This window comes from Scatophagus argus, chromosome 16, assembly GCF_020382885.2.
Source record: "Scatophagus argus isolate fScaArg1 chromosome 16, fScaArg1.pri, whole genome shotgun sequence".
In the NCBI taxonomy this organism is placed as follows: Eukaryota; Metazoa; Chordata; class Actinopteri; family Scatophagidae; genus Scatophagus; species Scatophagus argus.
This window is the reverse complement of record NC_058508.1, coordinates 22830130-22961462: the sequence shown is the minus strand read 5'-3', so window position 1 is coordinate 22961462 and position 131333 is coordinate 22830130. Positions and strand designations below refer to the sequence as shown.

At 42.4% G+C, this 131333-nt stretch overlaps 6 protein-coding genes and 1 long non-coding RNA gene across 9 annotated transcripts in view; 5 read left to right on the top strand and 2 right to left on the bottom strand.

Annotated features, from left to right (window-relative positions):
- The first annotated feature begins 13592 nt into the window (after window positions 1-13592).
- On the top strand, window positions 13593-54924 carry scn4ab (sodium channel, voltage-gated, type IV, alpha, b). 2 transcript variants are annotated; one of them, XM_046414911.1, is made up of 31 exons: window positions 13593-13866; window positions 28412-28595; window positions 29363-29500; window positions 29672-29790; window positions 29930-30019; window positions 31043-31171; window positions 31932-32023; window positions 32211-32471; window positions 34530-34593; window positions 34686-34827; window positions 35195-35395; window positions 35509-35617; window positions 36259-36497; window positions 36804-36875; window positions 36976-37077; window positions 37185-37541; window positions 37739-37937; window positions 38165-38418; window positions 40300-40408; window positions 44852-45006; window positions 45833-46006; window positions 46095-46217; window positions 47087-47371; window positions 48386-48439; window positions 48649-48786; window positions 48928-49032; window positions 49191-49461; window positions 49663-50284; window positions 50377-50521; window positions 51457-51534; window positions 52167-54924. In XM_046414911.1, the coding sequence occupies exons 2-31, from the start codon at window positions 28464-28466 to the stop codon at window positions 52533-52535; spliced, it is 5328 nt and encodes a 1775-aa protein (XP_046270867.1). In that variant the 5' UTR covers window positions 13593-13866; window positions 28412-28463; the 3' UTR covers window positions 52536-54924. The 2 variants fall into 2 exon arrangements, with proteins under 2 accessions (XP_046270867.1, XP_046270866.1); XM_046414910.1 differs by lacking the exons at window positions 13593-13866; window positions 28412-28595; window positions 29363-29500; window positions 29672-29790 and having other exon boundaries at window positions 29858-30019; window positions 35512-35617.
- Window positions 54925-59874: 4950 nt separating this feature from the next.
- On the top strand, window positions 59875-64173 carry gh1 (growth hormone 1). Its single transcript, XM_046414503.1, has 6 exons — window positions 59875-59998; window positions 60290-60420; window positions 62346-62459; window positions 63418-63561; window positions 63652-63798; window positions 63867-64173. Exons 1-6 carry the CDS (start codon window positions 59989-59991, stop codon window positions 63927-63929), a joined length of 609 nt encoding a protein of 202 aa, XP_046270459.1. The 5' UTR covers window positions 59875-59988; the 3' UTR covers window positions 63930-64173.
- A 779-nt stretch (window positions 64174-64952) lies between these two features.
- On the top strand, window positions 64953-81536 carry cdc27 (cell division cycle 27). The gene is made up of 20 exons (XM_046414501.1): window positions 64953-65142; window positions 66856-66931; window positions 68889-69036; window positions 69178-69303; window positions 69406-69503; window positions 69585-69730; window positions 69809-70029; window positions 70645-70744; window positions 70965-71074; window positions 71217-71316; window positions 71409-71589; window positions 73456-73628; window positions 73709-73861; window positions 73939-74019; window positions 78601-78728; window positions 78925-79042; window positions 79776-79904; window positions 80078-80152; window positions 80254-80383; window positions 81156-81536. Exons 1-20 carry the CDS (start codon window positions 65116-65118, stop codon window positions 81245-81247), a joined length of 2412 nt encoding a protein of 803 aa, XP_046270457.1. The 5' UTR covers window positions 64953-65115; the 3' UTR covers window positions 81248-81536.
- Window positions 81537-82268: 732 nt separating this feature from the next.
- maptb (microtubule-associated protein tau b) lies at window positions 82269-90648 on the bottom strand. The gene is given in 11 exon segments (XM_046414502.1): window positions 82269-83614; window positions 84168-84335; window positions 85091-85200; window positions 85364-85445; window positions 85755-85886; window positions 85889-85906; window positions 86062-86141; window positions 86226-86283; window positions 87600-87640; window positions 89687-89755; window positions 90232-90648. Coding segments are annotated over 11 exon segments (936 nt in total). The 5' UTR covers window positions 90377-90648; the 3' UTR covers window positions 82269-83581.
- A 4754-nt stretch (window positions 90649-95402) lies between these two features.
- crhr1 (corticotropin releasing hormone receptor 1) lies at window positions 95403-121049 on the bottom strand. Its single transcript, XM_046415796.1, has 14 exons — window positions 120929-121049; window positions 110202-110292; window positions 110048-110098; window positions 106925-107044; window positions 104177-104259; window positions 100710-100816; window positions 99180-99300; window positions 97467-97620; window positions 97302-97362; window positions 96998-97070; window positions 96471-96556; window positions 95981-96119; window positions 95800-95841; window positions 95403-95655 (listed from the first exon to the last, which is right to left on the bottom strand). Exons 1-14 carry the CDS (start codon window positions 120947-120949, stop codon window positions 95515-95517), a joined length of 1290 nt encoding a protein of 429 aa, XP_046271752.1. The 5' UTR covers window positions 120950-121049; the 3' UTR covers window positions 95403-95514.
- On the top strand, window positions 118231-121108 carry LOC124073519. The gene is made up of 3 exons (XR_006845688.1): window positions 118231-118730; window positions 120649-120728; window positions 120967-121108. It is a non-coding gene; the product is annotated as an uncharacterized LOC124073519 (long non-coding RNA).
- Window positions 121109-127558: 6450 nt separating this feature from the next.
- The window catches only part of itga2b (integrin, alpha 2b), a 16747-nt gene continuing 12972 nt past the window's right edge, over window positions 127559-131333 (top strand). For both annotated transcript variants that reach the window (XM_046416052.1, XM_046416051.1), the window contains exons 1-6: window positions 127559-127799; window positions 128320-128450; window positions 128536-128636; window positions 128977-129142; window positions 129724-129773; window positions 129969-130014. In XM_046416052.1, coding sequence (XP_046272008.1) covers window positions 127651-127799; window positions 128320-128450; window positions 128536-128636; window positions 128977-129142; window positions 129724-129773; window positions 129969-130014 — 643 coding nt within the window. In that variant the 5' untranslated portion in view covers window positions 127559-127650. The remainder of the gene's footprint in view (window positions 127800-128319; window positions 128451-128535; window positions 128637-128976; window positions 129143-129723; window positions 129774-129968; window positions 130015-131333) is intronic.

Here is a 131333-nt window from a genome sequence, read left to right as displayed (position 1 = left end):
TCTGACCTTTGGAGAGGAAACATCACTCTTGTCTGGGAGCAATATATTGGTTCTTTTTTGCTTTTGCCCTTGCCTGAAGAAGACTGTTCCAGGTCGAAACGTCGCGATATAAGGGCATATTTCATTGAGGGAGTTTTTTGGTTGAATTTTGTTTATTTCATTTTTTTATTTTTTTAAAAAAAAAAAAACAAAGGAGTTTTCGCTGCGTTGCAGTTGTTTTAAGTTCATTTTATTTTTACTGATTGATTAAAAAATCACATTTGTGATGGCGGATTGGACAGTGGTCCATTATGGGAGGCGGAAACCCCGCCCCCCTCGTGAGAGAGTCGAGGATCGACAGGAGTCTGGGTTCAGGTGGGGGGCCCGAGCATATCCGGTCCCATGCAATGTGGGACCGGCTCGAAACTCTGCACCTAACCGGCCTGTGCCACCACTTGGATTTCGGGCTCAGGCTCGTCCTTGGCAAGCTTCTAAGACTTTTGCACCCCAAGCTAGATCTTATGCTTCAGTGGTACGTGGTCCTGATTCTTATCGTCAACAATCTCGGTCCTATGATTTCGGGACTCGGGGGGATAGGCGATTTCCACAACAACGCAGGTATTTTGAGACTGCAAGAGATCGCAAACCAGTTCAAACAGATCCACGATTTGCTAAGAAGGTCCGGATGTTTTATAAGATCATTCAGTTGTTGCATCACTTGCAAAATGTGACTCCGGAACCGGAGGAACCAGGTCCACGGGTTATTTCTAGGATGGTGGATGTGCTGGCTTCAATGATTAAGCCAGCTGTTCCAACCCAAACTACTCTGGATCTGATAGTGGGCAACGCGAAGAACTGGGGATATACTACCTTGCTTATCTTGCAGGACCACTACCAAGACGGATTAGAGACCATGTTGGCAGAACTCTCGGATCAATTTGATCCGGATTGGAGAGAGGCGTTTGTGGTTGCTACGAGATGGGCAAGACGCAACTTGGGCCGCATTACACAGGAAGTTTTGGATCATGCAGAGGCCCTAATTGCATCTTGTGGTGAGACGAGGAAGGAGGTTGACGGAAAGGAGAAGCAACAGACGTTGCACAAAGACGGAGATGGAAAGGACAAGGACAAGGAAGAAGATGGAAAGGAGGAGGACAAAGAAGAGGATGGAAAGAACGGACGAAAGGAAGATAAGGAAGAAGGGAAAGAACAGGAAGCAGTTCCATCAGTAACGACACGGAGAGGAGTGGTGTTACGGGAGTCAGATGGTGGTTTCCTGGAAGAGATTGTGGAATGTTCCCCAGGTCCAAAAGATCTTCCATCACAAACTCGGAGGGGATTGAGACCGACCATTCCACAGCCACGGCAGGCAATACCACAGGCTGGTCGTTCTGTTTCTACGATGACAGAACAGTTACAAGAACAACGTGAAGAGAAGAAGCAGGAAGTTGTTTCGGTGGGGGTCGGTCCAGATTCTCCTAAACAACAGAGGACTGTTCGTCGCATCTGTGAACGAGAAAGAACTCTAGTTCCGGATCCAAGTATGGATCCACAAGTACGAGTTGAGGAGGGGGACATTTCCCACTTGTTGGACGTGCAGGTGAACCTGGACAAGACACCACCATTGATTCCTAACCCAATACAACACACGGTTCAAGTACACAGGGTGGATGAACAATCAAACGATTCCATTCAGGATTTGGAGGGTTTGTTTTCTGGAGACTTCTTGGATAGTTTCACATCAACACCAAGACCAGTTTACAAGCCAACTAAGCACATTAAGACTAATCGTAAAATGATAGATTGGAGTTTGACGGTACACAAGAAATGGGTGATCCTGGGGGACTCAAACCTAGCCAGGATTCCAAGACATGCCTTTCCGGATCTTCAAATTGACAGTTTCCCGGGAGCAAATTTTCGGCATGCTGAGGCTATTCTGGCTAAGTCTACAAGTCAGGTGACGGTGGAGAAAATAGTCCTGGCTTTTGGCTTGAATTGTCGGAATCAAAAGGCCAAAGAGACCGCTGTTAAGCAGGCTCAATCAGCAGTCAGGTCTGCTAAGCGTCAGTTTCCGCATGCTGAGATCTGGATTCCTTTAGTGAATTATTCATCCTCATTGTCAGCTAGTGAGAAAGAAACGCTTAAGGTGTTGAATTCTCACATTTTCAGGAACATGCCATATATTACAGCTTTGTCAGCAGCCAAATTTCAAACGGAGAATGACCATGTGCATTGGACCCGGGAGACAGCTCAAGCTATGCTTGACCATTGGGCATTGATTTTAAACTTGACAGCCCCGTAAACCTTCGGGAGGAGGGGCGTCAAGGGTTAGAGTCCTTGGTTGGTCAAAATATTATTGTATTAGCAAAGAACTTCTGTCCCACTCAAGCACAGGTTGCCTTACTCAATAAAGGATTGACTTTTATTCCTACTGTTGGCATAGGGAAGGGTCAGAAAAGCCAATTGGAGGTTGATTTACAGACCTATCATAGAAAGATTAAATTAATTGCTTACTTTAAAAACAGTAGTTTGGAAAAGATTAGATTACCACCATTTACACCACCATCAAATTGGACACCACCAGATACAAGTTTACCAGAGGAAATTCAATTATTGATCGAAAAGGATAATATTGCTTTTCAGAAGGTTCTTCAATTTAATATAGAGCGTCCGAATTTAACTACGGAGGAGGTGAAGGCTTTGAGAGAATTAAAAATGAATAAAAACATAATAATCAAGCCAGCAGATAAGGGTAGTTCAGTAGTGATTATGGGACGGGAGCAATATATTTATGAGGTCGAACGTCAGTTGAGTGATGAGGTCTATTATAGGAAGTTGAATGGCCCAATTTTTATGAAAACAGTATCCTTAGTACATTCTATTATAGATAACTTGATTAGTAAGAAATTCATTAATAAAAAACAAGGTCAATATTTAAAAGGGGACAAACAGCCAAGAGAACGGAGGTTTTATATACTCCCAAAAATTCATAAGAATCCTAAAGATTGGACAATACCATATGAAGTACCCCCTGGCAGACCAATTGTGTCAGATTGTGGGTCAGAAACATACCAAACTGCGGAATATATAGATTATTTCCTTAATCCCCTTTCGGTCATTCATTCTTCCTATATTAAGGACACTTATCATTTTATTGAAGTAGTTAAAAATCTGAGGATTCCATATAATTCATATTTCTTTAGTGCAGATGTTGATGGTCTATACACGAATATTGACATTAAAGCTGGGATAGAAGCAGTTAAAAAGATCTTCCGAGAACACCCAAACCCTAGTAGGCCTGATGAAGAGGTTTTGAAATTATTGGAGATAAACTTAACCAGGAATGATTTTGTTTTCAATGGGGAGTTTTATCTTCAAATTAAAGGGACTGCTATGGGCAAGAGATTTGCACCCGCATATGCCAATATATTTATGGCGAAATGGGAGGAGGAAGTGTTTGTTAAATGTCCTAAAAAACCTCTTTATTATTTGAGGTATTTGGATGACATATGGGGGGTTTGGTGTTATTCGAAGGAAGATTTTGAACATTTCATAGGGATTCTGAATGCTCATGATTCCTCAATTAAATTGAAGTATGTGTTGGATCATCAAACAATAGACTTTTTAGACACAACAGTCTATAAAGGCCCTTTGTTTTATTCCAGTGGCTGTTTGGATGTTAAGGTTTTCTTTAAACAGACGGACACGCATGCATTATTGTTTAAGACAAGTTTTCATCCAGTGCATACCTTTAGAGGTCTAGTTAAGTCTCAATTGTTGCGTTTTTCTAGGATATGTACACAAAAAGAGAGTTTCTGGGAGGCTGTTAGGACCTTGTTTGGGGCCTTGAGAAAGAGAGGCTATACTAGGTCATTCTTGAAACGGTGTCTTAACACCTTCATGGACCAGAAACCTTTTAGAGATACACAAATTATTCCTTTGATCACTACATATTCGTCCATGAGTAAAAAATTGAATAGGAGTATCAAGAATAACTTTCAAGCAATTATGGAGGATACAGGGGTTATTAAAGGACACCAGATAATTTCTGCATATAAGAAAAACAAGAATCTAAGAGATATTCTGGTAAGAGCCAAATTAGACCCCGTACAGCAGACCAATACTGGGTCGGATTTGGAAGGTTTTGTAGTGATTAAGTATGTCCGTAATAGGTTTAATAAGCATTTGTTTGTGATAAATCAGGATTTTACACCACTTTCGGTGAATTGTATTTACATGATTTATTGTGATTTGTGTGGAAAACAGTATATTGGAGAAACCAGGAATTCTATTAGGACTAGAATGTGGCAGCATAGATATAATATCAAACATAGGAAGGAAACGCATACTCCCTTAGTAAAACATTTTTTATTTCATGGCCTTCAGGCTTTACGAGTGGCTGGGATACAGGGAAATTCATGTTGGACGCATGTACAACGAAAGTCCATAGAAAGACAATGGATACATAGACTACAAACAAAACAGCCATGGGGTCTTAATGTGTGTTACATATGATTTCCTGTGTCTCACGCACAGAGGTCAGAGTTGAGATGAGTGAAAGTGAAAAAAGGAAAAGGGGACGACAAACGAAAAAACAGAAAAAAGAGGGAAATTTTGATTCTATCTGCAGTTTGAACCCTAACCCTGATCTTAGCCTTACCCCAGTTTTATATTTATTCTAACCCTAACCTTTTCTCTTATCCCTAACCCTAACCACAATCTCTAACCCTAACCCTAATATTCACGAATCTAACATTTTCTAACCCTAACTATGATCTTTCCTAACCTTAACCTTGATTTTTTAACCCTAATAATTTCAACCCTAAATTCTTGTCTAACCCTAACCCTAACTGATCATCATAACCCTAGTTCTTTTTACTCTTGCTATTTTACCGATCTTAACCCTAATTTATTTATATTATATTTCATGTTCTATATGTTTCAGGATGGTAGGATTGGGTTACTTGTTAAAACTCAGATGGATGTAATTGACTTAAAAGTTAAAAATTGTTAAAAGGACAAAGATGAATTCATTTTAAATTATAGTGGATACTTTTCTTTAAAAAGGGTTAAAAAGATAAAAAGTTTTTAATAAAAAGGAATAAATATGTCAATTAATTTAATTTTGTTGTACATAATTGATGTATTTATTATAAAAAATAAATAAGGGATGTGGACATTGTATCCATTAGTTATGATTGGGTTATTTAAATTCTAACTAAAATAATTTGGAAGGGAATTCATTTTAGCGAAAAAGGGAAAACAGAGTTCATAAATTTGGGGAAGTGCTTTCGAGGCTCATTTCTGCTCTGACCTTTGGAGAGGAAACATCACTCTTGTCTGGGAGCAATATATTGGTTCTTTTTTGCTTTTGCCCTTGCCTGAAGAAGACTGTTCCAGGTCGAAACGTCGCGATATAAGGGCATATTTCATTGAGGGAGTTTTTTGGTTGAATTTTGTTTATTTCATTTTTTTATTTTTTTAAAAAAAACAAAGGAGTTTTCGCTGCGTTGCAGTTGTTTTAAGTTCATTTTATTTTTACTGATTGATTAAAAAATCACATTTGTGATGGCGGATTGGACAGTGGTCCATTATGGGAGGCGGAAACCCCGCCCCCCTCGTGAGAGAGTCGAGGATCGACAGGAGTCTGGGTTCAGGTGGGGGGCCCGAGCATATCCGGTCCCATGCAATGTGGGACCGGCTCGAAACTCTGCACCTAACCCTACCCTAACCCTAACCCTAACCCTTTCCCTACCTTAATCCCGCCCTTTACCCCTAACCCTAACTCCGCCCTTTTCCCTATCCCTAACCCCGCCCCTTTTCCCTAACCCTAACCACACCCCTTTTCCCTTACCTTAACCCCACCCCCTTTCCCTAACCCTAACCACACCCTTTTCCCTAACCCTAACCCCGCCCCTTTTCCCTAACCCTAACCACACCCTCTTTTTCCTAACCCTAACCACACCCTTTTTCCTAAACCCTAACCACACCCCTTTCCCCAATCCTTATATCATGTTTAATTTTATATTATAACTACAATTTAAATAATATTAATTTGAATAAATACAATAATATATTAATTTTTAGTGTTAAAAGTTTCTAAATATAAATTCATAAGATGTTTTAAAATGTTAAATACAATTAAAAAATGTAATTACATAAAGGGTTAAAAACATTTCATTAGAAGATAAAATAGGGAAAAAGGTAAAAGGGAAATTCTGAACTTCAGAAAACTGGATGGGAGGGGTTGAGTAAAATTGAGCAACACAGTTGAGGAGCCTCATTCTGACTCTGACCTGCGAGGAGACAGGAGCACTTGGAGTTGTCAGCCTGCAGATTGCTTTGCGCATTGATTTTGTTGTGCCCAGGCCTGAAGAAGACCCCAACAGGGTCGAAACGTTGCTGGGGCACATTTTTTGGTTCGGCCTTTTGAATTAAAAAATAATTTTTATTTCATTTATTTTCATATAATTAAAAAAGATTTAAAAGTGTTTTTATTTTAGTTTGTTGTTTTAGTTTGTTATTTTGATTAGGAATACCGTTCATTGTTAAAAGTACAGTTCATTGGTTAGATAAAAAAGTTAAAAAACACAGTTCATTGTTGTTAAAAAAATAAAAATTAAAAAAAATTAAAAAAATAGTTGAAAAAAATAAATAAACAGTTCATTAAAAATTCAAATTGAAAAGGAATGATGTCCACTCGAAATGAGTGGACTACTGTTTGGTATGGGAGACGAGGTGGGCGCTCCCAAAACCTACCTGCTCGCCCACCATCACCTCAACGCCAGCGGGCATCATGGGACCGCGGAGGGGGAATGCGCTGGGGGAAGGACCGTGCACTTCCCTCCTCCCACAGAGTGGGGGGTTGGGTTCCTTCCCTTTCTCCTAACCCCCTAACCCTAACCTCATTAATCTGGCCCTAACCTTAACCTCAGTAATCTGGCCCTAACCTTAACCTCACTAATCTGGCCCTAACCTTAACCTCACTAATTTGGCCCTAATCTTAACCTCACCTACCTCTTGGCCCTACCTTTCATTCTGTCCAGCCCTACACCTAATTTTATGCATTATCTGGCTCTGGAATTGGACGTTCTGTATTTGGCCCTTACTTATATTTGTAAGGAACCACAATTTCCACGATTTCCTTAATTACTTATTATTTATATAATTCATTTATTTATATATTAATTAATAACACCAATACTAGCCCTAATAGTTGCCCAATTTTAAAAGCTAATTTCAGCTCATTAATGGTGGATGCGGATATCGTGGATACCGTTGTTCATTACGAATTCATGATTTTTTCACTTTATTATGCTTGCCCTGATTGATATATAACGGTTAAAAATGTCATTCCCAGTTGGATTTGTTTCTAAATTCATTGCCTTTAATTCGGCTACATTCATTTAAAATTTAAATTACAATTCATGATGCTATTTTATATTGCCGGCGCACAGTCGCTATGTTTTTGTACGGGGGACGGATTTCGGGGACGGACCACAACATTCTGCCGTGATCGCGGACAATAGCTCCGTTTGGTCAGTCGGCCCAGGTTAACTACAGTAGGCTGCATTTTACGGTCAGTGTTTATATGTCTGAGCACATGCTGTAAGTTATGTTTATGCCGATGTATTGTTATGCCTGTTGTTATTTACGATCCGTGTTGATCGCTTCCTAGCATGTACCGGTGGTGGGTACGGAACGGATGTTATGTGCTTCGCGTCCGTACTCACGCGGTGTTTGTTTATGTGCAGCACTACCTGGTACTTCGGACGTGCTCCCGCGGGACCCAACGTGAACTCATGTGAGATTCGCGGTTGGCAGTCTCGCGAGTTGGAGCACGGGCCGCCATTTCTAGCTTGGCATCTGATGGAGACACATGCCACTACTCTCCGGAGTGTTTTCAGGTATTTTCTGGTATGTTTTGTGCCTTACCTTGGACATTATTGCAATGTAACAGCGTGCTGGACCTGAAGAAGACCGGGAGCGGTCGAAACGTCGTCGACGCACGCTGCTTTATGGACTTTCTGACCGCGTTTTAAGCGGGTATTTTTTGTTGGGAGGAGGAGGCTCAGTGGAGCGCTCCTGTTTTGGACACTTGAACCCGTGGACTTTGGGGACAAACTTGCACAAATAAGGTACTTTGTTAATTTTTGTTACACAGAGTTGTATTTTTTGTTAGTTATTATTTATTTTTCTGGTCCTTTTTCCTTTCCTGTTTTTTATGGAAAGTGTTTTTTGTTCTTTTTATACTAAAAAATAAAAAATAAAGAAAGACGCATGGAGACTGAGGATTTTATATTTTTATGGACACTGAACCTGACAGAAGACAACGTTAACAACAGAAAAAGACAATAATTCACAAGCACTACAGTAACTGAAAATTAAATACAATACACAACAACAAACACACAAGCACACTTACCTCTTCAATCATGGTGGAGATGGATGGCCGGTGGACCGTGGTCCAACGCAGGACACGCAGGTGGGCCAATCCAGGACGGCGGGTCCAGTTTAAGCAGGGGCCCAGGGGGATGGACAGCGCCTACTCTGCTCCCTTCAGATGGAGGGGGCAGTCTGTTCTCCCTCATCCTAACCCTAACCCTTTTATTCCCTTAGTCCTCTCTAAGAACCTCTAAGAACTAAGTACAAAACAGGATGCTAACCCTAACCCTAACACAGACACAGACGCACACTCACACACACACACACACAAAGACGCACACTCACACATAAACACACACACACACACACAGAGACGCACACAGACACTCACACACACATAGACGCACACACACAGACACACTCACACACACACACAGACGCACACTCACACAGAGACATATACTCACACACACACACACACACACACGCACACAGACACACACTCTCATACACACACGCACACAGACACACTCTCATACACACACACTCACACACACACTCAGCCATAGAAATAAACCACGATTTGGAATTTGCCGTATCTCCGGAAACATATGTCGTACAAACTCGGGGGTGGTACCGTTGGAAAGGGCGTGGCCATTTTGGGGGGGTAGGACTTGGTTTCATCTCTCTACCACCAAAAGAACCACCAAAATTTGCCATCCTGCTTTTATCCCCTTAGTCCTAATGTGACAGTTAGATGAGGGAAGTATATTTATGGTAGTTTAATCAAATCAAATCAAATCAAGTTTATTTATATAGCCCTTTACAATAGCCAGACGGTACCCAAAGTGCTTTACAACAAAGCTCTAGAAACAATACATAACAGGTACATAGATAAATAAGTGCAGTTAAAATTAAAATACAACTAAAATACAATTAAAGTACAATTTAAATACAATAAAAAGAAAATAAATAAAAGAAAATAAAAGTGCTGTAGTGTTAAAAACCTTCCAGAAATGTATAAGATGCAGCAGGCAGAGTGAGTACACATGAAGTGTATACCTAGTCGGACTAAAAGGCCAATCTAAAAAAGTGTGTCTTAAGTTTTGATTTAAAAAGGCTGAGATCACTAGTGGTGCGGATGTCGGCGGGCAGTTTGTTCCACAGGCTGGGACCAGCGACGGCAAAGGAACGATCGCCCCACTGTTTGAGTCTCGTCCTGGGGGCCTCTAGCAGAAGCTGACCGGAAGAGCGCAGGGCTCTGCCACAGTTGCGAAAAGTTAAAATGTCTGCCAGGTAGGGGGGGGCTAAGTCATTAATGGCGTTAAAAACAAACAACAGAAGTTTAAAATCAATTCTTAAACGGACAGGGAGCCAGTGGAGTGACGCCAGCACAGGGGTGATATGTTCACGCCTGGATGTGCCCACTAAAAATCGTGCAGCAGCATTCTGCACGAGTTGGAGACGAGCAATAGAGGTCTGACTGAGTCCAACGTAAAGGGCGTTGCAGTAATCGAGTCTGGAACTAATAAAAGCATGGATTGCCCTCTCAAGATCCTGCCGACTGAGAAAAGACTTCACTTTTGCCAGTAGACGAAGCTGAAAAAAGCCTGTGCTGACAACAGAGCTAATCTGTTTTTCAAATTTGAGCCCATTGTCAAATGTTACCCCAAGATTTTTAACATGTGATTTAAAAAAAGGGGCCAGAGTACCAGAGTTTGTGGTGAAAATATTTAACATGGATGGTGAACCAAACAGAATGCACTCGGTTTTGTTGTCATTTAGATGCAAGAAGTTCTGTGCCAGCCACTGTTTTATATCGGTGATGCAACTCGACAGCTCAGCAAGTGCAGTGTTATTGTTCGGTCTCATGGGCAAATAAATCTGCAGATCGTCAGCATAAAAGTGAAAAGAGAGGTTGTGTTTTTTTATGTTAAGCCAGTATCAGTAAAATCCAGGAACGGCTGCAGAGCCTGAAAGTATGCATAAGCAGAGATAGCACACACACACCTAGATGGTTTGAACACAGATATATTATATATAAAGTCTTAACATGAAATCACAGATCCTGCCTACCTAAGCCGGCTTCCCAGTATGCACAATGAATGGGCCCAAAAAGAAAAGAAACAGTAAAGTTCAGAAAAGAGTCATGTTCAATGTCCAACGTGCACTGCTCCTTTACAGAAGGAAGCAAAGGTCTCTCGTGGATGTGTGTGCGTGTGCTTCTGGTGATGTCTATGTTTGTACTACCCGGGTAGATTTCTAAATGTTCATCTTATCTGTCTGTGGGTGAAGAGGGAAATCAATGATGCTGTGTCCTGCAGATGGATCCTGCGGCTGGCCACACCGCGTTGCTGGTTCCTCCACAGTCAAGTCAAGTCTTTAACTGGCTCGCCACTGAACACCAAGTTCAGGTCCCGATTCACTTGGTCTAAATAAAAAAACAATCTATGCACACAGCGCAGAATGCATAAGTCACAATCTTTTCCTCTCTTTCAATCTCCTTAACTCATTACTATCATTCAAACTTTCTCTTCAAGTACATCAGCTCTCAGGGATATACAAAACTCTAATCATTATAAAATGAATAGACACACATCACATCACACAAGATATCTTAGTGCCAATGAGCAATCAATCATGTACTCTTATTTCACAACATCCACTTAAACATGTGAATGAAATCATAGAATGCATCTGAAACTCACTATTTATAATTTTAACATCTTAAATCTATTTATGCTTTTTAACCGCACTGTAAATATAACATATTTTAATCATTAAATGACAAAAATCAATCACATCGGACATAAAATCAGTCAAAAGAGCAAACACTCCAAGGAAATAACTTTTAACTCGAATAAAATATAATGCACCCTTAATGGGGTGAAACACTGTTACTGCTCTGCTTACGGTGCTATAACTGTAGCTAGCTTAGCCAAAGTAGCTGCAGAGTGTAAATAAGCATTAACATGATAACGCTAGCGATTAGCTTGATGCTAACGCAATTAGCGATTGTTTTTACCATCATTTATCACAATTTAAAATTATTTATATCTGTATCTATGTTGTATCAAACCCTTGATAACAGTATCAAAGCTCCGATTGTTTTTTTTTCCATAAAGAACAATACAATCACTTCAAGGAATCAATAGAGCCAACATGGTGTCTGTATTAGCGTTCCCTACCGGAGCTAATGCCCGCCAACCACAGGTTGAGACTTTTTTCTCACAGCGCACGTGCCACCCCTGGTGGGCCAGGGAACTGCACTACTTCACAATAGCAAGCTCAGAAACCCATGTGGGTTACACTAACCCTAACCGAGCACCTCCCTCCTCTTTTCAGAGGAGAGTTCAGTTTTCTCTCCCTAACCAATTGGGAACCCGCGTGGGAACATTTGGACGATCGCATCAGGAAATTTATCCGTCGGGATGTGCGTGCTTTAAACTCATATATCCCGGTGCGTACTACAAATGATAATGACTCAGTCAATTATATGGAACGTGAAATAAATCAGAACTCATAAAAAAAAAATAAGCCAAATATTGTAATTAAACCAGCTGATAAAGGATCGAAAATAGTGATAATGGACAAACAACAATATGCATTGGAGGCCAACAGGCAATTAAATAACACAAAATATTATAAACCGATTACAGCGGGCCTCCAACAGCCAGCACAAATCAAAATCCGCTTAATTATCCAAAACTTATACCATAAAAAATTTATTTCAGCTAAACAAAGGGGCTTCCCATTTGGGCCAGATAACCCCCAGGAACGCCACTTTTATTTATTACCTAAAATACATAAAGAACCACTCACCTGGACGGTCCCGTACATTGTACCGCCTGGCAGACCCTAACCCCACTTTAGGTGGGAACCAAACCTGGCTCTGATATTTATACTCACCACTAGGGTTCACTGTGGGCCCATCTCTTTAGGGACAGCACCATCGAGAATGTTAACCAGCCAGAGTAGACATAATGGATGAATGTGGAGACGGCCAGGCCGGGACCCCTGTGCCAGTGCACCAGTAACCACAACTGTGGAGAAACAAAAAATTATTACTCTTACAAACCTAACCCTAATCTAACCCAATAAAAAAAAAAGTTGATTCAGTAAGTCTGTGCACTGTTTACCTCACCTACTTGCACTACTTCCACTCTGTGCTATCTCACTTTTGTACTACCTCCAGTACCTTATTTTCCTTATCTTATTTAATTTTGTTTTACCTTATTCTATTTTATTTTATTCTATGCACCAATCACCAAGACAAATTCCTAGTAATGTTCTTCACTTACATGGCAATAAAGATGATTCTGATTCTGATTCTTTTGAGTTTCTTTTGTTTAAATAAAAGAATATTGTTTTGGACCTCTGCCTGCCTGCCCTTTTTGACTCTGCATCGGGGTTCAGCTCTCTGCGTCAGCGACGCCGTTCCCTTTTAACAAACACGAGGGTTACATGCGATGGCACATGACATTGTCATGGCTGTTACAGTATCACTTTTTACGTGGGGCCTCTATGACAGCTATACCAAGGAATGATTCGGCCGGTACCAAACTTGACACACAGTTACTGTAGTTAGAGGCCATTGTGCCCAGCAACTTTGGTGGCCATGCCACTTCTTGTTGTACAATTAAACACAGTGGCAGGTTATACCATCGTCATTATTACCCCATTGCTTTTTTACATGGGCCGTCTGAGGCAGCTATACAAAGATAAGATAATACAGCAGGTACCAAACTTGTTATACAGGTACAGTTGGTAGAGGCCATCATGCACACCAGCTTTGGTGGCCCAATTATTACCCAGTCATTTTTTACATGGGACATCTGTGACAGCTCTAACAAGGGAATAACGCTCGTCTCTTTCTTGTTGTGTGTACTTCACTAACTTCCTAATATAGAATAACGAACAGCGCCTACCCCAACCTTCTGTCCCATGTCATTGGATCCAGACCACCAGGCATATCATCAATAATTATTACATTCAACCCTAACTAAGGATAGTGATGATGTCTCCCTCACACCGGGCCAGAATTACTAGAAGGGAGGGAAATGGTGACAGGTAGGTAGACCTCTGTTGCCAGTGCACAGGACCCACATCATGGTTGTTGTTTAGCTAATTTATTTCCATAATTAACAAATGGTTTGGAAAAGGTCTGAGGAGAAGTAATAAACATGTGATTTCATGTGTTACCCTGTGTGTGTGTGTGTGTGTGTGTGTGTGTGTTCAAGTATAAGTGTGTATGTTTGTGCAAGTCTGTGTGTGTATGTGTGTGTGTCTGTCTGTCCAATGACACACTACCTGACCTCTCAGGTTTCAGTCAGAGGCAGGCGCAGTAAGAGCAAAGAGAGAGTGTCACACAGTCAGACAGACAAGACAGACAGGTAGTCCAACAGACAGACACACACACACACACACACACAGACATAGAGTGACATGCCGTGGAGGCTCTGATGTTTACTGGAATCATTTTGGAATAAACAACAGAAAAAGGTAAGACTGAATCATCATCTGTTGATCAAAGGAGTTTGTGTGTGTGTGTTCAGTAGTACACCTGCTGTGCTGCTGTTAAAGTGATCCTCTCGGTCTGCATCGTGATCACTTAATCATAGTTCTGAATTCATCAAAAATACGATGGTTTATTATCACATACAGGCAAGTAGAGGAGTGAACTCTTTGAATCACCTGTTACACCAGGTAAACCAGAAATACACCTGGAATACATGAAACCCAATCAGCCACTGATGCCTGCAACACACACAGTAACACACACACATGCACACCACAGATGGTGCAGGAGGCTTTTACGACGATAATGATTATGATTGGAAGATATGAATTTATTCATGATACTTCAGTTATGAAGGGCAAAGCAGCAACCACGAGGACATTTCATTAAATTTAAGTATTTATTTTTTGTTTTCTTGTGAATGCTTCATGTTACAGTTTACTTCTTTTCATGCTATTTCATGATCCAATGCAGAATGTATCAAGTTTCATTTTTGAATCACAAGCAGGACTGAATCGTTAACAGTGAGTTTAGGCTCTGTTTTAACTGCAGCAGTACACACTGCAGCACACAGTACAGTACACACAACAGTGCACAGTGTGGTGCACACTAGAGCGCACAATACTGCGATATTTTACACACAGACTGTGTTGATTCAGTGAGTAGATGGTTACAGCATGTTGGGATACATGAGTCTCACCTGCACAGCAGATGTGTCACCTGCACCTCATCTGTTGTTTTCTGTCGGTTTCACAAATGTTTAAGCAGACCAGAGAATAAGTATAATTAGTTGGAGATGATCAGGTCTGATTTATTTTGTTTTGGGAGTTAAGAATGCAGTAGCATCAGCCTACTTGACCTTACTGTGACTTAAACTTGTGGACAGTGGCTTGTTGGGTGAATTTTGAACTCCAAGTCAAGATGACATGGGGTTAGAGTTTAACATGGTACACTCAGATTTTATAGGCCAGCTAAGTGTATTGAACAGTCTGACTAGAGATCAGATACTAACTACTAATGCCACCAACAACTGCTGAGTCTAATTTAGCTCAGTATGGCTGTGGCTGGGCTAACCGCTAACTGAATGGGGTCACACTGAAAGGGTAACAGCTTTCCAGAGGACACAGCATTTAGCTCATCAGATTAGCACCGCTAGCTTCAGTTCCGGATCGTATGTACGCTTTAAGAAGAGACTTTAAGTCTTGACTTGGAAAAGCTTTCATATTGTTACATTATCACATGGATCTAAATGTATCTGTGCTGCTGCAGTGTTGACAGAGGACTGAATAGAAGAGCTAACAGATAGCTAATGTTTAAACATTTGTGCTGCATGCTAGCATATTACATTCTGTTGCCTTGAACCTGTTACATGTGTAATGACAATAAAGTTGAATCTGATCTAATGTAATGATCTGAACAGATGTGTTATACTCACTAGCTAAAAGCTACAAACACTAACAAAAGTTTAAACAATCTAAATATTTTTTTCTTAGAGTTAAAAAAACTATTAAAATACAATTAAAATTGTCTGATCTTTGTGTACACATTGCAAACATGAACTACAGTTTGTGTCATATACACATAGTACACACAGTTTACATGTACACAGAACAAACACAATGTGTCAGTGTGTCAATGTACCATCTGCTGTACATAATTAAAGCTCTATGTTTTCATTCTGAGTCAGTATGTGTTCTGCTGAGATATTTTACACATTTCCACAGTATTCAGCCTATGATCACTATGGTTTACATTAAGCTCTGAAAGTTTGAAGTGTGACATCAACAAGTTTTTACTTTGACAGCAACATGAAGTCACTGCAGCACATTTAGACGTTTTAGAGATACAAGTTACTTGGCATCTGCATCGCAATGTGATCCTCACAAAACCCACTTTCAGCAAGCACAGGCGTTCGCGCGTGTGTGTGTACTGCAGTTGGTTTTGTGTCCTCAGAGATTTCTGTCTCCTAAAGACTCCGCCAGAGAACGAGACAGCAAAAATACCAACATCTAACATTTCATCTGATCTGTTGAGTCAGATGAAATATTGTCTGGGTTGTTCAGTTTCCATGGTCACTGTCACTGTATGTGGCTCCCGCACATAAATGTCAGAATATTAATCGCTCATAATTATCAGTGATTTAAGTTAAAACATTTAAGTTTCTGTTTTTCATATAATTCAGTTCAATTCAGCAAGCACTTGGCAACAGTGGCGAGGAAAAACTGCCTTTTAGAAGGAAGAAACCTCAGAGCAGACCCCGGCTCAAGATGGGCGGCCATCTGCCTTGAACGGTTGGGTTGAGAGAGAGAGAGAGAGAGACACAGACAGATATACAATGAGAGAGAGGCAGAGGGGGTGGGGCGTGAGAGAAGGAGCACACAAGAAGAGATGCAAGTATTAGAGCTGTAGATAATGATAATGACAATGAAGTATACAGAAGGTACAGTACTATGGTGATTATAATAGCAATATTGGTAACAATAATAATGTTAACAATAATAATGGTAGCAGCTGCAGCAGAATATATACTGGGGCAGTCGTGGATCAGCGGTTAGGGTGTCGGACCCGTAACCGGGGATCGCTGGTTCGATTCCCCGTCCCGGTGTCCATGGCTGAGGTACCCTTGAGCAAGGTACCTAACCCCCACTGCTCCCCGGGCGCTGCACGTGGTCGCCCACTGCCCCGGGTTTGCTGTGTGTGTGTGTGCACGTCACTTGGGTGGGTTAAATGCAGAGAACAAATTTCGTTGGAGTGAGTTCCCTCCAATGACAAAATATGTCACTTTAATCTTAATCTTAATTATTTGTATAGCCCATTTTTACAAGCAGTTTGTCTCAAAGGGCTTAACATAACATCAGCAACATCCTCTGCCCTTCGACCCTCACATCAACTAAGGAAAAACTCCCAGAAAAACCTTTAACAGGAAAAAATGGAAGAAACCTCAGGGTGAGCAACAGAAGAGGGATCCCTCACCCAGGACGGGCAGACGTGCAATGGATGTTGTACAGGCAGGAAAGCAATTTGCAACATGAGAAATGACATAGTAATGAAAATTATAATGAACTGCTGTAACATTCATGTATTCTTTTTTTATGTGATGTTGAGAATCACTATCCTATCAGTTCGATTTCGGCCAGTGGGGAGAACCACCCCGCCGATAGTCGGTACACAGAGGAATGACAGGCAGATGTCAACAATACATATTCGGTTGGTCATAGAGCCGGCTACAGTTCAACTTGAAGATCTGGATGGAGAGATACCTGCAGAAAGATACAGAGAGAGAGAGAGAGAGAGAGGGAGGGAGGGAGAGACACAAGACTACGAGGAGCACTGGACACACAGTTAGTGACATAAAATAATGAACTGCATGTTAATCTGACGAGGGGAGAGGATAGAAGAGGAGAAGGAGGAGGGGAAACTGCTTGGTGGATCATGTTTGTGTCCCCCGGCAGCATAGGCCTATAGCAGCTTAGCTATGATAGAGATTTAAAGATTAACAGTTGGTCAGACCTATTCTACCTGTGGCTATATAGCATGAGGTGAGTGAAACTATGCCTACCAGCCCTACACACTTTATTTGGTGCTAACTATATGCTTTACTAAACAGAAAGGTTTTAAGTTTAGTCTTAAAAGTGGAGGTGGTGTCTGCCTGTCGAACCCAGATTGGCAACTGGTTCCACAGCAGGGGTGCCTGATAGCTAAAGGCTCGTCCTCCCGTTCTACTTTTATAAATTCTGGGAACTGTAAGTAAACCTGCGCTCTGTGATCTGAGTGATCTATTGGGAATATATGGGACTATTAGATCCTGCAGGTATGGTGGGGCTAGTCCATTTAGGGCCTTATATGTAAGTAGGAGAATTTTAAAGTCTATTCTGAATTTTACCAGAAGCCAGTGAAGAGAAGCTAAGATGAGGGAGATATGATCCCTTTTACTGATTCCTGTTAAAACTCTAGCTGCTGCATTCTGGATCAGCTGCAGGCTATTAATAGAGTAATTTGGACATCCTGACAATAGTGAGTTGCAGTAGTCCAGCCTAGAAGTAACGAAATCATGGACAAGTTTTTCAGCATCACTCTGAGAGAGGACGCTCCTAATCTTAGCAATATTACAGGTGAAAAAAGGCGGTCTTAGAGAACTGTTTAATGTGATGGATAAATGACACGTCCTGATCAAAGGTAACACTGAGGTTCCTCACAGTCGTACTGGAGGCCAAAGTAATGCCGTCCAACCACTTGCAATCACTCTTTCAAGTATTTTAGACAAAAATGGGAGGTTGGATATCGGCCTGTAGTTTGCTAAGATGTCTGGGTCAAGTGAAGGTTTTTTAGTAAGGGTCTGATAACAGCAGTTTTAAACGCCTGTGGTACATAACCTGTTGTTAAAGACAAGTTGATCTGATGTAAAAAGGAAACACCAATCAAGAGAAAGATGTCCTTGAGAAGTTTAGTTGGGATGGGGTCTAAGAGACATGTAGTTGGGTTAGATTTATTAATGCTGGAGGTCAGCTCAGGAAGGTCTATGGGCAGAAAGAAGAAGAAAAAGAAGAATCAGCTTTATTGACGGTATATATATTTTTACATACACACACTGAATTTGTCTTGTGCATTTGACCCATCCTTAGTTGAACACACACATTCTTCTTCTTCTGCTTCTTCTAGTAGAATTCAATTTCCCTTGGGATCAATAAAATATCTATCTATCTATCTATCTACTAAGAGCAAAGACTAAAAGAGCAAAGAGACCTTGTGGAACATAGCAGATTGCTCACCCTTAGGCCAGTCAGCGTAGTCAAGCAGTGCTTGTTCATGTGTTTTGAACCACTTGCTCTTGCTGGTTTCTGCAATGTTACCAACCCCAGCTTTGATGCATTACATTGAAGTTAACTGCTGTTCTGTCATGCATATGCTGTCTCTCTTCGACCACCGCATAGCATTAACTATAAACTTGGCTGTATAGTGATCACCATTTAAATTGGCAGAGGGCTGACTCTTAAGAAAAACTGCAAACAGAGAATGTTCATTGGAGAGATGACAAGCCCACTTTGAGGCTGTAGCATCCAGAGTAACATTAACAACTGCAGTCATCACACAGACAAGACATTTGACAAGCACTACTCAGATGTAAATCGGCATAACAAAGAGAGCAGAGAAAAGCTGTGTTACTTTCACATGTCCTGTGTTGTGGTCTTGATTATATTTCTGACAGAGTCCATTTTATTTCAAGTACACTGACTGAGTTACTCGTTTAACATACAATTGTTCATATTAGTAAAATATTGTGTTGACTTGAGTTTTTTTCTTTCAGGTTGAGGGTCGACATTGAACTGTTGTAATCTATGCCTATTTGCTATAGTCCTGGCTAGCATAGGAAGGTCATCTCAGAGTACAGACTGAAAAATCCTGGTGCACTGTTGAACGTAGACAGTTTTATCTGGTTGTAACGATCTTAATCAGCAATTGTGAAGTCATTTGTTGGGGTGTGAATGTAACAACGTTCATTTATATGTAAAAGTCTCACAGTGCAGGATTAAAGATTTCATACATACCAGATTTATCACCACCAAGGTTGAAACATGAAACTCAAATCTGCAGAAGTTTGACTTGTTTTTCACCTTTTATTAAAGTGATCAAACATAAATTAATTTGTGTAATCCTTCTCTAGTCTTACTTACCTCTCAATGCACAACACAAGTCAGCATTCACACAGATTTTATATACTGTTTGGCTGATGCTGCCATGCGAAGTGCCACCTGCTACTATTCATACCCCAATGGAAGAGATGTCAGGACGTATTAGAGCTTCAGTATCTTGGACTCTTTCACACTAAGTGTAGCCTGACCTACAGCCCAATTTCATGTGACACAAATTCAACATAAATATGTTAATGTGACAAAAAAAATTAAATGATGTTTCAGATATAAACATAACTTAAAGAAACTATTTCTAATTTATTTACTGAAATCTCTTGAGCTGGAGGAGTCTGTCAGCTGTAGTCTGTCATTCACACATACACACACACACACACACACACACACACACACAGATCGTTTTATTTTAGCGTGGAGAGCTGACAGAGAGAGGAAATGCCGGACGTCTCTGACTACGTCCAACAACATTCTGCGGTCTACAGTTACACACATACATACACACACACACAGTGTGTGTTGCTGTATTAAAAGCAGAAGGACTTTTCTCTATCAGTGTGACACAACATCACACTCTGCTGGAACAACAACACTGATAACAAATGTGTGTGTCTGGCTGTGCGTCAGTCAGACAGACAGCTTCATGAATCACCTGTCGCTGTGAAACAAATACTGACTGGAATGTTGTGTTTTTTATTAATGTTTAGTTCTTTGATACTCTGAGTCCAGGACAGACAACCAGTTTAGCTTAGCTTAGCACAACACAAAGGCTGGGAGCAGAGGAAAACTGCCCGACAGATGTGTTTTCAGCAACAGTTAGTGGTGAAACAGGAAACAGGAAGGTCTTCAGGTGTGAGACTAGTTTGTTCATAACATGAAGAACTTTGTGATGTTTAAAGAAATGGTTACATGACTCGGGTCAGGAGTTGTGTCTTACTTTCTCCATTTGTTCTTATGTTGCTGTGTCACAGTTTGCCCAAATGCAACAATCAACATTAAATGTGAACTTTTCTAGTCTTTTATGTTTGTTATTTGACTGGGTTTTTATGTAGATTAACATTCTAAATGTACATGCCATATGGTGGTGAGAACGAGACGGACCAATGTTAGTTTGTCTCTGGGAGTCTCTGTGTGGCGCCTGTTATCACAAAGACAAGAGGGTGGACGACATGTTACTGATGGACACACACTCAGCCTCATTTTAAAGCAGTGAACAAACCAACAACAGCTGAACACAGTAAGACTTGCATTTTCTAACACCATTAATGTTTCAGCCATGTCTGAATTTCCATGTTGATGCGTGTTGATAATTTTGTGATTGCAGATATATGAATGATGTTTTACAAGCAGTTGCTTTGAGATGTTTCATGTTGATTCTGGTATGAAAATGAATGGTATTGGGTGCTAATGAGTGTTGATGACTGTCAGTGATGGTAATCTCGGAAAATGGTGGCTAAAATCTCACCTCATACTGTCGCTGGAGTTTCCAACTGACTTGCTAACTAACTGTTGGAAGAGTTGGAGAGATTCTGCTAACTGAGATTTCCTGTGATTTCCAGTGATGGTTGAACCAGTTGTCCTTCAACCGCAGATTGCAGTGAATGATAAGAATCATAAACCCAAATAAGTTCAAGGGGGTGGCTTTGATGTTAGAAGCTGCTCTGTAGGCCAGACTTAGCAACTTAATCCTAACATTTTTTTCTCACTTGGTCACACACATGCATATTACTGAATAGAGCTGACTTTTCAAAAACTGTTGACATGCTGTAGTTTCCTTGACAAGCATGCAGCTCAACACAGGATTTAATCTCACATGAATGCAAGCATAACATAACAATAAAATAAACATGATTATATGCTTTCTATACATGTATAAGGTGTCACAATCTGTAACTTCTCTGCAGTGGCAGCTGCAGCCATATCTGATGCTCTGTAGTCCACCACAGGTGGTTCTTGTTGCACCATGTAATGAAGCTCTGTCTGGTACAACAGGCAATCTGGACAGTAGAAACGTTAACCATGACCACAAAACATTGAGTTTAGAATAATGAAATTTACAGTAACTGTAATCATTCTGTGTGTGGCGCGTGCGCGTGTGTGTCAGTGTGTGTCTGTATTTGTGTGTGTGCGTTGCTGTATTTAGCTGCCTGTAGCCTAATATTTGTGGGAACCAGCTGAGCTGATAGATGATCTGACAGACAGACAGACAGATAGACAGACAGGTGATCTCTCATTCTACTTTCTTATTTCTATAAAACATGTTTCTGTGATGTCTCTCGATTCACTTTCCTTTTTCTTTCCTTTTTCTTTCTTTCTTTCCACAAATTCAAGCTTTTTGTTTATTTGATTTGTAGAGTATATACATGTAAACACATACACTCAGAAAAATATTTATGTACATAACAGATGGCAGAATAGAAAAACACACTTTGGGATTCAAATAAAAATGAAGAAACCTAAAGGCCAGATGATAAAAGTGGGTCCTGGCCTTGTGCCTGGCCTTTGGCAGGCTGGTGCAGACCCAAGACTGTTGAAGAAAAAGCCACTGTGGGAGATCTGCAAGTTCGACCTAAAAGTGAACCCTGCCACTTGAAATATTGATTATTATGTTGTATTGACATTTAAGTGTTTTCTTTATCGATTTTCTTTCACGATTAAAGAGTTTACTTTTGAACGTTTTCATGCCACTACGGGACATATCGTGTGACAAGCAGCACAACTAAAAATCATCAGGTCAGAGGAAACTCCAGAGGAAATAGGATTAATCTACAAAGCCTGTGAATATTCTCATTCATCCAGGTCATGGTTATCTCAAGGAAATTCAATCGAATGCAACTGCTTCATCAGTTCATGCTCGCTTGACTAGGCTTGGACTAGTCCCAGCCTAGTCAAGCGAGCATGAACTGATGAAGCCTCTTGGATGAGAGGTGAAACGTCTTCAAAGACAAATAACTAAGTCCAGTTGCATTCGATTGAATTTCCTTGAGATTAATCTACAAACTTTGGAAGTAAGGGTTGTTAGACAGCTCTGAACTCAAAATATATCCAGAGGATAAACTGTTTTACTTTTAAAGTATTTAGAAGTATTTCACTGTATGAACCTGGACCTATTGTGTATAACTATTTTCATTTTTATTTAATCAGGCAGTCTCATTGAGAGTAAGTTCTCTTTTCAAGTGAGGCCTGAGAGCAAAAGTAAAAAGTAAATACATAATTAAAATAAGTAAAAACATCAATAAGAATACAATCAGCCAACACAGAACAAGGAGTTATAACATAAACAGTTAAGGTGCTGTTTGGGGAGAAGCTTCATTTATTTCAGTCATCCACTGACTAAAAGGCAACCCCCTTCAAAACTCTAAAAGTGGTATTCAGGATGATCCTTTTTTACTGAACTAAGAGAAGTTTGATTAACTTGTAAGCTGATCATATAAAACACTTCACTCAAATAAGAGATAAACACAATAAAACCAAAGAAAACCATCTTGGTCTGGTTTAGTTCATATAAATCCTGAGATCCCAGAGTCAGATGTGAAAATAGTCCTGCTTATATCCAACTCCCTTTGTCCTCATCATGTTTCTCATGTCCCTGCCTGTCATGTCTCCTCTTCCCCAGAGTCATGGTCCTCAACTGATTCTCTGTAAATCACCTCCGTATGTGTCCTCTGTCCTCAGACTGGTCCTGTGACCAGTCCCCCATCAGTCCAGCCATGTTCGCTGGGAGTCTATTGAACCAGGGCGAGCTGAGTCCCTTTGTGACTTCCCCCATTATTTGAGTTCAAAACACAATCCACTTGAATTGAATTCACTTAGTCAACAGGAACACAACTTCTAGGGTTCAAGGATTCAAGGGGCTTTATTGTCATTTCACACATGTAGAAACATGTGGTGGTACGAAATTAGTTTCCCTGGTCCCGGAAACTACAGCTAACAGCTATAGCTACAGCCAGCGTGAACTACAGTAAAGAGAACAGAGAGCACCAGTTTGCGGTTATCCTGGTGATTTGGTGGCTCCTCGGGATGGTCGTTGAGAGTGAGCAACTTTGCAATGATAAAAACACATATTAAAAAAAATAAATTGTAATACATAAAAAAAGCAACTAAGGTAACATAAAATCTACACTGTTCTATGATCATTGAGGGAGAATTTAAATGATTTAAAAAATATAATACTTTTCTTTCACATCTTACTGTGTCTACCTCACTGTGGAACTAATAAAGGATTGTCTTATCTGATCTATTACAAGAGATTCAAGTTGATTGGGGGGGGGTCAACTTTCTGCAAGTTGTTCCATGTGTGATGCAGAGTTCTTTATATCGAGTTTCCAAGCCTCTGTGTTGACATGGTCGTCCTCAAGGACCAAACAGTCTGGGGACCTAGTGCAGAGTGATTATCATTTATATTTAAGAAAACAGGTGAAAAACTCACGTAGTTTGCTCCCTATGTATACAAAGACAAAGAGGTCAACCACTCAGAGGGAGGAGGGGCTGAAAGAAAATCATGAGAGCAATCAGAGAGGAATAAAGCTTGTGTGTGTGTGTGTTAGAGTGCGTGTAGGTGGGTGTGTGTTGGAATGAGCTTGGTCATCGTAGTGACTGTAACATTACACCAGAGGGTCAAACTGATGACTCAAAACAGCTGCTGCTGCCATGGCAACGCAAGGGTGGGGTCAACACCCGCAAAGCTGAAGACACCGGAGACAAGTGTGTGAGTGTGTGTGTGTCTGTGTGAGTGAAAACAAATGTTGAACTAGCAATGCAAAAGAAGCCATCCAGCAGAAAGCCAACATTCCTGGTATATTCATAACATCAACGTAGTATTCACTGTTTCTTCTTACTTTTTACTGTGGTGACTTTCCAGGGCAGTAAAATCCTGTCTGTTCGAACCACAAACATTTAGTGTTGTAATGTCTGAATAGCCTTCAATCTCATCAATCTGTCTCTCAAACCAGACAGGCAGGATCAGATTTAATCTTCAGTTACACAAACCCTGAAACAGCACTGACTTCAGGGTTGTCTGGTAACAAAGGTATCTTTGCAGAGTGTGCAAACACAATCTAATAAATTCAATAGTAAAACAGTTCTGTTCAGTTGAAGATCCCTCATTGTCTCTTCCACCATTCCTCTCCATGAATTTAGCGTCAACAGAGAAGAAAAAAATACTTGTCACCAACATGCTGAATAATCAGAACAGCTTTGCTCCTACTGGAGACACAAAGAAATGAAAACAGGTGTTGGTTTTTATTTGAGCTTTCCAAAAGCGCGAGAAACAACAATAGCTTGTTCACCAACGGTGTTAGTGGGAATCAGATCTCCCTCTAATCATAATCCCAGGAAGATCAATAACCAGGTTTCTCATTGTCCATGTGAACATCATATACCAGATGAGATCAAAACAACTGCAGCTGCACTCAGTACTTAAACTCATGTTGGTTGAGTAAAACATAGTCTGCTCACTGCTTGGCAGTGAAATAAAGACTCATTTAGGGTTGAACAGAAATCAGGCAAAGGTTCTCATTTATCAAGCAATAAAATTCTTTGTTTCACTTCCTGTTGTTGGCGGAGTCATGCGTGTGTGTGTGTGTGTGTGTGTATGTGAACAGAATACTGTCATGATGAGCTCTTGAATCTTGGCTGGGAAATTATAGGTCTAGGTTAAAGTCTGCAGATGAAAACTGAGGGACACACAGGAGAAATACACAAAACATTTTTTGAGTTTTGGGAAAAAACAGCTCTGCTGAAGAGAGCTAATCAGCTGAGGCTTCTTCCTTCACAGCTGTAATTCTGATTCTACTCCTTTCAATACAGAAACAAATCAGACTGAAAATGCTTCAATATAAACATATTAATGATGAGAGATTTCAATTCAGTTTCAATTCAGTTTATTTATATAGCGCCAATTCACAACAAAAGTTATCTCATGACACTTTCCAATTAGAGCAGGTCTAGACCAAACTCTTTAATTAAATTGTGAAATAGAGAGAGCCCAACATTCCCCCTTGAGCAAGCACTTGGCGACAGTGGCGAGGAAAAACTGCCTTTTAGAAGGCAGAAACCTCGGAGCAGACCCCGGCTCAAGATGGGCGGCCATCTGCCTTGACCGGTTGGGTTGAGAGAGAGAGAGAGAGAGAGAGAGAGAGAGCAAGGGAGAGAGGCAGAGGGGGTGGGGCGTGAGAGAAGGAGCACACAAGCAGAGATGCATAGCAGCAGTAATAATACCAGAAGTATCTGAATGTAGATAATGATAATGACAATGAAGTATACAGAAGGTATTATGGTGATTTTGATAACAATGGTAGTAACAATAATGGTAGTAGCTGTACTGAGTCTTAACAGATTTAAATCAGATTAGGACTAAACAGTAGTAATTGCAGTAGGTTTTGAGCAGGACGACAGCAGGACCGCAGCAGGAGGTCCAGTCATGATCGCTAGGAATCTGCGGGATAAGAAAGCACAGGGACTCCAGGGAAGAAGTTGAGTTAGTAATATGCATTAATGGGACATGAATGTGTGCAGAAGGAGAGGGAGAGGACGAAAGAGCTCAGTGCGTCATGGGAGGGCCCCCGGCAGTCTAAGCCTATAGCAGCATAACTAGGGGCCGGCCTAGGCCAACCCTAACTATAAGCTTTATCAAAGAGGAAAGTTTTTAGTCTACTCTTAAATATAGAGAGGGTGTCCGCCTCCCGGACCGAAACCGGAAGATGGTTCCATAGTAGAGGAGCTTGATAACTAAAGGCTCTGGTTCCCAATCTACTTTTGAGGACTCTAGGAACCACAAGTAGCCCTGCATTTTGGGAACGCAAAGTTCTGGTGGGATAATAGGGTACTATTAACTCTTTAAGATAGGATGGTGCCTGACCGTTCAGGGCTTTATAAGTAAGGAGGAGAATTTTAAAATCTATCCTGAATTTTACAGGTAGCCAATGTAGAGAAGCTAGAACAGGAGAAATATGATCTCTCATGCTGGTTCTTGTCAGTAGTCGTGCTGCAGCGTTCTGGATTAGCTGGAGAGTCTTTATGGATTTACTGGGGCAGCCTGATAGAAGGGAATTACAGTAATCCAGTCTAGATGTAATGAATGCATGGACTAATTTTTCTGCATCTTTCTGACTCAGGATGTGCCTAATCTTTGCGATATTTCGGAGGTGAAAGAATGCAGTCTTTGAAATATTTGCTATGTGCGAGTTAAAGGACATGTCCTGGTCAAAGATAACTCCTAGATTTCTTACAGTGGATCTGATCAGTTACATCAATAATAACATCAATGGATTTTTTTCCTTTGAATATGACTCTGAAACACTCAACTGTGATCAATCATCGAAATCTAATAATGAAAGAGGAGCAGAGATTGGACTTACTGGGTGGACTGACTGCACATTAGTGTCAGTTTGTCTTTGCAGATCAACACAAGCATATTTATATGAAAATGAATCCACAGATATGTTTACCACTGCATTAAAAATATATGACAAAATAAAATAAAGAAATAAAACAATAATGGTTAAATAAGTACTATTCTCAGTGAATATTTAATGTTACATCCATTTGTCCTCAGCTACTTACAATTTGTTATGTTTAAGGTCTAAAGTTTTGTGGCTCCATAGTGCAGAACACACACAACACTGAGGCAGAAGGTGTGGCAGGTCAGTGGTTGTTTACCAGGAGCAGAGGAGATGAACCGAGAGTGGAGTGAATCTTAGGGGGCAGGTGATCACAAGGAGCTGGACCTGAGCCACAGGAAAGACTTGACTAGACCTGAGGCACAGAGAGGCCAAAATGATATTATACAGTCCGGAAAAAAGAAGTTCTACACAGCCATGTTCATCTTGGACACTGGTTTCACTGTGTAACCCCTGTACACCCTCACACATCACTTGACAGCTGAGGTGCCCATTTATGTGTTTTACTTTGAGAGTATTATTATAGGGGCAGCTTAGAGGTTGGAGAAGCGCCTTGTGACCAATTCAATTTCAGTTTATTTATATAGAACCTTATACGATCAAAATTGTCTCTAGATGCTTTACAGAGACCCAGAGCCTGAACTCCCGAGCAACCAGACAGTGGCAAGGAAAAGCTCCCTTTTAGCAGGAAGAAACCTTGAGCAGGACCCGGCTTGCAAGGGAGAACCATCCTGCTGATAGTCGACTGGGTGAAGGAGGAGAAGAAGAGGTAGACAGGACAGAGAGGATGAAAGAGAGAGAGAGAGAGAAACATACAATAAACATCATACATTACAAAGGACAAACATGACATGTTGTTATAATTGGAATTCTGAAGACTATATATTGTATGTTTTTGTTTTTTAGCTGATATCACAAAACTACGAAAAGAACTGGACACACTGGAACTGGAACTGGACTGGCAGGAAATAAATTTGGTTGTGGTGGAGTGATTAATCAGTCAGCCCGCTAATGGAGACTGGAAATTAATCAACCCCCTCTTACAGCTAATGGGCGGGGTATAAGTTCATCTCCAATCTCCATTAACTTACTGATGTGCCCTTGAGGCACTTAATCCCTCCAATTTGCTCCCCAGGTGCCTGGAATGGCAGCCCACTGCTCCTGTGTGTTTCACTGCATGTTGCATGTGTGTGTTCAATCAGTGATGGGTTAATTGCAGAGAAGAATTTCGGTGTATGGTTGAAGACGTTGTTTAGTTGGAAACTGTTGCTGAGATGCCACTGTCATCTGTGTAAAACATAAAATATCTAGATTTGTTGTTTGGAACCAACTTGATGTTCTGGAGGTCACAGGCTTTGTTAATCATGTTGTCAGCACACATCACATGGGCACCAACCAACCATGCTGATGAGCTTTTTTGCCTCTTCAAGCTATACCATCTTCAGATCTTAGTTGCAGTATGTGTACTTGCACCCCCCTGACAGGAGGAGGTTGCTAGGTGACAGTGGAATTCGGGCAGCGCTGCATAATGCAAGGATGGCGCCTCTGCTGCCCCCTGCTGGTTCTGATGTCTTCAAACGCTTCACACCAGCCACGCTGGATGAAATCCAACGCCGACATGAAGCCGAGGAGAAGGAGCGTCAGAGGAGGAAGGAGAAGAATATAGAGGTACAGAACATATTGATAAGCTATCAGTGAGTTGATAATAAAAAGTAATTAATAGTTAATAGACATTTCCAACGTCAGAGGAATAATGCCAACACAAGAAAAATTAATCCACACATTCATTTCCAGCAGAATATATAACACATTCTACAACAGCTTCAGTAATTCAGAGTGCTGCTGCTCAGGTCCTGACAAAAACTAGGAAGTGTGATTACATTACTCTAGTTCTAAAATCTCTTCGCTGGCTGCCTGTCACTCAGAGAACTGACTAGCATTGCTGTTTGTGTATTAATCTCTTAATGGCTTGGCACCCAAATACATCTCTGACATGCTTGTGCCATACGAACTTTCTTGGACCCAGAGAACATGTGGGACAGGCCTACTGGTCATCCCAAGGGTTAAAACTAAACAAGTTGAAGCAGCATTTCATTTTCATGCAGCAAAAATCTGAATAGCGTGATAGCAGTCAAGCCCCAGTCAAGTCCCAGTAATGGGACTAATAAAGGATTATCTTATCTTATCTTATCTAACCCTCTTTTCCTTTTTCACATTACCTACATAGTTTTCTGTTTTAATTATGAATTTTGATTTTTATATTCTATATCTTTTGTGCTTATTTTTAATTGCAAATATTGGACTGTTTTTGGTCTGTTACAATGTTTCCTTTAATTCTGTAAGGCACTTTGAATTGCTCAGTGTATGAATGGTGCTATACAAATAAAGTTGCTTTGCAGGCTGATTGGCTGTATCCCTGACTGTCTCTTTAATAGATAGCTGAAGAAAATCTTCCTAAACCAGCCAGCGACCTGGAAGCTGGGAAGCCTCTCCCATTCATCTACGGAGATCCACCCCCTGAACTTCTCAACACCCCATTGGAGGAGCTGGATCCCTTCTACCAACCACAGAAGGTCTCTCTCTGAGGACTGATCAAGAAACAGATCAGTTCCATTTAGGGTTATTTAAAACATCACAGTAATGAATAAAACACCTGTCTTTCTCCTGTCTGTCTGATCTGTCTGTCTCTCTGACCTGTCTCTCTGTGATTTGTGCATCTCTCTGACCCATTTTTCTTTTTACAGACGTTCATTGTGCTCAGTAAAGGAAACATCATCTACAGGTTTAATGCCGAGCCAGCCTGTTACCTGCTGAGTCCTTTCAACCCACTCAGGATCATCGCCATTAAGATCCTCATTCACTCATATCCTTTAAGATGCCATTACCTGTATTGAGTCAGTGAAGAGAAACCTATTTAGTCCCAGAATGACTGAATGTAAGCTTCGATTGGAAGGATAACAATAAACCATCAAAAGATGATGTTTGTTCCTTAAAATCCAAACTTTATTCAGTTTGTTCATCATGGTAACGATTCTGACAAACTGTGCGTTCATGACGATGAGCGACCCTCCAGCATGGAGCAAGACTGTGGAGTGAGTCAGCACACACACACAATAACACACACCTACAATCACACGCACACACAACTCAACTGAGGTGCCAGTCTGCTTAGTTTGTGATGTGAAATGGATCACAACAACAACAGACAGCTGAAAGATAATCTACAGGTCAACCATCAAATGATCTTTATGATAACTTCTCTGTTTATGAGCTCTAGCTTTGTCATCAAAATTTAGGTCAACATGACCGTGTGGGTTCACTGGGGCATTGTGGGCAAAGCGAGTGATCCCTTATTGGCCACTTGTTGGTTGGTCCATGCAGAGCACACATTTAGTCTTTTAAGGACTCTCTGTGAGTTTTCTGTGGGCATCCACTTGTAGCCCAACTGTGTCAGCAGCTGAGTTGAAAGATTATTAGAATTGTTATTAGAAAAGATTATAGATGCTCTCGGTCAGGGCTTCTAAAAGTTTTGATTCAAAAAGGTAAAGGTTTAATAAAGGTGTCAGCAGTGTGGTTGAAATCAACGTTTATGACCCTACAGAGGGTAAATAAAGGTATTTATCCAACATAAAATTATATTGAAATGTACTGTGAAATGACAAAAATTTTATTTTAGAAGTTAATAAGGATCACTTGAATGTGACATTAGTGTTTGGACAAGTTTTAGTGAGTCCTCATCCAGTTTAGTGGCATCTGGATGAGGACTTACTGTAGTCTGCAATCTTTGATGCATTTTGTAAAAGTTGTGATAATGTGTGTGTGATAATGCTGTATGTTTCAGTGCGGTGCTGTCCACATTTCTGTGTATTTAGTCATGTGTTTAGTGTAAGTCAAGACCAAAAGTTAAAACTACCTCAGTATGACAGTTTATGAGCTTGTGGTTGGTGATGGAGGAAACATTTGTTTTTTTTCTTATTTAGATGTTGGCCAATCAGACATAGAAGCTTTAGTAAAAATGTTCAGAGCATGTACATCACTGAAAATCTTTGACCTCTGTCCATCTTCTGAGTTTCGGTTTGACTATTTTTGTGTTTTATTCTTCTGTTATTGAACAGATATGTGTTTACATTCATCTACACATTTGAGGCAACCATTAAAATTGTTTCTAGAGGATTCTGTGTTGGAGGTTTCACCTTCCTCAAAGACCCCTGGAACTGGCTGGACTTCATGGTCATCAGCATGGCGTAAGATTCAGTAACACAACTATGCCACCACTTACTTGTCACACAGTATAGTATAAAATGCTATGCGAAATTTAAGGGGCTGTGGTAGTCTAGAGGTTGGAGAATCAGCTTGTGACCAGAGGATCGCTGGTTTGATTCACCCCCCGACTAAGAGGAAAAATTTAGATGTAGTGGAGTGATTAATCAATTCTCCCTCCCCCATTAGCTGGCTGATGTGCCCTGGCACTTAACCCCCCCCCCCCACAATTTGCTCCCCATGTTGCGTGTGTGTGTTCAATCAGTGATGAGTTAAATGCAGAGAGAAATTTCGGTGTATGTAAAAAGGTTTGAAGTTAAAGTTTAACATATTTAAATACTAGATGTAAATACTGCACATTTTCACATTTTTAATTTTTTTATTTTTATAAGATTTCTATATTATAATATTTAATTTTACTCATTCTATTTTACTTACCTATTTTTTGGTAGAAGGGACAAAAAGAATTTTGCTGCACATTGTACTGTGTATGATTGTGTGTGTGACAAATAAACCTATCTTGTATCTTGTATAACTTCATCGCTATCATTATCTTCTTGAACAATTTCACCAGTGAAGAAGACAACAGACAAGAAAAAGTGTATCTCGAAAATCCTGAATAAAAATATAGTGATTATATTATATTATAATGATGATAGAAATATAATGATGATGCTAACTTGTAATATTTCCGATGTTGATGATGACGGTAATGATGATGATGTTCATCTGTCTGCGTTTCAGATACTTGACAGAGTTTGTAGATTTGGGAAACGTTTCTGTTTTGAGGACATTCAGAGTTCTTCGAGCTCTGAAGACCATCACAGTCATCCCTGGTTAGTTTGTGTGTGTGTGTGTGTCAAAGTGGCCCTTAAATCCCCCTTTAATTGTTGTAATGGAATCCAGTCCAAACATCATACATGTTTTATTATGTGAACAATCAGCTTCAGCCTTTTTTGATTTTAGGAACAGTCTGTTTCTGTGTCGATGACTTTATGTTTATTATCCTGATTGGTTGGTCAGGTCTGAAAACAATTGTTGGAGCGCTCATCCAATCAGTGAAGAAGCTGGCTGATGTCATGATCCTGACGATATTTTGCCTCAGTGTCTTCGCTCTGATTGGTCTACAGCTTTTCATGGGAAACCTGCGGCAAAAATGTGTCCTGATGCATCCACTTTTACTTAGCAATGACACATCTGACAATGACCTTCACCGTAGCAACGACACCAACACCAACAATACAGGCAGTTATTTTGATTTCTACAAGCACATCAACAACCCAGGTATGATGAAGACATTTGACTTTGTGATCATTGGAATTACTTTCTAAGTATTTTTCATGTTTATAGGTCATTGAATAGTCATGGTTTTACATTTTACTTTTTGAAAAGCTGCTGGTTCCTGATGTGCTCATTCATTTCAAAGGTTTCGTTAATGGATCTCCTGAATGTCTCTTGAAAGAGTACATTGGCCTTGATCCACAGCTGCTATCAAACAGTCAGAGGTGTGAATGTTTGATGATGGTTTCTACAAATTCATGTACAGGAACAGAATGTGAAACTCTGTGGTTGGGTTTATTGATTCATAAAATACCAGCAGCAAGTACTACAGCTACAACTATAACTATGAAGCTCTGTGACTGGGTGCCCGTTAGTGAAATGCACCTTGGGGGTTGTTGTTGATTTGTTTTAAGGCTTAGGCTAAGGACCGATAAGCAGAACACTCACGACACAAGGTCAGTAGGGTTAAAAATAAAGTCTTTATTTATCCATCCATCCATCCATCTTCTTCCGCTTTATCCGGGACCGGGTCGCGGGGGCAGCAGCTTGAGCAGGGATACCCAGACTTCCCTCTCCCCAGACACTTCCTCCAGCTCTTCCGGGTGGACCCCAAGGCGTTCCCAGGCCAGCTGAGTGACATAGTCCCTCCAGCGTGTCCTGGGTCTTCCTCGGGGCCTCCTCCCGGTGGGGCATGCCCGGAACACCTCCCCGGGAAGGCGTCCAGGGGGCATTCGGAACAAATGCCCGAGCCACCTCAACTGGCTCCTTTCGATGTGGAGGAGCAGCGGCTCTACTCCGAGCTCCTCCCGGGTGACAGAGCTCCTCACCTTATCTCTAAGGGAGCGCCCCGCCACTGTGGCCCCTCCTTGAACCGCCACCTTAACGTGGTGGAGGGGTTTGAGTACCTGAGTGATCCTAGGGGCTATGTTGTCGGGGGCTTAAGCCCCTGTGAGGGTCTCCCAAGGCAAACAGGTTCTAGGTGACAGGTCAGACAAAGAGCGGTTCAGAAGCCCCAGATGAAAGATAAAACAGCAAGGATGTGTACGTCGCCCAGATTGGCGTTACCGGGGCCTCACCCTGGAGCCAGGCCTGGGGTTGGGGCTCGCAGGCGAGCGTCTGGTGGCCGGGTCTCCGCCCACGGGACCCGGTCGGGTACAGCCCGAAGAAGCGACGTGGGCCCGCTCTCTCGTAGGCCCACCACCCGCGAGAGGGTTCAGAAGGGGCCGGTGCAATGTGGTTTGGGCGGCAGCTGTGGACGGGGATCCCGGCGACCCAAACCCCGGACAAAAACTCTAGTCTTTATTTACACAAGGGAAAATTCACTTAATTCTTAGCTGTACTGAAGACTGATCTGGAATGACTGAGGTGAATCCAGGTGAGAGCTTGTGGTTGCAGGTAAGATGAGTCCTCTCTTAAAAGGGAATTTTTCCTTGCCACTGTCTGCTTGCTCGGGGGTTCAGGCTCTGGGTTTCTGTAATCAAAACAATTTTGATTGTATAAGGTGCTATATAAATAAAATTGAATTGAATTGAATTGGGAAGGAGGAGATGGCTAGATGAACAGAAGTTAATCCATGGGAGTGGCTGAACACAAAACAAGGAGCAGAGTAGGTACAGAGAAGAAACATCTGTAAAGTCTGGCAGAGATGAAAGGATGGACTGGTCTTTAAATACAAGTGGCTTGGGGTGGAGTTGATTGTCGGTGAAGAGCAGCGGATGAGGTGTGGAGGTGGAGAGGCAGGAAAAAACAGTGGGTCAACTCCTCCCAGTTCTGTTAAAAGACACACACACACACACACACTAATACAGGAACAAAAACACAAGAGAACCTCAAGAGAACCTGGAGAACCGGATAGAACTCTAACAGGATTTTTCTCTTTATATGTATACATTCTTGTGGTATATTTGACTGTTTTTTTAAAAAAGCCATAGTTGGTCAACTATTGTTGAACATGAAGAACACGAAGCAGACTGTAACTGCAGGAGGAAGAAATCACTGCCTAAATGTAAATATAGGCCATGGGCTCTGACATCTCTGTCTATCTCACTGCTTGTGTGGTAGAAAACTACTACTACTTGCCTGGCCAACTTGATGCTCTTCTGTGCGGCAACAGCTCAGATGCTGGGTATGTTCACGCTACCTCTCGTAAAAAAGTTATCATAATAATGATGTCATAAATAACAATAGTGATGGTGATGAGACTGATGATGTGTTCAGGGTCTGTCCGGAGGGTTACCTTTGTCTGAAGGCAGGGGGAAACCCAAACTACGGATACACCAGCTACGACACATTTGGTTGGGCTTTCCTGGCTCTGTTCAGACTGATGACCCAGGACTTCTGGGAAAATCTCTTCCAACTGGTCAGTAAATTACTGGTCTCAGTATAGTGACTAGTCCTCACTGGTCTTGACTTTGATTTATGAGCAGGTTTTAAGTTATTCCATTAGGTGCTTGTCAGAGAGTTTGGGGCTCATGTTGGTGCATTAAGTTTGGTGTCTGATAAAAAAAAAATCCTTGCCTGATTCAGAGTGTAGTGATTGTCGGGCACTTTCTGTTTGGTTCTATCAACATATCACTTAACAGAGATGTTAAAATCAGGTTCTTCAGTTTGGTTTATTTATGTTCTTGAAGAAGCACTAAAAAGTAAAAACAGCTTAATCAAAATTACACCATGGATATTAATTGATACAAGACTCACTTGTCTGCCTCTCACCTGTCTGTCTGCAGACCCTGCGAGCAGCAGGTAAAACCTACATGATCTTCTTTGTGGTCGTCATCTTCCTCGGCTCATTCTACCTCATTAACCTGATCCTGGCTGTGGTTGCCATGGCATACGCTGAGCAGAATGAAGCCACTATTGCTGAAGTCAAACAGAAGGAGGAAGAGTATGCTGAGATCCTGGAGGCACTGAAGAAGAGAGAGGAGGAGGTCCGTTGTGACAGATAACACAAACAGTTGTGAATTTCCCCCTGTGTGGCAAAAAAGGAGTATCTTATCTTAACCTAACATGCAGTCAAATTTTTATTCTCGTTATCGTACAGCAGGCGGCCACAAGGGCAGCACATTTAGAGAGACAAGATTCAGCACCACAGATGAGGAATTCATCTACAGAAATAAAGAGCCCTGAGCAAGAACACACTGCCTTTGAAGGTATACACACAACCATGTTGAATGACTGAAGACTCATGTACGTTCAAGTCAGCTTACCAGCATACCTCATCACTCTGCAGACACACATTTGAAGCTTTTCCTGTTGTTATGATGCCCTTATCAAAATCTAAATGTAATTTTAGTTCATCCTGAAGATGATGAGTCATTTCATTTTGATTTATTCAAACTCAAGTTCAAAAACAAGATAAATTAGATGGATTAGCAAATATGAAAAATTGAGGCAAAATGACAAGTCAAGTCACTCATATCTGAACATGAGCATCATGAGAATGTTTTAGTATCTAAACCAACAGATCAAACTCAGTGTGAACCCCGACCTCCGCTGACAAGAGTCACATCAGACACGATGAACACTGCAGGAGTAATCAAACTTTCACTGACCTTCTCTGTAATTTATCTTCTTTCAAGATATCCTCAGTGAAACTATAAGCTCTGTTCTGTGACAGACATTCAGCATGACAAAAACCAAAGGGAAAGACAAAATCCTCCTCAGGGGGTGCCGGTGAAAAATCCCAAAAAGTCTGAAACCCCAAGTGCCTCTGCAGACAACAAACATGAGGTGTTAGTGAAAACATTATTTGTTCGAATTGATCACTTCACTAACCTGCAATGTGTTTAAGACTTTGAGGATGACCAGAGGCCATGTCCTCCATGTTGGTACGCCTTTGCTGACATCTTTCTGAAGTGGAACTGTTGTGGCTGTTGGCGATGGCTCAAACAGTGTCTCTATACCATCGTCATGGACCCGTTCGTTGACCTTGGCATCACCATCTGCATCGTCCTCAACACCGTCTTCATGGCCATGGAGCATTATCCAATGACGAAGGAGTTTGAGGACATTCTAAGTGTTGGAAATTTGGTGAGTGATGAAGAAAAGTCACTGACACATTAATAGTTGTCTGTTATGTCAAAAGTCATTATAAAGGGCCAACATGTCAGAGTCTTTTAACTTTGAATATTGCAGTATGGATGTCTAAAGTTCCAGTTCCCCTCACAGACTTTCTTAGTTTGACATTAGAACAGACAGCTGGAGTAGAGGTATTGAAACAACAGGCACTCTGAATGTGTAAGCAACCTCTGATCCCTGATCCTTGATACCTGACTTCTAATTCTTGATAATTGACCCCTGACCTTTGACCTGACCTCTAACCCCCCCCCCCCTCAGGTTTTCACAGGCATCTTCACAGCGGAGATGGTCCTCAAACTTCTGGCCATGGATCCATATTTCTACTTCCAGGTCAGACTCCCTGTTTGTTTGTTATCTGTTCAGTCATGACAACTGACAGCCTTTCCCACCGTAACGCATATCTGTTATTGTTTTGTTGCCATGGTTACAGGTGGGTTGGAACATCTTTGACAGTATCATTGTCACCATGAGTCTGCTCGAGCTGGGACTGGCTAATGTTCAGGGCCTGTCGGTACTGCGCTCCTTCAGACTGGTCTGTGCAACATCATCATCAGTATCATCATCATATTTAGCTTTTACCAAACAATCAAGTTACTTTTTCCTGTCTCTTCACCTCTCTCTCACCTGTCACATGTCTAGATGCGAGTTTTTAAGCTGGCCAAGTCATGGCCAACCCTCAACATGTTGATAAAGATCATTGGAAATTCTATTGGGGCTCTGGGGAACCTGACTCTAGTTCTGGCCATCATCGTCTTCATCTTCGCAGTTGTTGGAATGCAGCTGTTTGGAAAGAACTACAAAGACTGCGTCTGTCGCATTGCACAAGACTGTGAGCTTCCTCGCTGGCACATGAATGACTTCTTCCACGCTTTCCTCATTATCTTCAGAGTCCTTTGTGGAGAGTGGATTGAAACCATGTGGGACTGTATGGAGGTCTCAGGTCAGACCATGTGTCTGATTGTCTTCATGATGGTTCTTGTCATTGGAAACCTGGTGGTGAGCTAATCTCTAATACGAGCCTGTTTTAGTATCTCAACAGTCATCCAACAGGCCAGCTGTATCTACAAATGGATCCAGATAAATAATATCTGAAATTTCAACTCCTATATATCCATTCTTTGCCTTGTTCCAGGTCCTTTAATCTGTTTCTGACCTTGTTTCAAGTCCTGCATCTGTTCCTGGTCTTGTTGCAGGTCCTGAATCTGTTCCTGGCCTTGTTGTTGAGCTCATTTAGCGGTGATAATCTTGCAGCTCCAGAAGATGAAGGGGAAAACAACTTGCAGATTGCCGTTAACCGGATCAGTAGGGCTGTAGCGTGGACAAAGACCTGGATCCTGGAACATATCTGGACTTTAATGGGGAAAAGGAACTACACAAAACCTGACCACCTCGGTAACAAATCCCACCACCCCAGACTTGAAAATACAGCATAGACTGTAATCTATCTATTTATTGACTGGGATCCATCTTTCTATCATTCTAATTTCTATCTTATTATTATCTTATTTAATGCTTCAGTGTCCTAATTGTTTGGTTTTCAGATTTTTCTTCATTATATTTCATTTTTTCACTTTTTCTGTGATTTAGTGATTTTTCATGTTTGTGAAATTCATCATTAGTGGTCGACAGCAAGGAAGACAACAGGACAGCAAAGGAGTTTTTGACTTTGACATTTGTGACCTCAGACCAGACCATGGCAGAGGTCAAGTCCCTCAGCTGTAACCAGGACAACTTGACTAGCAACTATCACAGCATTGCCTCCCTGAGGGTCCCCATTGCAGAGGCAGAGTCTGATTTTGAGACACCTGACAATGATGATGATGATGTAGATGAAAAGGATGAAGAGAAGGAGGATGAAGAAATGCACTCTCAAGTAAACATTATTCTATTCTGCTCTATTCTATTGCATCATTTCACCTAAAACTGAATGGCAGTGTCTGATGTGACAGTACAGATACAACCTTTACTGAATCAGAGATCAAGAGTCCTGAGTACAACAGAGACAGAAAACAAACATAACCTGTCAAAGAGTAGTAGCCCAGCATCAGAGACAACAAGAGACACCATTAAGCAGATTCTGTGTCAATTCCTATCTGACACAAGTGGGTTTAGATGTTCAAGTTTTAAAATCCTCTGTGATTCACTCCATTTATTATTGTAACCTCAGTGAAACCTGAGATCTGAGTCCTATACTCTCAAGCAGGATGTAGAGTGAGTGACTTAGGGTTTAACTCTAGGTCATGACACCAATTCACTTCTCACCAGGATACATCACAAAGTTACGCTGCATACCTAGCTTAAGTAGTTTGCATTGAAGATAACAGATCAGAACGTGTAAAAGCACCAACTGTCCAAACAACTCAATCATTCATATCTTGGAGCTCAGTGAGAGATGCACTCCTGTCTTCTTCATTTCATTTAGTTTTCCTTCATTCGCTCATTTTCTTCTGCTTATCCGGGTCCAGGTCATTGGGGCAGCAGTCTTAGTAGGAAAGCCCACATCGTCCTCTCCCCAGCCACTTCCACTAGCTCGTCCAGGGGGAAACAAAGGCATACCCAGGCCAGACAAGAGATGTAAACCTTCCATCTAGTCCTAGGTCTGCCCTGGGGTCTCTTCAGAATCAGAATCAGAATCAGAAATTCCTTTATTTATCCCTGAAGGGAAATTCTTCCCGGATGGACATGCTCCAGGACATCTCCACAGGGAAATGTCTGGCAGGAATCTCAGCTGGATGCCCGAACAACCTCAACGGGCTTCTCTCGATGCAGAGGAGCAGTGGCTCTAATCTGAGTCCCTCCCTCATCACCTTATCTCTAAAGCTGAGTTCAGCCACCATGTGGAGGAAACTTAATAGTCGCAATCTTTGTTTAAGTTTGACACCTATGAGGCTGCAGCCCAAATAATGAAACTGAACAGCACACGGCATAAAAATAAGCATTACACTAATGTAAAGGAAGAGATAAATATGATCATAGTCAGGCCTGCTCATGTCTTTGTGATATGAGCTAAATAATTTGCACTTTCACACAGTCTTTGATTTTTTACCAGCTGCCCTACCTGCATTTGGCAGCTGTGCTGCTTTAGGCCTGTCTTTAATGTTTTCATATTTGTCTAATATTACAGTTTGGAAAATTTACGGCTCTGCTGTCAGTACACTCGTCCTAATTTGTGATTGGTCAGATCCTGCAAACACCTCCTCTTTCATGTGATTAGATTCATGAATATAACAGGAAAACCTGTGTTGATTTAACAAATTGATAACCACCGTCACTTAGCATGATTACATCTGTCACATTTTGTGAAGCCAGATAACTAGCTTCGTAAAGAAGAGATAAAGTAAGACAGCTTATGCAAAACACCTTTTGTAAAGAAAACACCGACAGCAATTATCCTCTTGTTGCTGTTGCTGTTGGTGTGCGATGATAAATTGCAGAAGTAACACATATTTATCTTCTTATCTTTAAAATTCAAACTGCTGTCGAGCCAGATTCAGAGGTGGTAATTGATGATTGATAGGATTGAATAATTTCAATTTCAGTACTGTATTATTTTGTGAAAATCAGGAAGATACAAACTGGAGTTATGGATTCATTAAAATAAAAGTATATTTTGTTTCTTCAGCATGTAATACTTCAGCAATAATGAACTCAACATAATCAAACCTGAAGGTTCGGACTATGAACATAAACTGCAAAATCATGAACATAAGTGACAGGCCTGCTGGTGTAAAATGTTTGTGATGTCTTTCTTCAGTGTGATGAGTCATCAGTCTGCAGCACTGTGCAGAAAGTTCCTGAAGTTCAGGAGGACAAAGATGTCGAAGATCATGATGCAAACACACCTCAGGACTGCTGGAGTGACAGTACGAACACACACACACACAATTCAGTCATAGTGTAGCAGTCTGTCCTGTGTTTACAATGTGCTTTCTATATTTCAGGCAGTGTGTCCCCTCAGAGTTATGAAAGGATTCAACATTCACGTTATTTATCACTCTACCACACAGGATTGTAAAACAAAGTGTTACAGTTAGGTCCATATATATTGGGACAAGTGTAAGTTTTCTTTGGCATTTGGCCTCTGTACATCACCACACTGAATTTGAAATGAAACACTCAAGATGTGAGAGAAGTGAAGACTTTCAGCTTCAAGTGTGGCATTAACCATTCAGGAATTACGTGTCAGTCGTGTGTTAGCAGGGTGAAGAGGAGGGGGCTCAGCAGACAGCCCTGGGGAGAGCCGGTGCTGAGGGCGATGGGGGAGGAGGAGCTGTCGTGGATTTTTACGATCTGCAGCCTGTCCCGTCAGGAAGTCCAGGACCCAATTGCAGGGGTGGAGCTCAGTCCGAGAGTACTGAGTTTGTGGATCAGTGTCTGTGGAATGATTGTATTGAAAGCCGATGATGAGAACTGTGTGAACCACAGAAGATATGGCATCCTCCGTGGATCGGTTCTTCCTATATGCATACTGGTGTAGGTCCACAGTGACGTCAATGCAGTCTTTGATGCGGGCCATGACCAGTCTATCAAAGCACTTCATGACTTTCCGAGTGAGGACTACTGGCCGATAGTCATTCAGGCTCGTCACTGTTGAGGTCTTGGGGATTGGGATGATCGTGGCGGTCTTCAGGCAGGTGGGGACTGCCACCAGTTGGAGAGCAGTGTTGAAAATGTCCATCAGCACCTCTATGAGCTGATGTGCACAGCCCCTCAGCACCCACCCTGGGATGTTATCGGGACCTTCAGCTTTGTGTGGGTTTATCCTCTGAAGGGTAATCCTCACTTCTGCTGGGGTCACGCTGAGGGGCTCTTCACCAGGTGGAGGGGTGAGTCTGGTCCTGGGGGGGGGGGGTTGTCCGGATCCTCAAAGCGGAAAAAGAAGTTGTTGAGAGCATCAGGCAGAGATGGGTCCCTTAGGCACTGTGCATCTGTGTTATAGATGTGTTATAGTCTGTGATGCACCTAATGCCCCTCCACATGCTCCGTGGATCATTGGACGCAAAGTGTCCCTGGATCCTCTGGGCGTATGCGATCTTGGCCCTCTTCACTCCTGCAGTCAGCTCTCTTCTCGCCGCCTTGAGTGCCAGTCTGACACCTGACCTAAACGTGACTAAACATCCCTGGCTTTCAGCAGAGACCGGACCTCCACGTTCAGCCAGGGTTTCTGGTTTGGGTAGTTGGTTACTGTGCTGGTACTGGTGACATCCTCTACACACTTGTGGATGTAGCTGAGCACAACAGACGTATAGTTCTCCAGGTCCACCTCTCACTCATGGACAGCTGCTTCCCTGAAGGCCTGCCAGTCTGTGCACTGGAAACAGTCCTGTAGTACAGGGACAGCATTGCTGGGTCACACAGTGATGGTCCTCCGTGTTGGCATGTGGCATTTGAGCAGAGGAAGGTAGGCAGGAACCAGCATGATGAAGATGTGGTCGGAGAAGCCGAGGTGGGGACAGCTCTGTATGCGTCTCGTTTGTTTGTGTAGACATGGTCCAGCATGTTATTTCCCCGTGTCGGTATGGTGACATGCTGGTAAAACCTAGACAGAGTGTCATTGTTCTCTGCAGCGCTAACGCCATCCCTTACATTAGAAGAAGAAGAATCAGCTTTATTGACAGTATATATATTTTTACATACACACACTGAATTCGTCTTCTGCATTTGACCCATCCTTAGTTGAACACACACATGCAACACCCGGCAAATTACATGCAGTGAAACACACACAGGAGCAGTGGGCAGCATCAAGCGCCCGGGGAGCATATTGGGGGGTTAAGTGCCTTGCTCAAGGGCACATCAGCCGGCTAATGAAGGGGGGGGGGGGGCATTTTATCACATTAATCACTCCACCACACCCAAATTTTTCCTGCCCGTCCGGTGGGGGAATCGAACCGGTGACCCTCAGATCACAAGCCCGGGGGAGCTTGTGATCACAGATTCTCCAACCTCTAGGCCATGGCCGCTCCCTCCACTCTATTCAACCTCTATTCAAATCAAGTTCTCACCGCCGTTTGTGCTGCTCCCATTCCTCACCTCTCCCACATTGTTGCTGGTGTCTCTGGCAGGCCCTCAAGGTCCTCTGCCACCACTCCTTCCTGGCATGTCAGTATCTGTTCAAGACAAGTGCCCCTGCATCTGGCTACCTGGCCTGCTTATCTACCAATCTGTGTGCCTGATGTAACAGCTAATTGGCTGGTGCAGCTGTCAATCAAAGGTTGCATTCATGCTTAAAATCATATCCGGCTGTTTTTAAACATGCATATAAATCAATTCAAATGAAAGAAACTACACTCCAATAATAAGCAATAATCATAACTAAAAAAAGTCCAAAATAGGTAAATAAACAAACATGCAATTAACAAACAAATATAACATACAGTGTATGACACTAAGCATGGCAAATTGATTTAAAGACAGAGCCCTGGTGAAGGCTCGTGCAATCCTGGCCGATCCCAGTCATCCTTTGCGCTGCATCTGTTTCAATCTTTTTCTGGCTGCAGATCCAGGTTTCCTACAAGCAGGATAAATATATACAAAACCTCTTTTGTCCCAGCTGCCACTGGCTCTCAGTAAGATAAGATATGAACTTTATTGATCTTGCAGGAAATTGTTGAAATAAGTTATTGTGTCCTTAAATGTAACTTATTTAAATGACCCTGCAGATATTATTACTATTGGTGTAGTTGTTTTTTTTTCTTTCTTTCTGTTTTTTTTTTTTTTTTTAACTTTGCTCTGTTTTACAGTTTATGCTGATATTTTAATATGTTTTTAATGTGTAACTTGTTGATGTGTCCTGCTGATACATCTAACACATGTCCATCAAGGAGATGAAGCAAACCTGAGTTATGCTACCACATGATCCCTACATTCAAATGGATGTGGATGTCTGAAATGTGTGTAGGTGGGTTAGCCCCTGACTTCACGTTCTTGGTCTCCACCATGTCTTGACAGATCATGTTGTTTGCTTCGGATTATGAGCTGTTCCTTTCCTTCTCCATACTTTTCTCTTCCCCTCATTCTGGTACAAGGTAATCTTGGTTTCATCAGTCCAAAGAATCTTATTCTAGAACTGGGCAGACTTTTTTAGGTCTTTTTTGGCAAAGTCTAATCTGGTCTTTCTATTGTTGAGTGTTAACAGTGGTTTACACCTTATTGTGAAACCTCTGTATTTACATTCATGAAGCTCTCTCTTTACTGTAGACTTTAACAGTGACATGCCTACCTCCTCAAGAGTGTTCTTGACTTGGTTGGATGTTGGAAAAGGGTTTTTCTTCACCAGTGACTGAACTCTGTGGTCATCCACTTCAGTTGTCTTCCACCTCCAGGCCCTTTGGTGTTGCTGAGCTTGTCAGTCGATTCCTTCTTTTTAAGAATGTTCCAATCTGTTTTGGCCACTCCCGGTGTTTCTGCTGTATATGTTACGGGTTTACTTTGTTTTTCCAGGTTAATGATGACCTCATTCACTTTCATCGACACCTTTTTGGACCTCATGTTGAATGTTCCAGTGAACAGTTACCAAATGCTAATGTAACACTCAGAACTCCAGAACTTTATCTGTTTTATTTGTCATGGACTAACAAGGGAACAGTCCATATCTGGTCTTGAAACTGTTTGACATTCATTTGTCCCATCATTTATGAGCTAACAAAAATGGGAGTGGGTGTATAAAAAGGCTATAATTCCTAAATGGTCAATGCCACACTTTTGTCAAACCCCTTCAATTAAGGCTGAAAGTCTTCACTTTGCTCACATCTTGAGTGTTTCATTTCAAATTCTATGTGGTGATGTACAGAGGTTAAATGCCAAAAAACTTAACTATGTCCAAATATACAGAATATGGACCTGACTGTAGTTGTAGTGCCCTTATTCTACTCACAAAAAATGATATAAATAGATGAATCACAAGTCATTAAAGTAAACTATTATTCATCATGGATTGTGAAGGAGTCTCTCGGCCTGAACAAAGAAGCTGCTCTGTACTCTGGCAGTACAGCAGCAGACACTTTTGTATGTGTTGTCAGATGGCAGCAGGGTCAACAGGTTGTGGCTGGGTGGGTGTTGTCTTTTGGTGTGGGCTCTGCACACACCTAAGGGATATCACTGACTGGATTCTCAAAGTGCTGTGCTGTCACTGTCTTATGACTGGCTAGTTTACTAAAGAAAAAAAAAGGCAGACAGCATGATGATGTTGTTCCATCTGAACTGGTTCTTGCACTCTAGCTCTGCTGTAGAAGCTGCATTTTTTCACTTGACTTTTGAAATCTTGTATACATCGTAATGCATTTGTTTGTGTGTATACATTTCAGAGTGTTATCAACGCTGTCCATTTCTGGACATAGACATGACCCAGGGCAGAGGGAAGATCTGGACTGACTTCAGGAGAACCTGTTTCTCCATTGTAGAACACAACTACTTTGAGACCTTCATAATTTTCATGATCTTGCTAAGCAGTGGAGCTCTGGTAAACATTATTATAAATTATTGGCTGATATTTGATCAGCTATTAACTTTTAGATTAGTGTTGTTTGTTTGTTGTTTTTGCTTTCTTGTTTGTTCTTTTTGTTTTAGTTTTTGCTGTGAAGTACATGGTAATGTTATTTTTTTTAAACACTCTATGAGTCTGACTGATGTTCAGCCCTCTTTGATTTGATCACGTGACTGAGACCTGATTGCTTCTCAGGAAAGGTGTTAACTAACCTGTGGAGACAACATGGCCAGAGAGCTAATGAACTCACCAAAGGCTACTAACATGGCTGACATGGCTAACAGTGGACTACGCAAATGGCTGATATTTTGTACTATTAACATGGCCGACAGTCATTATACAGGTGAGATGATATGTAACCAAGTTTTTACCACTGACATAACATTTACTAACCCTTATCAATGACATCATGATGAATAATGACTGGGTAAACAATAAAAGAACTGACGGCGACATGACACAAAATGAGATAAGTGATCGGTAAACATTAAATAAGATAAAGGACAATAAAATTAAATTTAAACAAAAATAAAAACTCTATACATTACAGATGGATGATTGTACCCATAATGCACACACAACGTATAGGAATGAAATAGTCATTTTAAGTATCTAAATATAAATTTGCACAGAACAAAACTACATAACAAAGAAAAACAAAAACAAAGCAACTGAATGAGTAGAAATGAGGTTCTGTCAAACCTTTTTAGTTTTAAATTCTCAATAGCATGTGAAGCAAGCTCACACTGAGCCTGTGATACTGTGATGTGTGACCGGGTGACCTCAGACTGTATGTGAACAGGCCTTTGAGGACATCTACCTGGAACAGCGTCGGCTCATAAAGACTATTCTGGAGTATGCAGACCAGGTGTTCACATATGTGTTTGTGGTGGAGATGGTTCTCAAGTGGGTCGCCTATGGATTCAGGTCTTACTTCACCAATGCCTGGTGCTGGCTGGACTTTCTCATTGTAGACGTAAGAACATGTTTCACTAAACTAACTGGAAGGATTATGGTCATTATGGTGTGTATGATGTCATCACCAGGTGTATTGTGTCTTACAGGTGTCTCTAGTGTCTCTGACAGCAAATATCTTGGGATACTCTGAGCTGGGAGCCATCAAATCTCTGAGGACACTGAGGGCTCTGAGGCCCCTGAGGGCCCTGTCTCGCTTTGAAGGCATGAGGGTGAGACAGAGACTTTTAACGGTCATGCAGCCACACAAATTTATCAGCCGGTAACCTGTCTACCAGTCTGTATGTCTCTGTTTAAATGGTTCTGACGTACTGGTAGGTTTTAGTGTTTCAACCTCTCTCTGTCTGTCCATCTACCTGTTCTTTCTTTTCTTTAGTAAACTCAGAAAACTCAGAGGTTCTTACCTGTATGGTTAAGGTTAGGTGATCCAGTAATCACATTTTACCTATTGAGGTCCTCTGTTTTCCTGCAAAAATTTGGTATCTCATTCTGACCAACAATTTCATCGCATTTGTGTTAGGTTACTGTACTCAGTATTTCCTCTGAGTAGATAAAACCTGTCCAAGCTTCAACTTGTCCAATAAAAAAAAATGCTCAAATCAGTCAAAAAAGTTTTTAGTTTGTCTTTAATTATTATTTCAATTCTTGTCTTGTATTTCTAAGAAGAAGAAGAATCAGCTTTATTGGCAATATATATATTTTTACAATTCGTCTTCTGCATTTGACCCATCCTTAGTTGAACACATACATGCAACACCCAGCAAATTACATGCAGTGAAACACACACAGGAGCAGTGGGCTGCCATGTCAGGCACCCAGGGAGCAAACTGGGGGGGGGTTGAGTGCCTTGCTCAAGGGCACATCAGCCAGCTAATGGAGGGGAGCATTTTACGCATTAATCACTCTACCACACCCAAATTTTTCCTGGTGAGGTTTTTCTGGTGGGGGAATCGAACCGGTGACCCTCCGATCACAAGCCGCTTCTCCAACCTCTAGGCCACGGCTGCCCCCTCTTGGTTTGTCTTTGCAAAACGCCTGTAATTTTGAAAAGTGCTATCTCTTCCTGTCTCTCTGTCTGCAGGTGGTGGTGAATGCCCTGGTTGGAGCAATTCCATCCATCTTCAATGTGCTTCTGGTGTGTCTAATCTTCTGGCTGATCTTCAGTATTATGGGAGTGAATCTATTTGCAGGAAAGTTTTATTACTGTTTTAACAAGACGTCTGGTGAAATATTTGATCCTCAAGATGTCAACAACAAGACTGAGTGCTTTGCACTGATTGAAGAAAACTTTACTGAGGTCCGCTGGAAGAATGTTAAAGTCAACTATGACAATGTGGGGATTGGCTATTTGTCTCTGCTACAAGTGGTGAGTGTCAACAGATGTGACTCCACTGAAATACGAATGATTCAGCCGGAAATATGAAAGAGTAAAACATAAGATATGACAAGTTGTCATTCAAACATTCACCTCAACTCTTGATTCTCACAAAGGATAAATAATGACAATATGTATAGACCATCTAACTTAACTGTGTGTATGTAGAACTGAAATGAAGTTCCATTTTTCTTTACATTTAAATTCAAACCCCCACTAATGAGGTTTAGAATTAAAGCTTCATCAGATTAAATGTGAGTATTTTGCATCAGTCTGAAAACGGTTCATTTGCTGTGACACTGAAATATTTTGTGTTTTGCCCATTGACTTTAAAAAGTATGGACAGGGATTCTGGGTCTGAGAAGTAAAGCCAATGCAGCTCTGCTTTAAACCTGCATTCTTTGTGATGTCCATCAGGGGTAGTCCACTGGTTTCAAAAGTCTGATTGTATGTAAGCATCAGAGAAAATCAGACCACTTCTCAGGTGATTTATGATCTGATGAGTTTATGGTCTCAGTCACTTGTTTCAAGTCTTCTTCAGTACAGCATGAGGTTCATTTTAGAGATTATGACCCCATTTAGAATAAACTAGACCATGAAGCAGGGGATGCTTTATGGTGGGGCAAACATTGCAGGTCTTTGGTTTCTCAATCAGATCAAATCGAGATGTCCTTTGCATCTCCACTGTCTCATCCAAATATGGTCCCTTCTCGCACCAAAGAACCAAGATGATGGCAGCCATTAGGAAAACTTGAGGTCTCAGAGGGGTAGTCCACAAACCAGTGTGAGACATCACTGTGGGTTTCCACTTGATTGTGTCTGTTTTCACCTGCTTGGTCTCACTGTGTGCAGATGACTGGACTTTTATATTGAACTGTCTAAAGAGTTTGTTTTCGACCTGCTCTAATTGGAAGGTGTCATTTGGTATGATTTGGTGTTATATAAACAAATAGAATTGAACTGAATTAAAAGAAAACTGGTGTTAATGAGTTTCATCTCTTTCAGGCCACATTTAAAGGCTGGATGGACATTATGTACGCAGCTGTAGACTCCAGAGATGTCAGTATACCCATTAATAGTTGTATTAACCCTGATACTAATGCTGGTACTGATATTTCTACACTAATAGTAGAGCTGATGCTGGTGCTAATACTGGAGCTAGTATTTAAACTGGTACTAATAGTAGAAGTGATACTGATTTACTGGTTGATGTCTGTTTACCATGGTTACCACACAGTTTGTGTGTGTGTGTGTGTGTGTGTGTGTAGGAGGACTCTCAGCCGATGTATGAAGCCAATCTATACATGTACCTGTACTTTGTCTGCTTCATTATTTTTGGCTCCTTCTTCACACTCAACCTCTTCATCGGAGTCATCATTGACAACTTCAACCAGCAGAAAGCCAAGATATGTTTCTACTCACTGACCCACACAAATCAGAACAAATCATGACAGTTTAAACTGAAACTTCAGCTTTATAAAGATTAGTCGATTATGAGAATAAATATTATTGTTTCTCACAGTACACTGTTATTTTTTTGTCTTTACTTGGGAGGAACAGATATTTTCATGACAGAGGAGCAAAAGAAATATTACAATGCCATGAAGAAACTGGGCTCCAAGAAACCTCAAAAACCTGTTCCACGACCTGAGGTCAGTTAAGTTACTTCCTACCTGACTTTATTAAGATGGAAAACAGTGAGTGAAGATGTGAAAAATTCAGGTTAGACCAGAATTTAAACATCTGTTTAAAGCGGTTTTCTAGTCTTCTTTCTGGACTAATGACATCTGTGTCTTCTCTGTCTCACCAGAACAAGTTCCAGGGTTTGGTCTTTGATCTAGTGACAAAACAGTTTTTTGACATCTTCATCATGGTATTGATCTGCCTCAACATGGTGACCATGATGGTGGAGACAGACGAGCAAAGCAAGGAGAAAGAAATTATCCTGTACTGGGTCAACGTTGTCTTCATTGTCATCTTCACCACAGAGTGCATACTGAAAATCATCGCACTGCGGCACTATTATTTCTCTGTTGGCTGGAACATCTTTGACTTTGTGGTCGTCATCCTATCCATCGTAGGTGAGTTGGCATTGGTCTTGTCATTGTCTCATCATTCATCCTCATGTGTAAGAATGTCTTGCATATAATAAATCTCTTTGTTTTTGTTTGTTTTTTTATTTCTTTTTTATGTTTAGTGGAATTATTTAAATAACCCCTACTACAACCACTTTTTTAACCCAGAAAAAGATGTTGTTTCAAACACTGTTTTCTTCACTTCAGGCCTCCTCCTAGCTGACATCATAGAGAAGTATTTTGTCTCGCCCACACTCTTTCGTGTAATCCGATTGGCTCGTATTGGCCGAGTCCTTCGCCTCATCCGTGGAGCCAAGGGAATCCGAACACTGCTGTTTGCCCTGATGATGTCACTTCCCGCCCTCTTTAACATTGGCCTCCTCCTCTTTCTCATTATGTTCATTTTCTCTATCTTTGGTATGTCTAACTTTGCTTATGTGAAGAAGGAGGCCATGATCGACGATATGTTTAATTTTGAGACATTTGGGAACAGCATGATCTGTTTGTTTATGATCACTACGTCAGCGGGATGGGACGGTCTACTGAGTCCCATAATGAACACACCTCCAGACTGCGACCCCAACATAGTGAACCCAGGAACGTCAGTTCTAGGAAACTGTGGTAGCCCTGCAATAGGCATCATCTTCTTCTCCACCTACATTATCATGTCCTTCTTGGTGGTGGTCAACATGTATATTGCCATTATCCTGGAGAACTTCAATGTTGCCACAGAGGAAAGCACCGACCCACTGTGTGAGGACGATTTTGAGATGTTTTATGAAACCTGGGAGAAGTTCGACCCTGACGCTTCACAGTTTATACAGTACAGGTGATTCCCACCTGCATTACAAGAAAATTATTACTACAACTATTTCCTTATTATTATTATAAATCCTAATCTGACTCTGATACATTATGCAGTAAATTGTCAGATTTCTGCGACACTCTGAAGGATCCTCTGAGGATTTCCAAACCAAACACCATCAAACTGATCCACATGGATTTACCTCTGGTTCCTGGAGACAAGATCCACTGTCTGGACATCCTGCTCGCACTTACTGCACAGGTAATATCACCTGGTCACATATGATGTCATGTTGAGTTATTTAGGGGTCCAAGCTGTTTTGCTTTGACACAGTATTTGGATTCTAGATACCACAGGTTGAATGGTGTTCATCACCCAGTGTTACACTCATTACATCAGCTTCTCTGGGGATCCCCTTTCAGATGCAAAGCATGTGAGTGTAAACTCTGAACCCACTTAGTAGAAATGAAGGTGAAAAAAATGTCCACAATAGGTGCCAATCCAGTCCTGGTCAGCTCAGTCCTTCTGATGACCCCCTCTTCCTCTTTCTTTGTTTTTAACTGTAACCTCAAACCTTGTGAGGCCTGTACTACAAAGCAGGATTAGAGTTTAGTGAAGCAAGTCAGGGTTAAGTCTGAGTTTTCAGAATTACTAATGGTTCTTACTAGGGTTCATTGACACTGTAAGTTATACTGCATGTCATAACCTGCTCCAGAGCAACTTGTCCATGTTTGTGATTGGTCATACCCTGCAAATTTGCCACTTTTATGTGAACACACTCATGGACACATAGTGAAAACCTCTGTTGACTTATCAAGGTGATAATCATGTATCTGCTGAGTGAGACTGTGATTTGTTTGTTTCTAAAAAAAAAAATAATCTTTTCCTTATGTGGCTTCACTAACAATTCATAGTGCAGGCCTCTGGTTTCATTCATAATTCAAACTGCCTTTATGTCACACAAACAGATAAAACAAATGCAAGCAATAAATTACAAAAAATGTCACAAAATGTACTCAACACTTTGGTTACCAGCATACATGTGATGATTTTATGTTGATCCCTACCATCCACCTAAACACCACTACAAAGTACACCAGTGACATTAAAACATTGTTTTGGTTGATCAGTGATCAATTACGTGACTTTCACTGATGTTGGGTCATTTTATGTTATGTTGTATTTGACGTGTGCAGGTTTTGGGTGATTCAGGAGAGATGGATGCTCTCAAAGCCAGCATGGAGGAGAAGTTCATGGCCAACAACCCTTCCAAGGTTCTATTCTATTCTATTCTGTAGTCTTAGCCGTTATCTTAACCCATTCCTCTCATTAGTCAGATTATTTGAGTCATATAGACTGTTCATTTTCAGTATTTACAGAGAGAAACTGTAGATGCCTGAGTTTCATATGCTCAGCTGATATTTTCTGGAGATATAAATACATTTGGCCATGAATGTATTTCAAAGGCTTGTCAACAGTTGAAATGCTAAAAGCAAAGGCAACTGGATTTGTTTTTGGTTGCTGAGGTTTCACCTTCTTCTTCATCATCATCATTTCAGATGAGACGTGAAATGTCTTCAACAATCCCAAAAAAATCTGGTTGCCTTCACTTGTAGTACTTGAACTACCATGACCCGGATGACTGAGAACCTGTATCAACATAAAGACATATTGATGTTTGATGCTATTTGACCTTCAGTGGTTCTGCATTATATCATATGCAAAACTTTTTTGTTTTTTTTCCTTTTTTTGTTGAGATATTTTTATGACTTTCTCAGATTATGCAGAGATGGCTCATTCTCATTGGATCATTCTCACAATAAATTCAAAAGAACTGTTTCATAATTTGTCAGACTGTGTACTGTGTACTGTATGTACTGAAGTCATATTTCACTGTTACTTACAGGTTTCATATGAACCAATCAGCAGCACTCTGCGAAGGAAACAGGAGGAGGTGGCGGCAACAGTGATCCAACGAGCATACAGGAAACACCTCCTGCAGCGAACGGTCAAACTGGCATCTTATAAATACCGTGAGAAAACAGAGGGAAGGCAGGACATGGAGTCCCTACCAGAGAAAGATGGACTTCTCTGTAAACGAATCAGTCAGCTCTATGGAAGCAGTGCTGAAACAGACGAGTCTGTTGTAGGTGTTTCAGGAGAGGATGCCCCCATCCAAGTGGAGCTCCAGAGTGAGTTTGTCCTCCATGCCGCTCCTCCCTTCAATGCACCTGACTTCTTAAGAGACAAGAACCTGAGGGAATCTATTGTCTAATGACAACTGATGTTTCTGTCGTCTCTTCCTGTTTTCCTTCATGTTATGTAAACTCTCTGGTGGTGTTCCCTGTTGAAGGATAAGTGTACTACAACTTCTGTAAAGACTCAGATTAACAACAGATCACAGCAGAAACTACTCAAGTTAAAGTGTGATGAGAAATCGCTGCAGATCCATAGATGAAATTCTGATGAAAGTTTTGTTCAGGTGTTGATTCTGATTCTTCTGGCTTTGCACATGAAAATATTTTTAACTTTCTGACTGAGCTTAGTCTAAACTGACAACCTATCCAGGTAATTAGTAACTCTTATATAACACTGATTATATTGTTAACAGTAATCTGTGGATTGAACTATCGTCTCAGACCAGGTCGTTCTTAATCTTAGTGGTCATTGACAAAGCAGACAAGCAATGAGAGGGCAGCATTTCAGCAGACGAGACCTGGTAGAAGAAAACATTTGATTTATAGAATATACTAAACCATAAACTAGGCGGAGGAACAGATTTTATAAACACTTGAGTCTTTAAACAGCCTACTCAGTCATAAGGAGCACTATAGCCCTGAAAATAACCCTAGCTCCAACAAATGAACACTGAGAACCAGCTGCAGCTGAGCTGGTGATCACGTCAGTTGTGAGGACTGTGGAGACGTTTTATTTCATTTTTGTGTGGTCAACGACAGCAGCTTCCATCTGTTTATATTTATTGTGTTGGATTCACAAGGAGGGGTTCTACTGTGTGATGTGACAAGAATGGACGTATTGGGCTTTTAAAAATTAGACCAGTTTTCAGACCAGAGAGCTTGATGTGATCACTGTTTATTGATTTATTTATAGATTCTGTAGTTTTCATTTCATTATACAAATCTGTGTATTGATTACATGCATATCAGACATATTGGGATTATCTCTAACCTTCCTGTATCACAGCATCATACATGTGGACATTGGACAGATTTAGACTCACTTTAAATTTACAACATATCATCAGACATTCAGAGAGGAATTTATGATGATTTTAATGATACTATATAAATCATTTTCCCTTCCCAAATGCCCCCAGCAAAGAGCTGCAGCCTACAGTAAAAAGTTCAGTGGGAGCTCCAGCAGTGACTGTGATGACAACTAACACACTAACAAGAAAATAAAATACATGGTTTAGATTAAAACAATGGCGGATGAAAAATGTCCAAAGATGTGCTTGAGAAGTGGTTATTTAAAAAAAATTGATCATTATTGATTGTTTTTATCCACAGTTCCCTCTTCTTCATTGAGCAGATCCTCAACTCTTTCGTTCTTTCTTATTCCAGATATTTTTGTATTGTGTACCAGTGTTATTGTGATCTGTGATCAGTAAATTTTGTTCAGCTGAAATATCACCTTTGGTTTTTCATCTTTGTATCGTTTAAGAATTCACTTGGAGAAACTAAGTTTGTCTGTTTTTCAAAATCTGACCTTTTTTTTTTTTGCTAAAAAACACGACATGAGATCGGTGGATAAGTGTCAGTTATTGGTCTGCTAACTGGTTGATTGTTTGTGGATGATGAACAATAGATGTCACGAGCAGTGAAGACAAAGTAATAAAGTTTCAAACTCTCCTGAACATGTGTCTGCTGATGTTCTTGAGGCTCACCTGATTTTTGCGCCTGTATACCATTATACCTGTATGTGTGCTTGAACCACTTCTGGACACCTGCCTTTGGGAGGCTTTCTGGGCATGTCTAACTGGGATAAAATGCTTACCTTATACATGTATCTCTGTCATCCACCTGCAGCAGAAGCAGCCTAACTGTACCAATGATACTGGTGAAATTACTCATGTGGCCAGACATTAGCAGACACAACCATGTGTTTGTTTACTTATTTAAAATTAGGACATAAGTAACACAAATTGCATGACTGAAACCACCACCTCTGAGTCAGGCAAGAAGTGGAACCATCAATCAAACAAGAGAGCAGGGTTTCTCCGTGGTCCAGTTGGTGCAGTCTGGTCTGATCTGTAACTCTTAAAATAATATTTGATATATAATCTTTTCCAATGATTCTTTGTTACTCGACTCCAGCTGCTCGACTGCAGTTGGTGTATTCTTCATTTCTTTCATGTTTCACCTTGATGTCCCAGTTTGTGTTGCTCATGGCCACATGCTCCTGGAACACGGAGGCCACGTCCTGTCCAGGTCAGAGGTGATGGTTCCACTTCCTGTGTGGTTCAGAAGGGATGGCTCTACTTCCTGCAGGTGTCGTCGGATCTAAATCGCCAAAATTCACAGAGAAAGACAGCTGCCAACAGAAGTGACATTACTGAGGATTACATCACACACACCAAATACACAGTGAGTTTCTTGTCTTAATCGGGTGTTTCATCTCAGCCAAATACAACTAAACTCTGAGTTGTTTTTCAGTTTGTTCTCTCTAGAAGTTTCATTTCAGAATGTTGGCAGAGTTTTATTTGGTTTCTTAAAACTTTACAGCAGAACAATGGATTATACTGATCAAAAATAAAATGAAAATAACCCTTTTCTAAAAACAACCAGCAGCTTATTTTTTATTTTTCATTAGATGAAAAATAAAAATCTAAACTCCACATGAAATTAATTTGAAATTAGTAATAAATCTGTGAACACTGGATGGTAATCAGTGTAGTTTATAGTTTATTATTCATCAGCACAGGAACATGTCGACTGTAAACTGATGTGAGTAGAGACAGTTGAGTCTCTTCTATTCTAGAAACTGTTTCTACTGTGACTTTACTCAGTCTATATGGAGCTGTTGCCCTCTGCTGGACCACTTCTGACTAACACTTTTTTTTCCATACACAGTGAAGAAATTTGTGTCTAAATCTAGCAGAAGATATGAAGAATATAAGAATATTTCCTCAAGATAAGACATTACAAACTGCCATTACATGTAATTCTGGTGACCTCTTAACAGTGTGTGAAAAAGTTTGAGGGACATAATATTTTACTTCATTTTATCTTAATAAATGAATTAATGATTTTGTCAGAGATTTAAAATGTTTTATTCCTATGGTGAGATAACACATCACAATTTGCATAAAGCTGTACAGAGACAACTAAATGATAGAGACTGGTCTGGAGTTATTTAGAGAGTCTGGATCAAGGTGTGCTTTCTTAAGAAGAGGGTTAACCACAGCATTCCTAAAGCCAATAGGGACAACATCCCTTCAGCATTGTTGGCACAAGAGATGGCCTGAAATCCATGAACAGTTTGACTGGCTCAAGGTCCAGGAGGCAAGTTGCTGATGTTGAGGCTGAAACCTTTTCCTTGTAGATGTTAACCATGTACAGCTGAAGTTGATGGGCCAATGTGATGAATAGAAAAAATAGCAGTAGAGTCACTTCAGATTTAATTAGAAAATGGTCTTGACACTGCAGATAAGACAGTGGAAATTTTCAGGAGCAAAGTCCAGGTTGTTAACTCAATTCAGTTTTTCAATTTTATTTATATAGCACCTTTTACAATCAAAATTGTCTGTAGGTATCTCAAGGAAATTCAATCGAATGCAACTGGACTTAGTTATTTGTCTTTGAAGACGTTTCACCTCTCATCCAAGAGGCTTCATCAGTTCATGCTCGCTTGACTAGGCTGGGACTAGTCCGGGACTAGAAAAGCTAAGATGGGGGAGAAATGATCCCTTTAACTGATTCCTGTCAAAACTCTAGCTGCTGCATTGTGGATCAGCTGCAGGCTATTAATGGAGTAATTTGGACATCCTGACAATAGTGAGTTGCAGTAATCCAGCCTAGAAGTAACGAAAGCATGGACAAGTTTTTCAGCATAACTCTGAGAGAGGACGTTCCTAATCTTAGCGATATTACGAAGGTGAAAGAAGGCGGTCTTAGAGGTCTGTTTAATGTGATGGATAAAAGACACGTCCTGATCGAAGGTAACGCTGAGGTTCCTCGCAGTCGTACTGGAGGCCAAAGTAATGCCGTCCAGAGAGACAATATTATCAGCTATTCTAGCTCTAAGATGTTTGGGGAACTAGAACAATTACCTCAGTTTTGTCTGAATTTGCCCGAGCACTGAACCCTGTGGAACACTGAGATTAACCCTCATATGCAAAGAGGAAACATCATTAATATGAATGAAGTGAAATCTATCTGATAAATATGATTTAAATATGATTTAAGCCAGTTTAGTGCTATCCCTGTGATACTAGTCTCATGTTCTAATCTGTGTAACAAAATGCTGTGATCTACAGTGTCAAAGGCAGCACTGAGATCCAGTAGAACGAGTATGGAGACAAGCCCTGATGTCTGATGCCATGAGGAGGTCATTTGTAACTTTAACCAGTGCTGTTTCTGTGCTGTGATGGGCTCTGAAACCAGACTGAAACACTTCAAACAGACTGTTCCTGTGTAGGTAATCAGTTAACTGATTTGCAACCAATTTTTCAAGTAGCAGTTTTGAACACCTGTGGTACATAACCTGTTGTTAAAGACAAGTTGATCTGATCTAAGAAGGAAACGCCAATCAAGGGAAAGACGTCCTTGAGGAGCTTAGTTGGGATGGGGTCTAAGAGACATGTAGTTGGGTTAGATTTGTTAATGCTGGATGTCAGCTCAGGGAGGTCTACTCTGATGTGTGTCTGAAGCCAGACCACCCACTTCAGTGCTCACTTTGAAAAAAAAAAACAAAAAACAACACAACAACAGGATTTGGGAAAATATATCAAGATATATCTTTTTTTAAAAAAAAATAAAATAAAATAAACTCTTGAGTTATTACTTCCTTTGTCTTGCAATTTTTCTTAAATCTGCTCATGTTCTGTCACTTTGTACTTACTGCTTTAAAAGTAATCTATAAAAAAAAACTGTTACTAAGATCATGAACGAGAAGACTGGACTAACAGATTTGATTCAACTCATATCTGGGTTTTTGTCTCAGGTCTTCTAGTCTACATTAGCTAGTATCTTGATAAAGTCACTTGTTTCAGCCTGACAAAACTCCCCTCTTCATGAGGAGGTGAACGTTACTGAGATTCGACCATCTCAGATGCCCCTGATATTTCCAAATTTGTTTTCCTGTTTTGATTTGTGTTTCACTGATTACAGCAAAAAGAAAAATCTCACTGTGTTTAGCTTCAAGTCTTACGGAATCATCAGAAAGTCCTTATATTCAGAACAACATGGATGAGAAGATAAAACCGTGAATAAACTGAGTGTGTGCCTTTATTTCCATGAAGACTGGATGTTGGAGGTATATTAAGATGGATGAGTCTCTTTCTGCTATGAGGCTGTGAATATTTAAATGAACTGTGTCAATGAGAAGGTCACACACGCATTGTTCATACACAGTAATCTCATACAGGTCACACAATACTATTAATATAGAAAACAACAGGTTTATTGTCTCACACAAACTGTTAATATTCAGCAGTGACACCGCGAATCTCAGTGTTTAATATTGTTATCTTCAATAATGTTTCTACTGTTAAAAGAGTCAAAGATGTGGGGTTGCTATTTGGAGAAGAGACTATCATTATAATTTTAAAATTATAATGATAGTCTTTTAAAATTACATAAAGTGATAATTAGAATTACAGTGGAAGCATCTATTTGCCGTGTTATTGCCCAACTCCCGAAGAAAGGGCAGAACAAAGTTTATGTGATTTCATGGATGGACTGGTGTAAGACAAACTAAAATGGATCTAAAAGAGCAACTGAAGACCACAAGAGATTTCCCAACCTCTTCAACAAAGTCTGACAAAAGAAACGTAGAAAAAAAAAGAAAAACAGAGTGAAGTCAAGTGTCCTCCTGGTACGTCGGATGGCCCAGGCCTACCCGACTTTCTTTAATAAAAGAACATCCCAAAACATGTTGCCTCCGTGCAGCTCTCACATTCAGTTTTGTGGCAAACTTTAATTCTGTTTGTTAGCCAGCTGATGTTTTTTATTTTTGTTCGTGCCATGAATCTGAACTGATGTCTCTCTGGTCGTATTGCTGTCACGGAGCACTGAATAAATGCACTTTCACGTGTGATGTAACTGTTAAATGTCTGACCTGAGATCAGTGACAACTGTGAATAAATTCACATCTCTGAGGATGAAAACATCAAACTCATCTTCTGACTCTACAAGCAGATCTGACGTTTTTGTTCATCAGCAACATTGACTAACTTATTTATTATAGATTTTAAATATTGTGGCACAGTCTTTTAGTCTGATGGGTTTATTAATTATTTATTTATTTAATAATATTGTTATATCACAATTTTGTACTGAATCTGTTTGATTCTCTACATTTCAAGCTCTTCCCTGATTTACATTCATTTTCATATTGCAAGAAAACAAGTTGAAACTTCATCTATCAGCTCTGTAATTATTTATGTTAAATTGTTGTTCTGAGTAAGTACACTACGTTCCAGCACCTCGATCGTTCTCTGCTGTTTTCCACTGTTCTTTGTTGTTCTCTATTGTTCTTCCTTGCAAGGATTTCCCTCCAGGGATAAATAAAGGAATTCTGATTCTGATTCTGATTCCTTGTGTTATAGACTTCAGCAATGTTCTTGTTTTCCTGTTGTTCTGCCTTCTGCTGCAGCTGCAGACTAATGACTCCATCTTATCAACGATTAAAGTTGGAGGTGGTGACACAGGACCCAGCAGGAATTAGTTTGATTTGGAGGTAAACCAATAAATCCCACGAGAACAATTCATTGTTGTCACATCTCATTTACATATAAGAACGTGAACAGCCAACATGGCTGCTGTTAGCACTAGCTTGTTAGTGCTCTTTGTCTGCTGCGAACAGCTTTAAGTCCACAAAGCCGTGTGAAGCCTGCCGTCAAGTGCAGGGAGGCCATCCAATCATCTCATTTGTACAAAATAAAATGGTTGGACAAGTTGATTACAGGCCTGCAACAACCACAGAGAGCCTATTTAATTTAGTTTACTTTCAGAGCATTTGATTTATTGATCATTGTCAGGATGTTAAGAGATTTTCTACAAATATAACAACGACAACAACACACACACATACAGTCACGTTTCCATCACTTCTGGGGACATTGCATAGCCTTCCATTGATTTCCTGGAGGTTTAACCACCGCCTGACCATAACAATAATCATTGCCTACCTAAACCTAATCCTAACCTCAACCTAACCTTAAAGCAACTCTTCATCCTAATATTTAATGATTTACTTTGTGGGGATGTTTTGTCCCCATAAGGAAGACTGGTCCTCACAATGTGACTGTAAACAGATTTTTGTCCCCACAACTACAGGAATACACAAACACATACATACACACACAGAGAGCGGTGGTTTGTCCGTTTCATGTTTCTGTTGATGAATTTAATCATTAAGTTTTCTGCTATAAAACCACAAAGGTCTGAACTGAAAACATCAGATCACACTGAACAACTGAACTCATATCAGATTAATCCTGGACCACAACCTGAACCAGATAAAGAACTGATCCCAGATCAGCCATGGACAGAGGTAACACATGAACACCGATGCTTTTATGCTCATGTTTGTCTGTTTTGATTAATTTTACTTGGTTTAATTAACTGTGTCAGACATAAGGCTGTGCGTGTGTGTGTGTGTGTGTGTGTGTGTGTGTGTGTGTGTGTGTTAAAGAAGAAAGAACTGTGACATCACCAGGTGTATAGCAGCAGAGTAGTTTGAATCTATAAAACTAAATAACCACTTTGTTACCTGAGGAAAGTCTTAACTTCAGATAGAGTCTGACCATCACCTGTCTGTCTCTCTCATCTGTCTGTCTGTCAGTGGTGCTCCTGCTGTCAGTGTTGTCTCTGGGTGTGTCCTCTCAGCCAACAGACGACCAGCGTCTGTTCTCCATCGCAGTCAGCAGAGTTCAGCACCTCCACCTGCTCGCTCAGAGACTCTTCTCTGAGTTTGTAAGTTAGACTCCACTGGAGTGTGTGTGTGTGTGTTTCTCTGTGTACACATAACAACCTGTGTTTTTCTGTGTGTATAACTGTGTACCGTATTTTCACGACGAAAAGGCGCACCGTACGAAAAGGCGCAGTCTCAGTTATGTGTGCAATTATTGTATTTAACACACAGATAAGGCGCACCTGAAGATAGGGCGCGGGTTTTATATACACGTTTTATATACCGTACACGTCCGCCCCTGTGTGTATTCATATACTACGTACGCCCGCCTGACAACACACACGTGCATATTTAAAAATAGATCGGGAGCAAAACTGAGTTTGGTTGTGCTTTATTTAAGTATTAATTACAACAACACTAAAACAAGCACATTACCGGTAACAGTCACTCAAACCCATTGAAGTCCTCATCCTCTGTGTCGGAATTGAACAGCTGCGCTAAATCACACATGGCAGGTTCACGTTCCTCACTGTCAGAGTCAGAGTCCGTGCCGTGCGGCTCCCCAGAAATGATGCCGGCTTTAGCAAAAGCTCGAACAACAGTGCCAGCAGACACGTTAGCCCAAGCAGCTACAATCCAGTCACAAACTGTGGCGTAACTCGCCCGGCGCTGCCTTCCAGTCTTTGTGAAACTGTGGTCTCCTTCGGTCATCCACCGCTCCCACGCCGCTCGCAGCCTCACTTTGAACGGCCGGTTCACGCCGATGTCCAGCGGTTGGAGTTCCTTCGTCAGACCTCCCGGAATCACAGCAAGCGTAGCGTTCATCTGCTTCACTTGCTTTTTGACGTCGGCGGTGAGATGGGCACGCATGGAATCACAAACCAGCAGCGATTGTGATGTGTGGAAAAAACCACCCGGTCTCCGTACATACACCTGCCTCAGCCAATCCTTCATCATTTCCTCGTCCATCCAGCCCTTTTCGTTTGCCTTAATAATGACGCCTGCTGGAAACGTCTCTTTAGGCAAAGTCTTTCTCTTAAAAATCACCATCGGCGGCAGTTTCTGTCCGTTGGCATGGCAGCCGAGCACAACGGTAAACGAAGCCTTTTCGTACCCCGTTGTGCGTATCGCTACCGTGCTGGTTCCCTTCCTTTCCACCGTGTGACTCACCGGGATGTCGAACGTCAGCGGCACCTCGTCCATGTTGGTGATGTGGCTCGGCTGGATGTTTTTGTCGGCGATGTGTCTGCTGCAGAAAGAGCGGAAGTTCGCCAGCTTCTCACAATAATCCGCCGGACGCTGCTGCGCTACCGTCGTCCTGCTCCGGATGGAGAAAAGGCACCGCTTCATGAACCGGAAGCACCAAGACGGACCTCCGTGGAAATGTTGAATTTTCATTTCCTCCGCTAACTTTACTGCTCTAAGCCGAATGGTGACCGTCGAAACGCTCCTCCCACCCGCTCTTTGCTCGACGATCCATTGCTCCAGTCTTTCCTCCAGCTCTGGCCACCTTGCCTTGTGTCCGCGGAAACTCAGCTGCGTTTTTTTCACCTGTCGCAGCTCGTTCTCCAGCTTCCTCCACTTGCGAACCATTGATTCGTTAATTTTATATTCTCTGGCGGCGGCTCGATTCCCGTGTTCCTCGGCGTAGCTGATAGCCTTCAGCTTAAACTGAGCTTCGTAAGCGTGTCTCTTTGCCATTTTCAGGGTTGTTAAGACAGCAATGTTCTGCATAAAGCACATACCTGTTCTTTTATACACAAATCACGCACCCATGTTCTCTATCACGTCCGCAGCATCATGGTTCTCACCTACGTCCGCACACAGATAGGGCGCTCTGGACGATAGGGCGCGCTGCACATTTTGAAAAAAATCTAAGACGTTTATATGCGCCTTATAGTCGTGAAAATACGGTAGTACCGTGTTTATGTGCTGTGTGTGGTCCATTGTGTATAACTGTGTATTTCTGGTGATGTATGATTTTTAGGAAAGCTCTCTGCAGGCGGAGCAGCGGCAACTCAACAAAATCTTTCTACAGGATTTCTGCAACTCTGATTACATAATCAGCCCGATCGACAAGCACGAGACACAACGCAGCTCTGTGAGGATACTGCACTACACTACGCGTACTATAACACTACGCAATATGTCACAAAACCACACAGTACACCAGAAACACAGAATACAACAGCAAACAACATACCATCCATCCACCTTTTATACCACTTTATAAAAGGTGAGAGGCGAGTTCACCCTGGACTGGTCACCAGTCAGTCAGAGGGCTGACACACAAAGACAGACAACCACACACACTCACACCTCTGGGCAAAGTAGAGCAGCCGATTTACCTAATTGGGATTGTGGGAGGAAGCCGGAGTACCTGGAGAAAACCCACGCAGGCACAGGGAGAACATGCAAACTTCACACAGGAGGGCCCACAAGGGATTCAAATCTCGAACCCTCTGGCTGTGAGACAACAGTGTGCACCACTGCACCACCGTGCTGCCTGAAACAACACACCAATAATGAGAAATACTCTCATCAGAGTACATTTATGGTGTGGTTAGAGCTAACATTGACCCTTCCACCAAAATCTTTAACATGACACTCGATTTATTTAGGCTGTTCAGACTTTTGTGAATGTGAGTTTCAAATAATCCATTCATTCGGATACATGGCTCAAAAATCAGATTGTGTTTTTGCTGGTGAAATAAATATTTGTGTGTACTGAATGAATAAATGGCAGACTGGACTAACAACTAACAGTGTAATCGACACAACACATGCAGATAGCAGCTTTCTGTTTCAGCCGTCCTTCATGTGTAAACACAGTTTACGTGTCCACCTCACTCATATTTCATTGTCACATGATGTTATTTTCCAGGTTAACTTGTAAACACCTGAAACTGTGCAGGTGTCACAAACAGTACACCCAATATCATTTATTTAATAATTCAGAAAATCAATCAAACTTTATCAGCCTCTTCATCTGTTTCTCATGACAACATCGCTGCAGGAACTCAGTCAGGTTCTGTCTCCTGTCATGTGATTGGTTCCAGGTTCTGAAGCTGCTGTCTATCTCTTATCGACTGGTCGAGTCTTGGGAGTTTCCTAGTCGGTCCCTGTCTGGAGGTTCTGCTCCTAGGAACCAGATTTCACCTAAACTGTCGGAACTAAAGACAGGAATCCTGCTTCTGATCAGGGTGAGAAAACACATACACTCATAAATCAGATTGTACACGTTAATCTAATTTGACCAGTTTACCTATGTGAGTGACCACCTGATCCTACAGGCCAATCGGGATGGAGCAGAAGGAGTTCCTGATAGTTCCACCCTCCAGCTGGCTCCTTATGGAAACTATTACCAAAGTGTGGGAGCTGATGAGTCACTGAGACGAACATATGAACTTTTGGCCTGTTTCAAGAAAGACATGCACAAGGTAAGGAAGAGGAGGGGTGGTGTGGTGGTGATGACGAAGATGTAATGATGATGTGTTTATGTTTACAGGTGGAGACCTACTTGACGGTGGCTAAATGTCGACTCTCCCCAGAAGCCAACTGCACCCTGTAGCTCCACCTCTCTGCTGTGAACTGATGTCCCGTGTTGATGATGCAAACCTTCTGTAGCTCCACCTCCACACTCTCTGACTCTGCCTAACTATTGTAGCACTAGCATTAGCATCAGCACCTGTTGGTGGTTTGTTGAAGTGATAATGAAACAAGAGGTGTTCTGGTGTCATTATGATGAAAGCTGCAGAACAGGAAGTGATGTCATGCTGCCAGCCTGTGAAATAAAGTGATCTGTATTGCAATCAGATTTGTCCCTGAGTGTTGCTGATTCACGAATGACATGAGGTGCTACTTCTGATCAATTAAATATTTTGTCAGTAAAACATCAGAAAACAATGAAAACTGAAATCCAACATGAAGTTTTTACAGTCCAGAACTCAAACATACTCAGTTTATTTTGATATAAAACAATATGAAATTTGGCCACCTGTCACCAGACTTTTTGACTGGTAACTTTGACTGATGACTTTAATGATTCATGGATTATCTGAATTATTAGATATCAGTCCATAGCTTGTTTGAATGCAAATTTCCTTGAAAGAAATGAAGACTAAGAGTAATTTCCTAGAAAAAATGCTTTATTTAGAAAGAATGGAATTTCATAATGTCAATAATGGACACATTATTCTTCATATATGTTGAACTATGTTTTTTGCCTATAGACAGATTTCATTTAGCTGACCTATTGTACCTTTTTAACAGATAGTGGTTGGCAGTTAATTTAAAATATTCAATTGGTGTCAAGTTAACACAATCTCTATTCAGTTGCAGGACTGTGATTACATCATTCTTTCAGGACTTTCAGACTCTAAAATAAAGTGTTATTTGAACTCATATTCTTGTTTCACCAGGACTGTCAACACCTAAAAAAAAGAATTTTTCAGTTCATCCTCATGCCTTTATGGCAACTTTTATGTGTAGTTCTTGTTTCTCCCTATATTTCTGATTCAGATTTTACCATCAGGGGGCGTAGCAAGCACTTCGGCTCTCTCCGTTCACGGTCGTTCATCTCCGGCCCAGCCTTCTACTTTCTTCGACATTCGTCGGCTGTATTCGGTTGGTAACGGTCGGCGTGTTCGGTTCAAATCTTCGGCCGAAGCTCCTCCTGGAGACTGTAGTAAAGAAAGAGCCGAGAGAAAAGAGGGAAAACAGACGACAAAAACCGATAGACGGGGTCTCGAAGCGGTATGACGGTGCTGCAGGAACCTGTCCAGGTAAAAACACATTTTCCATTCGTTGTCATGAGCGGAGAGTCGAGTATTTATGAACCTCGGGCTGCCTTTTCTGTCTCGGCCTCAGCGGCTGGTTCAGTCCGCGGTGTGAGCTCTCCCCCCGCCAAAGGCCACACAACCCGCTGCCAACAACACGGAACGTTTTGTTTGTGTTATCATTGTTTATATCCCGATTATTACATTGTGGCTTGACCTGTCAGACGTCGGTTGGTTCAGTACTTCATCACAATGCTAGTTCGTTTACTAACGTCAGTTTGGTTGTACTCTGGACAGGTCATGCCAGACTCATTTTAAAAATGTTTCAGATTGACGTTTTTGTTGGTGTCTGTTAATAAATAAACTCGGTAGAGCCTAATGTCACACGTCGCTTAGGCATAGGTGCAATACATAAACTCCCTTTTAGTACGATAATCTAACATTCAGTTTCCATGTTGGTCCTCCGTTTTGGTTGAGATCAAAATGAGCCGCTGGGTGCTGCAGTACCAGCGCTAACAGTTATTAAACTTTATATTCTACCGAAATTAACCGTGTCTGCTTGAATTCATGTATGCCGAATTGATCAGCGTACAGCATTCGTTGGTTTAAGTTCTGTTAAAGAGTTTAGTATTTCTAATCATGTGCAGGGAGATACTAATCAGCTAGATATCAAAAGGTGTTACGCATTATTAGCGATGCTAACGCTTAGATGTAGACTTCTGTTAGCCAGCTAACACCGTGGCTAACGTTTAGTCGAACGGCTTCAGTCAGCAGACATTTACCTCTGATGTTCTCGAGTAAACAAACGGGATTGGTGATGGTCTCTTCAATTTGTGTTTAAAATCTAACTCCAGACCATCCACAGCTGTGAGATTAAAGTTGACTAATAACTGGCTAGCTTCTCGTTGCTAACACTACCTCAGCTAGCTGCCGGTACAATATTAGTCAGCAGGTTAGCTGCCATGTCAGCCACAGTCAGACAGCGTTTAACAGAATAAAACCAGGACGTAGTTTAGTCTAAAAGTCACGGTCCGTTCAGTATAAATATTACTGATCGCAGGTCAAGTCATTACAGATACAGCGTTAGCGTTCCAGAATAAACTGACTTATTTAACACATTGATGTGTTGACATGAACTGAAATGCTTTAAGGGCTTTAATGTGATTCATAAACGTCATACCAACAATCACGGTAAAGGTCAATACAAACTCCGTAAACACCGGTTGATCTCTGCTGTTATCTTGTCCATTCAGACTCGGAATCAATAAAGTTCATCTTATCTAACCTGGTTACCTGTCTGTTCACTGACCGGCTGTTCATTCACCAGGTTTCACGGGTTACATCGTGTGGTTTCCTGCCTTTTTATCACATTTCTGTCACTCAGAAGCAGCCTGCAGGCTGTCCATTAACATGCTGATTATTGCTATTGATGTGTTGGCTGTGATGTGAATTTATGCTGATATGTATATAGCCTGTAAAAGCCTTAAAACTGTTCATTTATAAACTCTTTATATTTTTTAAACTGTTTTGCACATTTTTGTACTCTATTTTGCACGGTTTATCATAGAAAAGTTCTGGACCTGAAGTCTTTGTCAAATCTGTCGGACTTCTTATCTCAACGTCATTGAGCCTTAATCCATACCCCTGGATGGTTCAGGTGTCATGACTGGTTGACATGTGTCTTATTCTAAACCTGTCTCTCTCTCTGTCTGTGTTCAGGCTGCAGTGTGGCAGGCCCTGAACCACTACGCCTATCTGGATGCTGTTTTCCTTGCTGAAAGACTCTACGCTGAAGGTAACACCCGTCTGTCTGAATGCTAGGTTTAGCTACTAATCAAAATTGAACTCCTGCCAAAACCTGCAATTCAGTACTGGTACCCAATGGTACTTTTTTTAGTATTTCCCCTGTCATAATAAAAATGTTACATGGGTTTGTCCACTTTGGCGACTGGATAGTGTATTGATGATTGAAGGGGTGACTGGTTTTTCTGATGCAGATTTTAGCCAACTGATGTGAGGTGTTACTAGAGAATCTGCTGAGATGTCTCTGATGGATCAGCATGTCCATCTGCTGAGCCCCTTCAGTCATCACAAGTGACAAATGAACTTTAAATCGTTGGGTAAAAACAGTTTATCATCTCATTTCCGGATCTGATACCTCACATCTCTGTCTTCCACATGTTTGTTCACCAGAGCTTCATGTTCACTTTATAGGAGTACTTAACACTACGGATATGGTTTGGACTGTGATACTGTGCTTTGGGGTTTTTTTTTGTTTTGTTTTGTTTTTTTAATCCACGTGCGTTCGATTCACTCTCATTTAATGTCTGTGTCTGTCTGTGGGTATCCGTCTGTCTGTCTGTGTCTCACTCAGCTGTCTGTCTGTGGTTGACATGGTGATTTGTTCATTGTTCATTCTTGATGAACTGAGGAGTCTTATGGCTTGGGAGAAGAAGCTGTTGCACAATCTGGTTGTAAGAGCCCAAATGCTTTGGCATCTTTTCTCAGATGGCAGAACAGTGAACAGTTTGTGTGTTCGGTGTGCACGGTCATCCACAATGCTGAAGGCTTTGCAGATGCAGTATGTGGTGTAGATGTACTTGATGGGGGTGTGGGGGGGACCCCAATGATCTTCTCAGCTGTTCTCACCACCTCGTGATCCGCTGCGGTGCAGATACCACACCAAACAGTGATGCAGCTGTACAGGCTGGTCTCAAAGGTCCCCCTGTAGAATGTGGTGAGGATGGGGGGAGGAAGATGAGCTTTCCTCAGGAAGTGGAGCTGGTGTTGAGGGTCCAGGTGAGGTTCGTCACCAAGTGGGCACAGAGGAATTTGGTGCTCTTTGTGATCTCCACGGTGGAGACATTAGTGTTCAGCAGAGAGTTGTCAATCTGCTCTCCTGAAATCCAGAACCATCTCTTGGTCTCAACGTTTGGGGATGTTCAGGTTGTTGACTTTGCTCTAGTCCGTTAGACGTTGCACCTCCTGTCTGTAGGCTGACTCGTTGTTATTGCTGATGAGACCCACCACAGTTGTGTCATCAGTGAACTTAATGATGTGATTTGTGCTGTGAATTGCCTCACAATCATGAGTCAGCAGCGTGAGCAGCAGAGGGATGAGCACACAACCTTGTGGGGCTCCTGTGCTCAGCGTGGTGGTGCTGGAGATGTTGTTGCTGATCCGAGCTATCTTCTAGTTCTAGTTCTCCAGATTACACTTGAGGATTCCTGTTCCACCCACACCAGAACCTCAAAATATGGGCAAGGACTATTCAGTTACAAATTAAATTGGGCCAAATTTTTTAGGAGCCTGATTAAAAACTTTTTCTTAGCTTTGGATAATGATAAATTTTAATCAAGTGCTTAATGAATGTTGAAATAAAACATCAGTGTTGTTATATGGTGACTTACATGTATGTCACTTCTCTAAGTCTGTTCTTGAGACATAAGTGATGTATGGGTCAAGGTTTTTTAATACCCTAACCCACCTGACCAATGATGAGCACCAAACATGAGAAAATATGCACTAATGAACCACCCAAAGCTCAAAGCACAAAACACCAACTTTTTGCATGGTCAACAGTGGACATATGCACCATTACTTAATCTATCATGTATCAGATGTGGTCCGTGGGTCACAGGGTGTACTGAACCGTGGAGAACACACAGTCAGTTCAGGACAAATACACTTACTTTTACATCCCCATGCTTTACCTGTCTGTCTGTCTATCTGTCTGCCTGTCTGTCTCTCAGTGAGGTCAGAGGAGGCCCTCTACCTGCTGGCCACATGTTATTACCGCTCTGGGAAGCCTTATAAAGCCTACCGCCTGTTGAAGGCTCACAGCTGCTCCACACCGCAGGTTCGATTCCTCTTGGCGAAGTGCTGCGTTGAACTCAGCAAGTAAGCCCAGACACACACACACACACACACACGCACACAAACTGGTTATGAGTTAATCTGCTAAACCAGCCTGTTTTACACCATTAGAACCAGTAGAAACTGGGACATAGCCCTGCCTCTCTCTATCTGTCTGTCTCTCAGGCTGGCTGAAGGCGAGCAGGTTCTTATTGGTGGAGTGCTGAACAAGCAGAAGAGTCAGGATGACATCATCACTGAGTTTGGAGAATCTGCCTCCTTCACGCTGTCATTACTGGGACACATTTACTGGTAACCAGTCCCACCAGCCTACTGCTATTATTAATGACGTTCATCTGACTGATTACTGATCTGTCTGTTTCTGTCTGTCTGCCTGTCTGGCTGTCTGAGCAGTAAGACAGATCGTGTTGCTAAAGGTGCTGAGTGTTTCCAGAGAAGTTTAACTCTCAACCCGTTCCTCTGGTCACCTTTTCAGAACCTCTGCCACCTAGGTAACACACATGTACACACAGACACACGCACACACACACGCACACACATACACACTAATATTTATAATGTGTGTGTTCCAGGAGACAAGCCAGATCCAGATCAGGTCTTCAGATTGTCCTCCCTACAGAACTCTTCTATAGTCCCCCCCCCTCCCTCTGTGAGTCCCGCCCAGAACTCCTCCCACCGCCTTGACACGGCCCTCATGGAGACGCCACAGGACACACTGGTACCAGATCCTTCTCATGGGATTACAGATGGTTTCAGATGGTCCCAGTCTGTTAATCAGTGTGTTTTTTCTCTTCAGGAGTTAAATCGTTTGAATCTAGAATCGTCTAATGGAAAACTGACATCTGATTTGTCAGTTTCCTACATTGACTCTTCCCTTATCTCCCCGGAGACTGGCTCCATATTGGGTAACACAGTTTCCATGGCATCAGCTGCCTCCCTATTGGCTAAACAGAATAAGCCCAAGAGTGGGCGGAGTTTACTTGGAGGACCTGCTGCACTCAGCCCACTGACGCCCAGGTGAGTTATTTAAAAAAAACTGTGAAGGTACGGTCACAAAACATCCCTTCCCATCAGTATTTGCTCAGTTTCACTTCTGTGAAGACCTGATTGGAAATTCCAACCTGTGATCTGACACAGATTCACAGGTCAGACAGGTAAGAGTTCATATGTGTTCACCTTTGACTGAATGGATTTCAACAACTGGAAACATCGCTGAGCTGTGATGTGATCAGTTGATCAATAGAAACTGTGTTTGGAAGCATGATATTATTGCAGCCTGTATTTGGCACATGACCCACAGTACAAAGTGCAGCGTTGCCTCATGTATCCTTCGCTGTCTCTTCTGTTCTGATCAGTATTTATTGATTACTTGCATCAGAAATTTGACATCAGGTCCTTTTTTGAGACTTGATGTGGGGAGATGCAGTCTTACGAAACATTAAGCGACATAACATTTAGTCTGTTTTTATTTTTACACGGGAGGACTTGACATTTCGGTTAGAACATCATTATTCATTATGGCAAAATGATGTTGATAAACACAAGAAAAACTTGTAAACTTGTCCTTTAACATCTGTCATAGATAACACTGTGTGTGTGTGTGTGTGTGTGTGTGTGTGTGTGTGTGTGTAGTTTTGGTATCCTGCCCCTGGAGCCGAGCCCTGGAGACCCCACATATCTACAGAACTATTCAGCTACCATGGAAACGCAGTCTACAGCTCCCAGCAAGAAGGTGAGCACAGATTACACACACCCTGACACACTCTGACTTTCCAGCCATCCAGGAGTCCAGACCGTATTGTTGCAGCTCACCCTTGAATACAAAAAGAATAAAAAAAACCAGGATCAACAGTTTCTGGTGCCAATTTGTTAGTTATGACTGAATATGCTTTTCACACTCATTAAAAAAATTTAAGCCACCAAGTCTTTCCATATTTCTGTCTCTCTCTCAGTCGGTCTCCAGGATCAGTCAGTCAAAGTCTGTTTTCAGTCAGAGTGGCAACAGCAGGGATGTTCTCCCCATCCCCTTCAACCAATCACAGACCTCGGCCCCTCATACCAGGTAACTTTAGAAGCCAATCGGAGAGCTCTGACTCCAGGTCAATATTTCATTGCCTTCCTGTAAAGAGAAGTAGGGCTTTCATCTCTTCAGACTTGAGACACAGACAGATGTCTTATGTTCATGAAACCTGTCTGTCTCTCAGTGGCTCTCCTCAGGTCCTCAGTCCCAGTATGTCTGGTCCTCCAAATGTTCAGCCCAGAAGAAGCTCCAGACTGTTTACTAGTGCCAGCTCTACTGCCAAGGTACTACGCTAGTACAGTAATACTGCAGTATTGCAGTGCAACTTTTTACTAAACTGATGTTAATTTGTCATGCACTGTGTCTGTTCCTGCAGGAGAATAGTAAGAAGTTAAAGATGAAGTTCCCTACAAAGATCCCTAACAGGAAAACTAAATGTAAATCAGCAAAGACCACAAACAGCAGCAACCTGAATGAGAGTCTAGACATCCTGAGACTGGATCCTGGTTTGAGTCTCCCAGATACAAAGATTCCTCAGTACCAGAGGGCTGCTGCAGGTAATCATGAAACAATACTTGTGTATCGCAGTCTGATTCTACCAGAGAGCTTCTGCAGGGTCTCCCATCACAGCCATTCATTCATCCATTTTTCTGATGTGTACTCAGTTCCAGATCAGGTGCCAGCAACCCAAGTAGCTCTTATGTCTTTCTCCCCAGTCACAAAGTAGATCGGAATAAAAATACATCCAGAATGTTCTGGGTCTGTCACAGGGTCTGTTTCCAGTTGGACATGCTTGGAAAACCTCTCTGGGGATGTCCATGATGATCCCAATCAGATTTTGTCATCTGCTCACAACATGGAGAATTCAATTCAATTTATTTGTGTAGTGCCAAATTACATGACACTTTCCAGTTAGAGCAGGCCTAAACAAACTCTTTAATTTGATTTTTAGAGAGACCCAACAAAATCCCATGAGCAAAACAGGATAAGGGAAGGATGTGCATTCAAAAAGAATAAATACACAGGAAACAAGTACCTGCAGCTGTACACAGTACAGAAAAGAAAAAGACTATTTACACTAGAGTCCCTCAAGTTATGATTAGTGGATGGATTGATTATTGTATCGATTTGTTTCAGCGGCTAAGTATGTATGTACTGATCCTAGTAGTAGTGTTACGTGAGTAAGGATTATTGCACAATTATTACTGCACATGTATTATTGCAGGTCTGGTGTGACCATTTGTCCCGTTATTGCACTTGATTTATTGTCCAGTTAACACATTCATCAGCTTAAATGTCAAGTCTATCAGTTGTGCTTGTTGTGGAGTCTGACAGCAGGGGGCAGCTCTGCGTCCTCACATACTGTGGCCTGTTTGTCAGGTAGTCCACAGTCCATGCACTGAGGTGGTGGTCTACTCCTGCACACTTCAACTTGTCTCCCGGTAGTGTGGGCTGGATGGTGTTGAAGGCACTGGAGAAGTTGAAAAACATGATCCTCACAGTGCTCCCAGCCCTCTCCAGGTGAGATAGTGATTTGTGCAGGAGGCAGATAATGGCACCCTCCACTCCAATTCCTGGCTGGTAGGCAAACTGCAGCGGGTCCGTCGATGAGCTCACCAGCAGCCAGCAGCTCTCAAATGAACTACTGAGTTTAGGCTTTGACCTGCTTGCTAGGCTTGAGTAAAATATGGCTGCAACACCACCTCCTTGTCCAATGTCTCGAGAAATTTGAGAAGCAATTTAAGTCTGAGCACAGGGTGACTGAGCCCGAGGCTCAGGTCACCACCCACAGATACAAGAGGTTTGGGTTCAAAAGACGTTTGGCCAGTAACAAGAGTGTTTTGTTCTGAATTATAATAGTCCGTTAACCCGAATCAGTGCTCAGGTTCCATCTCACTGTCACTGATGAACAACAGCTGGAAATCCTTGAAGTTCTTCAGGAAGAGCAGTGACAGCTCCTCAGGCAGTTTGCACTCTGGTGATTGGACAGCATGAATCGTGTTAACAGTCCTTTAACCATGTGGGGCTGCAGTCATTAACCTTCTCCAAGTTGACAAAACACATGTAGGCTGGATGCACCCCTCCAGGATCCCTGCATGAATAAACAGCTGGTCTACTGATCCAGGACTGGAACAGAATCTTAATGTCAGTCTTTATTTAGGCACTGAGCAGACAGAGTTTACTAACTGAATTAAGACTACAGCGTTAGACAGCTGCTAATAGTACTGATACTGCATTAGTCCATCCATGCACCAAGATTTCAGCAGTGTGAGAGACCTGCAACAGATAGTTTGTTGTAGTGCTGAGAGCGGCCGGGAGCCTGAACGTAAGTCTGGTCAGTCTGGTTTCTAGAGTGACAGCAGCATATTAGAAGTGTTTATAAACAGTGTTCAGATGTATGTGTGTGTGTTTTCCTTGTACAGATAGCGTGATGGCGTTGCTGCGGGAACTGGGCCGTGGTTACCAGGCACTGTGCTCGTACAATTGCAGAGAAGCGATCAACATCCTCACCTCCCTTCCTCCCCAGCACTACAACACTGGCTGGGTGCTCACCCACATCGGCAGGGCTTACTTCGAGCTGGCCGAATACACACAGGTACCGCTCACCTGACTGGGGCACTTTAGGTATCTGTCCAGAGGTTATGATGTCATGATGATGTGTCTGTTTGTTCGTAGGCGGAGCGTCTGTTCAGCGAGGTTCGCAGGATTGAGTCGTACAGAGTTGAGGGTATGGAGATTTACTCCACCACACTGTGGCACCTCCAAAAAGATGTGGCCCTGTCTGCCCTCTCTAAAGACCTGACCGACATGGACAAGAACTGTCCTGAAGTAAGAACTACACTTGTCCACCAACCACACCAGAGTCTCAAAGCTGTGGTAGAGTCATCCCCTGTCTGTCTTTGCAGGCCTGGTGTGTAGCAGGAAACTGTTTCAGTCTTCAGAGGGAGCACGACATTGCCATCAAGTTCTTCCAGAGAGCCATCCAGGTGAGCTGCTGTTACTATAGTTGAATTAGCTGACTCGTTCCCTTCTTTGATCTAGTCAAATCAAGAAGTTTTATTGTTATTTCAACTGTTTATAGTAACAGTGAAACACGACAGCATTCTTCAAGGGATCAGTTAGAATCCAACCAGAATTTAAATACAACACTGTACAAAGTGCAAACTGACACAAGACTATGCAAACTATAGACTATAGCTACTAACAACACAGAGCAGCACCAACTGGGACCTGGTCCTATTGTGGAATGTTTGAGACAGCCCTCAAGTGCAGTGTAAACGGTATAAAGTGCAGGTAGAACAGTAGCTGTAAACATTATGAGGTAGAAGGTGACAATGGGCATGATTTGTTTTGTTGTGAACTCAGTCCAGCCTCTGAGTGTTAAGGAGTCTTAAGGACTGTGGGCAGAAACTGTAGCACAGTCTGGTTGTAAGAGTCCAAATGTTTCAGTGTCTTTTCCCAGACAGTAGAAGAGGGAACAGTTTGTGTGGTGGGTGTGCAAGATCATCCACAATGCTGAGGGTTTTGTGGATGCAGTGTGTGGTGTAGATGTATTTGATGTAGGGGAGTGACCCAGATGATCTTTTCAGCTGTTCTTGCTACCTGCTGCAGGTCCTTGCGATCTGCTGCGGTGCGGTTACTGTATTAGGCGGAGATGCAGCTGCACAGGCTGCTCTCAGTGGTCCCCCTGTAGAATGTGATGGGGGGGGGGGGGATACGCTTTCCTCAGGTTCCTCAGGAAGTGGAGCCGCTACTGGGCTTTCTTGACAGTGGAGCTGGTGTTGAGTGACCAGGTGAGGTCACCTGCCAAGTTAATGCAGAGGAACTTGGTGCTCTTGGTGATCTCTACGGTGAAGCCATCAATGTTTAGTGGAGAGTGGTCCCTCTGTGATTTTCTGAAGTTCAGGACCATCTCTTTGGTCTTGTCGACATTCGGGGACAAGTTGTTGACTTTGCACTAGTCCGTTAGACGTTGCACCTCCTGTCTGTAGGCTGATGAGACCCACCACGGTCGTGTCATCAATGAACTTAATGATGGGATTTGTGCTGTGCATTGACTTACAGTCCTGAGTCAGCAGTGTGAACAGCAGAGGGATGAGCACACAACCTTGTGGGGCTCCTGTGCTCAACATGGTGGTGCTGGAGATGTTGCTGCCAATGCAGACTTTGTTAGGTCTCTCAGTTAGAAAGTCCAGGATCCAGTTGCAGAGGTGTTCAGGCCAAGCAGACGCAGGTGCTTTTCAACCAGGTGCTGAGGGATGATGGTGTTGAATGCTGAACTGAAGTCTGTAAACAGCATTTCAACAAAACTGTCCTTGTTGTCTGGGTGAGTGAGAGCCGGGTGGAGCACAGTCGTAATGACGTTGTCCGTTGAGCAGTTGTGATGGTATGGGAACTGTTGAGGGTTCAGGGTGGGGGGCAGCTGGTCTTTTATGTGCCTCATAACTACCTTCTCAAAGCACTTCATGATGGTGGGCGTGAGTGTAACGGGTCAATAGTCATTAAGGCAGGTCACTGGTGGCGTCTTGGGATTGATGGTGGTTTCCTTGAAGCAGGACTGATGGCACAGCTCAGGGAGAGTTGAAGATAGATAGGTACTTTATTGATCCCGAGGGAAATTCTCTCTGCGTAGAGTCCTCCACATGTCAGCTGTAGTGAGACATAGCACCTGGTCAAAGAGTGTGTAGAAGTGGCTCAGTGCATGTAATTGGTGATGGCTTGGATGCCTTGCCACAGGCACCAAGTATCCCCACTGTCTTTGAAGTGGCCGTGGATTCTCAGGGCGTGTGCACGTTTTGCGCTTCCTGATGGCCCGGGACAGTTTGGCTGTTGTTGTACTCGGTGCTGCCTTGTCACCAGCTCTGAAGGCTCTGTCTTGGGTCCCCAGCAGTGTGTGCACTTCCGTAGTCATCCATAGCTTCTGGTTGGCACGTGTGGTGATGGTCTTGGGTACAGTGATGTTGTCAGTGCATGTTGTCATGGAAAAAATTATTAGATCACCCTTGGTTTCTTCACTTTCTTGTTCATTTTAATGCCTGGTACAACTAAAGGTGCATTTGTTTGGACAAATATAATGATAACAACAAAAATAGCTCATAAGGGTTTCATTAAAGAGCTGTTATCTAGCCATTTTCCATGGTTTTCTTGATAATAACCAAAATCACTTAAGTTCAATGGCATTGTACTGCCAAAAACAGTGCTTTTAGGCATTCCATGTTTTCTTTTGTGTGTGTGTTAGTCACATGATACAAATTATAATATTGTATATTATATAATATTGCACTTGATTGCATAACCATTGTTTTCGATTACTGCAGCCATGTGTCTTGGCATGCTCTCCACCAGCTTCTGACATTGTTCTGCTGTCACAGTAGCTCATTCCTGTTTCAAAAATTCAAACAAATTTTCTTTGGGCTTGTGGTTCTCCATTTTGAGTTTGATGATGTTCCACAGGTTTTCAGTTGTATTTAGATCTGGTGATTGAGCAGGCCAAGGCAAGGTTCAAATGTTCCAGTTCTCCATCCAGGCTTTAACTGACCTTGCCGTGTGGCAAGGGGCATTGTCTTGTTGGAAAAATCTATTCATTTGAGACAGGAAATAGTGTATCAGCTGATGGAAGAAGACTGTTTTCAAAAGTAGCCCTGTACGTGACGTGGTTCATTCGCCCTTCACACAATTGCAATTCTGCCTTGACCAGCTAGCAATTTGGTAGTACCATGTTTGGCTTGCTTTTTCTTGGTGTAATGAACAGCTGTCTTGGAGATCTTCAGTTTTTTGGTTACCCGTCTCTCACTTATGCCAATTTCCAGCAGTGCCAAGATGTGGCTTTGTGGCTTCACATAATTCTTTTGTTACTGACAACTTCTGAGTTGTGCTACGGCTTGAATGTAAGCAGGAAACCATTCTTGGCCTTTGCGAAGTGCTGCTTATGACATGAAATGGCCTCTTATATACCCTGGAAATACAATTAACCTTAAACACGTCAAATACTACTGTCATTTGCACTACTCCGCCATTTGCACAATATCACAGTACTGTGTATATCTCTTATTTTGATTGGTTTTTTATATTTATATATTGTTGTTTATATTTATTTGCATTAGGTGTTTTGTTAGGTAATTGGGCTTATACCTGGACCGGGGAAACTAATTTCGTTCCAACTCATGTTTCTACATTTGTGAAATGACAATAAAGCTCCTTGTATCCTTGAAATAGGACATAAATTGCAGCTGTATTTTTGTCATTTTCATTGTATTCTTCAGGTAATATGCCTACCTAGTGGTACTAGGCATTAAAATGAACAAGAAATTGAAGAAAACAACAGTGGTCTAATAATTTTTTCCATGACTGTAGCCAACGACTGATGATGTATACTCCAGGTTGGTGTGGTCATTGTTGGTAGCAGCCTCCCTAAACATGTACCAGTCAGTGGTCTGTATGCTGGAATTAGCGTAACAGAGATGTGGTCTGAGTATCTGAGGAGGGGGCGGGGCTCTGCCTGGTACGCACTTGGGATGATTGTGTATGCAAAATCCAGTGTGCTTTCCCCTCTTGTTGCAAAGTCCACATGTTGATGGAACTTAGGGAGGACTGCCTTGAGATTCACATGGTTGAATCTCCGGGTGTGAGTTTTGAGCTTCACTCAGTGCTACCTTAAGAAGAAGAAGAAGAATCAGCTTTATTGACAGTATATATATTTTTACATACACACACTGAATTCGTCTTCTGCATTTGACCCATCCTTAGTTGAACACACACATGCAACACCCGGCAAATTACATGCAGTGAAACACACACAGGAGCAGTGGGCAGCATCAAGCGCCCGGGGAGCATATTGGGGGGTTAAGTGCCTTGCTCAAGGGCACATCAGCCGGCTAATGAAGGGGGGGAGCATTTTTCGCATTAATCACTCCACCGCACCGAAATTTTTCCTGCCCGTCTGGTGGGGGAATCGAACCGTTGACCCTCCGATCACAAGCCGCTTCTCCAACCTCTAGGCCACGGCTGCCCCCGTTATCTACCTTCGCTTTAGCGCTGGGCAGAATACTGTAACAATGAGCACAGTGGTGAAATCCCGTGGCAAATAATATCAGATAATTCGTCAGCATCTGACGATTAAGAATTCCACCGCCCTAGAACAATGTGTGGAGACTAAGACAGAGTTCTTGCACCATTCCATGTTGATGTAGATACACAACCTGCCGCCGCGAGTCTTGTTGTGTCTCTGTCGGCGAGTGAGTGAGTGTAATGGACGGAAGAGCTGGCCAGGTTTGTTTTTAGCCTAGCACAGACTTCTGCCTGCTTGCCGCACTTCTGCTTCCTCTCACACACCGCTTCTGGCATCTCTTTCCCTGCACAACGGCATCATGCGACACTCATGAGACCAGAATTGTGTCACAGGTCAGGCTTAATACACAAAATGGGACTATAGTTGACCCAGAGAGGCTGCTGGGTGCTACCAACGCACCGCCATCTTGTACAGATATAACGTGATCCACCTGTCTGTCTCTCTCTTCTCCTCTGTGTCTCAGACTCCAATAACTGTCTCTCTCCTGTCTGTCTCTCAGGTGGACCCAGGCTTTGCTTATGCCTACACTCTGCTGGGTCATGAGTTTGTTTTGACAGAGGAGTTGGACCGAGCACTCGCCTGCTTTCGCAACGCCATCCGAGTCAACAACAGACACTACAACGCATGGTACGCTGGTAGGCATGGTAACCAAAATGGGTTGGATACAGTGCATGTTGGTATAGTATGTTGGTAGTATATGTGTGTACTGTTAGAGTCAAGAGATACTGCAAGAAATGTTAACTAAACTTCAGATATTCCTGCATACATTCATGCCTGGTTTGGTTCCATATGTGTATCATCTCTAAACTCTGTGTGTGTTCAGGTACGGTCTGGGGATGATTTACTACAAACAGGAGAAGTTCAACTTGGCAGAAATCCACTTTAAGAAGGCACTGAGCATCAATCCTCAGAGCTCCGTGCTCCTCTGTCACATTGGAGTGGTATGTTCACCTGGTTCACCTGTAGAATCCTCAGGGTCCAATCAGAACAAGCAGAACTGGCCTGTGGCTAAGGACCAGTGAAAAGTTGGGCCAGTGAATGTATACAGGTGGAAAAGGTGGATGAAAATTTGCAGTTCGTCCAGCTGCCGTCAGGTCTCCAAAGAGCTTCGTCCTTTGAAGCAAAGCTGCTAGTTAGAACATCTCATACAGACAAAGTACACAAGGTACCATCAGATATCATCAGGTCTGGGTACCAGATACTTAGTTCAGAAATTAATGGAACACAACCCTAAATGGAGAATAAAGAATGAAAGAATAAGAAGAATGCTGAAACTTTCCAGGTTCGAATCCTTTCTGTGTGGAGTTTGCATGTTCTGGCTTTCTCCCACAATCTCAGAAACATGTACATCAGATTAACTGGCTGCTCGGCTTTGCCCCAAGGTGTGAGTGTGTGGTTGTCTGTCTTTGTGTGTCAGCCCTGCAATTGACTGGCGACCAGTCCAGGGTGAACCGCGCCTCTCGCCCATAGTTAGCTGGGATAGGCTCCAGCCCCCCCGCAACCGTGATGAATAAGCGGTATAGAAAATGAATGAATGAGTACTTGATGAAATGCAGTCAGCACCAACAGGTTTTGACCCAAACCAGAACATTAAGAAGGTTTTTATTGGACCCTGAACAACTGTTGTACCCTCTACCCTGCTGTATTTGACTCTTTGTGTGTATGTATATGCAGGTGCAGCATGCGTTGAAGAAGTCGGATGCCGCTTTAGAGACTCTGAACAGGGCGATCGGCATCGACCCAAAAAACCCACTCTGCAAGTTCCACCGAGCGTCCATACTGTTCGCCAACGACAAGTACAAGGTGATTAATACTGATTAGAGTGATCAATATGTTCTGCTTGTTAACATTAGGTCTGTGATCTGACCCGTCTGTCTCTCACTGCGCTGACCTGTTTCTTTCTCTCTCTCTCTCTCTCTCTCTCTCTCTCTCTCTCTCTCTCTCTCTCTCTCTCTCCCTGACCTGTCTGTGTGCAGGCGGCCCTTCAGGAGCTGGAGGAGCTCAAACAGATTGTTCCCAAAGAGTCTTTGGTTTACTTTCTCATAGGAAAGGTAAGAAACATCACCTGACCTCTGACTCATGAACCCCATCGTGGATGGAGCTCTGCTTGAGCCTCCACCTGTCTGTCTGACTACCTGTCTCACCTCCGCAGGTGTATAAGAAGCTGGGTCAGACTCACCTGGCTCTGATGAACTTCAGCTGGGCGATGGATCTGGATCCTAAAGGAGCAAACAACCAGATCAAAGAAGCCATTGACAAGCGATACCTGCCAGAGGACGAAGGTGAGACAGAGACTGAGGGATGAGAGACAGGTAAAGCTGTCTGAGTGCATGGCTGTGTTTCTTTTCTGGATTATTGATTATTGATTGATTATGTGAGCTCTTTACATCACCGTTGGCAGTTGCTCAACGTGATGTTCAGGATGGCAGGAGAGTGAGGTGTTGTGGTCAGTCAGGTGAATCAGGTCAGGACGACTTGGTGTCAAAGAAAAATTTAGGTCCTCAGTTTGGGTTTGACGAAAGAAATTCAAGCCTAAACGTGTGTACATGTCAAACCTGTAAAAAGGTTCATGAGAACATATGAGAACCATCTGGTCGATAGCACCGTCAGTCCAAACAAGTTGGAAGACTGATGTGATGACGTCATGTTGAACATCTTTCATATCATCCCCTTAAGAAACTGCTATGCCATTTACAATCCTGATCAACGGGATGCAAAATGCTACAAAATGATCAGTCGATCTTCAGTCATCAGTATTCAATTTGATCAGCAGTCAGCATGAACCTCGGGGCAGGAAGTAACTTCAGATACATGTACTATGTACTTGTACTGCAGTACTGTGATTGGTCAGTCTGCTTGTGATGTCAAAGGAGATTTGTTCTCACTGACCAATGCAGAACCACTACAATCGATAATTAATAACCATCACTGAGAGTTACATTAAGTAGTCAGAGATGTTATATGACATGTGATCCCACACTACATCTGGCAACTTTGTCTTAGGGAATAAAACTGTCTCCCTTTCTCCATCTCTCTCCACCTGTCTCCCTCTAGCGGCGGAGGTGGACGACAGTCAGGACAGTAGTATCATGACGGATGCTGATGACACACAGCTCCACACAGCTGAGAGTGATGATGTCCTTTAACCCCGCCTCTTCATTTAACCCCTGCCTGAGCCACACCCCACCCCCTTTCTCTGATTGGCTGGAGGAGTCCTGTTGCTTGGCAACATTTTGACAGACATATCTTCAGTTTAGCTCCTCCTTGTCCTCCTTCCTGTCCTGTGATTGGCTGAAACAGACTGCTGCTGCCATGAAGTCCCACCCCCTCCTTTTCCTTGTATGTCATCAAGCTCGTCCTTTGACATCACAGCTTTTTTTTTTAAGTTCTTTTTACCATCGTTATGGAAATAAATGAATAAAAACGTGAACTCCACCCGTTGCTGTCTGTCTACTTCCTGTTATCAACAACCAAGTCAGAGCAAGTCTGCAGTTATTGGGCCAGATGAGTGAAGGCATGATCACATGATAAGATGAATCAAGTCTGCTGAATGTATGCTGGGTAGATTTTGTCTGCCTCAATTCTGCAGGTTTTAGAGCCCAGTGCATGATGGGAAACGTGGCCGTCCTGTGATGTGAGATGTCAGATCGATGACATTTTCTATTTAATTGGAGATATTCAGACTGAAGTCTGACTTTGCTCTCTGGAGTTTTGTAGTGTTAACAGTTCTGCTCAGCACAATTTAACTGCACTTGAAGCTGCACTTAATGTTGATGTGTCTCTGTTTAAATGGCTGTTTACCTCCACATGGAGCAGATCTGAAGTCAGTTCTCACCTGATGATTGTCATCATCAGGCTGAGGTGCAGTACAGTCTGCACTTCGTTGTAGTCTCCGGTCGGTTTGAAACCGGAGGGAATGGCTTGATTAGGAGGACGTTTAAAAGGACCCTAAAGTTTGGGCTGTTTGTTTTGTTTGTGCTGATGTCATGACTCCCAGAAGTTTCTAATTGTGACAATAAACACAAAGAAGAAACATTTCTGCAGCATCATCACTGAGTGACACTCATAGACGATGACAGATAGCTAATAATATTTATAGTTTGTGAAGATGTTTGCAGACACAAGTGACCACTCTGTAACTGTATTTTCAACAAACAGCTGAAACAATTCAGATCCAAGAGAAAGTTTATTGGTACAAAGCACTTAAACAGCCACAAGCAGGGAGAGAAACAGTCCAGTTTGGCACCGAGTATCAAACAGCATTCTGGGATTTTTAATGATCGCTGGGATTGGGACGGGGGGGGGCAACAGCACGTCAGTGTTCAGAAACACAGAAGAAATGATGATGATGATTAGCTGAGGGATGTGACATCAAAGAGAGAGAATTTGTGTGATTGGAGGGATTTTAAGATTTGTACACACCAACCCAGCCAGGTATCAGCATAAATTAGCATGTCGCCTGTTTTCCAGTTTCACTCCTGGAACCACTAAACTTTTCCAAGCACTTTGTGAGCTCCGGAAGGTCTTCTCAAACCTTCTCTCTGACCATGAGAACTTTTTATTACAACTTTTTATTTATACTTGCCTTTGTCAGTCGATATTTATTATGTTGTATTCAGTCATTGTTTCTGTTGAGTGTAAAAGAAGTTTTGTTTCTACAGTTTGTTTAAAGGTTATTTAATAGTATAATAAAAAATTTTAATGATTAAACATTTCTATTGTGATCAAGTATTTATATCAGGCAGCCCCACCTGGAACTCCTCAATGTTCAAATCACCTCCTCAAGGACTCCTGAAATTATTATTGAAAGAGTGACTAAACCCAAGAGTTGTGACTCAACTTCAGCTATCCATGAAATTAAAAAAACAACACAAAACAGAAAATTTAAATACTTTCCACTAAAATGTCAAGATCTGGACCTTCTAAATATCTATTTAAATTGACTGAGGGGTTTAGTTTCTCTTTAAGCACCCCTAAGCCCACATCAAGTAGTCCTGGAACCAACTGAAGGCCCTAAAGTTATTGTCCCGTACCGAGAAGTGTCCAGCCTAGCTTAGCATGAAGACTGGAAGCAGGGGAAACACTAAACAGTCCTCCTCCGACAACCTTAACATATCATTCACTCCTTTCATGGAGTCAGACAAGTAGTTCGATGTTTTCCATGCTTCACGCTAAGCTCAGCTAAGGCAGCCTGTACTGGACACACAAATAAAAGACCAGAGAACAGGAGGGTTTGAACCATCTGAGCGTTCCTTTGTGTGTTGACTGAATACCTAAATTCTCTCACCTGACTGTCATTGGCTGATAATCTGGACATAAATCTGGAAGAGTTGCGTTCAGAAGCTCAGACTTTAACTCCATAAAATCTCTCCAATCTTGTTTGTGTGATATCAGGTGAAGGTCTTGAGGAAAAAGACAGATGGGGATCTGTTTTGTCTTCCATCAGGTTCCTTGATACGTGGAGGGGGTGGGCTGACCAATTACAGGCCCTGTTTGGCAAGGGAGGCAGTCACCTGGCAGGAAGAGGAAAGTGATTGTTAACGTCTGTGATTCTCCTCTGTATATTCTCAATTCCTTTCCTTGCTTCCTTCCTTCATGTCTTAGTCCCTCCCACCTGAGATGAGGAGGAGACACAAGGAAGGTGTGGAGACAACAGCAACTTAACAGAGAGAGACACACATATCTCCTCTGAGCCAATTAAATATGGCGAGTGTTGTGACAGCATCACCTGTCCAGTTTACAGCCTGGATTCAAGCTGTTCATCACAACTTCCATGTTCACTTCACAATATGGCATCATGCGACACACGTGATATCAGGGTGAAATGTCATTAAAGAATGCAGTTAGAACCGTGTCTAACGAAGAGTGACTCAAGCAATGAGGAGCAGAATCTTTTATAGAACTAAGAGAACCTACAGAACACAGTATGATATATACACCTGCATCCTCACTCTTAACTCCTCCAGCCAGTCACCTGAGATCGAATTCTGAGTCAGAGGATGGAGGAGTGAGGATACGAGGGGGCACAGAACAGAGAAACGACTTCTGAACAGGTAAATCTTTCACCTGGTCGGCCAGGCTATCGAGGGGCGGAGCTTCAGCAGCATTAAGGCTTCCTGGGGAGGAAGTGTTGCTAAGGCGACCAGGGGAGGATTGAGGCTGGGTGATGATGTCAGCACCGTGGTCAGTTCGAGCTTTGGCGTTCTCTCTGAAGCTCACTTTCTGACTCTCGATCTGCTGACACACCATCAGAACTGTGGTCACACAAACGGTACAGTACAAATGCAGTACAGTACAAAGTATACAGTACAAAATATATGAGTAGAGTTACTTTTGAAATATAAATACAGTATTATGTGTATGTGTATGGTTAGCTATAATATAGAAACACAGTATATGAACATAGAGGTGATGGATTTAATTCATAACATACTGTCTCATGAAATACGTCAAATAAACAGCTGTGGTATGTAAAATAAAATGTATAAACATATTTAAACTTAAAGTTTTTGTCAACATTATTAAATCCCAATATAAATATAGTTAATGTGTAACATAAGCTTCCCTCAGTACTTTATATGCTGAGGTAAAAACAACATCTGGATCTTGACTCTGCAGATCCTTCCATCAGCTCATGTGAGCGAGTGGCGCCATCTGCTGGTGGAACCACTTTCCTGTGGAGCAACAGAACTGCTGCCGTACAAAATTAAAAACAGGAAGGAAGTCACACGTGTCACCTGGCCCACAAATGGACAGGAAGTCATTCAATATGAAACACCCACATGTAACCATGTGTGTACATGACTACTGATGAGTAAAAGCAGTAAGGTAAAGTACTTAAACACACGGCAACAGAGGAGGCCACAAGTACTTACTACTCGCTCAGTACTTCTGTGGTTGTGACTTTACACCAGTGAACTATTTGTGTTCTGCGGGTTCTGTTAGAACCCAATCAGAAACCGTGTTGCTGATGTGCGAGCATGTTCTACCTTCCTCTTCCCTCCTCCTGGAACGTGAGCGACGTTCTCCAGAGAACCGACTTTAGACTGAACAGATTTAAAATCCAACTTGTCTGATTTAATCTCCAGTTTCCCTCCACCTGACACACAACACACAAGTACACAACACAGTAACAAACACAACACACCATGTAATACTACAGTATAGTACAGTGTATGTATATAAAAGACAACACGTGAAGAGTCTAGCCTGTACCTGTGAGTAAGCGTGCATGCGTGCGTGCATGTGTGTGTGTGTGTTACCTGGTTTGTGGTGGATGTTGTCTTTGGAGCCACACTTTGATGTGACGTTACTGAGATCCAACTTCTTATTAACAATCTGAACCTGCAGAAAGAGAGACAGGCAGGTAGGGCTGAGTCTTGACTTGATGTTTTTGAACTTGGAACTGTTCTTCAGTCAAATGGCTGAACAATCTGTGAACTTGTATGTATGAATTTGTGAGGACCAATCAGAGAATCAGAAGTCAGCAGTGAGAACAGCCTAAAAAACTGAGGACATTTTTCCAGTAGTCACCTTTGGGAAGATTCTGAACCTTAAAACCAGAAGTGGATGTAAGGTTCAGGTCAGAATGTGGTTGAGATCAGAGGTGTGAGGCTCAGGAAAACACAACATGTCCTCAGGTGCATGTGTTACCTTCCCTCCTCCAGGTACGTGTTTCAGGTTCTCAGTGGATCCAACCTTCGACTTCACATTGCTGAGGTCGGGCATGGGGTGGGAGGGGAGGGGGGGGGTTCGTCCACGAGCAGAGCTGGGAGACCTGGGGGGGGGGTCCGGACCACTGCTACCTGCAGCACAGTATCATCAGAACCAGTTTAACCAGTAACACACAGGAACTGGTGAAACAGCAGCACACGAACGAACTGTTTGTACCGCTTCCATCAGGAAAGCAGTCAGACAGTCACACAGACAGCTGAGCAGGTAGTTAGACGGATGTTCAGACCTTCTTGATGTCTCTGTTCGGAGTGGAGGATCGACTGGCAGGAGAACGGCTTCCTGGACTGCTGACTCCATCTACTGACTCTGAAAGACAGACAGACCGGGGAAGGTTAAGTGGGTCAGACTGGTTGGAATGCTGCCACTGGTTGAACTGGTGTAGAGTCAAACCTGTACTCTTGGCTGAGATCATCTTGGCTGCTCTGGTGCCTCCTGCTGTCCTGGAGGCCTGAAACAAACACACATCATTATTATTATCATTGTTAATGTTGTCTCCACTCAGTGTCCAGGAGCCCGTTTCAGAAAGTAGGTTTAATAAGAACTCTGAGTAAGTTAAGCGTGAAATGGCTTAACTGTTTCAGTGAGGAAGGTAACTCAAACCCGTTTCAGAAGGAAGGTAACTTATACTATACCAGGGTAACTTAGTCTGTGAACATAACCTGGTCGGGAGCAAATTTTCTTCAGTAAACCCAGAATTTCTGTCTGTTTCCTCCCCTTTAGCGAGCCTAACGGCGGCTTCATTCGCTCATTCATTCATTCAGTCACATTTCAGCACACTGGACTGTTTGTCTCGCCCCGATGACTCCTTAGTTGAGCAGCACCGTTTTTCTTCCTTGGTTTCAGCTCATCTCCTGTGCCTGTCAGAGGTGAAGGTCCTCTGCCCGTTTTCCAGGCCTTTGCCCTGCTTCTGTTGGCTGAGTAGAAGTCAAACGTTACTTTCCTCAGCTCCAATTAATGAAACAGGACAGAAGAGGACATCGTGTTGAAGCTGCTGCACACTGAAATAACCGCTGAATGATGTTTACTTTAACGTGTCAGATGTTATCACAGTGAGGTACAGCCATAAGCCTCTTACACTGCAGCCTAACCTGACTGAATTATGTTTTTATATTTCATTTTTAGCTGCTTCCATGTTCTTTCCTGTATGAGAATTACTTTCAGGTTCAGTCATTTCATCAGTTTTCACCTGTGATATTTTAACAGTGATGAAACTAAACTTGTGCTGTGACTCCAGCAGCAGTTTTTCCCGCCAACTTTCTGTCCTTCACTGCTGCCAAAGATGTTCTCATAGCCGGCGTGTGCCTGCAGAAGACTTCCTGCACTAGTCCTGCAGACCACAAATAGGGGGCCTCTGATTTTCATCGGCCATTGCCATGGTGAATCGTAGTATCGAGGCTCCATTCGTGATGGCTTTTTATAGTCGTGCTGATTAACTCAGAGTCAACCTGCTCAGAGCTGAATGAACTAACTCAGATCAGCTGCTCTGAAACCGGAAATTCAGAGTAAATCAATTCAGAGTTTGTTGAACCTCCTTCTTGTAACGGGCCCCTGATCATTAGGAACACCTGAATAGTCCAGTACCAGGCCTGCATGGCCCATTATTATTGGGGTTATTACAAATTTATTCTAATCAAGTGTGATGGATCACTCAGTTTATGACTTATGATTATGACATCTGTCTGCCTGCCTGTCTCTCTCCACCTGTCTGTCTGATGGCACCTGCTAATCCTCTCTCAGGTGTTGTGTATTGCTGGTTTATTTTACCTTCGTATTTTCTTCCGTAGTTTCCTTCACAGCTGCTTTTTCTGAACAAAAGAAGAAGAAACCAGTGGAGGAAGTGATGAACTCCTTTATGTCATCTTTGAGTTGCTTCATATTTCAGAACAAAATGACGATCAAACCACAAAGCAAAATGTCAGCTCTGATCTGATTATTTCTCCAGAGATTACTGATTATTACTGATGGAGCAAACAGGAAGTAGAAGCAGAGGCCAACAGGGAGTGTCTACTCTGTGTCTCTTTCAAAACAAAAGAAGAAAGCATAGGAACAGGAGGCGAAAAGAAGAGGAGGTGCAGACAAAGACATGACAAAAAGGAAGAGGATGAACCAAGGCAGAAGTGCAGAAGGAAGAGATTCAGAATGACAGACCTTTGTTGAGAGGAGGAGGAGGAGGAGCACTTGATTTTCTAACTGGACTAGCATGTTTAGCTAGAGGAGCACTTGTTTTCCTGGGTGAAGCAGCCTGTTTTGAAGAGGAGGAGTTGCTTGTTTTCTTCACTAAGACAGTTACCATGGGTGGGGCTTTGCTTCTGGCATGAGGAGCTACAGTGGAAATCAAACATCTCCTTTCTGTGGGAGCACTTGTTCCCTGAAAAGGGACGTCCTGGACTTCAGGGATTGGAGGGGGGGGTGGAGCTTGATGGATGAGACAGTTAGTTTTCTCTTTGTGCATGTCCAGCTTCCCCGTTGCAGGAGGCTCTGAACTGATTTCCAGGGGGGGTGGAGCTCTGTGGACTCCTGCTCCTCATCAGACATCACAGCTCTTCCTGTACACTCCTCTGTTATCTGCTCCTTGTCCTCTTCAGTCACATTGTTTTTGTCAGTTGTTTCTTCCTGTCCCACATCAGGATGAGATGTGGTGCAAAGGGCCCCCCTCTGTTTCTTCTCTACCTCCATCTCTCCATCCACTCTTAGTTGGGGCTCCCCCTTTTTCTTTATTGCAGCTTTCTTTTCCTCTTCCTCTCTTCGTCTCCTCCTCTCTGCTCCTGATGTAAAGGAGGAGGTGTGATGGAGGAGCAGGGGGTCTGTGGCCATGTCCTCTCTTTCTCTTCGTCTCCTAGCTGCTCCTCCTCCTCTGCCTCTTTCTTCATTGTGGTTTGCTCTTCTTTCTTTCTCATCCCTCGTCTCTGGCAGTTCCTCAGAGCTGCTCCTCATCAACTCACCTCCATTTCCTTCCTCCTCCTCAGCTCTGCTTCCATTTGAGAAGTCTGATGTGGGAGGAGGAGACAGGAGGAGGAGAGAGAAGAGGATAGAAGGAGAGAGGAGAAAGAGGAGAAGGAAACAATGGGAGGAGTAGAAGTAGCAGATGAAGATGGTAATAAGGAGGTTTCTTTGTTACAGTGGGAGACGGGGAGGAGGAGGAAAAGGAGTCATCATTCAAAAAAACTAAACATGATTACACTGATCAGTGTATGATTGAATGTGTGATGGATTGAATCGGATATCTGATCTGTGACCAGTTAACGTGTAACTCATCCAATTCATGACGTGAGGACTGCGCAGAATTAAAGGCTGGAAGTTTAGTTACTGATGAATTTATCGACCTGTCAGAGAGCTTCATCACAACACTGGAAGATCAATACCCTCAAAATCAATCAACTATTGATGCATGAGTTCAAACATGACAAAGCTACATGTTCTGACGCACACATTCAACACACTGACACAAATAAAGATGGCCGATGTGTCTCCACTTCCTCCCACTGAAGCCAAAATGTCCCTGACACGAGTGCTGCCATCTTGCTCTGGTGATGTCATCTGGAGCCGGAGTCTGTGTAGCTGTGATCATGAGGGGGGGCTGATGTATCCAGTTCCTGCCCACACACATGTCTCAGCCAATCAGGAGCAGCAGTCAGCTGTCAGTCATGACGTTTCAGCCCCTTTTAATCAAATAACTAATTAAAACCAAACTGAGGGCAAAGCACATGTTGAGTCTCCCTTTAATTGTCATGTCGTCCATCTTTATTTTAGTCAGTGATTCAACCCAGCTGTACAGAAGACAAGCATCATATCAAGAACAGTCAGCAGTTCAGTATGGACCTGAAGTGAAATGTGATCACAGACAAACCAACCTCCTGTCACGTCCGACGCTTTAGGGGCGGGGCCACCTCCCAGGGGGGAGTATCCATCCATCATTACTCCTACAGAAGAGGAGGAGGAGGAGGAGGAGAAGAAACAAAGAGGAGATGGAGATGAGCAGGAGGAAAGGAGGAATAATAGTAAAGGCTGTGGAGGGGAGGAGGAGAACATAAGGCATCAGTAATGAGCATGCTCAGTAACAAGTGAAGTCCTCCATGATGACGATGATGCAGCAACGCAACAATAACCTGTCAGTCATCCGCCCTGACATACAAGCAAGCGCACGTTGACGTGAGCCGCCCTGTCTGCTTTGTGTGTTTGATCTGACGCTACATTAGCCTGCAGGCTAAAGGACAGCAACGGCGCGGCGCGCAGAGGAAAGACACGCGTTCAGCAAGCGGAAAGATACCGCTTCGCGCGTCTGCCGCAGCCACCTGAGAGCCTGCAGACAGCGGGGCGGCAATGACACACGGAGCAGAGACGGAGACAGAGAGAGCGACAGACAGACAGCGAGGTGCTGTGTGTTTCAGTCTCTTACCTCCTGGCTGCTGTCCGTCTGTCTGCTGCTCCACCCTTCTGGACTTCCACCTGCTTCCGTTCTCTGAGGTGGTGATGGTCGGGGGGCGGGCTGCTCTGTTGCTAGTGCATGCTGGGAGAGGAAGCTGCAGTTGCCATGGTAACATCAGCGGTCACTAACACAGAGACAGTGGGCGGTGTTGTTAATATCGTTGAGATAAATCAGATCCCAGGTCAGTGGTGCCGCACTAACAGTACGGTGTTGTGAATACTTCACAGTGTTACATCACTATATTTAATGAAAACACATCTTGCATAAATACTGCACGTTACATATTTGCACTCCTTACATCGGCTATAAAAATTATTTACCCTAAATATTTACAGCAGTAAAATGTTGCACAGTAGCAATACCACAGTGGAGTTACAGTGTAGTAATACAACACCGTTAAGACACATACTGCAGATTACACAGACAGAGGAGCACCTTCTCCCACAGGCTGCTGCAGGAAGTCTCTCCTGCCACACGCCATCACAACGTTCAATAACAGCTAAACTCGGCTCATAACATACAGTCACTACGCACTTTATATGTTTTACTCACTCGGTTCACTGCACCTCGCATTCTACTGTATTTTGCACAACATTACACTGTTTGTTTGTTGTACACTTTTTATATTGCTTTGTATGTTGCTATTTTTAACACTTTGTATAGCTTATTGTGTGTATTGCTGCTGCTGCTGCACTGTAATTTCCCAGCCTGGGATCAATAAAGTATATCTATCCATCTATCTATCTATCTATTTATTTATTCAGATTCTTTTACAGTGTAACTTGAAATCAAAGGAAAAATCTGTTACATGTAAATTATATTTGTAGTACGTGTTTCAGTATACTAAACATACATTACATATTCTATGTACAAGTATAACATATATTTGAAAATATTATATTTCTGTGTCTTTTTTTGTATATTTCTCTGATATTTTTACACAGATGAACTTTGGTATTTAAACATTCAGAATGGGTTAAGATGTTCAATGTGAAGTCTGTGCAGCAGACTCCTTTAGTCATCAGCAGAAAGACACTCACCTTCTGTTTCCTGTCAAACTAAGCCAATGAGCTTCAGACTCAGCTGTGATGTCACATGAGGGGGAGGGGTCAGGGCTGAGTGGACGGGGTCAAATGTCAAACCGTTTGTGAATGAGGGCTGACTTCGGTCTCCATGGAAACGGCCAGAGGGTTAGACCTGTTACCATGGAGACCAAAGGGACAGGTCAGAGTGAGGTGAAAAGAATCTGACATTCAGAAACACGTGATCAGTGCTGCTCTCTGAAGGTTTTTAACAAATTCATGTCTTACTTTTCTTCTGTTTATCTCTGCTTACCTCAGTCCTACTTGTGGATCAGTAAAGTATGCAAAATGAAATATAAAATACTAAAAACCACAGAACCAGAATCAGACTGAACAACAAACTGTGAAAGTTTCAGTCATGTGAAATAAATAAGCTTACCTGAGCAGCAGATGTCATCAGGAGCCTCACCTGAACAACAACAACAACTGAAAATGTTGAAACACATCAAAGGTTCAGCTGATGATTTGTTGATTTTATTCTCATGTCATACAGCTGTAGATACGACTGACTCTTAGTCACTGTAAGTAAAAAAGCAGTGGACCTCGTCAAATTAATCAGTCTGGAAACATTTGTAAATAAATGCTGATCTGTACAAACACACTCTCACCTCATCCAGATCGGTTTTCAAACACACACCATTTCTATCAGCGTTTCCACACTCAGTGTCTGACTGTTCAAGATTCTTCTTATACATTTATAGTTTTATAGTTTTCTCTCAGAATTTTGCGGCTTCCTTTGACTCTGTCGTACATAAGAAACCTTTAAAATGAATATTTATCAGGTACAATACAAACAGCAGGGCAGAACCCTGAGAAGCCTAACAAGACAAAATCGTAGCTGATGAGATGGAGTAACCCTTTTCACTCCTTAACATTTTGCTTGTTTGAATGACCAACATCTCAAACAAGCAGACACACTGGAAATAAAAAATCTGACTTCATGTTACCCTCGAAACTCTCTCAAACCAAATAAATCCAGCAGAGATGTGACACAGCACCAAGCTGAAGTGAAGAAAACCACATCAGAGCCTTCAGTTCTCTGAGTTTACATCCTGATGATCTCCAGCTGCAGGAGCAACAAGTCAAACTCAGACGTATGATTGCACTGTGCTGACTCTTCTGCCACTCTGATGATGTTAATGATGACAATGTGGATGGGATTAATACAACAGTGTGCAAAGAGTCTGCTGCTCAGCTTCGTTGTGCTGATTGATGAAGGTTGCAGTAGTTTCCAGTGTCTTCTCCTTTGTAGTTTGCCATTGGTGTGTATCAATAACGTCACACTTCCTCCTCTCAATCCCATATGTTCACTGTCATCAGGTGTATGCAGGTGACCTTCACAGATTAATATGCACCATGTGACTTGACTGAACACCTCACTAGTTTCCATGGTGATGGCCCGATGTTTAAAATATTGTTCTGAAAAATTCTGAAAGGTTTAGGTTTAACTTCTACCCCCCCCCCCCCAGCCCACACACACACACACACACACACACTCTTGTCTTTGTATTTGCTGTATTATGATGTTTGTGTTGGGGATTTACTTGATTTTCTTTCTGTCTGCTGAATTTCCATAAAGATGATCAGCAGATGAAATCCTGTGGGAACAAATGTCATCTTCTGTTCTGATCAGAGTTTCAGGTTTGTCCAAACCGAGTGTTTTTACTGAAGAAAACAACTTTTATCCTGCTGAAGAACTGATTTATTACATATCAATCATCAGTAGATACAGAAGGATCACAGCTACAATGAAGTCCACTCAGTCTTTCACTAAACATTCTTTTATTTAAAACAAATGCTCATCATTTCTGAGATTATAAATTTGACTTTAATGTTATCTTTTTATAAAGTCATTATTTACAAAAACTAACATGTTAAATCAGATATTTATCAAGCGTTTTCCAGCTAATAATGCCACTGATTTTAATTACACACACACACACACACACACACACACACATGTTCAGGTGCAACAATAAACAAGAGGAGCAGTTTGTGTTTCATCCTGAGTGTTTTCTTCCCTCAGCACTGACCTACAGGTACTAACTACTCTACGGTTACTGTTTGTACTATCTATCAGGGTAAACTGTCTATGGGACCCAAAACTCTAAATTAAATCAAGATTAACAGGAAACTGAGCAGAGTGCAACTGTGCACAACAACAATTACAATTTAAGATAAATCTATTGAAACCTGTTCTGTACAGAATCCAGCTCATGGAAAGTGCAAATATTCAGAATACAAAAATATGTCAGTAAATTCCTCACAAATCACAACATTATTTGTAACTCAGTATAAATTCATTATAATTCACAACTTTATTAGAGCGCCCCCTGGTGCCCAGCTGCTATTTGTCCACCAGCACAAGATGAAGTCAGTGTCTTGTTCAGGAGCATTTCAAGATGTCTGATTTTATGACTATCATTCATCTTTTAACTGAATTACATTGTCCTCTGGCAGCTGGGTAGTAAAGCGAGGAAGGAACAGAAGCTTGTGTTATTATTTTACTTAAGGAGGAAGTTTGGTTTTATCGGCCGACAGTGGAGAGAGCCCTATTTTAATTCTTTTAGACCTTAGTGTAGCATTTGACATGTAGACCACAACATTTTAATAAACGGCCTGCAATCTTGGGTGGGTATCCGGGGCACTGCACTCCACTGGCTGTGCTCTTACCTTCTGGACAGAACTTTTGCAGTCACCATAGGTGAATACATGTCATCCCCAGCCCACATCACCTGTGGTGTGCCGCAGGGCTCAATTTTAGGTCCGATTTTATTCCCTATTTATATGCTCCCTCGCCAAATTATTCAGACACAATGTCTCTTTACACTGCTATGCAAACGACACACAGATATGCCTTCCCTTGAGACCCAATGACCCAAGAAGCCTGGCACTGCCATCAGTTGTCTCAGTGATGTAAACTGTTGGATTGCCCAAAACACTCTTCACCTCAACAGTCCAAAAACAGAAATCATATTGGATGGTTTAGCCCCCCACATCTCCAGACACCAATCAACCTCGGTCCTCTGTCCACCCGTCAAAAACTAACTGCCAGACTACTGCAACTCTCTTCTGTCCGGCATCTCCCACAAGTCCCTCTCATGCCTCCAACTAGTTGAGAATGCAGCAGCTCGGTTTCTCACTGGTTTTAACAGACGACACCACATCACTCCCATCCTAGCCTCCCTCCACTGGCTGCCAGTCCATTTAAGAACTGATTTTAAGATTTTACTGATCACTTTTAAAGCACCTCTGGGTCTGGCTCCAAGTTATATTACAGAGTTTTTGACCCCCTTTGTCTACCACCTCCTTGGGTGGGGACATTCTGGTTCCAAAGTCAAGGCTAAAGACTAAAGGTGACCGGACTTTCCCTCGGCTTTGAAATGATCTTTCCACTTAGATAAGGCTTACTTCTCTCAAACTAAGACTTACTTCTCAAAACCCACTTTCATAGACTGGCTTTTAGATGTTATTGTCTTTTTACTGTCTTTTTATTATCCCTTTTAGCTTATTGGTTTTAAATTGTATAATTCCTATATGTCAGCCATTTTTCTACTTCATTTGCTGTTGTTTTACCTTTTATCTTAAATCTTCAACTTTGTTCATCAATTGTCTATTTATATTTTGTTGTCATCTATATGTATACAATTTGTTGGTTTATGTTTTTAAATGATTGTTAAGTACTTAGAAAATCTGTTTTTTGAAAGGTGCTATATAAATAAAGTTAATATTATTATTATACTATGTTAGAGAGAATTACTACCATCTACTGTGTGTGTATGTGTGCTGTTAGCTCTGTTAAACAGGAGAAGGCTGATGATCAATTTTCAGCATAGACAGATATAGCTAATCAGTAACAGTAATCAATCAATAAACTTGTTAATTATGGAACATGAACACAGTCCAGCTGCCTGATGTCACATGTGTTTATAACACCGTGGAAGCAACTTATCGATTGAGTCCAGCGATTGATCAGCACATGAAAGGGGGCGGGGTCGCATAGAGTCTTAACTCAATCTGATTGGCGCTATAAATCTGGATCCTGTACTGTATTTGGTTGGTTTTAATCAGGTCCTGACAAAGAATAAATCCTCTGATTGGCTGAGTGGAACAGCATCATAGATTGTAGTTGGGTGAGTTCAGGCCCATAAAGACCCAGTCTATCTGTCTGTCAGAGGTTGGAGGACTGTTTGATGCTGTGGAAGGATACTCTGCTTGGTGAGGTGGGCAGTGACGTGGCTCGCACCGCCCGACTCCGGAAGGAGTGACGGTCTTGCCAACGAGCCCAACGCTTCCTAACAGCAGACCGCACCTGTACACAGATACAGACACTAAAGTATGTTAGTGTAAACAGCATTTAAAAAAAGACCAACAACATGAAGCTGAGCACAAAACCATGCAGAACACCACAGACACAGAGATTCAACAATAAAGAACAAACAGAAGAATAAATTACCTCACTGTTGAGAAAACAGTAAAAAACTGAGACAAAAAAGCCCTGTGGAGACATACATGAGGAGTGTTAGCTGCTAACATTGCTATTGGACCACTGACAGTGCAAATAATGTAAGGCTGCTGTTGCTCAAAGTTTATTTTAGAACTGATTTCCGCTGTTTGTAAAGAGGGAAAAGATAAACCTGGAAGGACTCCAGAATAGAGTTAAAGTAGATGAAAACGATCTGAGCGACTTCATCTTCTCCTCCAGGATTTACAAAGAACAACATGTAGGTGATTCCTAACAGAGGCAGCAGCACCAGAGTCGCCTTCACTGCCTTCCTACAAGAACAAACAGCAGCAGCAGAGCAGTGAAGAAAACACAAGTGAATTTGACTTTGTCATCTCTAACATGTGACTGACAGCAGTTAGTGGACTGTGTAACTTAATGAAAATGAACAAACTCTCAATAAGTCACGCTTTTCATTGAGTAAATATTGATGATTTTGTGTTACACCATTTTAAAGCTGCTCCAAGCAAAACAGTTGTCAGGTATTGAAGAGATGGGTGGTCTGAATCATCCCAACAACATCCCAGAAAGGTTTGACTGTCTCTCATAAAGAACTGGGGTGGTTGCCTCTACTATGCTGTGTTTCTACCCATTTTAAAGGTATTTCCTGTGTCATGTTGTACCTATACTGGATGGTCTCTGAGGTGGTCGACGCCCTTAGTTTGGTCATCAGAATCCGAACAATGTTGAACAGGAAGACAAAGTTAATCTGATGAGAAGAAGACATGGATGAGACCAGTGCAGGGTACATTTACTACATTTACTTTGAGAAACTTACTTTTCAGAGCAGCAGTATCAGCGCACTTTTCTCTTACTGTGGCCTACAGGTAGGAGAAGCGGACTGGACTGGCAGGAAAAAATTTGGGTGCCTGAAATGGTAGCCCACTACTCCTGTGTGTTTCACTGCATGTTCAATCAGTGATGGGTTAAATGCAGAGAAGGATTTTGGTGTATGTAAAAAAATATACTGACAATAAAGGTTTGAAGTTTGAAGGTCATCTGATCAGGAGATGATGATTTGTCATTTCATCATAAATAAATACAGGTGTATGTTCATCTTACCTGTGGAGGACCATCTATGGCTGAATTAATCACACCTGTGTGTATGTACTGCTTGTTATCAGATGGACAGTATTTGAGGCGTTCTTACCAGTAGAACTAGGATCATTGGGCCTTGATAGATGTAGTCAGTATAAACGCCCGCTCTCTTTCCAAACCAGCACCTGTTAATCCAGACACAGCCATTCATCAGATTGCTGCTGAATCACCCTCTCTGATAGGCTGTCAGGTGTCAGTTTAACTTCTTTTAGAAATCTGAGGTAAAGCGTGATGAACCTGGAGGTAACCGCAGCCACAGAGTTATTGTGTGAGGGGAGACAGACTAATACATACATGTGGTCTGCAGACACAAAAAGACTTTGAGTCCTGCTCATTTTTACAGTCATGTGACTTACTTCTCGTTGTCATAGTAAAGTTTTCCAAATGCCCAGGCAACTATAATCGGAAATGGAATACCTGTGAACAGACAAACAGATGTACAGGTAAACTGAGAGGAGAGGCTGGACAGACACAGGTACAGACAGACAGACAGGTGCAGGCAGGCGGACAGGTGCAAGTACCCCAGCCGATGCAGATGAACATCCACTTCCTGAGCTTGTCAGTGGAGTAGGTGAGAACAACGGCCGTGTGAAGATAACAACCTTCACCAAACATCCAGAAGAAGTTTGTCACATGGAAATAATTATAACCAGCTGTCACCAACCTGCACCACACCTGAAGAGAAAGAGGAAGAGGAAGAGGAGGAGGAGAGGAAAGAGAATTAAAGTTGTACTTCTCCTCTCTCTGTCTCTGTGTTTTGTTGCAGAAGAAAACAGAAGATTTTAAAGCAGAGTATAAAGTTAGCGTGATGTCACAGCTGCATTTTACTTTAATGAAGCCATCACTGAAGATCAGTACCTCGGCTGTGGTGACCATCATCAGGGACACTTTGGTCAGAAATCTGTCTGACAGGGTTCTCACCCAACTACAAAATGACGTCCTGGCCAGGGACTCAATTTTACCATAACACCGAAACAACCACCAGTTGTCGACCTCATAACAGCCACAGAATCTGCAATCAAGAAGAACAACCTCCCACAACCAGAAGCCAAACAACTCCGACTTAAAGTCTCAGTAGTGCTCTCCAGTGCCAAATTGCCACCATCCAATATTATTCCACAAGAAAGGAAGACAGTAACGACTCTCAGTTGGGAGTAGAATGTCATGAGCTCTCGGATGTATCCCCCTGTAGCCAACCTCCACGTGGAAGAAGCTGAGTAGAGAGCTTTGAACTCCTTCAAGGGCACAACACTAAGCCACTGAGTTCAGGTATGGGGACGACACCTGAGTCAAGATTAAATCAAATGAGGTAGAAGCCTTCACTGAACATATCAACTCTGTTGACAACAATATCAAGGAGGATGTCAGAGATAACAGGCGGCCTTTTTTGACTGTGCGGTACATATTGAGAAGGATAGGAGTCTTAATATCAAGGTGTAATGGAAGCCAACACACATGAACCAGTATCTGCTCTTTGACTATCACCACCCACTGGAACACAAACTGGGAATGATAAGAACTGTCCACCACCAGACAGACCATGTTCCTGCAAAAGTCAAGGGAATAAAGAAGGAGCACACACACACATGAAGACGCCGCTTAGGACCTGTGGATACCTCAACTGGGCCTTCATGAAATCTTCAAGAGGCCAGAGAGATATCAGGATCATTAGCATCAATGAGGACACAGATAAGAAGGGCAAGTGTCTGAAAGAATACGGAGAACATGACATTCCAGTACACTTCAAACCCGCCAACACCCTCAGACAGAAACTAGTTTATTCTAAGGACAAAACTGCCTGGAACAACCTTCCAGTGTTCTGTGGTCTGTGTCACCACTTCTGTTGAGGGAACAGTGCAGCCTTGAGATTCCTCCCGAGGAGACTTACACCTTATTCCCTCCAAGAACCATATGACCCTTATAAGTCACATGATAAAAAGGGTGGGTTGACCACCCACTTGACAAGCCACACATTATGTGCGACATGATGGCTGTGTGGGACAAAGACCCATCCATCCCCTTGCAGTCACATGTTGGCTGGGCAGATCCACCATCTAGCGTTAACACCTGGAACTCCTGACAGTTAATCAGAACTGAAGAAAAGGTGAAACGTCTTCACTTTTAAACTGAAGTCCAGTGTCCCCAACAGAAGCTCTTCAACGCAAGATGACCTTAATGACTGAGAATCTATGCAGACATCATTAGGGTCGCTGACTTTGTCAGTACGTGGTTACCTGGTTGCTCTCAGTAACAGCAGGATTCATTGTTAACTGGACGATGAACCAGGTGGCGTTCCTCAGGATGAACGCTGAGATCAGATTCCAGTGGATGATGTTCCTCAGACAACGAATACTCCTGTGAGACACACAGATAGGTACAGTTCACTAACCTCAGCTGTAACACACAATAACTTTTAATTCTTCTAAACAACCAAAAATGTCAGACTGTGGCCATCTGGACAGCAGAGTCTCAACTTGTTCACCATCACCTAGGAATTTTTGTCAGACTGAAGGACAAAACAATGCAGATGGGAAACACGCATTGATCAAATGTACACTCTTGACCAATAAAACAGCAGCAGCTTCATCATCACACTCATCTTCTGCCTTTCTGAGCCTCTGCCTCATGCTACAGCTACCCTTCTAACAGCTGCCTCAGTTACTAAATGAGGATAGTGCAGGAGGTCTGAGTGCTCTCCTGACTCAGTAGCAGCAGATGTTTCTACTGCGCTCAGCTGTGCGCCGCAAGGCTAATGTGATGCTAACACATTCAGTCAGTAACAAACAGTGAAGACAGTCTGACAGGATGTTTAACAACAGGACTATCAGCTATCAGTCTCCAGATCAGTCTGAGGACGTTCACCAGCAGCTCAACAGTGAATGTGATGTGAGAGGATCTCTGACAGCCTGCAGAGGAAGTTCAGAGAGACGGCGTGTTGTGTTGTTTTTTACAGTCGCCACCCTGTGGTGAGGACAAGGCACTGCAGGACTGCACTCAGTGCTGACGTTCAGTTTGTTTTTCATGTCATTTATTTCTAATGTCGAGGAGTCTGCAGCCCGACGGTGAACAGTTTCACTGGAACTACTGAGCAAGTGTCGATTATCAGGGATTAATGGACACCCTGCAGCCAATCAGAATCCAGTATTCACCCAGACCAGGGTAAGTGTGTAAGTATACAAGCCAGTTTGAAATAAAGTTTGAATGAAACTAAAAGATTCAGATTCTGAGCATTTAAATCAAAATACCAAAATAGAAACAAGTCTGTTGGACTGAGGCTTCTTTTCATGTCTAATCCTCTCTCCTCCTCTGACTGTTTGATCCTTAATCCTCCAACAATGACTGGACATCTCCCAACACACGCACACAAACACACACACAAACACACACACAAACACACACACACACAGGCAGCTGGTTTATTGGTGTGTTTGTCAGGATCAAAGGATGAGACAGAGTCTGGATGATTCAGGTTCATCAAAGCTCAGTTTGCCTGCTGCTTTATTTCACTGCAGACCGAATGTCTACATGTCGAACTCTTTAATCCAGAAAATTTGCGTGAACCTCTTGTTACACTCTGATTGGCTCTAATCATGTCTTCTCAAATGTTTCATTGGCTGGTTTAAGTCTTTTGTGCACTCAGCATCTCTTTGAGGGCTACAGCATTTAATGGCCTGAGAGAGCAAAACTCCAACTACTGAGTGAATGAGCTAAAGGTTAGACCTGAGAGTTAGACAGGTGGACAGACAGACAGACAGGAAGATTACCTGAGTCTCATGAAGAGTGTGAAGGCAAGCAGCAGAGCTCCCAAAGAGATGCAGTGACCCAAGTAGTTGATGATAACAGCAATCTGATAATGAACTTTACTCTTCCTCTGAACACACAGAGAATACACTCAGTTAGTCTGTTTGTTCACACATCACATATAAAAGTCAGAGTAAACAAAGACACAACAAACACAAACACATTTTCAGGCGAAACACACACAATCAGACGATCTGTAGAGACACAAAAAACAGAAGTGAACAAGCAACAATCATCAATCAGCTGTCTGATGTAATTTAAAGTTAAAAGCATGCCAGAAATGAGGACATTTTTTAAATCTCACATTCCACTAACTGTGAGGTTACCTAAACAACTTTTAAAGACGTTCAAACCACTTCTGAAGCTGACAGAAGGCAGCAACCAGACCTCTACAACTGTGTGTGTGTGTGTGTGAAATGTTGTTTCCTTGGTGATGACTTCCCAATGATGCCAGAATATCTAAACAATCAACAAACACGTGAATGTGTCCTCTGATCATGAATATTTTAATATTTTATTTTTTACTCTAAACACACACACCTTTCTCTCTTATCTCTATTATTGGCCAGCAGCCAACTCCGCCATCCAATCAGAAGAAAGCAGGAAAAACAACAGATTCTCTCAGTGGGAAACAGACACACACGCGCGCACACACACACACACAAAAACACACCACACACACACACACACACACTCTCCCTCTCTGTGGGTCCAGATGGTTCACTCTGGTCTCTATGGATGTCAACAGTCACAGTGATGTTTTTATCACTAACTCAGCCGTAGTTTCCTGCTTATTTCTGATTGGTTCTGGCTTGTTTATTTGTTTGTATGTGTGTGTGTTTGTAGTATAGTTATGTTGAGCTAACTGTTGTGTTGCAGCTGGAGCTGTGGTTTCCTCAGAAACATAAAAATATCTTGACCTCTTGGTGGGTGATTTGTGTCCTGTGATGCTAACAGGTTCTGTGATGAATTCACATTTCAGACCCTCAGTGATCACCATCATGCTGTGTCAGTGCTTGACAGGCTCTAAAAATTGAAATACAGCTGTACACGCTCGTGTACTGAGCAAAGATGGATACTGGATTTAGAGATGATGCTTCAGTCAGTGCAGTGTAAGCTGAAGAACTGTGCTGGCTTCTTAATGGATAAACTAATTTAATCATGCAGGTTTCCTTGACTTTTTCTTGAGATGAGTTGTGAAAGAATAATTTAAATGCATTTCTTCTGCACTGCAAAAAGAAGCTCATCCTCAATCTGTGCAGTCCCAGCACTCTGTTATTACTGCTGTTGTTACACATATCTATCCGTTCTCCCCTCGTCTCCCACCCACCTGGAGTAGGGGTCGCATACCAAATGTTGGATCTTTGTGTTAAAGACTAAACTAAAGAGTTTGGCCTCGACCTGCTCTGTTTGGAATGTGTCACAACAGAACTTTGGTGGTGGTGCTACATAAATAAATTAAATTGAAAAATTGAATAACCCTCAAACTTTAACAACCAGTCCTCTGACCTCAGGTGCGGGTCTACAGTGAAGGAAGATCCTCCTTCCTACCTCCAAGCTGTGGTCAAACCCAACACTTCTTCTCTGCCTCTGGACAGACAGCACTATACTTCACTGAGACAGACAGGTTGCAGACAGACAGACAAGCTGTACAGTTTCAGGTCAACAGACAGTCAGAACAAAACTGTTCCCTCCAAGTGTGTGTGTGATCCATTATAGATGACAGTTTCACAAAAACACATTATCACCCAATACACCGGATGTGTTAATGTCTACACACACACACACACACTGTCTCTAGTCTTAAAAGCGTTTTTGTGTTTTTTCTTTCTGTGGGGGCATATGTGTTCTGGGTCTGTTAGGACAAACAAGTCTTTTCATCTTTAAAAAGGACCTGAACACTTGACACAGTCAAGAAATTTGTCTTTTGGTCGTTAATTCAGAAACCAAATTGTCCAAAACTATCTCTAATAATGTTTCATGCTGTGTTCATGTGTCATAATTCAGGGTAGAATTTGGTCGGAATAAACTTAAAACAAGGAGTCAACTTGCTTTTATATAAATGTAATAATATAAAAGGGGATTTCATAATGAGCAGTAACTCCGAATTAATGTTCCTTTGAGGTGCTATTGATTCATTCATGGTTTCAAAGTGAAGGACACTGAAAGCCCAAAAGTTGTTACTAGGCAACAACAAGAACATTCCTCTAGAACATTATCATCATCATCGCCATCATGAAGTCCTTGAAAAGAATGAACTGCGGAGACACATGGTAGAAAAGCTAACTTTCAAAAATTTGATTGTCCAGTTTTGAGTGTCAGAGTGAATGAAGGGGGATGCTGGGGAACTGGATCTGCTTTAACTCGTGCCTTTAGTGAAGTTTGAGAGAGGACTGACATGTTAGAGCTCTGGTGAACAAACTCATCTAACAGAAATACTGACAGACTGGGAGGTTAGTGTTGTGCTCACGGTGCTGATAAAAATCGTCTGCATCTCAACATGTTTCACAGCTGTAGACCTTCAACAGAAGACCTGACATTCAGAATCAGTTTTGTTAAAACATACAGTCAGATGACATGTTGAGCTGTTAGACAACGCGACTGTTTCCCTCTGATGGCATTTGTTTCATCAAATGAGCAAATTTCTGTGATTATGTTTTTCTTTTTACTCAGTAAACCACTGTTTAAACACAGATATGTTTTAACATTCAATAAGTGGTCGGAGTATCTGAGTCTGAAGAGTGAAGACAATGAAACTACCAAGTGGCCATGGGGAACTGCCGTCCGCCTGCCTTCCATTCAGGGGACTGGGGTTTGAACCCCGCCATGGGCAACCAATTTCTTGAATTTCCCTTGGGATCAATAAAGTATCTATCTATGAAGTGCCTTGAACCTGTATTCTTCCTAATGTCCAGCAGGAGGCGACTCCACTGGTTTCAAACAGAAGTCTGACTGTATGTGAGAATGAGTGGACTTCTCAGTAAACAGTTTCCTAATGACTTTTTGGTCTCAGTTACTTGTTTCAAATCTTCAACAATACGGCATCATGTTCATGTTGTAAATTATGCTCTCAGACCATGAAACAAAGAATGATTTAGGGCAGGGCCACCTTATGATTGACAAGTTGTTACCACAAGGGGCCCTCAGGTTCTCAGTCAGAACCAATCAGGATATCCTACCAAATTCCACCCTCTCAGGTGCGCTATTTACACCCTTGAAACTCACTTTATAGACAAGACTGTGTAATTTCCATAGAGCAACCATATGCCATCCCGCCATGATAATCTTTGACTTAGTCTTGTATCACTTGGGTTTGGTGACATGTTATTTGACTCATTAGCTGAGTGAAAAGTGACAGCCCTAATAAATACATTGATCTCAGTGTACTGATCAGAGTGTAGTGATCATTGGTTGTACTGATTGGTCTCACCAGGACGATGATCTCGGTGCACTGGCTATAGTTTCCTCGAGGGGCCCAGCTGCCATTAGACTGACACTCTCTGTACACCCGGTCTGAACCACACACACACACACACACACACACACACACACACACACACACACACACAAATGCGTATCACAGTTACAAGTGTTTACAAGTTTTAACATTAAAATGAAGCAATGTCAGTTTAAAATGTCAGCTCATCTCAGAAGTGACAAAATAAACACTGAAATATTCATTCATCCATGTGCCACAAACAGGAAACCACAGCAACACTAAAGCTGTAATTTGTTGTCACGGTGACCCTCTCCTCCCCTCCCTCACCCACTGACAGGCTACCCTCCTGTCGGCGGATGAGGACAATTCATCTTCATGTTCAATTGATCCTGCTACCTGATAAGTGGAAGGGATCAATACACCCGCTCAGTACTGACAGCTCAATCATTAGTCTGTTGGCTGAGTCAGTGTTAGCTGTCTGACCAATCAGAGGCTACAGATTTGACTACATCAGAAGTGAAGGTATTTGTCAGTGTGTGAAGAGATGATGATGATGATGATGAAGATGGAGTGAGACATGAGCTCCAACTGGTTTACCACACTTTCTCTCTCTCTCTCTCTCTCTCTCTCACACACACACACACACACACACACACACACACAGATGACTCATGCTATTAAGTCAGATCAACAACTAACCCTCTAATTAAACAGGATATTTATTTCCACCCACACACATTCACACAGACACACACACAGAATGACTGTAATCTCTCCTGTTGGCAGCAAATGAAAATCTTCCTGTGCTGTTGATGATTCTCCTCAGTGTGTCGTTGAACAGTGAGACCACAAAGTGTTAAGCTGCGACTTGACTGACAGCTCCTGATTGGGTGAAGACGGAAGAGAGATGAGGATTACTGTATTATTGTAAGACACAGTGTCCCAGTTCAGAGTCCATCATGATGGGTTGAAGACCCCCATCACATTTCACAGGGTTCAACTATACAATTTATTTCAATACATTCAGCAGCCTCACATTCAAAACAAGACTACTGTGGGAGGGTCTGGTACTGGTACCAGTCTGCAACTTCAAAACAAGGCAGCTCAGTCTAGACTGACTCTGAGCTGAGTCAGCAGCCAGCCACACTGTCTTCACCAGATGGACTGACACCAGAAATGTTTCTATGTGAAACACAGTTTTCATGTTGAATAAACTGCATTATTGGTTCATCAATGGGCGGCACAGTGGTGCAGTGGTTAGCGCTGTCACCTCATAGCAAAAGGGTTCCAGGTTCGAATGCCAGTCTGGGCCCTTCTGTGAAGAGTTTGCATGTTCTCCCATTGCCTGCGTTGGTTTTCTCTGGGATATCCGGCTTCCTCCCGCAATACCAAAAAACATGCACATTAGGTTAATGTAACCAGTCAAGGGTGAACCCCGCCTCTTGCCTGTAATCAGCACCAGCACCCTGTGACCCTGATGCATAAGCGGTAGAGAAAATGGACGGCTCATCAATTTTATTTAGCCAGGAGGGCTACAGCAGCCAGCAGGACAGCAGCTACGAAAGGAAAACCTAGGGTGTCGGAGAAGGATGGGAGGTTATGGGGAAGGGTTTTTGGTAGGTCTTAACAAGGTTCTGACAAACCATTGTACAACTAAGGAAGGGAAGGTAGAGCGAGGCCCAATCTGTATTGAGATGGGGAGGAGCACACTTTGCTGTCTAATGGAGGCAGGGGTTGGTACCTGTGGAGTGGAAGACCAGCGTGGTGGTTCCTGTTTTCAAAAAGGTGGACTAGAGACTGGAATGCCGCAATTATCATGCTCAGTTTTCTTTATTCCAGGGTGCTGGCAAGGAGGCTGCAGTGAATCTCAGAGTCATGAGGAACATATGAGTGTGAACAAGCTGGGATGAGAGTCAGTACCTCCAAGTCTGAAGTCATGGTTCACAAGTGGAAAACAGTAGATTGCTCCCTTCAGGACGGAGATGAGTTACTGCTCCAATTGAAGGAGTTTAAAATCTAAGGGTCTTGTTCACAAATGATGGTAAAATGAAACCTGAGAGTGCTCTGTGCAGTTGAAGCAGTAATGCAGCCATTGCACCGGACGGCTATATCGATTTACCAGTTTGTCTATGTTCCAGCCCTCACCTGTGGTCATGAGCTCTGGGTAATGACCAAAAGAATGAGATTGTGGACACAAACAAACAAAATGAGTTTCCTCTGTAAGGTGGTGGGCTCAGCATTGGGGTGAGGAGTTTGGGTATCCAGAGGAAGCTCGGGGTAGAGTCTTCCACGATGAAAGGAGCCAACTGAAGTAATTTGGGCTTCTGATCAGGATGCCTCCTGGATTTCTGTCAGAGTTTTTGTTTATCTGACTGGAACAAGAACTAGCGGTACACCCAGAATTCGCTGGAGGCATTATATATCTTATCTGGCCTCTGATCATTGCTGGATCCTCCAAGAGAAACTTCAAAGCACTGGTGGGGAGAGTGACATTTGGAATACCCTGCTTAGCCTGTTGGTCACCTTGGATAACCAAAAGAAAATGAACAGGCAGGCTGATGGATGGATAGTTACCCAGGACTGCTTGGAGAATGGCAGGCCAGCTCATTGTGTCACTGGAAGTCTTGATAAGGATCAGTTGAAAAAAAAATCTAAATGCACTTTAAAGGGATTGCTGTCAATGCTGGATCACATAAGAGACAAACATATAGACAGATAGGTAGACAGACAGGTACTTACTGGTGGTATTGTAGTAGATGCCATTGAACTGCTCAGGACAGGGTCTGGAGATCAGCTCACCTGCTGCACTGCGTGGCCAACAGGTTCCTATGCCATCCACAGACAAATCGCAGTATAAACCTGTTGACAGACAAACAGTCAGACAGACAGAGAGAGACAGACACGACATACAAGCCCCTCATTGCCAGGTCAAAGCCCCCAAAACTAGTGAGCTAGAGTCTGGCCTGTAGGCGCTATTGAAAGACTACAGGACTGTTTCAAGGACACTGACTAGGATCTTTTTAATCAGAACTCTACACTGGACAGTCACTCAGACCTAAATGACTCTTCTGTGCTGGACTACATCAGCTTCTGTGTGGACAATGTCACTACTCACAAGACCATCCACACTTTTTTGAACTGAATGAACAGAGAAGTACAGAGTCTGCTAACAATGAGAGATAATGCTTTTCACACAGGTGATCAGGTGACCTTCTCAACAGCCAGGGCCAAACTGAAGAGGAGTGTCAGGAAAGCTACGCTGAGAGCAAAGAAAAGATAGAGCTGCACTTTGAGGACTCTGACCCCAGACGCATGTGGCAAGGTATAAAATCTTTCACTGACTACAAGAGCAACAGCTCCTGTCTGCGCAGCTCACACAACCCCACCCACCCTGATGATTTTAACAAATTCTTTGCACGCTTCAATGAGGGCTCCAACCACCATCACCACACTGGACTTATGGAGACCACATCACATGTCCTGGTGCTGAGTGAACATGAGGCGAGGTGAGCCCTTAGCAACATCAATCCACGTAAGCACCCAGACTGGACGGCATTCCCAGGAGGGTTCTGAAACTGAGCAGGCCAACTGAGTGAAGTCTTCACGTGCCTGTTCAACACCTGCCTGAGAACAAGCACCAACGTTTCTGTCCCAAAGCAGGCAGCCATCAAGTCCTTGAATGACTATCATCCAGTGGCACTCACTCCCATTGTGACGAAGTGCTTTGAGCGACTGGTGCTAGTGCTACATCAAAGCCATCACCCGCCATCCCCTCCCGACCAATACCAATTTGTATAGAGGGCGAACAGTTCAACAGAGGACGCCACCTCACTAGCCCTCCACACTGTCCTTTCACATCTAGAGGAACCAAACAGCTATGTGAGGATGTTGTTCATTGACTACAGCTCTGCTTTTAACGAGGCAGCCCATAGGGAGGAGGTGGGGCACCTGGAACGCTGGAGCCATAACAACAACCTAGCCCTGAACTCCAAGAAGACAAAGGACGTGATCTTGGACTTCAGACGGCGGCACCAGGGCGACCATCAACCCATCAGCGGAAGGGAGACAGTGGAGGTAGTCCAGAGCTTCATATTCCTGGGAGCATCAGCCAGGACCTGTCATGGGCCACCAACACATCTGCAGTGGCCAAAAAGGGCGCCCAGAAGCTCCACTTCCTGAGGACCCTGAAGAAGGCTCAGCTACCGCAAAAACTGCTGATCAACTTCTGCAGGTGCACCATCGAATCCGAAGTGCTACAGGACTATGTCAGTGACGTGCGGTGAGGTTAATGGCTGGTGAGGCACTGACGTAATCGGTCAGATTTACAAACATATGAACCATACTGAGTAACTTATTCACCATTTGATTGACAACAGTTAACGTGTTTTGTTTAAAATGTCATTTCAACATGTTTTTTTTTTCATATCCAAACTGCAGCATAGAAAAAAGCAAAAAAGTTATTATCGTCTTACATTTACTTATAAATAAAGTCCATACGCCGCTCCTTCTGAAGAAAAGAATCAATAACTTGTTTGTAGAAGTGTTCCTTGTCTTTCTTCAGTTTTGAAAGTCTCTCTGTCTCAATGGATATCACTGCCAGGGAAGAAAGTCGTGCTTGATCAGTCCTGTTTCGACTGTATGTTTTCAGTCTTTTCAACGCAGAGAAGGATATCGCTTATTCTATTATTTTTTAGCTGACGCGTCATAATCTCGGGGATCACCGGCGCCCCCTAACATGAGGCAGGAGAACTGCGTGCCTCACTCAGTGCCTTTTCACCGGCGTTTTACGATCGCTCAGTACAAGAAAAGCGTCACTCACACAGTTGTTTATAAAAACAAACACGGTACATCATATACATCTGCTAAATTATGTAAACTCAGCTCATATAGTACAGGTGATCAAACATTTTTATATCGACATACAGAGAGACAGCAGTACCGTCTGATTGCACAGGCATTGTGCAATCCAAGGTGAGGCTCAACTTGCTGCTGCCTCACCGCACGTCACTTCTTTGTATCTGAACGGCAAATGTGGAAATTCAACGATTTTGAAAAAAACACCCAAAAATGGTAAATTTAAATGGAAAATGACTGCAAAGCACAAATTACTGATTAAATATAATCATTTAATTTTTTTTCGTTTTTTCTTCCCATAATGACAGGTGAGGCTGTGCCTCACCTGCCTCCCCTGACTGCACGTCACTGGACTATGTACACCCACACAACACGGCAACCGCAGTTTCTACCTCACCACCATCAGACTTTTGAACTCTCTGTGCCACCTGCCCCCCCTCACTCCCCCAGGACTTGCTTCACCCACTACACCTACTCCCTGAGCACCCACTACTTCCACCCCTGAGCACACAACCTAGCACACATTCCACGCTGCAACCCAGCACTCATGGGTCTTGTGCAATGTTTACTGCTCTATCTCTATGCCACATTGCACCTCACTGTATACCAGTACTACTCTGCTGTGCAATACTCTGTCATATCGTACTATTGTGCAATAATACTACTCGTGTCTAGCAGTAGTTTGACTTGTGCAATACCACTTTGCTGCTGTGCATATACCTTTTTTATTTATTCCTTGCAACTGTAAATTTTTCTTAGGTAGGTTTGTATATCCTTTTATAGTTGTAGCTGTATATATTGTTGTACATTTTAGAACGTTTATTCTATTTAACTGATCTTATCTACTGCTTCTTTCTCTGGGCATCTGTTGGCCTGCTGTGAATGACACCTCGTTGTACTTGTATTGTGACAAAAAAGACCTCTACGCAACTCTATCCTCAGCCTATTGGTTTACTGAAGGTAGTCTTACAGTTGGTCCAGCAACAGGTTGAAGGTAAAAGTACAAACCTGAGATGTTACTGATGGTGAATGTCTGGTTTAGTAATGCCATCATCCTTGCTGAAAGACAAATGAAGCACAGAAGCATTAGCACTTCATTTCAGTTTGTCTATTGGAAAATTAAAATGTAGACTTGGAGACAGGAAGACAAACAGGAAGCTACCTGTGAGGTTGGTTGACATCAGGATAAGCGTTTCGCAGGTTAACTCCACCGGAGAAACTTGTCCACCTAGAAACACACACAAACACACCACCTGAAAAACAGAAAGAGATAGATGGTTTAATAACCTGGAGTCCTTTCTGTTCTGTCTGAGAACTTCTCTCTTTGTTTTCTTTCTGTACCTAACTATTTCTGTCAACTGGGGTCAGCCCTGCAGACATTTCCAATAATGTCCAGAACAAAACTGTCTTTAGACCTGATCAGACAATGTTCTATGGACAAGTCTGACCAAAGCCCCTGGGTGAAGGTTTTTAAATTTCAAAGATGGCCTAACATTCTGTAACATTAACTAAACTGAGCCCTAAAAGGTGTCAACAAAACAGAGCTGAACTTAAAATACACCAAGGTGAAGTATAACTGACCTGACTGTTGACATGTTTGGGTTCAACAGAACACAATGTGCACCGCAGTTCAATTTAATTTAAAGAGTGAAGTTATCTCCTGACATTGTCCAAATCGAGCAGGTCTGGACCACCCTTGGCATGCTAATCTACCTCACTGTTCTATATAGAAAACACAGATGCAGAATGGGGAGGGGGGGTCACTGTTGTTCTGCCTTTAAACAGAGCAGAACGTCTGTGTAAAATGGGTGAGATGGCAGGACAGAAGCTGGACGTGGATGCTGTTGTATTACAAGTCAGGCCTCCTGTCAGAAATCACACACTGAGTCAACAGTGTTGTTGTTGTTGGTGTTGCTCATTCTAAAGAAGCAGAACTGGCATTAATGATGAAGATCTTTACGGTGGCGTTGAATAACAGGTGTAGTCATCTGTTGACATGGTCTGACATCACATGGACCTGGAGCTCAGCCACTCAGAAGAAAGAAAACAAACTTAAACACAACACAACTCAAATGTCGACATAATTAACTCACCATGTGCTCTTCAATTATATACAATAAGTGTCACAAAAATATCTGTATTTGTTTAGCATTTTCCAAAAAATGCCATGTGGACACATCAGGTAAACATTTGATTGTCTTTCTCCAAAGAAGAGACACATTAATATGGATAAAATCACAATATCAACCAGCTGATCACACTGATATACTGATTGTTTAAAACTCTGGTACTGCGATGACTGTGTTTTCTATAAAGCAAAAATTAAGCTTAAACTGAGAAGGAGACAGACATGTAGACAGACAGGCGTGAGGCCATAAACACATTCAGTATCACGCACAGCAGAGCCTCAGACAAACCACAATGAAAATACCAAACTAATAATCAGATAAAAGCAAAGTGCCTGTGCTGGGAAAAAAATTGTTAACTTAGCGTATTTTCATCTTCAGCAAACTGAACCACACTGCTGTTGGTCCAACATGGCTGACAGTCCAACAAAAGGTGGTCATACAACTGAGCCGCTGCAGCAACCAGGCTGTCAATCAGAAAACTGCCTGATAGGATCTCATATGATGTACAACAGATAATCCCACAGAGTCATTAATTCATCAGTTATACTCAGTAATCAACGACTAATCAGCTGCTCAGTCTGGGATGAGTTTGTGCCTTCTGTTAATTATTCACTAATGTCATTGATTCATTATTCACTCATCATGACTTCACTGTGTTTGGCACTGAACACTCAGACACTGGCAGGGTTTGCCTCTGTGGTCCACACACGCGCACACACACACACGCGCGCGCGCACACACACACTAAGTACATCTGTTGTCCACAGAGATTTACTGTTGTGTTACAGCAGCTAAAATTAGACGTAGAGCAGAGAGCAGCACACAACCTCAGTCTTCGCTGGGTGTACATTTTTCGTTAAGGCAGCAGATGTGGCAGCCCAGTGGGTGGAGTTTTATCAGCAGGAACATCCTGTTTGGTTTTCACACAGAAAATGTAAATTTCAGGATCTGTGAGGAGTTCTGCTCATATTGGCTCTGGATTCCAGTCTAGTAAGTTCTAGTAATTGTTGGTAGCGAATTCAAATCCAACAATTAGATAGTTGGGAGAGTAACATGCTAGTATTAGCATTTAGCTCAAAATGCGTGTAATCACGGTCTCACAGAGCTGCTAGCATGGCTCGAGTCCCGCAGAGGATCATCTTGCAAAGTCGTATCTGCACCAGCCAAGGTTGACATCGACAAAACAAGCACCAGCTGTTGCCTGAAAAATTCTGGACTGAACAGTTAAAACAAGATGTGACCGGTTAACCTTAACCCACGTGGATTTGCTGTAGCCAGCATCTGTCCTCAACCTTCATTGTTTTGAAAAAATGTAAAATATAATTTTTTACGTAATCTGGAATTCTTCAGACCTATTATCAACATTTTTTCATTTCACATGTTCAGATGTAAAATTTGTCCTGGAGGTGACAGCACACAGCTGTAGTAAAGCTTATATTCATCCTTTGGACATTTGTCCAGCAGCTGTAGACACATCTGTCTACAAATCAACAGACTGTCAAACAAACAGTAGTAGGCATCAACAAATAGGCACAAAAACAAAGAACAATAAACAGTAGAGGCCAGTAAACATCTGTACTCTATTTCACAAACATGACTGAAATGTTTGCAGTGTTTAATTCTAAAAGGTCAGGACTGAAACACCAGGTGCACTATGGGTGTGAAGGGAACTCATAATGAAGTCATCTTTCCGTCTTAAGGGAAGACGCTGAATGATTTGTGCTAGGTGTTAAAACTCTGCCAATAATCACATCAGGAATATTTACTGCTATTGTTCTGGGTTTTACTACTCAGGCTAGTTTCTATCTGATTCTAATATGTATTTTAGATGATTTTTATCTAATCATTTTTTAAGTCTCAGTTTCTCTGTATGTATTTCTGTTCTCATGCTGCTGTATTGATAATCATCTTATGTGTATCTGTGCAATACTTACCCACAATCATCACCTTCCACCATTATGCTGATATATGTATGCCGCCCGTATAGCAGCATATTGTACAGTATATTACTTTCAAACTGTTAATTTATAACTCTTTGTATTTTTGAAACTGCTTTGTACACTTTTGCTTTTTGCACTCTATTCTGTTCTTGTGAACTTCCATGACAAGTGAAAGTTCATCTTACTTATTTCATATGGTGTTTACTTTTTACACTTATTTTCTAAAGAAATACTAACATGAGCTTAAACAATTCTGACCCTCTGTGAGTCTGGCCCTAGCTTGATTGGACCCAGACTACATGGACCTGGACTATATAGTTGAGATGTTTTGCTGAACCGCCATATTTAGGCCCTGGAGCAAACTGGATTGGAGAACAATTGAAGGGGGATGTACGTCAGACACAACACACACATACAGTGATGCTGCCTCAGTCTGTGTGTGTGTTTGTGTCTTGCAGCAGAGCGTAGTACTACTTATACTTCTGCATAGCAATAGTGCATCCACTGTACAGTTTTTGTTATTTCATAGTATCTTTGTAACACTGCAGTATTACATGTTGTCCTCCCATTCTTGTGAAACGCTTTAAGAAACCGGCTCTCCATCACATCTCAGCCAGTCTGGACCCCGAGCCAACAGATCCACAGAGGATGCCATCTCACCTGTCTGATCTCAAAGTCTGATCCAATAACTCATGTATCTGTTACAAACATGGAAACACTGAACAAACCAAAATGACTGACATTAAAAGGTGCATGAACTCTATAAATAACACTAAAGGTACAACTTGTACCTGGCAAGCGAGAACTACAGTGAAGGACGACTTCTCATTCCCTGTGGTGCGAACATTCACCGTACTGCTCTCGTTTTATCCACAGTGCGCTTAAATCTGTTACTTCGGCCACGCCCCCTGACTACGGTAGCCACGATTGACCAATATTGATCCATAGATAAGGCGCATCGGATTATAAGGCGCACTGTCGGCTTTTGAGAAAATTTAAGGCTTTTAGGTGCGCCTTATAGTGCGGAAAATACGGTAATAAAAACAGCAAGAACAAACATGGGCATATATGATGACTGGTTATATTCCAGAGTCAGTGTAAACATAAAAAAAAAAGGATGCATGGGATTCTGTGCACCCGTTTCTGCAGAGGGAGATTTATTTCCTGTCGCAGCTGTTGGTGAGTGGGAGGATGGAGTTCTGCTGACTCACAGCTCTGACAGCGGCAAACACCTCCTCCTCATCCTAACTCTTTTTCTTCTTCTCTTCTCTTTTTCCCTTCTTGTTCTTGTTCTTTTTCTTCTCTTCTTCTTGATAATCTTTTGATGAAACCTAATAATATTCTGAACTCTGTAAAGTTTCTGAGATCTTTGAGACGTGGATGAGGGTTGGAGGACAGACTGGAGAAATGAACTCCAGCTGTACAATGGATGTCTGGTATGTCAAAGTGGGTTGTTGGGCTTCTGGTTTCTTTTCTCTCCGGTTTTGTTTTCCTCTTGGTTAATCAGGTTTTAAGGACCAGTTTGCTGGATGCAACCCGCACCAGAGAGCAGAGAAAAGGGGAACATTGCTAGATTTTGTAAAACAGAAAACTGTTGACACTATTTATTGGCAGAAACACTCAGTGATGTAGTCAGTGAGTTGGACTGAGGGCGCAGGATGATATCTTAGTGCTGGGAGGGGATTTTTATTGTAATTTTGATTGTCACTTCGAAGGAGGGGTGAGGGGCCACATGTGGGCCCAACAGGAGGGTCAAACACCAAGCTAAGACTGGTTTCAGGACACAGTGATGTCCTGCAGTGTTTTCAGACTGCTATGGTGAGAATTTCTCCAGGGTGCAGGCAGTCTGCAGATTGGAAATTCTATGACAGGCTTTTACAAGATGCAAGATGTCAATTTTAGCTGCAGTCTTAGAATATTCTGTGCGGTGTGTCAGAGAGGAAGAAAAGTTTTTGATTGTCTGAGGATGTGAAGGGATGTCAGGAAGACGTCATGTTTGTATGCAGCATCTGAGGTGAGGTGATGAGGTGAGGCAGATAAGACACACAGCAAAACAGACACAACACCTGAAAATATTAGGGACTTGGACAGAACTACAGGACCTCCAGCGGTCAGATATTCTACCTTCAGTGATGTGGATGCACCTGGAGAGGCAGCGGAAGGAAGATCAGTGACACGTCTCAGTCGGATTGTTCAGTATGTCTTGTGTTTCCTGTCTTATTTTGGTCGATTTCATCCCTTCTGTTGTTGTTTGCTTCATGTTTCCTGTCTTTGTCTGTTACATTCACATAGGTCCTCTCACCTTCTTTGTATACTGAGCTCCCCTGGTGTCAAACTACTCAATTCACCAACTCTCTTTCAGTGTGTTTTCCTGCCTGCAGGCAGCTGTTAGTGCTGTGAATGAGCAGCCAAGATGATCCCACAAAACCAACCACGCAGAACAACAAACACAAACGATCCCACATTTAAGAACATTTAAATAGAACCAGATCCCAGATCAGCTCGTGTTTAATTCGATGGATGTCTGATCAGTTTAATTTTAAACATGCATAAACATAAAGCCAGCCAAAACAAAATACTAATATAATTTCAGTGGTGGGCGGCAAAGTGGTTTGCTCTGTCGCCTCATAGCAAGAGGGTTCCAGGTTCGAATCCCGGTCTGGGCCCTTCTATGTGGAGTTTGCATGTTCTCCCTGTGCCTGCGTAGGTTTTCTCCGTGTTCTCCGGTTTCCTCTCACAATTCCAAAAACATACACATTAGGTTAATTGGTGGCTCTTAAATTTCCCTCGGGATCAATAAAATATCTATCTGTCTATCTGCTTTGCCCAGAGGTGTGAGTGTGTGGTTGTCTGTCTTTGTGTGTCGGCCCTGCGATTGCTTGGCAACCAGTCCAGGGCGAACCCACCTCTTGTCCGTAGTCAGCTGGGATTGACTCCAGCTTTCCGCAACCCTGACGGATAAGTGGTATAGAAAATGAATGGATGAATGAATTTCAGTGGTATTCAGGCTGTCCACACTCAGTCCACTGTCCAATCAGCTGGACCTATTATTAATGTTGTTTTCATAAATCAGAGAATTGGATCACCACCATCATCATCATCACCATCATCACCATCAACAGCTGAGACATGTGACTTCATCGATGTTGTTTTTTCTGGTCACATTGAGTCATGTGACCTCAGCTGCTGAAGTGAAACTAAGCTGATGTCTGTTCAGCTGCTGAAGTGAAACTAAGCTGACATCTGTTCATTTGTGTTTACCCTGTTGAAGGAATATTACCAGAGTCCAGATGAAGGAACGTGAATCCATTTCTGTGATCGCACCTGATCTGACTTTTCACTTAGCTCCATTAACTTTTACTTCTGTGTTGCCCTCATTTAAACGGCTTTTAGATTTTCATTGTTCAGCCGTGAGTCGCAACTGTTAAATGAAGCTTTGTGAAAGTTCAATCAGGAAGACTACCTCTTTGCACATGCCCTTTAAGTCACAAGCGTTTTCCCGCAGTGCTTTAGTTCCACTTTGTCCAGCTTCCAGTCTCAGCCTGTCACGTTTCTCCTACAGCCAATTGCTAGCAAGCTGTCAAACTTCAAAAATGTTTTCTCTCTCTCTCTGTCTGTTCAGCCCCGTGAAGATTTGCATCTCACCTCCACCCCTGCACCACCTCCACTGCGATATTTGGCCATCTTCAATCAAATCCTCCATTTTCAAGTTACCTCTCGCAGTCAGCGTCCTCCTCACTACCACCACCAGTGTTTAGTCTCCAGGGGGGAAGTCTCCTTTGCATGGAAGCACCTCGTTTGTCAGAGAGTTTCCTGTGGTGATCTACTTCCTGCCAGTGTCTAAGCGCCAAATCTCCTCTCTCCTGGTTGAACTTTTTCCCTGCATTCTTGTACACTTTACCTCCTGTGTCATGACATTGTCACATTGTGTCATACATATGACCCATTCAGCGAATGTTTCTACCATTGAGTAGCACTTTCACTTCTGTGTTTGTGCAGTACAAACAGTATGTAACTCAACAGCAGTTTGTGATGTTGAGGTTGTAAAGTCAAACCTGACAAACTCTTCTAAAACTTTGGGCTGATCCTTCCTTAAATCATAATTGGTGATACTTCCTGCTCACACTGTCAGTGTTGTCACACCTTGTGTTTTGGTTATGCTTTGTCTTTTGGTTTCTAGTCCTCATGTCATGTTTCATGTTTGTCTTGTCATGTGCTCCAGGTTTTTGTCATGTCCTGTTTTATTTTGCAAGTGTCACTTCCCCTGTGTGTCTGTTTCATGTAGTTTTGCTTTTTGTTATCCTGATTGCTTTCTCCTCCCTAATGTGTTTCACCTGTGTCTTGTTATGCTGTCTATTTAGTCCTCGTCTTCCCTGTTGTTGGTGCATTGTAATGTCTTCATGTTTGCAGTTGTTTTTGCCAACTATTGTCCTGCCATGTTTTTTGCGACAGTAAGTGTGTGCCTGCTTTGAGTTTTTTGATTTATTAAAAGAATATTATTTTTGGACCTCTGCCTCTCTGAGTCTCTGCGTCAGGGCGCTGCTCTCTCTGCGTCAGTGATGCCATACTTTTTGACAAGTGTGGAGGTGTGCTGAATAATATGTCGCTCTGACTGCAGCCCATCAGATCAAAATTAAATGTAATAAAGAAACTGGATATTGGAAGTTCAAATGGCACAGTTCCCATAATGCTTTGAGAGAAGTACACAGGAAGTACAATATTTTCCATCCTCTGTCTGTTTACATGATAGCATTAGAAGTTAGTAGTTCCTATCAGCAGTGGACAAACTGAAAACTAATTCCTACATGGATGTCTGGACATCAGAGCTGTTGATGTCCTCAGGAAGTGATGTCACACTGAATGATGTCAACTTGTCAGCGTGTTGAAATTTGACTCAGTTTCACTGCAACGATGAGGCACTAAAGTTTGAACTCCAGTGCAGACCTGGAGGTTCATTTGTTTAAACTACAGGTCATAAAAATTAAACCGAGGAGTGTCTGGTAAGTGGCTCAGTCTTGTTGTCAATAGTTGAAGTGTTGTGAGGTTGTTGTCTCTGCATGTTTGTTTGCTGTTCATCCATCCACCCATCCATCTTCTTCCGCTTCATCCGTTTGCGGTTCATAATAATCATAAAAACTAAAGGTAGGACACACCAGTCAAGACTTAAACTGCATCCAGTTGGCTGATGAGGTGACAGACAGACCATGATTGGCTAAATGATGTCACAGCACCAGCCTGCTGCCTCAGGACTTCATTCCCCAGAATCCCCCTCTGCAATAAGCATGGACGAAACAGGAAGTGATGGAAGAGTGTAACAATCACCACCTGACATACTCATTTTACACCTGTCTCTCTCTGTGACCTGTCTCTCTCTTTCTCTGTGTCTGCAGATGTCTCTCTACCTTCCATCTTGTCTACTCAGTTCATTATTCACCCAAAACAGACCTCAGCTGTGTTCTATACATAGAACAACATACACCAACACCCTCCTCCACTTATATATTACCACTGTCTGTCTGTCTCTCTCTCTGTCTATCAGATTTATGTCTTTTTGTCCACATTGTGTCTGTCTCTGCAGCTCAGATAAAACACCTGTCACCCATCATGTGACCCTTCAGCCAGGTGAGTCTGTCTTTGGAAATGATTCGGGAGCAGCTGGATGCTCTCTGTATGAAAACGTGTTTCAGAACAAAGTGCAGCCTGATCTTGACATCCGATTTGTCCTGTTGTTGTTCTGTGTTCTGGTGGATGTTTTCACATACAAACTAGGCAAACCTGCCGCAGTTTAATTTGATAGATAGATAGATAGATAGATAGATAGATAGATAGATAGATAGATAGATAGATAGATAGATACTTTATTGATCCCAAGTGCAGAAATTCAAATTCCTGCACTTCTCCAGGATTCTCTGAGTCCTGGTCAACATGTCTGTCAGTTTCCTACACTGAGAGCTTAAAACTGAATTTAATGATTACAATCACTAATCAATGATCGAGTCGATGGATGAGGAATTTGATATATTAAGCCAAACACGTCTGAGTGAATGAAGTGTTGTGTGCAGCAATTAAAGATGAGGTCCCACCAGAACCAGAAAGTCCTCACTCAATTTCTGGTGTCTCCTCTGAGCTGACGGTGAGACAAATAAAGGCTCGCTGTGAGAGTTCAGTTTTACCGTCCAGCTGACAGAGCTGATCTGTGTTCACTCTGTGAAGGCTCCATCCAACACTTTGAGCAGTAAACTTTGACCGTCCGTCTCACCTTGACATCTCACAGGTGGTCACCTGAACGGAGTGAGCTGCAACTGTGATTGGTTGTTACCTGCTCTTTGTCTCTTCACAGCAGATCTGACACAGGTTCACCTTCATCATTGTCATCGGTTTGATGATCAGCAATTAATCTTTTGACTCTAGTATAAAACACTGACAGCGAATCTTTAATGTCTTCCTGTGGCCTGGCTGGAGCTGCTGCAATGTGATTGGCTGCTGCTGCGTCCAATAAGTTTGATTCATTTAGCTGATCTGAAGCTTTTGAACATCCAGACTGTAATGTATTGATTAATGTTCAAAGCCATGCACCCCTCCAACATCATTGTAAAGTTCGCCGACAATACAGTGGTGGTAGGTCTGATCTCCAATAACAGGATAACGGCCTACACGGAGGAGGTGGATGCTCTGGCATCATGGTGTCGTACGAACAATCTAGACATGAACGTCCACAAAACCAAGGAGCTGATTGTGGACTTCAGGAGGGAGAAGCAGAGGAGCCATCATACCCCTCTCAGGATTTATGGGACACTGGTGGAGAGAGTCAGCAGCTACAGGTACCTCGGCGTCCACATCTCCGAGGACCTGACATGGACCACCCACATTTCCACCCTGGTGAAGAAGGCGAGGCAGCGGCTGTATTACCTCAGGCGACTGAGGAAATTCAGGGTCTCCACAGCGCTGCAGAGAACCTTCTTCACTGCAGCCATACAGTCTGTGCTCACTGGGAGCATCACTGCCTGGTATGGCAACTGTACGGTACAGGACAGGAAAGTTCTGCACAGAGTGATCCGCTGTGCTGAACGGACTACCAGGACAGCATTGCCCTCCATGCAAGAGGTGTATGCCAGCAGGTGTACATCCAGTGCACAGAGGATTTTAAAAGACACAAACCACCCGCACAATAGACTCTTTCAGTGGCTGCCATCGGGGAAGCGTCTCCGGTCCCGCATGGCCAAAACTGAAAGACTGAGGAAGAGTTTCTTCCCCCAGGCCATCAGGACACTGAACTCTCTTTCCCCCACTTAACTCACCCCCCCATACACACACATGCATACTTGTATACTATGTATACGATATGTATATTTATGTATATTTACATTCCCTCTGCCACTGAGGTTAGATCTCTATCTTTATTTTTTATTTTTTATTTTATTTTATTCTCTTGTATTTTTGCACAGTTGTTAAAAGGAGTGTTGTTTTTTTCATTTCACTGTGGATGCACATCCACATGTGACAAATAAAGAATTCTGATTCTGATTCTGATTCTGAACAGAACTTGGCTGACTTGACAGAAAACAGGAGGCCAAGAATAATGAAGATGATGAAGGTGGTGATGATGGTGATTAAGCAGAGGTGATGACTGGTTTAATTACTTAATTATTAGTCTGAGTGTTCTGTACTTGATTTATATTATTGATTTGTTATTATTGATTTATAATTATTGATTTATAATAAATGTTCAATAAAGTCTTAAGTGATCAACTTTTTGTCCAAAACACAAAATATGAGCACCAAACAAATCTGATCAGACACATTCACACACACAGTCCTACCTGTCTCACTAGTTTTTCCATCTCTGTCTTTCATTCAGCCGCAGGGTCGCGCGCGCTCTGGCACGCTGCGGTCCTTCCGTTCACAGCCTCGTCCCGCAAGGTTCGCTCCGGTTTAACTCCCGCGTCATGTATCTCGGAGCCAGGACAGATGCAGAGCCACAGCGGAGGAGGAGAGAACCGAGCCGAGACGAGGCGGGTCACATCCAACTACACAGACCAGAGGCAGCGAACGGAGTACAAAAATAATATAAAATATATATATACAAAAATATATATATATAATAATAATCCGTGATACCGGCTGCGTCCTGCTCCCGCTTTCTCCCAGATTAACGCGGAGGGCTGCTGCGGGTCCGCACCGGGGACACTGAGAGACCGAGGCAGCGCGTGCTGCCCGAGCGCCAGCCAATCAGAGAGCGACAAAGGAGGAGGTGGAGGTGGAGGAGCAGAGAGATGCTGCTAGGACAGAATAACAGAGCTGCAATCATCAACCAATCTACAGATCACCACCTCCATTCAGACCTTCATCACTTCATCGATAAAACGCTGAGAGCACGTGACTCATCGATCAATCACGGATGATCAGAACACATCATCTCAACCAATTGATTTTTTATTGATCCATGACATGGCTTTTGGTCCACTTCAGTGTCTTTGTAATTAAAGCTACTGGCTGTTCTTCAGCCCTGACTTGCTCTGATTGGACAGAACACGTTGGATAATAATGCAAGTAATACAAATAAAATAAATATATAATACTAATAAAAAAGATTGATTGTGAAAAAACTCATTCAGGTTGTTAATGTAAAATCGAGTAACATGAATAGTGTGTCACAGAGTGACGAAAAAACTTTTTGTCTTGTCTTTGGCTGCTACCTTGGCAGACAGACACACCTGTGACACGCCTGTCATCGCTGTTGATGTACAAAGCATGCTCAGGCTGCACCATGCTGCTCAAAGAAAGCCAGCTCAGCTTTCAGATGTTTTCATCATTCATATTGTTTTATCCACAGCCATTATTTCACAGAATCTTTTGTCAGTACTTCTCACTGGTAGTCTTGAATAAATCGAGAAGATCAGGAGAACCAGGACCCCCCAATTGAGGCAGATGTGAGGGGTGACAAGTCTGGACCCAGCAGGATCAGCATGGAACCAGCACCATGAGGGATGGGGTCGGGTGGCGTCTGAATGAACTGGTTCTAGAAATGGAACATCATCTCTGTGACAAGGAGGGAACTGGAGGTGGAGGATGAGAGGTGGTGCAGGAGGCTGAGCTACGGTTAGCCATTAGCTGCACCCAGCACATAGTGCTGGCCAGTACATTGGTTTTATGTAAATATCACCAATTTCTTTCCTCCAGCTGAACAGTGTCGGTTTGTAAAGGACTTTTACATGTTGTATTCGCAGTGAGCAGGTTTTCTCCCACATGCAGATCAGGAGGAGACTGAGGCCTCTTCTGAGGAATGAATGTTAACAACATGTCAGTGTGCATCTGCCTCAGAATACACAGAATAACTACATCGCTGATAAAACCTGATATATAATGTTCCTTCAGGTCAACTTTACATCTCATCCCTCGGAATAACAAACTCACATTTTAATAGAAATTCACTTAATGAGAGCAGAAACCTCTCGTTAGTATTCAGCATACAGTCTTAGGCACAAGCTAACGAGCTGAGCAGCTGTCACAAGATGTTACAGAGTCGTTTGTATCTGAGCCCTCTCTTTATTTTTGTCCTCTTTCTCTTCTGTGTCCAGCTCCCCAGAGACACAGCGGCACCTTCTTTTACCTGCCAGGTGAGAGACTCACTAGTCCTCAATGAGCAAGAGAAAATACTGTTTGGATGATGACGAGATGTTCGGGGAGGCTGGGACAGAGGAGTGTTTCTAGTAAATACACAGCCTGTTAGCAGTTGGCAGTGCCAGGGAGCTGCTGGGTACAACACATGGTGATCTAAGCAGGTTAAAGATTACCATGAACTCACCTGGTGGGACACCTGTCAGGTGGAACTAGACTATGTGGTGCAGATCAAACTGGTTCCATCTAGTTTCTGTGTTTCAGGAAATGGAGCACAAAAGATTTGAATAAAGTTTTTATTCTCCAGCTGCTGACCCACATTCTAAAGTACATCCTACAGTGCACACACACACACATACACACAGATACACTAGGACAGAAATAAAAACACAGTATTGTAGTCTGGATGTTCTCTTCATGTCTCTGTGGTTCCCTTTGCGTCCACCAGCATAAAGATTTTGATTAAATCTCCCATAGGCATCCATGTAAGTGTGAAGGGTTGGATTTTCTAGACCTTTATAAACACCATTTCCAGATTGAGGGGGGTTGTAGACTAAACGTCACAACTTCTCTGCAGGACAATCAGGACTTTCTGGCCCGTGTGGACATTTTATGTCTTTGTCTTGTCATGTTGGGTGTCTTTTTGCAATTATCCATCTCTCTGTAGTTGTTTCTCTTACTGGTTCTGGTTCTGGTTGCCCAGTTAGCCGACTGGATCAAAGCCTGAGAACCAGAATGCAAATCAATGATCAATGATTAATAATCAATGATTAGTAATTAAAGATGTGTTGTATGTCCCCCAAATGAAACACACAAAATGACATGTGTATTTGTTTTGTTTACCTTTTTATCCATCCATCCATAAACAAGTAAACAAAGCAAAGTCTGCAGGCCTCTGGCAACATTAAGTCTGCCCTCATGGAGGCGACTCAGTGAAACATTCAGTCCACATGAAATTAGTCCCAAAGATGTGACTGAGATCGGAACAGGCAGATACCAGATGGAGTCCACAGTGAGTCCTGGACCAGGTGTACCGGGTGCCCAGTGAGTCTCCATGTCCTCCGCTGCAGGGCCAGTCAGCTGAGACGGTTTTGCCTAGGAGAGACAAGAGGATGGCTCCGTCACCCTGTGGCTGTCCTGCTTCTCTCTGAAGTGTTCTGAGGTCAACTTCTTCATGGAGTCCATACATGTTAGCATGTTACCATGTTAGCAGGAGATCTTTGTGCAGTGCCACTTTGAAAACACTGTTGAAAACATCAACAAAACCCAAAGTCTAAAATGTATTTCTCTGACTGTGGTGGTTTTGATGACAACTCATCATCATCATCATCATCATTCATGTGTATTTACTGAAGCCTGACCATTCGCATTCGCATTAGCATTAGCCGTAATCAGGTCCTTTAGATGCAGCTATACTGTTTTCTTTCCAAAACAAGAATCAATTTACCAAACTTTATTGCCCAACAAACCCAACACACACACAGTGACACACATGTGAGTAATAATGTAGTAATGGATTAGACTGTGAGTCTGATAGATTATTGATTGGGATACAAGATAGATAACCCCCCACCTCCTCCACCCATCCTCATAGATGCAGAAGGAAGGAAGACCTCACTGTAAGTCTTGAATTTCTCTGCTGCCCTTCAGTGGACAGAATCTGAACTACAGTTTGATCAAAGTTTCGTTCACATGAAGCTCAACAGAAAAATGAATGAATGTTTGTTTCTGACCACTACTGTGATGTGTGGAGCGAAGAGGAGGCTGAGCTCCTCCTCACATGAATACATGAGGCAAAAACATCTGATTTCCATCCTGTTTGCCACATGGTTGTTAACAGTGCTAATGACTGGACAGTCTGCTCCACCTGCTGTTCATCTCCACCAACCAGGGAGGGAACAGGAGTGAACCATGTTTTGTTAATGTGTTATCTAAAGATACACAAACAGCTGGATGGAGAAACATTACCAGCATCCAAAGGAGGAAGACATATGGTATAAAACCCAAAACCACAAATCACAGAGTGGGCTCTACGCTCAGTCTGACACCCTCACAGCCTTGACTGGGCGAGGAAATACTCCAAAATACCCTAGAAAAAGAGTGTGGACAAACGAGGGAGAAAACACACCCAAGTTGTAGCTAAACATAAGTTCTAAGATTACAAAAATAAAATGGAAATTAAGTTAAAGACAAACTAAACACAACAAAAGCAAACAGTGTGGAAATGACTGACTGACTGACTGCCACCAGTTTGACCACCAGACCTGTAGGCTGGATGTCCCTGACAACCCGACTCAGTCTGTTGAGCTCCTGCAGGACAATAGTTCAGCCTGAGGAGTCACCTATTCTGATCTCTTCATGACGGAGGCCTGGAAGAAGAAAAAGAATAAGTGAAATTTACATGTAGATTGTTAAACCCAAGTGATCCATAAGGAGCCCTGATCCAGATCCTCCTTCTGAGTGGACATCAACTGCCGGGGGGGTAACATACAGCTGGCAGCTTGATGGAAACAGAAACAGAAAATAGGAGAAGGAGAAGAGTTTATCAGAGTTTGCAGTTGGGGGAAAAAACAGGAGCTCAAAGCAGAACAGTTCGATTCAGTGAGTGACAACCACTTGAGAGGGTCACAGGTGTGACTGCTGAGCTAGTCAAGAGGTCATGAAAGAAATTTAAAGTGGAAAGTAAGAAAGTAAGGTGTCCATGTGGGTGTGGTCTAGGAGGTTCAAGTCATCACAGAGGATGAGAGAGTGATTGGAAGAGGATGACAGTGACTTAGTGGTGATTAAAGATCATGGAGAAACACTAACTTAAGCCTTTCTGACTGAACTTGCACGAAGCTTAATTGTTTTTTTCTGTGCAGTTAAGTTTTGATGTATAATAATCTGCTAATATAATAATCGGCGCAGCAGCTCAATCTGTGCAGACATGGGATGACCTTCTGGGTACCACCAAAGTACCCCTGATCAAGGCATCAATCCCCAGACTGATCAGTGTGTCTCCGTGCAGCAGCGGCAGTATGAACATCCTCGGCTGTGGGTCATATGAGTCCTGTGTGTGCACATCTGTGTTTTGGGCCTACATGTGTGTGAACCCTGATGCGAAGTTCAATAATCTGATAAAGTAGCTCTTTAAGATAGTCTACTCATCGTGGAAGTTCATAGCATCAAACAAGAACTTGGCACATTTATATGTGCTTTTTCATATGTTTGATATATGTACACAGAGTGCAGTAAACTATGACATCATAGTTCACACATGATTTCACTTGTTACATGCTGGAAAAACCTGAACAACCCAAGCAACCGAGTTTTCCCATGTCTTCTGGCCTGGACCAGTTTTGACTTGTACCTTTCTCACTTGTAGGTTCTGGGATCGTCCTGACCCTGAGTCTCCGCCTGTGGAAGGCAGCACTGTATGTAACTGGTCAGCTGTTAGGGAGTGAGAGTGAGACTGTCTGAAGATGTGACTCCTGCTCTCAACCAGGTGAGTCTCAACAGAACACGATGAGTAGGTGAGTCCTTACAGTCTAGCAGGATGACCACATTATTTTTCCTCTTTAGGTTTCCACTGGTGTCCAGTTCCACCAGGCAGTTGCCATGGAAATGTTGGTTACCCCCCCCAGTGGTCCTGGTTGTTTTGGCAACAACTGATGTGGACCTGGCAGTTCTGGTGTCTCGCCTTGCCATCAGTTTGGGTCACCTGGTGGCTGTAAGTCTCGTCCTCCACCAGCAGATCACCTACTTGACACCACAGCTTCCTTACCTGTCCTGGCCCCCCAACTGAGCACACCAAGTTTCAGGCTTCTTTTCAAAATAAAGTTACAAAACTTATTCTGTTTTCTTTTAAATTTAGACTTCTGTGAAAAAGATGATTTGATATATAATCAAGGTAGAATCAGATTATGACGATTAAAGTCATCATTATTAGATTTTAAGTACAATTCTAAACAACATGATTACTGTCTCTATGTTTTGTTAAATGTACTTTGGTCGCATTTCATTTCATTTGTTCTAAATTTTGGGTTAGCTAAATAAAAAACGAAGAGCTCTTTTCCAAAATGCGATAAACATGATAAGCAATATGCAGGAGACATACTGAGCTTTCAAAATCAATATTTTACAGTTAAGTGAACATATCACCACATCACTGATGTTTCTTCATCACTATGAACACACACTGTAGTCCATCCTAATATTTAATGATTTATGTTGGAGAGACTTGCATTTTGTCCACATAAGGTCATCACAATGTGACTGTAAGCAGATTTTTTGTCCCCACAACTACGTGTCCACATGCACACATAAACTGAAGTGGCACCAGCTACTGAGGAGAGATCAAGATCATGGCGCATGAAGTGTGTGAAAGTTCACAATTTTATTTCAAAAAATTAATTTTTGACAACATTTTAATTCTGCCCTCATGTAAACTATTGCAGTCAGTGGCAAAAAGAGTATATTTAAACACTGATTTCTGATGTATGGAGTCTTTGTATAAATTCACTACTAGCATTTTCTACGTCATCTAGATGAAGTTTAGATTTTGTGTGAACTACAGGTTGGTCCAAGTTCAGTTTCCCAACTTCATCTCAGCTGTGTAACACAGCAGATGAGTTTTAAATGTCTTTGAATGTCTGAAGCTTTTACAGCTGTAAAATAAACAGACATGAGAGACATCCCTGAACTCACCACAAACACAAGAGGACAAATTAAAATTCCAGAGCAGCAGATAAACAGGGTTTTATTTTTTAGCACCTATCAACAGGAAACAGAAGCACAGTGTGGTTAAACTGTCACAGCCAGCTGTCAATCAGCTGTCACACACACACACAGTGTTATTGGAGGGATAATATACAAGGGCGACTCAAAACTGCTTCAGTTTGCATGTAGGCTTGAGAGACAGGTGCATGTCAGACAGACAGGTGTGATGAGTGCATTCAGGTGTGTGTGTGAGCTGCTGTGTCTGTGTGTGATTGTGTGTGTGGGTCTGAACCTGTTGGATGAAGCTGTGGTGTTCAGCGGACCATCAGGAAGTTTGTTTGGATTCTCTGTGGACTTTCACACCTTCAATAACACGTAAGAAAACTTTAATTAACCCTTAACCCAAAGGAGCTTCCAGGTTACACAGGAGACTCAGGTGTTAGGTGCCACAAACCTTTAAATGAAGGCAATACCTACAAATGCTCAGTGTTACATTGCAGATATTGCACACGGGTTACTTTTTCTAAAATGACTTGAGAACCTAGACCTAAAATGGATCTGGGATCTGATGGGGTAATTAACCTCTGACTAATGGAGCTTCCTTGAAGAAACTCTGAAGTTCTTATTAAGATATTTTGGGGTTTCTTTAAAGAAGTCTTAGGTCTTTTTTTCTAAATTTCTTGTTCTTCTAAGTTTATCTTCAGTCCTTGAAGATTTTCTGAGTTCCTTGAAGACAATCTAAGATCCTTAAGAAGGTTCAATGTCCTTGAAAATGTTCTGGGTTTTAGGAGGTTCTGGGTCCTTGAAGACATTCTGAGGTCCTTGAAGATATTCTGAGGTCCTTGAGAAGGTTCTGGGTCCTTGACACTTTATGAATGTTCTGTGTCCTCTGCAGGTCTTACGTTGTGATTGGAGCTCCCAAAGCCAACACCACCCAGTCAGGAGTGATGGAGGGAGGGGGAGTGTTTCTCTGCCCCTGGTCACCTGGAGGCAGGGCCTGTGACATTATCAACTTTGACTTGGAAGGTGAGCTTCTCAATAGGACTCTTTGCCTCCTGTGTGTGTGTGTGATGGACATGAACTTCCTGTCTGTGTGTTGTATCTGTCACAGGTGACGAGAACTACAGCAGCTCTGAGCTCTTCTTTTACACGTTTAAGAGTCACCAGTGGTTTGGAGCTTCAGTTCGATCTGTCAGCAACACACACTTACTGGTGAGATCAGACATGGACACCTCATTGGTTGGTCAAGCAGCTAATCCACTGACTATATTACATCAAGGAAAAAAACATTTCATAGACTACCAGTGGGTAGATGATTTGCTCAGGTGAGGAGGCAGGTGAGGTGAAGAGACAGCTGAGGAGCAAAGACAGGTGAGGGAGAGGAGACAGCTGAGGAGACAGGTGAGGAGAAAATACAGGTATGGAGAAGTGAGGCAGGATCCAGATAGTTTTGTGATTCTTTGAGATAATGTGATGTTTCACAGACGGTTTGACCCACAATGCAGCAATAAAACCAGTCCACCATGTGACTGAGTGTGTGATTACCTGTCAGGCGTGTGCTCCACTTTATCACTGGAATGTTCAGAGGGGAAGGATGGAGTCAGGGAAAACACCTGTGGGAAACTGCCTCCTCTTGGACCAAAGGGCAGGACGCTCCACTTCCTTCTCCCCCTGCAGAGGAATTATGATGGAGGACGATTACAAACGCATGCACAACAGTAAGAGTGCCAGAAACGTTCACCTGCACATGACACAATACTGCACTGATTGCACACCTGAGGTATGTAAAATATCACAGTGTAGAATCAAGATGAAAGTTCAGCCAAGATCACAGAGTGAGGTAGAGATGATTAACACTCTCCGTTCATTGGCTGTTTGTGGTGGTTCAGCACAAAGCATTCTTCCTCTTCTCCCCCTCCTTCACCCAGCCAGCTATCAGCAAGATAGTTTTCCCTTGTGGGTCGGGTCCTGCTCAAGTTTTCTTCCTGTTAAAAGGGAGTTTTTCCTTGCCACTGTCTGCTTGCTCGGGGGTTCGGGGTCTCACTACACTCATACTGATTCACAGAACTGAGGTTACATCAGGTGTTATTGAGGTGTTTGTTTTAACTTCCTTCATGTCTTCAGTCTCATCAAACACCACAGACATGTCAGCCAATCACCGACATTCTTGTTGTTTCCTGCATTGTATGTCACCTGATGTATAGCAACATTTCTGAGAGGAGCACTTCAGATTATGTAAACTACAACATAACTTAATGTACACCTTTACAGAGGAGTCTCTCTCTTTCTTGTTGCCTAGGAAACGACCAGCGCTACTGTGAGGTTGGCTTCAGCGTTGACGTTACCAAGGTGAGGTATTAGTAGCCAAGGTCTTCAGACATCTCAAGATGTGTGTAAAGGTTCAGTCACCTCAGGGTTAATACATTGTGTTTTAATTTATCAGACTGATGTGAGAGGGCCATGTTTGTTTGATTTACATTAACAAGAAGAAATGTGACTTGAACACATCATAGCACTTCCTCTGTGTGTGTGCATTTGCTGTAGGAGGGACGGCTGTTGTTGGGTGCTCCAGGAAGCTTTTATTTCCAGGGTGAGTGGAGACATCTGTTGGTTGATTATATGCATTACATCTGAATAACACCAGGTGGTTACACCACATACAGTCAAGCCCGAAATTATTCATACCTCATACCAATTTTGACTAAAAGTTATTATTATTCAACCAGAAAGTTTTATCTTTGGAAATGACAAGATAAGACAGTGTACAAGAGGCATCATTGTGTAAAAAAATAATTCTCAGCTTTTATTTACATTTGAACAAAAAGTGGCATGTCCAAAATTATTCATACCCTTCTCAATAATCAATAGAAAAGCCTTTATTGGCTATTACAGCAATCAAACGTTTCCTATAATTGCTGACCAGCTTTTTGCATGTCTCCACTGGTGTTTTTACCCATTCATCTTTAGCGATGAGGTCCAACTCTTTCAGGTTGGAGGGTCTCCTTGCCATCACCCTGATCTTTAGCTCCCTCCACATATTCTCAATTGGATTCAGGTCAGGACTCTGGCTGGGCCACTACAAAACGTTAATGTTTTTGTCCACTAACCATTTCTTCACCACTTTTGCTGTGTGTTTCGGGTCGTTGTCATGCTGCAATGTCCACTGGTGCCCAAGGCCAAGTTTCTCTACAGACTGCTTGATGTTGTTGAGAATCTTGATGTATTGCTCTTTTTTCATGGTGCTGTTTACGGTGATTAGGTTCCCTGGTCCATTGGCTGAAAAACACCCCCAAAGCATTAGATTCCCACCACCATGTCTGACAGTGGGGATGGTGTTCTTAGGGTTGAAGGCTTCTCCTTTTTCACACTAAATGAAGGATACATCATTGTAGCCAAACAATTCAAATTTTGTATCATCTGACTATAAAACAGAAGACCAGAAGTCTTCTTCTTTGTCCAGTTGAGCATTTGCAAAGGCCATGCAGGCTTTTGTGTGCTTTATTTGGAGAAGTGGCATCCTCCTTGGTCTGAAAACATTTAGATATGGCCTTATAGCCCTTTCCTGACTTGTGAGCAGCCACAATGTGCGGTCATAGCTCCTCAGTGAGCTCCTTTATCTTAGCCATGACTGTCCACGAACCAACTGCAGAGCTGCTGTTTTTCACCCGTTGAGTTGATTAAAACAGCTGTTCCCAATAAATCAGGGTAATTAGGATGCTTCAGAACAGCTTGTACCATTTGGAATGGTATAGATTTTAAATTAACAACACTTACACTTATTGTAGGTGTACTTGGTGGGCACGTGCATGCATGCACACACACACACACACACACACAGTCACAGTCTCACACACACAGAGACACACACCACTAGAGAACACAGTGGTAACAGGGATTATTTTCACATAG

Coding starts and splice junctions, on each gene's coding strand:
- scn4ab (XM_046414911.1), top strand. CDS start 28,464: ATGGCGCCTCTGCTGCCCCCTGCTGGTTCTGATGTCTTCAAACGCTTC. Junction 30,020..31,042: donor GCATGGAGCAAGACTGTGGA/GTGAGTCAGCAC, acceptor GTTATTGAACAG/ATATGTGTTTACATTCATCT. Junction 48,787..48,927: donor TCAACCAGCAGAAAGCCAAG/ATATGTTTCTAC, acceptor TTTTGTCTTTAC/TTGGGAGGAACAGATATTTT.
- gh1 (XM_046414503.1), top strand. Junction 60,421..62,345: donor AGAGACTCTTCTCTGAGTTT/GTAAGTTAGACT, acceptor TATGATTTTTAG/GAAAGCTCTCTGCAGGCGGA. Junction 63,799..63,866: donor TCAAGAAAGACATGCACAAG/GTAAGGAAGAGG, acceptor TTATGTTTACAG/GTGGAGACCTACTTGACGGT.
- cdc27 (XM_046414501.1), top strand. CDS start 65,116: ATGACGGTGCTGCAGGAACCTGTCCAG. Junction 70,030..70,644: donor CTCAGCCCACTGACGCCCAG/GTGAGTTATTTA, acceptor GTGTGTGTGTAG/TTTTGGTATCCTGCCCCTGG. Junction 71,317..71,408: donor GTGCCAGCTCTACTGCCAAG/GTACTACGCTAG, acceptor CTGTTCCTGCAG/GAGAATAGTAAGAAGTTAAA.
- crhr1 (XM_046415796.1), bottom strand. CDS start 120,949: ATGGAAAAACTAGTGAGACAG. Junction 97,363..97,466: donor GTTCATCTGCATCGGCTGGG/GTACTTGCACCT, acceptor GTCTGTTCACAG/GTATTCCATTTCCGATTATA. Junction 97,071..97,301: donor CTTTACTATGACAACGAGAA/GTAAGTCACATG, acceptor CTGGATTAACAG/GTGCTGGTTTGGAAAGAGAG.